This window comes from Equus asinus, chromosome 8, assembly GCF_041296235.1.
Source record: "Equus asinus isolate D_3611 breed Donkey chromosome 8, EquAss-T2T_v2, whole genome shotgun sequence".
In the NCBI taxonomy this organism is placed as follows: domain Eukaryota; kingdom Metazoa; phylum Chordata; class Mammalia; order Perissodactyla; family Equidae; genus Equus; species Equus asinus.
In genome coordinates, this window is record NC_091797.1 from 32,035,400 (window position 1) to 32,179,578 (window position 144,179).

General features: G+C 38.0%; 2 protein-coding genes, 2 long non-coding RNA genes and 1 pseudogene across 23 annotated transcripts in view; all 5 read left to right on the top strand.

Annotated features, from left to right (window-relative positions):
- Positions 1-21,729: 21,729 nt before the first annotated feature.
- LOC139039733 (HLA class I histocompatibility antigen, alpha chain G-like) lies at positions 21,730-23,430 on the top strand (annotated as a pseudogene).
- A 21-nt stretch (positions 23,431-23,451) lies between these two features.
- LOC106827310 (uncharacterized) lies at positions 23,452-40,234 on the top strand. The gene is made up of 6 exons (XR_011505031.1): positions 23,452-23,506; positions 25,680-25,700; positions 28,009-28,026; positions 30,605-30,625; positions 32,039-32,059; positions 32,843-40,234. It is a non-coding gene; the product is annotated as an uncharacterized lncRNA (long non-coding RNA).
- Positions 40,235-44,007: 3,773 nt separating this feature from the next.
- On the top strand, positions 44,008-87,505 carry LOC106827309 (butyrophilin subfamily 1 member A1-like). 19 transcript variants are annotated; one of them, XM_070515174.1, is made up of 16 exons: positions 45,260-45,555; positions 46,309-46,345; positions 47,849-47,869; positions 54,570-54,654; positions 57,380-57,490; positions 60,392-60,451; positions 66,221-66,238; positions 66,479-66,511; positions 71,514-71,534; positions 72,856-72,876; positions 73,852-73,872; positions 80,433-80,453; positions 81,383-81,409; positions 81,880-81,906; positions 82,469-82,495; positions 82,655-85,239. In XM_070515174.1, the coding sequence occupies exons 5-16, from the start codon at positions 57,442-57,444 to the stop codon at positions 83,182-83,184; spliced, it is 855 nt and encodes a 284-aa protein (XP_070371275.1). In that variant the 5' UTR covers positions 45,260-45,555; positions 46,309-46,345; positions 47,849-47,869; positions 54,570-54,654; positions 57,380-57,441; the 3' UTR covers positions 83,185-85,239. The 19 variants fall into 19 exon arrangements, with proteins under 19 accessions (XP_044632291.1, XP_070371276.1, XP_070371263.1 ...); XM_070515162.1 differs by lacking the exon at positions 54,570-54,654 and having other exon boundaries at positions 45,254-45,555; positions 82,655-85,240; XM_070515173.1 differs by lacking the exon at positions 46,309-46,345.
- A 28,511-nt stretch (positions 87,506-116,016) lies between these two features.
- On the top strand, positions 116,017-131,871 carry LOC139045857 (uncharacterized). Its single transcript, XR_011505032.1, has 3 exons — positions 116,017-116,145; positions 128,970-129,119; positions 131,522-131,871. It is a non-coding gene; the product is annotated as an uncharacterized lncRNA (long non-coding RNA).
- Positions 131,872-142,509: 10,638 nt separating this feature from the next.
- Positions 142,510-144,179, top strand: part of LOC106827951 (HLA class I histocompatibility antigen, alpha chain G-like) — a 15,035-nt gene continuing 13,365 nt past the window's right edge. Inside the window, exons 1-3 of one of the 2 annotated variants that reach the window (XM_044776337.2) lie at positions 142,510-142,730; positions 143,037-143,306; positions 143,558-143,833. In XM_044776337.2, coding sequence (XP_044632272.2) covers positions 142,664-142,730; positions 143,037-143,306; positions 143,558-143,833 — 613 coding nt within the window. In that variant the 5' untranslated portion in view covers positions 142,510-142,663. The remainder of the gene's footprint in view (positions 142,731-143,036; positions 143,307-143,557; positions 143,834-144,179) is intronic. The other variant, XM_044776342.2, reaches the window with a different exon arrangement.

Consider the following 144,179-nt stretch of genomic DNA (forward strand, 5'->3'; position numbering starts at 1 on the left):
CACTAGACATAAAATAGTAGTGAAGGAAAATAATTTTTTATCCAAGCTTCTATAGCCAGCCAAATAATAAATCAAGCATTAGAGTAGAATAAAAATATTTTCAGGCCTGCCAAATGCCTATGTTGATGTTTACATTGTTTTATGAACTATCTTGCTCACTGATTTCTCCAGAAAGTGTTTTTGTAAACTGTCAGAGAGCATTTTACTGGGCTATGGCCAAGAAATTCTGTTTGTTTTATTCTATTGTTAGAGCTTTCATTTAACAGTTACAATATTGTCCTTTCTTTCCAAAATTAGTCTTAAGCCTGCTAGTTGGTTTTTCAAACTAAATTTACACTGTTTAAAGATAGCTAAGGTGAACAACTCATTCTAGTTTGCCTGGGATTTTCTCAGTTTCATCACTGAAGGTCCCACATCTGGGAAACTCATCAGTCCTGGGAAAACTGGAATGATTGGTGACCCTAGGAACAAGTGATACAGCTATAAAAAAAATTAACACACAAGTGAAAATAGTGGGTACTTTGGGAAAAGGAGGGGATGCACTCAGAGAGCGACACAGTGGAAGCTTCTCAAGTGACTTTAGTCTTAATTTAGGTGATTTATTATTATTTAAAAATTATGTAAGGGCCGGCCCTGTGCCCAAGTGGTTAAGTTTGCAGGCTCTGCTTCAGTGGCCAAGGGGTTGCCAGTTTGGTTCCTGTGTGTGGACCTAAGCACCGCTCATCAAGCCATACTGTGGTGGCATCCAACATGGAAGAATTAGAACTACCTACAACTAGGATATACAACTATGCACTGGGACTTTGGGGAGGAAAAAATATAGATAGATAGAGAGACTTCCAGTTCCATCACAAACATATAAAGAGCTTGGAAATCAACATTACCACCCTTCCAACAATAAAAGATGAACAAACCAAAATCAGTGACATTTCTTGGACCCATTGGAGAAATGAGGTCTTAGAGACAACCACCACCTTGACATCTGGAGAGACATGTGCATCCAGAGAAACACAGCATCTGAGATCTGCTTACCTGGAGGAGAAGTCACTAGAGCCATAAACTGGTAGGAACATTTAAGTTGCAATATGGATGAATTTCTGGAGTGTGGGCTAACTTGTGAGTAATAAACTCCTGGCAGTGTCAGTCTTATGGGATCCCCCACACTTTTGTGGACCTTCCCTCTATTAACTTCACCTGGTTCTCATGATGAGTATTGGAGAAAGATCCCCTCATATTCCTGGAGAGAAGAGGGGAGGAGTAATCTTTGAAACACACCCAGATCCTACTTCATACCAAAGACCTACTCTCCAGTGGAAGGGACTTCATCAGAGCAAATTCTGAAACCTTATCCAAGCTAGTAGAAGGGATTCCTCCCACTACAGTCCCCTCCATCTTTCCTATCTCACCTAAGGGTGAGGGGAGTGAAACATAGTCAACAGGAGAGAGAGTTTCAGGAAAATACTTTGGGAACACTGCAGCCAGGGAAAGGAGAAGGGAGCAGGGGGAAAAACACATTTTAAGGCCACAACCTTGAGATACAGGCCCACGAAGAGACTTAATGAGAAAATTGCAGAATTGTCTACCATCCCCAGGTGCTACGACATATCAGCAAATTTCCAGTGTAGTAACAGTGGATTACATCTGAAAGAGCTTCATGACAGACTCACTGTGAAGACCCATATATAAGGAAGCCCCAAAGACAAGAGGGGAGACAAATACAAGGACAGTAGAGGAAGTTAAGGCCTCTAGTGCCTATGCTACAGCAAACATTAAATTCAGCCCAACTCCTATCAGATGAACATAAATCCTCTGACTAAAGGCCTAAGTGCTTTAGTTCCTATTACCTGATCCAACATGTCCGACTTTCAGGAAAATATTACAAGGCACACCAAAAGACAAGAAAAAGCGCAGTCTGAAGAGACAAAGTCAGAATCATAATGAGACCCAGACAAGATACAGATGTTATAATTATTAGATAGGAAATTTAAAATAACTATGGTTAATATGGTAAGGACTTCAGTGGAGAAAAGTAGACAACATGCAAGACCAGATGGGTAATGTAAGTAGAGATAAAGAAATTCTAAGAACAAACCCAATGCAAATTCTAGAAATCAAAAAGCACAGTAACAGAAATAAACAATGCCTTTTTACAGACTTGTTGGTCAACTCAAAATGGATGGAAAGAATCAGTGAACCTGAAGTTCAGTGAATAGAAACTTCCCAAACTGAAATGCAAGGGAAAAAATGACAAAAACAGATTAGAACATACAATAACTTGGGAAAATATCTAAAGATGTCACAAACTTACAATTGGAACACCAGAAGGAGAAGTAAGAGAGGAAGCATAAGAAATATTTGAAGTAATAATGGCTGAGAACTTCCCAAACTACTTGACAGACACTGAAGCACAGACTCAGGAAGCTCAGAGAACTCCAAAAAAGATAAACACTAAAAATACCACACCTAATTATATTATATTCAAACTGCAAGAAGATAGTGGATTGGAATCTTTCAGTGGTATGGGGGAAATTGTATAGTTCACAAAGTGTACTAAGTGAAAGAAACCAGGTGCAAGAGGTCACATACAGTATGATGCCATTTATGTGAAATATCTGGAATAGGTCAATCCATACAGACAGGAAGCAGATTGGTGGTTGCCAGGAGATGAGGAGAGGGGAGTCATAAAGAGTGACTGCTTCATGGGTGTGGAGTCTCCTTTGGGAGAGATGAAAATATTTTGGAACTAGAAAGAAGTGATGGTTGCACAACATGTGAATGTACTAAATGCCATTGAATTGTACACTTTAAAATAGTTAATTATATGTTATATGGATTTAACCTTAATAAAAAATAATGTGAAGGAGAAGAAAAGACTTTCACACAGACATAAACCAAAGAAATCCATTGCTAGTTTACCTGTCCTGCAATAAATGTGAAAAGAAGTTCTTCAGGCAGAAAAAAAGTGATACAGATCAAAAAGTAGATCTTTATAAGGAAAGAAAGGTTAGAGAAAAAAACAACTGAAATTAGAATTAAACTTTCTTTTATTCTCATTATTAACTGATATAAAAGACATCTCTTCAAAACAATAATAACAACAGTGTATTTGATGATTATAGTATATGGATGAATAAAATGAAAGACAGTGATATCACAAGGTACAGGAGAGAGAATTGAGGAATACTATATTATAAGGTATCTGCATTACACATGGAGTGGTATAGTATTATTTGAAGGTTAGCTTAGACTATTTAAAAATACATATTGTAAACTCCAGGTAAAACACCAAAAATTTTAAAAAGATGTGTAAATGATATGCTAAAGGAGGTAATAAAATGGAATCACATGAAAAGTTCTATTAAAACCAGAAAAGGAGGAGGAGAGGGAAAAAAAGAACAAATTCAATGAATAGAAAACAGTTACAAAGATAGTAGATATTAATATGACTATTAAAAAAATCACTCTAAACGTGAATGGTCTAAACACACCAATCAAAAGACATAGATTGTCAGCATGGGTAAAAAAACAAGACCCAACTATACGTTGTCAATAAGAAACTCACTTTATATTATAAAGATTCAAATAGTTAGAAGTAAAGGGATGGAAAAAAAATATACCATACTAACATTAATTGAAAAAAAGTTGAAGTATTTGCATTAATTTCAGATGAAGGGCAACACATAATGACAAAGGAGTTAATTCCCCAGGAAGATGTAACAATCCTAAACATGCATGTAACTAACAACAGAGTATCAGAATACATGAAACTAAACATCTATAAAAGGATAAATAGAAAAATCAACTATTACAATTGGAAATTTAAACAACCCTTGTAATAGTCTTATATTGCTGCTGTTAACAAATTACCAAAACTTAGTGGCTAACACCACACAAATGATCATTTTACAGTTCTGTAAGTCTGAAGTCTGACAGGTTTCACTGGGTTGAAATCAAGGTGTTTGCAGGGCTGCACTCCTTTCTGGAAGCTCTAGAGTAGAATCTGTTTTCTTGGCTTTTCCAGCTTCTAAAGGCTGCACATATTTGGCTCATGGGCTCCTTCCTTCATCTTCAAACTAGAAATGGCAGGTTGAGTCTATCTCACATCTCTGATACCTTAATCCCTATTTGCTATGTAATATAACATATTTTACAGGTTTTGAGGATTAGGATGTAGACATATTTGTAGAACCATTATTCTACCTATCATCTTCCTCTATTGGTAATTGATAGATCAGGATTAACATCAGGTGATCAAAATTAAAATCAACAGTGATAAGTCGTGTTGATTGTACAAGCATACCTCAGAGATATTGCCGGTTCAATTTTAGACCACTGCAATGAAGCAAACATCACAATAGAGTCATATGTTTTTTTATTTATGTTTACACTATACTGTAGTCTTTTAAGTGTCCAAATACAATTATGTCTAAAAATGTATATACTTTAATTTTAAAATATTGTATTGATAAAAATTGCTAACCTTCATCTGAGCCTTCAGCAAGTCATATAATCTTTTTGCTAGTGGAGGGTCTTGCCTCAATGTTGATAGCTGCTGACTGATCAGAGTGGTGGTTGCTGAAGGTGGGGGTGGCTGTGACAATTTCTTAAAATAAGACAACAATGAAGTTTGCACACGTATTGACTCTTCCTTTCACCAACAATTTCTCTGTAGCATGTGATGCTGTTTGATAGCATTTTCCCACAGAACTTCTTTCAAAATTGGAGTCAATTCTCTCAAACTCTGCCACTCCTTCACCAACTAAGTTTATGTAATATTCTGAGTACTTTGTTGTCATTCCAACACTCTTTACAGCATCTTCACCTGAATTAGATTTTACCTGAAGAAACTACTTTCTTTGCTCATCTATAAGAAGCAACTCCTCATCTGTTAAAGTACTATCAAGAGATTGAAGCAATTCAGTCACATCTTCAGGACCCACTTCTAATTCTAGTTCTCTTGCTATTTTTACCACATCTGAAATTACTTCTTCCACTTGAACCCCTCAACATCATCCATGAGGTTTGGAATCGACTTCTTCCAAAGTCCTGTTAATGTTGATATTTTGACCTCTTCCTGTGAATCAAGAATATTTTTAATAGCATCTAGAATGATGAATCCTTTCAAGAAGATTTTCAATTTACTTTGCTAAGATACAGCAGAGGAATCACTACCTATGACAGCTATAACATTATGAAATACATTTCTTAAATAATAAGACTTGAAAGTTGAAATTACTCCTTGATCCATGGGCTGAAGAATGGACGTTGTGTTAGCAGACAAGAAAACAACAATTATCTCACTGTACATCTCCATCAGAGCTCCTGGATGACCAGGTGCATTGTCAATGAGCAGTAATATTAAAAAAATTTTTTTTCTGAGCAATAGATATCAACAGTGGGCTTAAAATATTCAGTAAACCATATCATAAACAGATGTGCTGTCATTCAGACTTTGTTATTCCACTTATAGAGCACAGGCAGTATAGATAAACAGCCTAATTCTTAAAGGCCCTAGGATTTTTGGAATAGTAAATGAGCATTTGTCTCAGCTTAGTCACCAGCTGCATTTGCCCATAGCAAGAGAGTCAGCCTGTTCTTTGAGGCTTCGAAGACAGGTATTGACTTTTCCTCTCCAGCTCTGGAGAGGAAGTTATGGGAAAAAACTATAAATAAATAGGACTTCCAGCTGTGGAAGTCCTAGATGGCATCTTCTTCCAGTATAAGGCTATTTCATCTACATTGAAAACTGTTGTTGAGTGTAGCCATCCTAATTAATTATCCCAGCTAGATCTTCTGGATAATTTGCTGCAGCTTCTACATCAGCACTTGCTGCTTCACGTTTCACTTTTATGTTATGGAGGCTTCTTTCCTTAAACCTTATGAACCAACTTCTGATAGCTTCAAACTTTTCTTCTGCAACTTCCTTACCTCTCACAGTCTTCATAGAATTGAAGAGAGTTAAGGCCTTGCTCTGCATTAGGCTTTGACTTAAAGGAATGTTGTGGCTGGTTTGATCTTCTATCTAGACCACTAAAACTTTCTCCATAGCAGCAACGAGACTCTTTTGCTTTCTGATCATTCATGTATTCACTGGAGTAGCACTTTTCATTTCCTTCAAGAACTTTTTCTTTGCATTCACAACTTGGTTAACTGATGCAAGAGGCCTAGCTTTTGGCCTATCTTGGCTTTCAACATGCCTTCCTCACTAAGCTTAATAATTTCTTGCTTTTGACTTAAAGTGAGAAATGGGCAACTCTTCCTTTCACTTGAAAACTTAAAGGCCGTAGTAGGGTCATTAATTTGCCTAATTTCAATATTCTTGTGTCTCAGGGAATAGGGAGACATGAGGAGAGGGAGAGAGATTAGAACAGCTGATCAGTGGAGCAGTCAAAATACACACATTTACAGATTAAGTTTATCCTCTTATCCATGTGGGGTTTGTGCTGCCCCAAAACATTTACAATAGTAACATCAAAGATCACTGCCCATAGATGACCATAACAAATACAATAATAAGGAAAAAGTTGGAAATAGCGCAAGAATTACCAAAATGTGATGCACAGACACGAAGTGAGCAAACGCTATTGGAAAAATGGCACAGATAAACTTGCTTGACGCAGGGTTTCCACAAACTTTCAATTTGTAAAAAATGCAATGTCTGCAAGGCACAATAAAATGAAGCACAATGAAACAAGGTATGCCTGTACAGAAGTGGCACCAATAAAGCTGACAGTTGTAGCAACCTTCACAATGGGTCCCTGATCTGTGGAGTAAGGGCTCTCTTTGTGCTGAAGACACACAGAAACCTCTGAAACTGGCCTCATCCTGGTCAAGTCAGAAATGATACCATGTCCCAGGGGCAGGTATTGTGGAGGGGTTAGCACTACCATTAGAGACCTGATGGATGCAGGGGCCATGGTGGTGTTGTCTATTATCTCCATTTAATTCAGCAATCTGTTCCTGCAGAAACCTGACAGGGTCTAAAGAATGCATGAGCTACTTCAGACTTAACCAAGTAGTGGTCCTGATGCAGCTGCTGTGCTGGATGTGATGCCACTGCCAGAGCAGGTTAGTAAGGCCTCAGGCACATGGTTTGTGGCTTTAGATGTGGTGAGTGCATTCGGTTTTATTCTGTTAGAAAAGTGGAGGTGGAATGATTAGCATGTACATGGAAGGAACAACAATATTTATTTATAGTTTTCTTCAGGGCTCTTTTAACTCTCCTGCCTTCTACAAGATAGTCTTAAGAGATCTGAAACTCCTGGACATCCTATAGAATATCACATTAATTCATTTCATTGACAATATCATGTTGATCGGGATGGCTGAGTATGCTGGAGGCGTTGGCCAAACATATGCACTCCAGAGGGTGGAAGATAAACCTGACAAAGACTCAGGGACTGGCCACCTCAGTTCAGTTCTAGAGGTCCGGTGGTTAGGGACATTCAGGACATCCCATCCAAAGTGAAAGACAAACTGTGCATTTTGCATCCCTCACTGCACAGAAGGAAGCACACTGCCTGGAAGCCTTTTGGGGTTCTGACAACACATGCCACACCTCAGTATGTTGTTTGGCCTATACTCTGGGTGACATGGAATGATGCCAGCTTTGAGTGGAGCTTAGACATGAAAGGACACTGCAGCAGATCCAAGAAGTAGTGCAATCAGCCACCATCCATCAGACCTGATGGTGTTGGAGGTGTCAGCGGTGGGAAAAGATGAAGTGTGGAGCTAAAGGCAAATAGCACTGGGTGAATCTCATCCTGGCCCCTGGGATTCTGGAGTAAGGCCACGGCATCCATAGCAGAGAAATATACCCCCATTTAGGCACAACTTTAGGTGTGTTACTGGGCCCTGATAAGACAAAATGCTTGACCATGGGACACCAAGCACCCATGTGATTAAAAATTGACATATGCACTAGGTTCTGTATAACCCACTAAGTCATCAATTGGATGGGTCCACAGCAGTCCATCATAAGATGGAAACGGTTCATCAACAGTTAAACCTGAATCACCTGTTCACACTTAAGCCAAATCATCCACTCCTGAAGAGCTATTGAACAACCAAGCAGACAAACTGATGTTAGCAAAAGTCCATCACTGGTCAACCGAGGACTGACAGGATGGACACACGAACGGAGTGATCAAAATGGCAGAGGTGAAGCAATATGGGTCCAGCAGCATTGACTCCCAGTTACCAAGGCTGTCCCAGCTACTTTCACCTCTGAATGTCCAACTTATCAGCATTAGACAAACACTGGGCCCTGATATAGCACTATTTCTTGAGTGACGAACTAGCCACCAAGTGACAAGCTGACTGCTTTGAGATCCTTCCATCCTGGGAGGGCCAGAGGTTCCTCCTCACAGGGATAGACATCTATTCCATGTGTAACTTTCCCTTTCCTGTCCTCAGAACTTCAGCCAGCACCACTATGGGGGCTATTGAAATGTTGGATCCACAGGCTTGGAATTGCTCTTAGCACAGTATACAACAGAGGGACCTACTTCACAGTAAACAGGTGCAGGATGGGCCTTGACTAGGGAATCCACTGGTCATATCATAATGTGCACCATCCAGGGGCTGCTGGCCACACAGAATGCTGAGTAGGCCTTCTGAATACACAAGAGAAACTCCAGCTTTGAGGAAATTCCCTGAAGGGATGGGGTTACATCACGCAGAATGCAGTGTATTTATTGAATCAGAGAACTCTATATGGTATCCTCAGTAGGAAGAGTATGTGGGTCCAGAAATCAAGGGCTGGAAGCAGATGCCACCCCACAGACCATCACTTAGATTCATCCACTGGGAGATTTTCCACTTCCTGTCTCCACAACCCTGGGCTCTGCAGTTTAGGAGGTCTTGGTTCCCAAAAGGGGGGCACTCGTACAAGAAGACATGACAAGGGTCCATTGAACTACACATTACCATTGCCTACAGAGAAGTTTGGACTCCATGTACCCAGAGACCAGCAGGTGAAGAGAGGAGTCCCCTCTTCTTGAGGCAGAAGTACTCAACTCTGATCTGCAGGAGGGGGTAGGGTTGTGTCACATGTGGGGGCAGGAGGAATACCTGTGGACTTGGATGATAGACTTGGGCACCTCCTGGTTCTCCCTTGCTCCCTGAAACTGTGACTAGACATGTGCAGCTACCTAGCCTGAGAAGGCTTTAGTTCCCAAGGGCCTAGACCCTTCAGGTAGGAAGATTTGGGTCACATCCCCCAGATAAGCCACAAGGACCCCTACTCTTGTGCTCTGAAATCCATGGCAACATTTGTGCAGAGACCCTGCTTTCAAAGGGCTGTTTCCAGAATGACTAGTCACGGCAGGGACACTAAGGCAGGCAATTCCTGGAAGATGTGGGGATCTTCTGATGGCTGAATGTGGCTTGAAGACTCCCTATGTCCTTACTCAACTTCACTTAGATTGCCTGGTAGTCCAAGTTACATCCAACAAACCTTTTTTCCTACTGACCATCACTTGGGATCAGACACGCATCTCAGTCCGCTGTCCTCCCCAGCATTTTCTGGTTCCTTCTTCATCTTCTCTGATGGGTGTTTCCTCTAATCAAATACTGATTAATTTAATCCCATCTTGGTGTCTGCTTCTTTGAGGACTTGGACTAACAAAATCATTTTCATCCATATACCGAAAACCTATTGCTTATTCCACCTTGTAAAATTCTCTTCAGCCAACTTTTCCCACTAGCATCTGCTCCATTTTGCTTGTCTTCCTGTTACCTCTTTGAGGTAATGGATGTTTATTATTTTAAGCCACTAAATTTTGGGGTAGTTTGTAGCACAGCAATAGATAACTAATAAAGCTCTCTTAAGTTTCTATTAGTCTATCTCTCCTGTATTTCCTTGCACTTTGAAAATGTTCTCTCTCCTCGCTGTTTCCAGTTCTTCTCCTGTTCTCTCTTTTGTCCTTTCCTTCCTTCCTTTGCTCCCTCTCTCCCTCCCTCCCTCCCCTCTTTTTCCTTTTTATCATGGAAGAAGCCAAACATAAAATGACACTATGTGGTTAGGCTAACAGGAAGCATTATCTGGACCTGTATGCTAAAAGTATAATGCCAACGTATATGGAGTAAAAGTAAATAAAGTTGTTAATAGAATCTGAAAAAACTGCCTGGGCAATTCTTCAGCCAAGGCAGTGGCTTTCAACTCTTAATTCCTCCCCTTCAGCTGAGCTTTCTATTTTCAGAACAATCACATCAGCAACATGAGCTCTTACATATTCCTGGTAAAAATTTAAATTGATTCAAGCACTTTGGAAATCAAATGAGCATTATCTGGTATGGTAAACTACACACCACATATAATCCAGCAATCCTACTCCTGATCATACACTCTGGAGAATTTCCTTCCTATGTGCCCCAGGAGAGAAGTACACTAATATTTATGGCAAAAATTGGAATAACCACATATGCATCAATAGTAAAATAGCAAAATTGTGGTATAATCATAAAATATAAGACTTCAGCAGTAAAAATGAATAAACAACAGCCTCACACATGAGGGATAACTCTCCTGCATAAAGCTGAGTCACAGAAGAATCCATGCAGTACGAGTTCACTCTACAGGAAGTTCAAAAACAGGCAAAACTTAAATACTATTTGATTTAGGGATATAAACACATTGTAAAATCTTTAGAGAAACTCAAGGGAATAGTAAACACAAGACCAGGATAGAGGTTACATCTGGGGGATGGGATCGGGGAGGCAGCCACAGAGGCTTTGTGGGTTCTGCTTCATACAACAGTGGTGGGTGCCCAGATATTTACTTGGTCATAATTCCTTAAACTGGTACTTTTTTTAAAATGATGCTTCTTTTCTTAAAATTTTTAAAATGTTTTATAATGTTTTTATTGTGATCTAAATAGTTTATAGCATTGTGAAATTTCAGAGGTACATTAATATTTGTCAAACACCATATAAATGTGCCCCTGTACCCCTTGTTCCCACCCTCCTCTCCCTTCCCCCCAAAATTACTAAATTGCTCTCTTTGTCCATACATTTGTTTATATTCCACATATGAGTGAAATCACATGGTGTTTGTCTTTGTCTGGCTTATTTCACTTAACATGATGCTCTCAAGGTCTATCCATGTTGTTGTTAATGGTACGATTACGTCTTTTTCTATAGCTGAGTAGTATTCCATTGTATATATACACCACATCTTCTTTATCCAATCATCAGTCATTGGGCACTTGGGTTGCTTCCATGTCTTGGCTATTGCAAATAATGCTACAGTGAACATAGGGGTGCATAAGTCTCTTTGTATTATTGCTTTCAAGTTCTTTGGATAAATACCCAGTAGTGGGATAGCTGAGTCATATGGTAATTCTATTTTTAATTTTTTGAGAGATCTCCATACTGTTTGCCAAAGTGGCTGCACCAGTTTGAATTCCCACCAACAGTGGATGAGGGTTCCCTTTTCTCCAGAACCTCTCCAACATTTATTATTTTTTATCTTGGCGTTTATAGTCATTCTAACGGGCATAAGATGATATCTAACTGTAGTTTTGATTTGCATCTCCCTGATGATTAGCGATGTTGAGCATCTTTTCATGTACCTGTTGGCCATCTGTATGTCTTCTTTGGAAAAATGTCTGTTCATATACTTTGCCCACTTTTTGACTGGGTGATTTTTTTTTTATAGTTCGGTTGTGTTAGCTCTTTATAGATTATGGAGATTAACCCCTTATCGGATGCATGATTTGCAAATATTTTCTTAAAATTGGTTGGTTGTTTTTTCATTTTTTTCTTGGTTTCTTTTGCTTTCCAGAAGCTCTTTAGTCTGATGAAGTCCCAGTTGCTTATTTTTTCTTTTGTTTCCCTTGTCTGAGTGGACATCATATTTGTAAAGATCCTTTCAAGGCTGATGTCAAAGAGGGTACTGCCTATATTTCCTCCCAGAAGTTTTACGGTTTCAGACCTTACCTTCAAGTCTTTGATCCGTTTTGAGTCTATTTTTGTGTATGGAGAAAGATAACGATCTACTTTCATTCTTTTGCATGTGGCTGTCCAGTTTTCCCAGCGCCATTTATTGGGGAGGCTTTTCCTTTCTCCGTTGTACGTTCTTGGCTCCTTTGTCCAAGATTGGCTGTCTGTAGATGTGTGGTTTTATTTCTGGGCTTTCAATTCTCTTCCACTGAACTGTGTGCCTGTTTTTGTACCTGTACCATGCTGTTTTGATTACTATAGCTTTGTAATATGTTTTGAAGTCAGGGATTGAGATGACACCAGCTTCGTTCTTGTTTCTCAGGATTTCTTTGGCTATTTGGGGTCTTTTCTTGCCTTGTATGGATTTTAAGATTCTTTGTTCTATTTCTGTGAAGAATGTCATTGGGGTTCTGATTGGGATTGCACTGAATCTGTAGGTTGCTTTAGGTAGTATGGCCATTTTAACTATGTTTATTCTTTCAATCCATGTACATGGAATATCTTTCCATTTTTTTTTATGTCATTATCAATTTCTTTCAGTAACGTGTTATGGTTTTCCTTGCATAGGTCTTTCATCTCCTCAGTTTAATTTATTCCTAGATATTTTATTCTTTTTGTTGCAATTGTAAATGGGGTTGCATTCTTGAGTTCTTGTTCTGTTAGTTCATTATTAGAGTATAGAAATGCCACTGATTTTTGTACGTTGACTTTGTATCCTGCAACTTTGCTGTAGTTGTTGATTATTTCTAATAGTTTTCCAATGGATTATTTAGGGTTTTCTATATATAAAATCACGTCATTTGCAAAGAGTGAGAGTTTCACTTTTTCAGTGCCTATTTGGATTCCTTTTATTTCTTTTTCATGCCTAATTGCTCTGGCCAAAATCTTTAGTACTATGTTGAATAAGAGTGGTGAGAGGGGCCAGCCCAGTGGCAGTGGTTAAGTTAGCACTTTCTGCTTTGGTGGCCCCGGGTTCATCAGTTCACGTACCGGGTGCAGACCTATGTACTGCTTGTCAAGCCATGCTGTGGTAGGCGTCCCACATATAAAGTAGAGGAAGATGGGCACAGGTGTTAGCTCAGGGCCAGTCTTCCTCAGCAAAAAAGAGGACAATTGGCAGCAGATGTTAACTCAGGGCTAATCTTCCTCAAAAAAGAAAAAAAGAGTAGTGAGAGTGGGTACCCTTGTCTTGTTTCTATTCTCAGTGGGATGGCTTTCAGTTTCTCCCCATTGAATATGATGTTGGCAATGGGTTTGTCACATATGGCCTTTATTATGTTGAGGTATTTTTCACCTATATACATTTTATTGAGAGTTAATATCATGAACGGATTTGGGTCTTGTCAAATGCTTTCTCTCCATCTATGGAGATGATCATGTGGTTTTGCTCCTCCTTTTGTTAATATGGTGTAACACATTGACTGATTTGTGGATGTTGAACCATCCCTGTGTCCCTGGTATGAATCTCACTTGATCATGGTGTATGATCTTTTTAATGTGTTGCTGTATTCTGTTTGCTAAGGTTTTGTTGAGGATTTTTGCATCTATGTTCATCAGTGATATTGGCCTGTAATTTTCTTTCTTTGTGTTGTCCTTGTCTAGGTTTTGGATCAGGGTGATGTTGGCTTCATAGAATGTGTTAAGAATACTTCTGTCTTCCTCAATTTTGGGGAATAGTTTGAGAAGAATTGGTAATAAATTCTCTTTGAATGTTTGGTAGAATTCTCCCAAGAAGCTGTCTCATCCTGGACTTTTATTTTTGGGGAGGGTTTTGATTACAGTTTCAATCTCTTTACTTGTGATTGGTCTATTCAGATTCTCTATTTCTTCTTGATTCAGTTTTGGGAGGTTGTAAGGGTCTAAGAATTTGTTCACTTCTTCTAGATTGTCCAGTTTTTGGCATACAGTTTTTCATAATATTCTCTTATAATCTTTTGTATTTCTGTGGTATCAATTGTAATTTCTCCTCTTTCATTTCTAATTTTCTTTATTTGAGCCTTCTCCTTTTCTTAGTGAGTCTGGAAAATTTTTTTTTTTTAATTTTATTTTTTTTCCTTTTTCTCCCCAAAGCCCCCCGGTACATAGTTGTATATTCTTCGTTGTGGGTCCTTCTAGTTGTGGCACGCAGGACGCTGCCTCAGCGTGGCCTGATGAGCAGTGCCATGTCCGCGCCCAGGATTCGAACGAACGAAACGCTGGGCCGCCTGCAGCAGAGCGGGCAAACTTAACCACTCGGCCACGGGGCCAGCCCCTGGATAATTTTTTTTATCCTCTCAAAGAACCAGCTTCTTGTTTCATTGATCTTTTCTACAGTCTTTTTTTTGTTTGTTTGTTTCCATTTCATTTATTTCTGCTATAATTTTTATTATTTCCCTCCTTCTGCTGAGTTTAGGCTTTGTTTGTTCTTCTTTTTCTAATAATGTTTGGTGTAGTTTAACATTGTTTATTTGAACATTTTCTTGTTTATTTATGTAGGCCTGTATTGCTATAAATTTCCCTCTTAAGACCACTTGTATTGCATGCCATAAGAGTTGGTATGGTGTGTTTTTGTTCTAGTTTGTCCCCAAATAGTTTTTAATTATCCCTTTATTTCTTCAATGATTCATTGGTTGTTCACTAGCATGTGGTTTAGTCTCCAAATTTTTGTTCATTTTGTAGCTTTTTTCTTGTGGTTGATTTCTAGTCTCAAGGCATTATGGTTGGAAAAGATAGTAGATATGATTTCAATCTTCTTAAATTTATTGAGGTTTGCCTTGTTTCCCAATATATGGTCTAGCCTTGAGAAGATTCCAGGAGTGCCTGAGAAGAATGTATATTCTGCTGTTTTTGGGTGGAACGTGCTCTATATAGCTATTAAGTTCATCTTTTCTAGTTTTTTGTTTAAATCCACCATCTCCTTGTTGTATTTTTGTCTGGATGATCTATCCATTGATGCAAGTCAGGTGTTGAAGTCCCCTACTATTACTGTGTTGTTGTCGATATCTCCTTTTAGGTTTGTTAACTTTGTTTACTTTGGTGCTCCTCTGTTGGGTGCATGCATGTTTATAGATGTTATGTGTTCTTGGTGGAGAGTCCCTTTTATCATTATATACTGCTTCTCTATGTCTCTCTTCACTAGTTTTACCTTGAAGTCTACTTTGTCTGATATAAATATGGCAACCCCTGCTTTCTTTTGTTTGCCATTAGTTTGGAGTATTGTCTTCCATCCCTTCACTCTGAGCCTATGTTTTTCTCTAGGGCTGAGACGTGTTTCCTGGAGGCACTATATTGTTGGGTCTTGTTCTGTAATCCATCCTGCCACTCTGTCTTTTGATTGGAGAATTCAATACATTTACATTTAGAGTGGTTTTTGATATATGAGGGCTTAATATTGCCATCTTATTGCATGTTTCCCAGTTCTTCTGCATTTCCTTTGTTTCTCGCCCCATGTATTTCAGACTACCCATTTGGTTAGGTAGTTTTCTCTGTTGGTTTTCTTTGTTTTCTCCTTTATTGTAAATATCTCTGATCTAATTATTTGTTTAGTGGTTACCCTTAGGTTTATGTAAAAAATCTCATAGTTGAGACAGTTCATTTTCTGATAGCCTCTTATTTCCTTAGACTATACTGATTCCATCTCTTTCCTTTTCCCCTTATAAGTTATTTTTGTCCTATCTCTTTCCATCCTGTGTTGTCAGTTTGTGCTTAAAATGATGAACTCATTTTTGTTTTTGTGTTTTCCTTTTCTTTATCCTTGATGTTAAAGTTAAGTGTTTACTAACCTGATCTGAAAGAAAGCTGCCATTTTCTCAATATTGTCTACCTATTCACCTCCTTGCTCAGTGCTTTGTAGCCCCTTTCTTATTTTTTTTTTCAGGTATGAGGGCCTTCTTGAGGATTTCTTGTATGGGGGGAGTCTTGTGGCAATGAACTCCCTTAGTTTTTGTTTACCTGGGAAAGGTTTTATTTTCTCCTGCCATATTTGAAGGATACTTTTGCTGGATAGAGTATTCTTGGCTGAAATTTGTTGTCTTTCAGGATTTTGAATCTATCATTCCACCCTCTCCTAGTCTGTAAGGTTTCTGCCGAGAAATCTGCTGAAAGCCAGGTAGGGGTTCCTTTCTAAGTTATTTTCTTCTGTCTTGCTGCCCTTAGTATAATTTCTTTGTCTCTGACTTTTGCCAGCTTCACTACTGTAAGCCTTTGAGCAGGTCTTTTTACATTGACAAAGTTATGAGATCTGGAGGCCTCCTTAACATGGATTTCCAGCTCCCTCCCCAGGTTTGGGAAGTTCTCATCTATTATCTCTTTGAACAAGCTTTCTGTTCCATGATCCGCTCCCCCCTCTTGAATACCTATAACCCTTATGTTGCATTTCCTGATTGAGTCAGATATTCCTCTGAGAACTTCTTGATTTCTTTTTAATCTTTTCTCTCTTCTCCTCCCTCTGAAGCATTTCTATAGCACTATCCTCTAACTGACTGATTTTCTCCTCCATATTGTCAGCTTCGTTGCTTAGGGAATCCAGATTTTTCTTTATTTCGTTCATTGAAGTTTTCATCTCCAACAATCTTGATTGGTTGTTCTTCATGGTTTCAATCTCCTTAGTGAAGAAGCTCCTGAATTTGGTTAAACTGGCAGTTTTTAAATTGCAGCTTATGAACCATTCTTGGTTAACTTTTTTAAAAAACAAAAGAGAAAAGAAAATATGAAAGTTCATTGCAAGGATCCTCAGGAGAACTACCACACTAGAGCAAAGCCACAACCAATGTTATAAGCCATGTGAGGCAGAGAGCCAGGATGCCATAAAAAAATATACTGGTTAGAAATAGGTTATTTGATCTTTTGCTCACTGGCATCTCTAAGATTTTCTAGTATACAATGTCTAATCTGATGTGCAAGGTAATTCTATCTTGAGAAGGATTTGATGTATTACTTACATTTAACCTCACATACAACTGAATTAACCTGTTTTACAGAAGTGGAAAAGCACATTGTTGATCAATATAGGCTAAACTGCACAACCTTATAAAGGGATAACCAACCAGTGATAGAATAGAAAGTGTGAATGGAAAATACAGTAGAGCCGCTTTAAAAATCTTCAGAGACACATATAACAGTGCTTTTTGGAATCACGTTGGTGATTCTCATTCCAAAACATAGTGAAAGATGTTAAACTTATTACAGGATGCCAACTGAATAGCCAGTTTTTGGAAAACTTTGTTTCTAGATTGGAGTTAACTATTTCTGCCTCTTGCATCCCACCAAAATTGCTGTCATGATGCTAATCTAGCTACACAGACTGAGGTATGAGAATCACATTTTTCTAACTGAAAAGCAATTTCACTACACAAATGTATTTGAAGATGATGTTGAACAAGAAAATTGGCATCTTAGCCAATATCTTTTATGTTCTTAAACTAAATTTGAAACATCTATGGAAAAACAAAGATAGTTATTATTTTAAAGGCATTTTTATGGCACTCAGGTCTTGGAACTGTATGATCTGGCTGCTATATACTCTCAATTTTGTTGCAACTTATTGTAGGGAACATTATTATTAAAGACATTTGCAAGAAAAACTTACAAATATTATTTTACCTCCTGTCTCTGTCTCAAACTTTTAATCATTACTTTCCAAAAGAGAAGTGAAAAGCATTAAAGAAAAATAATCAGATAAAACAAGCATTCATTTACAAAATCCTGAACTAATATTTAATTTTGGTTTTAACATGTATATAAATACTTTGATACTCCTCCCTTCTAGAGGTAGAGGTTAATTCCCTCCTCTTGAGTGTACTTAATGACTCACTGCTAACTGACAGAGTAAGGCTGATGGAATGGTGTGTGACTCTGGGTCCAGGACATAAAACACACTGCAGCTTCCATCTTGGGTGTTCCCTCTCTTGGATCATTTGCTTTGGGAGAAGCTAACTACCTAGTCATTAGCCATATTATGGAAAAATCCACACGGCGAGGTACTCAGGCCTCCTGGGACCATCCAAGAAGGAACTGAGCCCTCTTCCAACAGCCATATGCGTGAGCCATATCTCCTCTGAATCCTTCTATCCCAGTCAAGCCATCAGATGATGCAGCCCTGGGTGACAGCTTGACTGCAATCTTGCGAGACACCATGAGCCAGAAGCACTCAGGTAAACCTCTCCTGGATTCTTGCCCCTGGGAAACTCTGGGAGACAATACACATTTGTTGTTTAGAGCTGCTAAGTTTTGGGCAATTTGTTATGCTGCGGCACATAACTAACGCAGTGCCGAAAGAGAGAGTGAATTATTGCACTTTAATTTTCATTTGCTCTAAATGAATTATAAAATGTCAAAATATCATTTGGTTTTAAGATTTAAGGAGAACTTCCATGGCTAATAGGATTTATTTTATTATGACTCACAACAATCTATTTACTTGAACTTTAATTTCCAATTGTGACTCAATTAAACACAAAAAGAAGACCCAGGCCATGCTAGGCTGATTCTATGATGGTCCACAACAACCACCTGCTAGCTATTCACCTTTCTCCCAGTGATTCAATCAAACACTAATATAGATGCTGCTGTGAAGGGATTTTGCAGATGGATCTAAGGTCTCAAATCAGTTGACTTTAAGACACGGGGATTATCGTGGGTTGGACTGTCTTAATCAAGTAAGCCCTGATGAGGGGTTCTTCCTGAGGAAAGATATTCAAAGAGTGAGAGGGATTCAATGTGAGCGATTTTCTCCATTGCAGGCTTTGAAAATGGAGGAACCACATGGCAAAGAATGCTGATGGCCCTCCCCCAGCTCCTTACTGACAGTTGTGAAGGAAACAGGGACCTCAGTCCCACAACTGGAAAAAATTGAATTCTGTTAACAGTCTGTATATAAGCTTGGAGGAGGATACTGAGCTCAAGATGAGAACATAGTTTTGTGAAACCCTGAACAGAGAACCCATCCGCACTATATCGGGATTTCTTTCTTTTTTCTTTATTTATTGAAGTAACACTGGCTTATAACATTATGTAAATTTCAGGTGTACATCATTATATTTCAGCTTCTGCATAGACCACACTGTGTTCATCACCAAAAGTCTGGGTGCCATCCATCACAGTACACGTGTCCCTTTACCTCTTTGGCGCTCCCCCTCCCTCTTCCCCTCTTTTAACCCTGAAACTATAACACTCCTAAAAGAAAACATAGGCAATATGCTCTTTGACATTGGTCTTAGCAGTATCTTTTTAAATATCTCTTCAGGCAAGGGAAACAAAAGAAAAAATAGACAAATGGGACTACATCAAACTAAAAAGCTTCTGCACAGCAAAGGAAACCATCAATAAAACAAAAAGACAACCCACCAACTGAGAGAAAATATTTGCAAATCATCTAACTGATAAGGAATTAATATCCAAAATATATAAAGAACTCATACAACTCAACAACAAAAAACAAATCACCTGATCAAAAAAATGGGCAGAGGATATGAACAGACATTTTTCCAAAGAAGATATACAAATGATCAACAGGCACATGAAAAGATGTTCAACATCACTAATTATTAGGGAAATGCAAAGCAAATCTACAATGAGATATCACCTTACACCTGTCATAATGGCTATTAGAATGACAAGAAATAAGAAGTGTTGGAGAGGATGTGGAGAAAAAGGAACCTTCATACACTGCTAGTCAGAATGAAAACTGATGCAGCCACTATGGAAAACAGTATGGAGATTTCTCAAAAAAATTAAAAATAGAAATACCATGTGCCTAGATTTCTGACTAAGGAACTGTAAACAAATAAACAGGTGTTGTTTCGAGCCACTAAGTCATGCTAATTTGTTATTCAGTAACAGAAACTAATACACAGGCTCACTGTGCAACAGATAGGCACATAGCATTTTTTCCATGGGAATGAATTTATGAATTAGTATGAATGTAATAAAATATTTCCTAACTTTTTTTTGTATTTTTCATTTTTATTTTACATAATGCAGTTAAATTTTTTAAAATCATATTTCATTCATTCATTCAACAACTAATTTAATGCCTACTACGTACCAGGAGTGGCTTTATATATTGAGGATACAACTTTAACCTAAACAGCTCAAAGCCCATGTGCTCATGTGCCTTACATTTTAGAGGCTTCCCAAGAGTGAGATGGAGACACTGGAGCACTTTAAGTGAAGAAATGACACATCCTGACTCACATTAACGAAATCACTGACCACAGTGAGTAGAATAATTTATGAACTGCAGCGCTGGTGCCACAATTCAGGAGTGAGAGGGTGGTGGAGACTAAGGGGAGAAGAGGGCCTGAGGGGTGAGAGGACAGAGAGAAGGGCTGGAGGAGCAGGGGTGGGGAATAGAAGCAGAGGGAAAGAATCCTAAAGCAGTGGAATTCTCAGATCTAAACATACATACTGTTTCATTGATCTTTAATAAATATATCTACAGACCTAGTAGAGTATTCTTGGTATTTAATACATTCTTTGGAGCTGCCTAAAAACTAATTGCCTCCTTTTGTTAATCAGTTTAAAAACATGTGTCCTGATAAAATATGCACATTACTTAGATGTGAGTAACTGATAAAAATAGGCAATGAAGGAGCACCGGTGAAGGGCACTTTGACTGAGTTGAGCACTTTCATGTTTGAGGTGATTAATACACACTAACAAACTGTGCTTCCATGTGCTCCTTTGTACTGAGGATAAGTCAGGGACTCAGACACACTCAGGGCTATGGAATGAAGATCATTTCAAAATGCAACAAACCTGAGTCACAGATATACTGTCTGGGAAAGTAAAACAGGGGCTTTGTGAGTCTGATTGCAGTGCTGTGCAGATATGTTTCTGTACGAAGGGGTCAAAATCACTTCTTTTACAGATTACATTCCTGATGTTCGGAGGGATTTCAAGATTGTGTTACCCATTGGGGTTAACTAACAAAAAGGAACCTGGTCTCCATGAGAACCTCTATCTGGTGTTTTCAGGCACAACTTCTCCAGGCTTACAGAGAAAACTCCTGTCCCTCCACCTCCATTCCCAGGGCGAGCTCACTCTCTGGCATCAAGTCCTCTGGGACTGAGTATTTTTCTGCAAGAGTCCAGGAGTAGAGTTAAGAAGTAGGAGCACAGCTCAAGTAGGGGGAAGCCAGGAAGAGAAGAGGAGGAACAGGGGCTGAGCCCAGCCTGAGGATTTCTCCCTGGTTCCTCAGACAGCCCCTGGGCCAGGACTCAGGGAGACGGTGTGACAAAGAGCTCTTGTTGAGAAAGGAGAGGGGTCAGAGAAAAGTCCCAGGTCCTGGAGTGTGGCTCTCAGGGTGTGGGGCCCGAGGGCAGTGTCTGGGGCGGGGAAGCTCAGTGTTGGGGAGTTCCCATCTCCCAGAGTTTCACTTCTCCCTCTCACAACCTGTGTCAGGTCTTAGTGCCTGAATTCTCCTGAAGATGCCCCAGTTCTCAATCCCATTGCGCGTCCGGTTTCTAGAGAAATCAATCAGCGCCACCGCGGTTGCCGGTAATAAAGTCTCCACTGACCCGCCAGGACTCAGATTCTCCTTAGACCATGAGGATGCAGGTCACGATGCCTCGACCCCTCCTCCTGCTGCTGCTCTCGGGGTCATGGTCCGGATCCAGACCTGGGCGGATGAGTGCAGCATCGGGAGGAAACCACGTCTGCGGCGGGCGGAGCGAGTGGACTGCGCGGTCTGGGCGCAGGACCCCCAAGGATGGCGAGTCTCCGCGAACACCCGCCCAGACCACCCACCTCTGCCCGGGCCCATCCAGATCCCTCCCTTCTCCTGACGCCCTCTCTCCCCACACCTAAATCCCGGTCCTTCTCGGTTGGCCGGCCCTTTTCCATCTTACGAACTCCTCGCCTCCTCCCCGTTTTCGGCACCGGGACCCGCGCCTGGAGGAGGATCGGCCGGGTCTCAGCCCCTCCCCGCCCCCAGGCTCCCACTCCATGAGTTATTTCTACACCGCCGTGTCCCGGCCCGGCCGCGGGGAGCCCCGCTTCATCGCCGTCGGCTACGTGGACTACACCCAGTTCGTGCGGTTCGACAGCGACGACGCGAGTCCGAGGGTGGAGCCGGGGGCACCGTGGGTGGAGCGGGAGGGGCCTGAGTATTGGGAGCGACAGACGCGGAAGGTCAAGGGCCAGGCACAGATTTTCTGAGTGAGTCTGAACACCCTGCGCGGCTACTACAACCAGAGCGAGGCTGGTGAGCGAAGCGGGCCCGGGTCCAGGTCGCGACCCCCATCCCCACGGACGGGCCGGGGTCTCCCCGAGTCCAAGAGTCACCCCGAATGTGCGGGACCTGCCGGGCCCCTCCACTAGAGTAGAGACAACGGGGACTTTCACTGGGTTTCATGTTAGGTTTAGGTTTAATCACTGCCTAGTGGTCAGGGAGGGCGCAGGGCTGACCTTGGGGGCAGGGTTAGGGTCTCACACCCTCCCCTGGATGTATAGCTGCGACTTGGGCTGGACGGACGCCTCCTCCGCGGGTACAGTCAGTCCGCCTACGACGGCGCCGATTACATCGCCCTGAACGAGGACCTGCGCTCCTGGACCGCGGCGGACGCGGCGGCTCAGATCACCCGGCGCAAGTGGGAAGCGGCCGGTGAGGCGGAGCAGCACAGGGACTACCTGGAGGGCACGTGCGTGTTGTGTCTCCGCAGATACCTGGAGAACCGGAAGGAGACGCTGCCTCGCACAGGTACGCGGGACCGCGGGGCTTGTTTGATCTCGCATCAGGCTGAGGGTCTGCTACAAGCAGAGGAGGCAAATGAGATGACACCAGAACACCCCTGTCCTGTGGGTAGGGAGACTGAGTCTGCCTGGGTTTTCAGATCTGGTACCAGAGAGCAACACACCCGAAGTGCCCACCCTTCTCTCTGGACAATTAAGAGATTCAGTCTCTCTTGGAGACGGAGAGGAAAGCCATCCCTGAAAAAACTGATGAGCAGTTCCATTTGACTCTGGCAATGGCTGTGGAAACCGTGGGGGACTTTCTCTCTCAGGCCTTGTTCTCTGCCCCACACACAATGTGTTTGAAGTCTGACTCCAGTTCAAACTTCTTACTTTACCACTCAGAACCCCCCAAGACGCATGTGACCCACCACCCCATCTCAGACCTGGAGGTCCCCCTAAGGTGCTGAGCCCTGGGCTTATACCCAGGGGAGATCACCCTGACCTGGCAGGCTGATAGGGAGGACCTGACCCAGGACACAGAGCTTGTGGAGAACAGACCTGCAGGGGACGGGACCTTCCAGAAGTGGGCAGCTGTGGTTGTGCCTTCTGGAGAGGAGCAGAGATGCACGTGCCACGTGCAACACGAGGGCCTGCCCAAACCCGTCACCCTGAGATGGGGTAAGGAGGGAGCCGTTGGCTCAGAGCCTCTTCTCAGGGAAATCAGGAGCCCTTCAGCAGGGTCAGGGCTGAAGCCTGGGGACCAGGGACTCACCTTCCCTTCTCTTCCCAGAACGGCTTCTTCAGGCCGCCAACCGCATCATGGGCATCATTGCTAATCAGATTTTCCCTCAAATTGTGACTGCTGTGCTAGCTGTGATGATTGGATCTATGATCTGGAAGAGGAGCTCAGGTAGGGTGGGCAGCATGTCATTGGATCTTGTTCTTTTATCCATACAGCCATTCTATGTCTTTTGATTGGAGAATTTAATCAATTTCTGTTTAACATAATTATTGATAGGTAAAAACTTAACTGTTGTCATTTTGTTAATTGTTTTTCAGTTGTTTTGTAGAACATTGTTCCTTGTTTCTTATCATGCTGTCTTTTTTTCGTGTTTTGATATCTTTTTTTATCAGTATGCTTTTACTTCTTTATCATTTTTGTGTAATTGCCACAGGTTTTCCCCTTGTGGTTACCATGAGATTTATATAAAATATCTTAAAACTATGACACCCTATTTTAAACTGACAACTTAACTTCAATAGAATTCCTAAGCTTTACACTTTTGCTTCTTCTTGACCTCAGATTTTACATTATTGTTATTGCAAGTTACATATATTTTACGTTGTGTAAGTAATAACAGATTCTTGTAATTATGATTATTTTTACTGTTTATATTTTAACTTTTAAACTAAAGTTGTCAATGAATTATGCATCACCATTACCATGTTACAGAGTCTAACTTTGACTGTACATTTGACATTACCAGTGAGTTTTACATTACCTTTTATATTATTGTACTAGGGTATTCCTAAAATATATTTTCATTAAACACTAATGTAATCATTAAAGTTTTAATATCCTTCTTTTCCTAGTGATATTTTTCAATTACGTTTTTGTTTTCAGAGGGAAGGAATTTAGGGATATATCTCTTTAATGCATGGAGTAGGCTTCATATGACTACGGTACAGACAGAGTTATGGACAGATGGGTGTTTTACTGTATACTTCCTCATCACTTTTTAAATACCTGTCTCATTTATGTCTGCTTATTTGCATTTTATTCTGAAAAGGGGAGAAGGCCCAATGAAGGACAAAATCTTGATAGTGTTTACCCCAGATGATTTACAACTCTACTTCCTGTCATTGTATCATTTCCTATCTTAATTTCTTTTGTGCTAAGAGATGGGAGAATATAAAACGATGTGGTCTCTGACTGATGAGATGTCCTTGGAACCTTGTGGTTCCAGTTCTCAGAAATATGGGTCAGTTTGAACCACAGAGTAGACTATGAAAGGGTTTCAAGTTTTTGTCCGCCTCCTTCCTGACATTGTGCTCTCATTTTTAATGAACTGGTTATTTCTCCCTTTTATTTTTCAGATAAGAGCGAACAGGAAAAAGACAAATCCAATTAATGTATTTCACTGTGTACCTAGTCACGGTTTCATCTGTTTCTTGTACTTTTGTTTTCAATTCTGAATGATCATATTCCTCAACTCCAACATATACATATTTTTTGTGATTTTGCGTTATCATTCCAACTGAAGTCTGCCATCCTCATTTATTATTCAATTTCGCCCATTATTACCTCTTTTATTTCTCTTTTCAAGACAATCAATGTAGAAGATCATTTCTGTGACACGAATTTTTATTAATAATATACCTGTGGAGTTTTGGTATTTTTAAAGTTTCTGATGTCTAAGTTTTCTGCAAGGATCAGGTCATTTGATTTAGAATCGCTTTTCCTGCCACTAAATACTTCATTTCCCTTCCTTTCATGCAATTTAGTTAATATAATTGTCATTTAGGCTTGTGTTAAAATAAAACTGAGATAAAACAAGGTTATGTACTAATAGATTGAGGGGAATGTTGTAAATAGAAGCACCTAGGAAACTAACTCTGCATCTTCTCTTCAAGCAGTGGTTCAGTAATCTGAAAATCAATGTTTGTGGCTACCTTATACAACATAGTTACCACAATAATGAGAATTGACTATTAATATTTAGTAGCAGTCAAGAGCCTACCAAAACTAAGAAAATGTGTAGTAAAAACTTGAATAATGTCAAAAGGGATCAAGAATATTTTTTATGAGGTAACCACCAGAATTAATGTTTCTAAAATGTTTTGTGTTGCACTAAATTCATTCCAGTTCCCGTTTTCATTTTTGATAAAATATTCTCTGGAGAAAAGTGAGCTTTCAGCCACCACTATTGATGCATGTTTGTGAGTGAGTAAGTGTGTGTGTGTGTGTCCTTTTCTACATCCTGATGGGTTTGATTTTACATTTAAAATTTTGAATACATTTGAATTTTCTTCACGTTTGTTTCCCATGACATTTACATTAATCTTTCCATTTTATTTTTCAGAACGGCTTCAGAAAATATTTGGTAAGATATCTGTGACAATTCTTTACTCTTAAAACTATTTAAGTGACTGCTTTGTTGGTTTTTAGTGCTCCCTGCTCTTTTACCTACATGACATTCATTAGCTCGCCCTTCTCCTAGATGGCTACACTTCCCTCCTCCAGATTTTTGTTTATGAACGTCTTCCATATTATGTTCTCTCCATGTCTGTTTTTCTACCTTTCATCCATTCTCATTCCTTCTTTTTTCATTCCATACTGGTCCATCCCTGTAAACATGGGCTTCTTCCATCTTCTGGAGACTTGCCACAGTTGTATGTTGAAGAGATGAAGGGAATTAGGCTGCTAGGCATATGGTTTCCATTCTACATATATTTTCTGGGAAATGACTATTAATTTAGGACCTCTGTTGTGTATTTGAAGTAGGAGGGCACATTAAGATGCAATCAATTTTAGCTCAAACCTTGAGAAATGAGAGAACAGTCCTACCTTGCTGAATGAGGTTTCTCCCTCCATTGTCCTTTTAAAGTCTGTAAATTCTGTTGTCTCTTATATGGTCAAGTGTCAACTTCTGGCTCACTTTTCACTGCCCTTGAATGTCTCAACTAAGTGCTCTCAGGTATATAAATATTTTACGTAATTTTTCCTATTTTTTCTTTCTAACTACAGTAAATATCATTTTACTTTTTCACTTTTATTGACACAATTATTTATTCTGAAAACTGCAGTTCCTTTTAAATGTCTATAGAGGAACTTTATGTATTAAGGAAAGTTCACTGACAATATATTTCTCAATTCAGAACATTTTAATCTATTGTTCTAGGATATTTCCAACAGTTTTTCATGAAACATTAATAGAATGATTAAATGTTCGACATCATCCTTTTCTAATGAGATTTTTCAATGATTTTTTTTCCGAGGGGATGGAGTTTAGGAATATACCTGCTAGAGATACAGTTTGGGGACAGTTGGATGCTTTTACTGTTGGCTTCCTCATCTCTCTTAAGCACCTGTCTTGTGTATTGGGGTGTATTTGCACTATATTTTGGAAAGGAAGAAGGCTCAATGCAAGGCCTATGATGGGTATTGTTTATCCCAAAGGTGGTCATGTCAGCCTCTGCTCATGGTTTCACCTCCTATTTGATTACTTTTGCAGCAAGGGCTGTATAGAAGTAGAACAACATTGCCTGTGATTGGTGAGATGGCTTTTGGAATCTTCTGGTTCCATTTCTCAGAAATATTGGTCAGTTTGAACTGTAGAGAAAAGTAGGGAAGTGATTCAAATTTTTATATTCTTTGCTCACTGACATGTGCCTTCATTTTGAATGAACTGGTTGTTTTTTCCTTTTGTTTCATCTATAAGTGTGAACAGGAGAAAACAAAAGTCCCATTCACGTATTTCACTGTGTGCCTAGTCATGGTTTCATCTTTTTCCTCTTTGTCTTCACCTATTGGTGATCATCATTCTCAACTCTAATATACGTACTTGTTTGCCTTATCTTTCTAAAAGAGCTTGCTGTTTTCTTTTTTAATTCATTTTCCCCTATTATTACTGGTGTGAATTTTCCTGTCATTTCAGTAATTGTCGACAGATCCTTTTTGTCAAGTATAATTTTATTAATCATATACCTCTGATGTTTTGGCATTTTCAAAGTGGCTAATGTGTAGGTTTTGTCTTAGATAACTCAAGTCATTTGATTTAGAACCCCCTTCACTGCCATTTAGTACTGTATTTCCCTTTACTTCGTGTGATTTAGTTAAGATAAGCCTCATTCAGGCAAGAGTTAGAATAGAAACTCTCATAAAACAAGGTTATGTATTAATAGATTGAGGGAAGTGTACTAAATCAAGGCACCCAAGACTAACCCTGTATTTTCTCTCCAAGCAGTGGTTCACTATTCTGTAAATCAGTGTTTGTGACTACTTTATACAACATAGTTACCACAATAATGAGAATTGACTATTTTATTTAGTAGCAGTCAAGAGCTTACCAAAACTAACAAAATGAATAATAAAAACTTTAATAATGTCAAAGGGATCAAGAATATTTTTTATGAGGTAACCACCACAGCTAATATTTCTGAAATGTTTTGTATTGCCGTAAATTCATTCTGTTTCCCCTATTTTCATTATTTGTAAAGTATTCTCTGGACAAAAGTGGCCTTTCAGCCACTGTTGATGCATATTTGTGAGTGAGTATGTGTTTCTGTGTGTATGTGTGTCCGTTTCTCCATCCTGATGGTTTTATTTTACATTTAAAATTTTTAAATTTGAATTTTCTTCACATTGGTTTCACATGATACTTACATTAATCTTCCCATTTTATTTTTCAGAACTTCATGAAAAAATTGGTAAGTTTCATCTGACAACCCTTTACTCCCATAACCATTTAAGTGGCTGCTGTCTTGGTCTTTAGTGTTCCCTGCCATTTTACCTACATGACATCCATTGCCTCACCTTCTCCTAGATATCTTCACTTCCCTCTCCTGAATTTTTGTTTATGAACTTCTTCCTTATTACATTCTCTCCATTTCTGTTTTTCTACCTTTCATCCATTCCCATTCCTTTTTGTTTTCATTCCATACTGGTCCGTTGCTGTAAACATGGGCTTCTTCCATCTTCCAGAGTCTTGCCATAGTTGTATGTTGAAGAGATGAGGGGAATTAGGCTGCTAGGCATATGGTTTCCATTCTACATATATTTTCTGGAAATGACTATTAATTTGGGACCTCTATTGTGTATTTGAAGTAGGAGGGCACATTAAGATGCTATCAATTTAGCCCAAACCTTAAGAAATGAGAGAACAGTCCTACCTTACTGAATGAGGTTTCTCCCTCCGTTGTCCTTTGAAAGACTGTAAATTCTGTTGTCTCTTATCCGTCAGTTGAGAGCTCGTGGCCTACTTTCCACTGTCCTTGAACTTATTACCCAAGTGCTGCCTGGTATCCAAATATTTTACATAATTTTTCCTGCTTTTTTCCTTTCTAACCTTAGTAAATATTGTTATATTTTTGTAATTTATTGACATACTTAATAATTCTGAAAACTGCAATTCCTTTTAAATGTTTATAGAAGAACTTTATGTATTATGGAAAGTTCATTGATAATATATTTCTCAATTCAGAATATTTTAAGCTATTGTTCTAGATATTTCCAAAAATTTTTTCATAAAATATTAATGTAATGATTTAAAGTTGAACATCATCCTTTTGTAATGATGTTTTTCTCTTTTTTTTTTTTGGTGAGGAAGATTGCCCCTGAGCTAACATGTATTGCCAATCATCCTCTTTTTGGTTCAGGAAGATTGTCACTGAGCAAACATCCATGCCAATCTTCTTCTGTTTTGTATGTTAGATGCTGTCACAGCATGGCCTGATGAGCAGTGTGTAGGTCTGTGCCTGGGATCTGAACCTGATAACCCCAGGCCGCAGAAGTGGAGCATATGAAGTTAACCACCATGCCACCAGGCCAGCCCCTCTAATGACCTTTTTCAATGATTTTTTTTTTCAGAGGGAATAGATTTCAGGAATATACTTGCTAGAGATACAGTTGGGGGACATATAGATGCTTTTACTGTTTGCATCCTCATCTCTCTTAAGCATCTGTATTGTGTATTGGTGTGTGTTTGCACTATATTTTGAAAAGGAAAAAGGCTCAATGCAAGACCAATGATGGATATTGTTTATCCCAAAAGAAGTCATATCAACATACTCTCATGGTTTCATTTCATATTGAGTACTTTTGCACCAGGGGCTGTATAGAGGTAGAACAACATTACCTGTGGTTGGTGAGGATGCTTTTGGAATCTTCTGGTTCCAGTCCTGAGAAATATTGCTCAGTTTGAACCATAGAGAAAACTAGGGAAGTGTTTCAAATTCTTATCTTCTTTGCTCACTGACATGTGCCTTCATTTTGAATGAATTGGTCATTTTATCATTTTGTTTCATCTGTAAGTGTGAACAGGAAAAAAGGCAAGTCCCATTCACATATTTCACTGTGTTCCTAGTCATAGTTTCATCTGTTTCTTCCCTGTCTTCAACTATTAATGATCATCATTCTCAACTCCAGTATATGTACATGTTCGCATGATTTGTCTCATTACCTTATCTTTCTAACAGACCGTGCTGTTTTCTTTTTCAATTCACTTTCTCCTATTATTCCTGCTGTGAATTTTCCTGTCATTTCAATAATTGTCAACAGATCCTTTTTGTCAAGTATAATTTTATTAATCATATACCTCTGATGTTGTGGCGTTCTCAAAGTGGCTAATCTGTCCATTTTATGTAAGATAACTCAAGTCGTTGGATTTAGAACCCCCTTCACTTCCAGTTAATACTTTATTTCCCTTCATTTCATGTGATTTAGTTAAGATAAGCTTCATTCAGGCTCGAGTTAAAATAGAAACTCACACAAAACTAGGTTTTATGTTAATGGGGGTCATGAAAATGTTGGGAATAGAGGCTCCAAGGAACCTAACCTAGATTTCCTCCTGGAATAGTGGTTCAGTATATTCTAAACCAGTGTTTTTGGTCACTATATACAACATAGCCACTGCAATAACCTGAATTGACTATATATATGTAACTGCAGTCAAGGAATTTATTAAAGTTAGCAAACTGCATAACAAATATGTAGATAATTTCAAAAAGAATCAAGAATAATTTTTTAAGCGAACCACCAGAATTAATATTTCTGAAGTTTCTTCTTAGACCTTTTACCCCTTTTAATTTATGAAGTATTTTCTCTGGACATAAAGAGACCCTTTAGTGACTGTTGGTGCATTTATATATGCTTCCCTGTGTGGGTGTGTGTGAGCTTATCTGTATTCTGATACATTTAACTTTACGTGTGTATTTTCCAATAAATTTGAATTTAATTTGAGTTTGTATTACCTAATATTTACATTGATCTTTCCATTTTATTTTTCAGAAGAACTTCAGAAAAATTTTGGTAAATTATCTCTGACAACTCTTTATTCCCATACCTCTTTAAAATGACTGCTCTCTTGACATGGTTCACATTCCCTGCCTTTTTACCTGTGTACCTTCCATTGGCCCATCCTTCTTTTGGGTGTCTACTATCCCCTGTCCAACTTTTTTGCTTACGGACCTCTCCTATGTTAAGGTTTTCCATCTCTGTCCCTTCCTTCCATTCTTTCCCCATTCCTTCTTTTCTTTTTTTCATCCCATATTTGTCCTTCCCTGTAAACACTGGCCTCTTCTGTCTTCCAGAGACTTGCCATAGTTTCATTAGGAATTTTGTGAGATGAAGAGGAGTAGGCTAATAGGCGTATGATTTCCACTCTCTATATATTGTGTTGAAAAAGTCCATTAATTTAGAACCTCCGTCACATATTACAAGTTCAAGGGGCCATTATATGCAATTGATATTTTCCAAACCTTAAGGGATGGGAAAATATTCCAAATTTGATGAGTGAAATTTCTCCCTCCATTGTCCTGTGAAAGACTGTAATTTTTGATAGCATTAGTGTGAGCTTGAGTCTCACTCTTTTGTTGCCCGTCATTATATTACCCAAGTGTTCCCAGGTACACAAATATTTTACATAATTTTTCTAGGCTGTTTCTCCCTAGCTATAGCAAATGTTCTTTGTTCTTTCACATTCTTATACATACAATTATTAATTCTGCAAACTTTAATACCTTTTAAATGCTCGCAGAAAGATGTTCTATCTTAAGGAAAGTTCATATATAATATAACTTCAATTCAGAAATTTTATGTGAATGACATGAGAAGCTATTGTCCTAGGATGATTCCCAAAGAATTTTTCTAAAGCACTAATTCAATCATTAAACGTTTAACAACCTCCTTTTCTAATGGCACGTTTCACTTATATTTTTGCTTACAGATGGAATGGAATTCGGAAATATGTGTCTTTAATGTATGTAGCAGGCCTCATACAGCTACTGCTATAGATAGAGTTTTTGACTATCTGATGGGTATTTTACATAACAGGGGTACTTTTCCTGTAGAGTTTTTCATCACATTTTAACTACCTATCTTGTGTATGTGTGTGTGCTGGTATTTTAGTCTGAAAAAGGTAGAAGGCTCAATGAACGAAGAATGTGTGATATTATTTATCCCAGAGTAAATCCTATTCTACCTCCTGTCATGCTTTCATTTCCTATCTTAATTCCTTTTGCACAAAGGAATGGAGGGAATTAAAATTGCATTGCTTTTCTTTGCTTAAATGGTCTTTGGGAGCTTTTGGTTCCAATTCTTAGAAATAAGAATCGGTTTTAACAAAGGAGTAAACAATGGAAAGGTTTCAAAATATTGTCCTCCTCTTGTCATTGTGCCTTCGTTTTTAATGAATTGGTCTTTCTTCTTCCTTTTTTTTTTCAGATGAGTGTCAACAGGAAAAAGGCAAGTCTACTTACTATATTTCATGTTGGACATGATCTTTGTCTATCTGTTTATTTTACCTTTGTCTTCAACTCTTAACGATTATCTTCCTCAACTCCAACATATATGTACTTTTACATAACTTTTTCTCATTATCTAATTTCTATTCCTACAGATTTGCCATAGTTTCATTATGAAGTGGGTGAGCATTAGGTTGATAGACACGTGGTTTCTATTCTATGTATACATTCCTTGAAAATTTCCAAACTTCGGAATTCTTTCATATATTCTAAGTTTGAGGGCCTACTGGTGTGAAATTGATTCTTCCCGAAACCTTTAAAGATAAGAGAAGATGTCAAACATGCTGAGTGAAATTTCTCCCTACACTGTCCTTTCAAAGACTGTGTGAACTCAGAGGTCATTCATTGGTCAAGAGTCACTCTTCTACTACCATGGGATATATTACCCAAGAGTTTCTGGGTATACAATTATTCTACATAACATTTTCTGGCTTTATAAAATTTTCGATCATAATGATTGTTCTTTATTCTTGTCCATATTTATTGACACACTATCAAATCAACAAACTACCATTCCTTTTAAATATTTCTAGAAGGATTTTTATCTTAAGGAAAGGTCAAATATAAATGTATCTCTTAGTTCTGAGTTTTTTATGTGAATGATTCATAAGACTGTTGTCCTGAGATGTTTCTGAAAGATTTCTTCATAAAACACTAATATAATCATTAGAACTTTCATGACCTCCTTTTCTAATGACACTTTCAATTCTATTTTTGTTTTCAGAGGGAACTGAATTTAGGAATACATCTCTTTAATGTATATAGCAGTTTTCATATGTTAAAAGATAACTGAGGCACATGAAGATTTCCAACAGTTTATCTGAGCACACATCAATTTGAATTGGCAATACCAAACTGAAAGTTAGCTGGAATGCTCCACCAGCAGGAACTAGAGGCAAGGTTTTTATAAAGAAGATGAGGAAGCAACGCAAAGAAATGAGAGTAATCATATTCTCATTTCAGTCTATGTAGACAGATCTTTTCTGTCAAGTGTTTTATTAATAATATCCTTTGGAAGTTATGGTATTTTTAAAGTGACTGTTGTATTAGTTTTCGCTAAGATAGGCTCAGGTCATTTGATCAGAATCCACTCACCTGCCTTTTAATACTTAACTTTCCTCTCTTTATTTTACTTAGTACAGAAATAATGAGATTATTCTCACAGGAATGGATATGAGATAACTATATCTTCATCTTTTGAATTTGGAAAATTGGGTTAGAAGGCATCTAAATTCATGAAAGTTATCATTTGAGAGACATGGATGAGTATTAATAGATGGTTAAGTCTAGAGAATAAGGAAAGATGGAAAAGGGACCGAGCAGTGGAATTGACACCATCAAAGAGGTTTCTTCAAAGAATGTAGGTCAAGTACATATGTAGTTTTATGTATATACTACATAAAATCTTGAGGCTATAAAGTGCAAGAATCCCCAAGAGACTGGCGTTTTACAAACTGTGAGATCTAGAAATGATCTTATCCCTTGAAATTTACAACTAAGTTTTGTCAGGGACTTCAAGAAAGCCTAGAGGGGAGACTTTGGAAGATGGCAGTGTTGGAGGATCCTGAACTCACCTCCTCCCATGGACACAACAAATCTACCACTGCCTGTAGAACAGTTTCCTCTGAGAGAGATCTGTAAACTGGATAATAAGCTCTGTAACTACAGACAACACAGACAGGTGGAAGAGGCAGTGATACAGCTGCATTGATGGAAAAACCACAACATTCCTATGGCGCATCACAGGCAGTAATGATCTCAAAAGTACAGATCTTCTCCAGAGGAGTGGGGGATCTTAGCTCCACGTTAGGCATCCCAGCCCTTAGATTCAGCACAACAGAGATGAGATCTCATAATACTTGGCTTTGCTGGCTTTGAAAACTATTGGGGAATATGCACAGGAAAACTAAAAATCTTCAGAGAAATAAAAATCTGATTGTAAATGGCCTATGCACAGATTCTCCCAACCTAAAAACCAGCACAGAAACACCAGATAAAAATGTGTGTGGTCCATTATAAGAGAGACTCATTCACCAAGTTTGAAGCATATATTAGAGAGGCAGGAAGATCTGCTCCCACCCTACCCCCAAGACTGAGACATTGGCAACAGCTATTACTGTGACCTAGTTGAGTCATGCTGACACAGAGGCTGCCAGTTACCACTGGATTTCTTCCTCTAGCCTGTTACTTCAGGCATCTGCTATGCCCAGTGTAGCACCTGAGGCAATCCCATACAGCCAGGGAACAGGATGCCTGCCCCAGGGAGAGGTTCTGCACACCAGAAAGCCCCAAACTGTTGGGCCTATGTCTGCAGGGCATGTGGGACCTGGGTAGCAGGACAAGTGGGTCCATGTCAGCAGGGTGCATGTGGGCCAGTGGAGGTGGGCAATGGAGCATGTTGAAGTAGACTGGCCATCACAAGCAGCCACACATTGGATCTTCCCTGCACTCCAGTGCTTGAAATATTTGTGCCCTGCCATGTGTGGGTTGGCTCCACCCATTTTCACTCTTTATGCACCTGTGTATTACAAGGCAGCATAGCCAAAGCTGGCTAGAGGCCTCCCCCACTCAAAAGAGAGCCACCAACAGCCACACACCACAGGGAACTGCACCAGAGATCTGTAGCAATTGTGAGCCCTTGAGCCTAGCAACCAGCTACTTTGGGGACCTGACTTATTTAATAGCCAAACAGCAGCAGTTGTGTGCTATTAGACCTTGCAGACAGATGTTCCAGAGGCTAGTCCCACCCAATAAAGTGAACGTAGCAGCCAAATGTGCCTGAGCCTCACAACCAACCAACTTGGGGACCAGCCTGGCCTGCTGGTGTGCCCACAGCAATAGCAACCCAGCCATAACAGAAAGGCATGCTCAGCCCACACAGCAGACACTCCTGGAGCATTTGGCTTGAGTGACAAGAGGGGAGCACATTGTTGGACCCCATAAGTCGTCTCCTACATAAGGCCATGTTTCCAAGATCAGGAGATGTAGCTGATCTACCTAATACATAGATATAAGTGCTGAGAATTAGGCAAAATGAGACAAAGAAATATGTTCTCAATAAGGGAGGAGGGCAAATCCTCAGAAAAAGAACTAAATGAAATGGAGATAAACAATCTGCCTGATGAGGAATATAAACTAATAGTCATAAGGATGTTTACTGATCCTGGGAGAAGAATAGGTGAATACAGTGAGAGCTTCAAAAAATAATTGGAAAATATAAAAAAGAACCAATCAGAACTGAAGTCTACAATAATGGAAATTAAAAATTCACTAGAGGGAATCAACAACAGGGTAGATGACACAGAAGAATGGATCAGCAATCTGGATGAAAGAGTAGAGGCAATCACTCCAGCTGAACAGAAAAAAGAACTCAAAAGAATGAGGACAGTCTAAGAACCCTCTGGGACAACATCAAGAGTACTAACATCTGCTATTACAGCATTATTGACAATAACCAAGATATGGAAACAAGCTAAGTCCTCATCAACAGATGAATGGATAAAGAAGATGTGACATAAATATATATATATGAGATATATATATATATATATATATATGACTACTATTAAAAATGAGGAATAAGGAAATCCTGCCGTTTGCTATAACTTGGTTGGACCTCGAGAGCATTATGTATGACAAGTGAAATAAGTCAGGTAGAGAAAAACAAATACTGTATGATATCATTTGTATGTGGAATCTAAAAAGGACAAATCAGAGAAACACAAAGTAGAATTGTGGTTCCCAGGGGTTGAAGGGTGGGAGAAATGGGGAAATATTGCTCAAAGGGTACAAACTCCCAGTAATAATATGAACAAATTTGGGTATTTAATGTATAGCTCATAACACTGTATCATATACTTGAATGTTGCTAAGAGAGTCCATCTTAAAAGTTCTCACCATGAAAAATAAAATTATAACTATATGATGGGGTGGAAGTGGTAGCTAATACTACTGTGGTAATCATTTTGCAATTTATAAATGTATCATATCAACATAATGTACACCTTAAACTTACACAATACTATGTGGCAATTATATCTCAATAAAGCTGGAAAGAAAAACAAAAGAAAAAACAAGAAATCTCCTCTTATTAAATGACTAGTCACAGAGGCTACATTTATGATTTTGGAAAACTCACAAAGGATAAAATCAAGTCCTTTATTTTTGAAGTTTAAAACATGGTGCCAAATACAGTAATTAAAAATACTGGACCTAAGACATTACTAGCCTTGCTGGACCTAAAATAATTTATTTCTCTCTCTCTCTCTTTTTGTTTTTTGTTTTTTTTTTTGATAGAAATGCCTCCATGAGCTCACAGATAGACACACAAGGAATGTGTAAAATGTTCAGCAGCCTATATTTCACAGTACAAAACACCCACTTGGCCAAGACCAGTCCAACAACGGGGAAGGAGGCAGGGAAAGCCCAACCTTTAAAACATGATAGAGATGAAAATGTAATGCTTATTAATAAACCTGAGATTATGAGAACATTTTCCTAAAGACTACAACTTGAGATAAAATAAAACTGCATACATGAATATACTGAGCTTTGCAGAATATTTAAAGTCAGAAACAATGAAAATAGCAGGAAAGATTTATGAAAATCAGGTAAGAGTGAAAACTTTGACCAGAAAATTCCTCCAGCATTGATTCATTAACTTACATACTAGAACGACATGTAAAGCTCACCATCCTCTAACTTTATCTAATAACAACACAAAAACTTAAAGTCTAGTTAATATAACATGTGTTAGGAACTCCAGACTGTCTTCTCCACGTGTATAAGATGGCTATACGTTTCATTTGGTATAATCATAGAGTAATGCCCTTCCATTTCTTCACAAATTAGTTCTTATTCTTGCGATCTCATTTCAAAGATTACACTTGCCTTATATATTCTTTAAAGTCAGAATATTTAAAAAATAAGGAAAATGAAATAACACAATCAAGATGGAATCAAAGGACTCTGTTATAGCTTTACCCAAAGATCAATTATACTTTAACTACCCTCATGATTTTTAGTGGCATCCAACCAGTTTTATGGGAGAGGCACCACAGTATCTTTATGTTACAGGCTCTTAACATCAGCCCTGATATCAGTTCCCCCACATTGAACCCAGCGTATATGGGGTTAAAACTAAAACCCACCACCCCCTTTCCTGCTTCTCTAGCTCCACTCATATGTAAATACCTGTTTCTTTAAACTTGGACTCCTTGAGATTTACAACTAAATGGGAGTTACAAATTGTTGAAAGCCCAGGTGGCCTGGAGTTGGAGGCACACTAAAGTTTAGCTAATCATGTGTCCTTGAGTTTGCCAGGAAAGCTGCTGTCTCAAGAATATCAAGGAGCGGAGGCTTCCCAGACCTCAACTTCTCACTCCTGGCGCTCAAACCCGCCTCAAACAGGAAGAGAGACAAGAGACAAAGGCGAAGGACGCCCACCTGCCATCCTCCTATCTCACCCTCCCCGCGGCCTCGCTGCAAGCAGCCTCTCAAGGCCAAACGCAGGCTGGTGGGAAAACGCCAGCCTGCACAGCTACATGTTCCCCCTCCCCTCCCCAAAACCCCAAATAAAAATCCCTGCCCATTCCTCATTGGGGAGCTAGCAATTTTTGAGGCATGAGCCCTTGCTTTGCTCCCTGTGCCTGGCATAGAAAAAACCTTTCCTCTTCCACTCAAGACTCTGTTCTCATTATTTGGATTGGCATCGGGTTCAGAGACCGAACTTTCAGTTACATTTATACCCATGTAGATAATATGGATAAAGAATGCTCAATTAATTGTAGTAATAATTTTAATGAGAAGAACAAAGTTCAAAATATTTCCTGTCTTTTCCCTCTGTGGCTAGTGAGATAACAGAGTCCTTAAACAGTGCAATCTCTCTCACCTAACCTTGTCCTAAAGGCTCTGCATGAGCTGATAGATAAGGAATAGGAGGCACAGAGATGTCAGCCTAGGCCTGTGCTTCTTAATCCTGGGTGCACAGTATTATCACTTGAGAATATTTTTTAAATTACTGATTCAAAATCCTAACTTCTCTCCCCTCCTCCAACCCCTGAGAAATTTCTATTTGACTAGTCTGAGGTGAAATCTTGGTGATGGCACTTTTTACAAAGCTCTTCAGGTGATGACTCTCACGGTTAATCGGAATTGAGAACTGTTAATCTAGAAGTAGGATTAATATTTCAACCCAGGTGAGTAAACAAATGGACTTTGATGCTATGCTTCATTATGCTTCATCACTTAGAATATGTATTTCTCAGGTATGAAATGAAGATTGGTACATAGCTGGTTGGCTGGCCGAAAATAAATTTGAAAATTTTTTATCCTTACTAAGCAGGGCTTGGGATTAATTTTATGCTTTTGACGGTTGTGAAATTAAGTAAATTTGTGGTTCTTTCCGCAGTCTCATTCCTCTCCCTGTCTTCTCATTCCAATCAAGGTAGATAAGGGATGTTCGAATTGGCCTAATTCGAGAACAACAGGGACTGCCTCTCTCGGATTATCCCTCATCTTTTTGTAAAGTTAGAGAAGTAGGAGAATACAGAGCCTCCTTCTGTAAAGCTGGAAAGATAAGACAGTTTGGTGAGGGTAAGGCTCCAATTGCCACTGCCTAAGACAGATTGAGGCAGGTAGTATAGATAAGTTATGTTTTAGGTTTTGGGTAAACATTCTTGGAAATTAGCATTGATGAGGACATTCTTTCTGGGCAAGTTTTTCCTCCCCATCAACAGGTGATGTAGAGAGCTTCATGGAAAAGGGGAAATTTGTCTTTTCTCTTTCAAATGCTATCAAGAGACTTAAAATACTTTCTATCCTTTTGACTATCAATTTATATCTCAAATTCATGGGATAGAGCACACGATTGTGCTGTCCAAAATTACCCTATGTCTAGGGCCAAAGCATCTGTAACTAAGAGAAGAATAGAAAAAGGTATAAAGCAGAAATAAGCATTAGTCCTATAAGACCTCACTGTCCTCAGCCTCTACCTCTCAGTTTCTTCCCATTATTGACTTATGATCTTGGGTAGGCAGGTAAGACAAGGGGAATTGGCATTTTTGGAGGCAAAATCTCACTTGGAAATTATTAGTTCCCTATACTGGATTAAGTGTCTAGGATTTATCAATTAAATTTCAACCTAAAATAATGCCTGGATGGGCAGTGTTCTGGAAAGAGCCAGATTTTGGTATAGAAGATAGAGATTAATTTTGAGGGTCAAGTCTGGCTATTCTGTGTCTTCAAATACGTAATATAATTAACCTGACAGAAAGTCCTATATCAGAAGTAAAGCTGCTGCATTCACAGAAAAACTACTAAATAGGTTCTGATATAGGCATGCATTTCTGGGACTATGGTGGTAAGTGAGGTCACTGCAATCCACAAAGAAGCTATCCTTCTTATGACAGGGTCTCGGTGAATTAGTTATCTATTACTGTGCAACAAATTACCCCAAAACCCAGGGCTTGAAACAACAAATGCATATTAACTCTCAGGTCAGGAATTGGGGATTGGTTTAGCTGGGTAGCTCCAGCTCCTAGCCTCTCATGAGGTTGCAGTCAAGATGTTGGCTACGGCAGCAATCATCTGGAGGCTTGACTGGAGCTGGAGGATTTGCTTACAAGAAGACCCCTTCAGATGGCTGTTAACTGAAGGCCTCAGTTCCTCATCATATGATTATCTCCACTGAACCACCTGGTGTTTGCAAGACATGGCACGTATCTTCCCCCAGAGCAAGAGATGAGAGAGAAAGAGAGATTGGAGCTGCAACGTCTTCTAAAACCTGATCTTGGAAGTGACATACTATCACTTCTGCTGTTTCAATTGGTCATACAGGCCAATCTTGGTAAAATGTGGAAGAGTACAATTACTATGAGTGAGGGTCATTTTATTACACTGCCTTGGTTTAGTTTTCTTTGTTTATAGTGTTTGAAATTTGTAGAGATCCTCAGATATGTGAACTTAGTTTGCATCAAATTTGAGAAAATTTGAGTCATTGTCTCTTCAATTATCTTTCTGGCCCTGTCTCTGTCCTTTTGGGAACTCCAATTGCACATATTTTTAGCCCATTTGAATTGTCCCACAGCTCATGAACACTTTATTTTTTTCAATCTTTCATTTTCTCTATATCTCATTTTGGGTATTTTCTATATTGTCTTCGAATTCACTAATTTTTTTCTCTGCAATGTTTAGCCTATGGCTAATCCCATCCAGTGTAGTTTTCATATCAAACATTATAGTTTTCCTCTCTAGAATTTTGATATGGCCTTTTTAATGTCTTCCATATTGCTACTTAATATGTTCAATCTTTCCTCTAGCTTCTTGAACATAGGGAATGTAGTTATAATAACTTTTAATGTTCCTATCATCTGTATCACACCAGTTACTTTTCAGTTGATTCATTTTCTCCTCTGTGTGGGTCATATTTTCTTATTTCTCTGCACAGTTGGTAACTTTAAATTGGATGCCAGACATTGTGACCTTTTCCTTATTAGATGATGGATATTTTTGTGTTCCTATAAATAGTTTTCAGCTTTGTTCTAAAGCACAGGTACACAGGGGCCAGCCCAGTGGCATAGTGGTTAAGTTCTCATGCTCCACTTTGGTGGCCTGGGATTCGCTGGTTCGTATCCCAGGCGCGGATCAAGCCATGCTGTGGTAGGCATCCCACATAGAAAATAGAGGTAGATGGGCACGGATGTTAGCTCAGGGCCAGTCTTCCTCAGCAAAAAGAGGAGGATTGGAGGTGGGTGTTAGCTCAGAGCTAACATTATTCCTCAAATAAGTAAATAAATAAATAAATAAATAAATAAATAAATAAAACACAGTTACTTGGTATCAGTTTGATCCTTTGGCATTGTTTTTAAGATTTGGCAGGAAGAATCAGAAATGTGCTTAGTAAAAGGCTAAATTCTGCCCACTACTAACATAAAATGATTCTGAGAACTCTATCTGATACTCCACGTGTTGTGTGGTTTTCCAATTTGACTGGCAGAGAGAACTATTCTAGACCCTGTGTGAACTCCATTGATTGATCCCTCTAATCCTCTCAGGTGGTTTCTTCTCCATCCTTGGGTAGTCTCCTCACATACATGCATTGTTCAATAATCAACTGAAGACTTAAGGGAAACCCTCAGCAGTTCTCTGGAGCGCTCTCTCTCTCTCTGTGCAGTTATCTCCTCTCTAACACTTTACAAACTCTAGCCAGTCTTGGCTTCCCTGGACTCCCAGATTGATCTCATCAAATCAGGGAAAGAGCTGGGTGCAGCTAGGCTTCCATCTCCATGCTCTATGGCCTAGAAACTTTCTCTAGGCAGTGAGCTGGGGCAATTTCAGGCCTCACTTAATTTGTTTTCCATCTCTCAGTATCATTGTCCTTCAATGTCTGACACTCAATGTCTTGAAAACTATTTTTTCATATATTTTTTCAGTTGTTTAAAAATTTGTTTCAAGTCCCTGTTACCCCATCTTTCCCCAAAGCAGACGTCATATGCTAGGATTTTGTCAAATCCACACACCAATTTTGTGAGAATTTACATCTCTTTTAGTAATAAATCTTTAAACATGAACTTAGAACATTGAAGTTTTTGAACTGTTTTTAAAGTATTTCTTCCTAAGTATTTTGTGATTTTGAGGATAATGTATCCCTTTTTCAAATTGTATGTTTTGGTTCTATAGAAATACAATGATTTCTTAATATTTTTCATATATCGGATAACCTTGGTAAACTCATTAATTTCAATAATTTAACCGTAGAATTTTTTGCGGTTTCTAAATATGCAATTACTTCACTTGCACGTGACAGTTTTAGTTCCTCTATTTCAATATTTGTGAAAGTTCCAACTCCTTTTATCTTAGTTTGTGATTGAAATACTAAGATACCCTACATTCCTGTTATTCTGAAAATTAGGGGATGAAATCAGAGCTAAGGCTTGTCAATTGGTTAGATCCAGATTTCTCACCCATGTGACTGACTGGTTTTGTTAGATCAAGTCTAAGCATGTGGGCTTGAGACAAAGATTGTGGAACCTGAAAGAAGGGAAAATGTGTGTGCAGGTGCAGTGTATGGATTAAAAAAATCAATAAGGAAAGCAAATCCCTAAGGCAAAGGGCCTGAGATTGTGATATGCTACACTTGGCTGAGTAGTTCTCTCATCTAATAAATTCTTATCTAAATAACTGCCACTTAGAAGCCCTCTGGTTAATCAATGAACAACTATACAATTAGATAGTACTTTTCATTTTATTTCCATTCACCTTTCTTCCTCTCTGGATTTCAGACATTCTTTCAGGTGCATCTTTAGTCCTTTTAACTCTGGTCTGCATGATATTCCATCCCATATTCATGCTCTCCTTAATGCCTAGGCATTGGTACTCTGGAGGAGTCACCTCTTACTCCTCAGGAGAAAAAAACTGCTGAAGATTCAACCACATTTAACCACTTTAACAGCTCATAAACTAGACAACTAGACAAAGGTACTATCGATTATTGCCTGGATCACTTTAGCAACAGTCTCCCTGCTTCTTCTTTTCCTCCCACTACTGTCTATTCTTAGTACAGCAGCAAGATTGGTTGTTTTATGTCTTAATACAGACATCAGTTGGAATGTGTCATTTTCCTACTCAATGACCCATAGTGTCTCCCTATTTGACTCAAGTTGAAATCAAAGTCCTGTTAGTGGCTTACTAGATGCTACACAATCTGCTACTTTTCTGACCTCTTCTCATTATTGTCTTCCTGGCTCACTTCACACCAGTCACATAGGCCTCTTTATATTCCTTGAAAACACCAGGCACATTCCTTCCTTATGGTCTTTGTTGTAGTTGTTTCCTCTGCCTGGAAAATTCTTCACCCAGAAATCCACTTAGATGAGACTTTGCTCAAGTATTATCTTCTCACAGAGGCCTACTGACCTATTCAAGTTGAAATTCCCCTTCAGCTGCCAGCAGTCCTAATACGCTGCTCATGTTTTCTTTTCCCATAGCACTTATCATCTTCTAATGTTCTGTAGCCCCCGAGTGGTATATTAATTTCACTAATGGCCCAAATTCGTCATCTTCTCCACATGCACAGTCTTTTCAGTACAACTTTGCACTTTGTCCCATTAAGAAGTGGAATATATTCCCTTCTCCTTAATTCTGAATTTTATCATGTAACTTTGCTTAGTCAAGAGATGTTAACATAACAAGAGTTGTGACATAAGCAGAAGTTTGTAAAAGCACTTGCATGTTTCTCTTGTCTCTTGCCCTGCTGTCATCACAAAACATATCCAGGCTAACCTCCTAGAGGATGCACACGGAGCGGAGCCAAGTAGACCTGGTTGTTCTCACTGAGGTTATTCTAGGTTAGTCAGTCATAGCTCACCAGTAGACAGAAGTGACCTTAAATCACTGATCTATAGAATCAGGGTCTGAATATATGCTTATTTTTGTACGCCACTGAGATTTTGTGTTTCGTTGCACAACATTATTGTAGCAAAGATCATACCCTGTTGTAATGTAAGTGATACAAGGGCATGACTTATTTCTTTTGTTTTGTTTTTACTGGTATATCCCAAGTAACTAATATAATGCTTACGGTGGGTATTTAATACATATTTGCTTAATCATAAATAAAGTGATATGAAAACACACTTCCAATGCATTGCTTACATATGTTAAAGGAGGATTACAGTTAAATTCTATACCAATCATAATGCCTAAACATAAAAGATATTGAGTAAATATCTTGATCTTGAGCCTACACATAAAAAATAATTTTCTCAATTATTTTTAAAAATGAATTATTTTTCAATGAAGTAGACAGCTTTTGGAGATCTGTGTATAAAGTGATAAACACACTTTTTTTTAGTTTAGTTTAGTTTAGATAGGCACCAAACAGTCAACCAGATACCTTAAGCTTCCTTGAGCAGTTTTGGGGATAATATCTACCATACTACTCCCATATAAAATTTTTAGTCAAACAGATCTCGAAGACATTTTGATTTTCCTTCTATCACTTCTGGCTTTACAGCTTCCCTTCATGGTGATATGGGATGGAAAGGTCATACCTGGAATCTGCCAAATTCTCTTTTATCCTTCTAGGCTAGTGCTTCTAGATGAGATACCATTACTCATGGATACTGATCACACAGAAGGTTAACATTTTCTTGGCTCTGTAATCTCAGCTACCCATCCAAACCAATCTTCTCAGAAAAGCTCACTCTTAATTTAATTAATTTTTAAATGTTATTGAGTCATGTTCTATACAGGTACCTTGAGTACAAAGCAAGAGAGAAAGCAGACACAAACTCCTTCCATTAAGAAGTTTACTTTCTTATGGATGAGACAATAAACTTTTAAGTGAGATAAATATGGGTATATTAAATGGTGATAAATACTAAGAAGAAAATAGAGTAGTAAAGGTGTATAAGGATTAAAGGAGAGTGGGAACATTAGACAATTTGTCCAGGAAAAGTCTCACTCCAAATGTGAATAAAGACCTGAGAGGGTGAAGGGGAGAGTCATGTGAAAATCCAGAGAAAGAGTATTCAAGGTAGACGAAAGAGTGAGTACAAAGCAAAAGCTGCTTGGAGAATTCATGGAACAACAAGGAGGCAGGTCTGGTTAGAGCAGGTGATTAAACAGTGTGAGATGAGGTCAGAGATGCAGTCTCAGGGACACCACTGAAGAGCCTGGTGGGCCAGTGTAAGGATCAGAAAGATAAAGAGAACCCATGGCAGAGTCGAGGTCCAACACAGCAAGTGGAAATTAGAAGGTTACTGAATCTAAGAAGGGTAGAGGCCAGTACTGAATTTGTACTGCAAAAGAACAGGCTGGAGCAAGGAGACTGGAATCTGTGTATAAAGTCTTGAGAAAAAAGAAGAGGAACCTGCTTTGTAACAACTCTGGCTTAGTTTTGTTGATCTATACAAATTATCAAGTGAACATAAAATTTCTCATTTTAGCACTAGACAACCTCACTGGGGTTGATTTCCATGGATGAAAAAAAAACAAACAAATCCAGTCATCCATTTATCAATTGATCGTTTGTGTATATGTATTTATTTACACATGTATTCAAATGAGCAAATGAACAACTACAACTAAAATATTGTTTTATGATCCTATAAGGTCCAGAGTTCAGAGTCTCCTTCCTTGTTTCTGGATTAATTCCATTCTCCACCTAGCTACAGAGCTCGGAAGCAAGAAACCTGATTCACGTGACTGAAGCTTCTCTCTGACCCAGGGACATTGCCGTGGGTGGCATATTCTCTTCCCTCTGTGCTTGTATAGGGAACACAAAGGCATTTCAGAATCCTGCCAACACAGCTCAGAACAGAGCTGAGAATTTCCTTTGGGCCACGAGTGACACGTGAAACAGACTCCTTCCTGGGATGGTGGCTCAGCCAATAGATCACTGTAGAAAATTATTTATGAAGCATGAGAGCCATGAAGGTGAGTTTTCTTTTTATTTGCTGCTATTGTTTGTGCTTGTATGTATGAGTGCGTGTGTGTGTGTGTGTGGCTATATGTCTAGTGCCTCTAAAAAAAGTATTTGGGCCGGAAAGATAAAGTATAAGTCAGGATACAAGGTATAAGAGTTGGATCTGTTACTCTTGCAGGTCTGCTGGAACTGACTTCTCATTTCTTCTCATTCCCTAATTAGCTGCTCCAAAGGAGTTCTCAGTTAACTAACCTCTCTCTCATTAGAGATTCATTTCTCTTCCACCTCATTCTTCTTCCTCACTTCTACCAGTGCACTCAAATTTTGGGATGTTATCTCTCTCCCTATATTTCTCCTATTCTTATGTGTAATGCTCCTGGATAATATGCTTTGTGCATGTTCTAACTTTTGTTCTTCTCTCTGCTCTAACTTCACAATTCAAAACTCCTAGAGTGATCTCACTTCCATCCATCCTTTTCTATATGTAATTTATTTAAAAAAAAAACCAGAAGTGAGAAATGAATAAATGTGATGTTTACATTCTAAAAGTCGTGAAAAATGACCTTATACACTTGAAAACCAACACTCTCATACAGGCCACTCTGTGTAATAATGAAAGAAAGGCTTCTGTCAAGGAACGCATTGCTGTGGAATTATAACATGCTGTTAATATTCATGGTGAACACATTTTAATGTGCACTAATTGGGGGTTTTGGGAGTTGAGTAGAGACCCAACCTACAGTGTCTGTCTTTCTGATTCATAGTAACTCCTGAAAAAATCGATGTATAATAAGACTATGGGTAAGTGATTAACCTTTTCTGTTTGGAAAAATAAACAATGAAGGATCACCCATAAAAATAGAGAATGGAAAAAACTTACCTTTGGCCATCAGTGAGGTATCATTCAAGCTATCCTCACTTAAGATTTATAAAATGCTCTAAAAATGTTTCATGCAAGAATATGGCATTGGACTACTTTCATCTTAACTTTAAAAATTTATTTGCTTTGCAATATTTAATGAACACCTTCTTTTTGCTGCTGTTGTTTTTTCAGTAGAACTGTTGGAATGTGTAGGTAAATTTCTCCTGTATTTTCTTATATCCAAGACCATATCTTACACAGAAACATTTTTGCTACTATTGACTAATCTATTTAGAATCTAAAATTACACAAATATAATAGAAAAGGAAATATAGTTTGCCATGTTCTCTTTCTCAATGACTATAATATATCACTTTTGAAATGTAAGATAATTTTTTTCATCACCTTACTTATTACGGTTTTATGTATATATCATATACATAGTATTTTTGCCTAACATCAGAGTAACGTTCAGTAGTGGAATAACATGAGGACAAAAATAAGTGACAGAGAATGAGAGACATATGGGCAGGAGGGAAGGTAGGAAATAATGTTATTATAGAAAGACAAATCAAGTTATATTCAAAAAAGAATGCAGTGGTAGATATTATACATGCTGTAGAAAATTTAAGAACATGGATCGAAAATTGAGCAGCAGATTTAACATAAATTGTTGTTGACCTTTAGCAGTGCATTTACAGTGTAATATTGGGAGAAAAAGTGTAACTGTACATGATAGATAAGACAAAGATAGGTTATCTGGTCACTTTTGGAGGAAGGAGATTGGATACAAGACCAAAGGGACCAATCCATGAGGTGACCATTTGCCTAGGCAGACAGCTGGACCAAAACTTCCTGCTCACACAGTACCAATAGTTATTATGTAAATAAGTCCAATTCTCTCCATCAGGCATTTCGCTGAGATATAAATAGGGAATTGTTGGTCTCTAGCAAGAAGAAAGATGAAAATATAAACAAAAAGAAGTGGGAATATAGCTGAGTCATATTACAGCCAGATTAAGTAAAATTGGCTACATCTCAGTAAGTTAAATTCTTGGAATTTATCTCAATTATTTAAACCAATTTTCCATCAAAAACAATAATTAAATAATCTGAATGACATGTAAGACATTATTATCTTCAGAAACATTTTCTGCAAAACCTCTTTTTTAAAACGTAACATTTACGCTATGCTTTAAAAGTTTAGAATGTATAATTTTTCATGTAGGCTTTCAAAGTAAAGATCAGATTCATAGACGAAAAAAGGATTTTTCTTGTTTATTTCTCATTTCTTAGATTCATACTTTTTGTCACAAAAGTTGATTCTCTTAGATGTGATTCTGTCTCTACATAATGATGCATTTATTTACTAAAGAAAACTTCAAATTTTATCTTCTACATATTATTTTAAAATAATGACGTGTACTCATATTAATTTCCAGGAAATCTATTGGAAAAGACAGGTGAGTTCTTTTATTACTCTCTATACAAAATTTTGTTGGGTTCTTAGTCCAATTTAAATCCTCAGTTAACTCATCTCCTAACCTCTATTAATTTTAAGTTAGATGTTTTAAATATGTAAGTTAAACACTTTTTCTTGCATTTCTAAATTTTAGATTTTTTTAAAGTATATCATTTATCTTGAAACCAATTTTGAGGTTATTCGTCTGTAAACCAATTAAACTTGGACCAATTATGTGATCCAGCAAAAATAGCCTAAATTAGGAGGTTGCAGGAGCTGAAAGATGGTTTTATCCAAAGAAAGAAGTGGTAAATATATGGTGACTGCTTCAGAGAGGTCACAAATTTTAACTTTGGAATAAAATGCACATTAGAAAATACATGTCACCTATTAGAAAATCTTTGGTGTTCTTCACTGTACAATCTTATGTAAAGACCTTAAGCTCTCTGTTCCTCAGATTCATAGTGTGTTAAGTGACTTCCAGCTTCAAAGATCTATCTGCATTAAATGAGGTTCAATATACAAAGCACCTTGCCCTGTGTTTTCACACAAGTTAATGGGAACTGCCTCGTGAAGACAATGATCATGAAAATGGTGAAACTGAGCCTAAACTAAGACGTGCTAGAGTTTATTTGTAATTATATATGAAAGTTGACCTTTCTGTTTGCAACTTTAAAATTCTCAACCTGTAATAAGAATTTTAGAGGGTATTCAACTTTTTATTTATCAGGAAAATGTTTACATCAACATAGGGAATTCATTCTTCATTTTTAGAAGAATTTTCAGTTCTTTGTTATCTACTGAGGAAGGTCACAGCAAAGATATTTTACCTCTATCCTAATGGTATTTCTATGAGTCCTTAAATTATACTTTTCATAACAATATCAAAAATATGTTAACATTTATCTGTTTACAAGAAATGTCATTCCATGGTGATATTCCCGACTTTCCTTTTTCTCTTTTGTCTTCCACAATTTTTTTTGAGATTCCCTCTTGCTCTATTTCCTTTGCATTTATTATGCATCCATCCAGGGCCATTTTCATGGGTGTGAGAGCTGTGTAGTTGCACAGACTCCTGCCCTCAGTAGGGCTTCACACTTGGTTTAATGTTTCACAGTCACCATCTTGAAATTCTTAATAAGTTTTCAGCAAGGAGCCCTACATTTTCATTTTGCACTGAAATTTTGCAAGTTCTATAGCTGGTCCTGTATCCATCCCACACTTTTTGGCACTGTTCTCTGCCTTCTTTCCATTTTGCTCCACAATTCCTGTCTCTTCTCTCTTTTCTTAGCTTAGCTCTTCAGTCTACTCTCTACCTTTGGAGTGCTCACCATAAATGCCTCCTGAAAATTTTACAAAAGTGGAATTGGAGCATGAAGCTAAACCAGAAAGCCATGCATGTGTCCCCTCCTCAAGGAAACTCCCCTTTCTTCCACTCTGCTGAGGGAAAGAGTTGTAGCCTATGCTTTCACAGGAATCACTGTTCCCCGTCCCAAGTGATCCAGTCACTGCTGAAGGTGAAGAGCAGAACACTTTTCCAAGGGCATCTCATATTGGAGGGCCAGTGACCCTAAAAAGGGCAGATCCAAAAACTGTGTCCTAGCAACAGGAATAGCAATCAGCTCAGCCCATCAAATTATCTCTCACCGAAATGTGGGCAAAGAACTAAGGAAGTAAGTGTCAGTCTGTAGTGGGAAGAAAGATAGGAGTAGAAACAAAGAGGAGTAGAGGCTAAGAAAGGAGCTGGCAGAGCTGGCAGAGCACTTAAGTAAACTTACACGTTTCAATGCTGAAGAGGCAAGAAGGCACCAAGTTCTGAGTGATCCACCAGATACAGTTTCTGTGAGTCCTGGCTGTCGTCTCGTCATGTCCTTTCTCAGAGACTGGCCAGTTCCTGTGAGCTTCTCAAACTTGTGTCTTCATTATTCCAACCTAAATCCGTAGAATTTATTTCAAATATTTGAATCACATCGTTTGCAACTACAATAAAAGGTCAGATTACTCTCAAAGGGACTTTTTCAAAATCTTTCCGAGGCTCAGAGTTTTGGTTGTCAGGAAGTTTGTGCCGATGGTTTTCTTGTAAGGCATCTGCTCTGCCTATGTGGTGATCAGTAACAGATAGGTGTGAGTGACACACTGTTCTTCTCTGAATAAAACTTCAAAATTCATCATCTGCTGTTTATTATTTTACACATAATCCTCTCTTGTTTTTCTTTGAAATGTATTCATTTTTTAATATTCATTTTGTATTTGTAGTACAAGTGAAATATAAACAAATAAACACTATTTCCATACTAAACATTGCCTTTAAACTACTTTCTGTCTCTTTTTGGTATATCCATAGTGAGCCTAAATATCATTTCTGATCTCATTATCATTCAGAAATAGGAAGAAGTAGGATAAATTCCCATATCACCTTGTAAAAATAAACATGGCAAACGGTAGGAAACTCATTAAGCTGAATTTCTTTCTTTATCTTCTTTGCATACCTAGACTCATAAGTTGATCAGGGTTGAAAAGAATCTCATGGTTAATCTATTCCAACCTTACTTTACTTAGAATTAAATAAGCACCAATGAGCAGTAATCTTTTCAATGGCATAAATCAGTGAGAGAAAGCTCAGGCCCAGAAAGTTAGAAAACAGATCCAGAAGTTAGAGCAAGACTGGAGTGAAGAAAATTTTCAGAATAAAAGAGTAGGTCTGGGCCGGCCTGTGGCCAAGTGGTTAAGTTTGCATTCTCTACTTTGGCGGCCAATTCTGATCCTGGATGCGGACCTAGCACCACTCATCAGGCCATGCTGAGGCGGTGCCCCACATAGCAGAACTAGAAGGACCTACAACTAGAATATACCACTAGGCACTGGTGGGCTTTAAGGAAAAGAAGAAAAAAAGAAGAAGAAGAAAGTTGGCAAAAGATGTTAGCTCGGGCCGATATTTAAAAAAAAAAATAGGTATAAGATGGAATTTCCTACGCAATTGCCCAGAGAACTCGTTAGCATTTTATTTTTCTCCTATAGTTGATTCAGTACTTAAGGTATGAATTTAATTTCAAAAAGGAAGGAGAATGATTCTTTATTGTTTTTCAATGACACTGTAATCACACTTGTTCCTTTGGAACACCAAGAGTGTAACCCACTTACTCCTATACTTTTTACCACATTTTTATGCAAGATGTTTGTGAAATGAGAATTTGGGAACAAACTCACTAACTTCTATTTATAAAATTCATCTGTGTCTCACCTAAAACTGCACAGTTCTAGAGGTGTGCACATGAATCATTGTGGTGCAGCAAAAAGATATCCAACTAGAAGCCTGATGAGTTAACTGCATCTTCAGGTTCCAACCTGAATGCCACCACAGAGGAGTTATGCTGTTTTCATTCAGGTAGAGTCTCTCCTGTTTCTTACCCCAGATTAGGAGTCAGCAAACATTATATGTAAAGGAGAAGATAGTAAATATTTTAGGCTTTTCAGACCAAGAGATAAAATCAAAGATATTAAGTAGGTACTTAGATAACAAGAAAGAAAATAAATCCCACAAAAATTTTACTGATGAAATTCAAACTGTAATAATAATTATTGAGTACAATTTTTGTAATGCAGATCTAATAATGAGAGGAATGTAATTTTTGGAGGAAATAAGATCTTGTTTAATTGCGGTTTAAAGTTAGCATTCCTTATCACTAGAAAAATTGCAAGTGTTTATCTGTTAATAATGGTTTGTAATAAGATTTATGCATTTCATCTTTGAAAATGTTTTTTCACACAGAGAGCTACTGACAAATAATGAATCAGTCCACAAGCATATGACTTTGATTGAGCTTAAATCACTTGAAAGGCAATATTTGAATTCTATTTGATTCTTTTCTTACTATTTTCCTTTAGAATGTCATAACCTTGCAGATTAGCAGCGTCCAATTGAAGGTTATTTGGAAGCTCCTTAATTGCACAATTAACTGGATTTTAAAAATATGGAAATGTCCTTTGCTGTTGCATTGAGTACTCCTGGAAATTTAGTTTAAACCTGAAAATATATCTGGTGCAAATCTGTGTGAGAGTGATCTTTTTGCTTGTTTTACCTTTTGACATCACAGAAATTATGTAAAGTAGCTTGACACTTCATGTGCTTCAAGTATTAATTGTAAGAAAAATGTCTTTGCCACAGTGTAAATTTCACATGTAAGCTCTATTTTATCTTGTACTTTTAGGTTGAATTTGTTAAGGAACATTATTATGTCTGCAGTACAAGCTATTTTCCAAAGTTATATGGTTTTCAATATGAGTGATTGACATTATTCTTCTAATTCAGAAAATTTCAATCTCAACCTTGAGTTTAAAAAGAACACACAATAAAACTTTATCACAGCCAAGCTATCAAAATCCTCTCTGGTAGAGTAAGTCAGATTCTATTTCTGACAAAAATTCTCAGAATTAACAATGCTTGAGTACACCATAGTGAATGAATTTCTCTGTTGACACTACTGGTTCAATGATACAAGGGAGATTAAAATGTTTTAAAATATTTTCTGCAAAGTATCTACAGATGAATAACAAAAAATAACCTTACATTCTCACAGATTTTTAAAATATGTCCAATTAAGTCTTATAATGGTCCATACATACTTTTTACCAACAGAAATTTGAGTATATTTTAGCAAATTCCACTTCAGGTTATATCAAGTTAGTGTTTAATCAACTTTTAAAAAAATTTTCTCATTTGTATTTATTCCATGAAAAGTATTTATAGAGGCTAATTTTTCAGTCACTTCAAATTTGGCATTGACTCCTTGAAGAAGGAGCAATAACTGAGGAGTATTGGTAAGCTCCATCAAGAGGCAAGAAAATCACTCAAAATTGTTTACCTTGTTTCCCACCTCCGTATTATTCCTTATTTAAAAAAAAAAAATTACCTGAGGGTATTATCCTGAGTGAAATAAGTCTGATGGAGAAAGAAAAATACTGTATGATTTCATTCATATGTGGGAGATCAAAAAAAAATAGTAATAACACACAAACACATAAATACAGAGAATGGATTGGTAGTTACCAGAATTGTTGGGAGGTGAGGGGAGAATGGAAGGGGTAAAAAAGGCACATTCGTACTATGGTGGATGGAATCTAGACTTTTGGTGGTGAATATGATGTTGTCTATACAGAAGTTGAAATATAAAGATGTACACCCGAAATTTATATAATGTTAAATTAAACTAATATTACCTCAATAAAAAATTATTTCAATATAATTATAAATTCACAGAAAGTTGACAAATAGTACAGTGAGACCCCATGTATCTTTTACTTACTTTCCTCCAATGATTACATCTTACATAACTATAGTACAATGTACATAACCAAAACCAGGAAATTAACACTGATACGCCAAATGTGTATAGTTTCATGCCATTTTATCACATGCGTAGATTTGTGTAACCATGTTCACAATCAAGATACAGAAAAATTCCTTCACCATAAAGGACTTTTTCAGGTTAATGCTTGATACTCACATCGATCTCTCTCCTTCCCACCCTCACCATCCTCAACCCCTGATAACCACTAAACTGTTCTTTAACTCTATAATTTTGCCAATTTGATAGTGTTATATTGAAGGAATCATACATTGTAATCATTTGCAGTCAGCTTTTTTTCACTCAGCATAATGCTCTTTTGATCTGTCCAAGTTGTTACAAGTTCAGTAGTTTGTTACTTTTTATTGTGGGTTAGTATTAAATAACATGGACATATTGCAGTTTGTTTAACCACTCCCTCGTTGAATGACATTTGAGCTTGAGTTTCTGGGTTGTCGTTATTACAAATAAACTTACTACGAACATTCAAGTAAGTCTACTTTATCTGATATTAATGTAGCCACTCCTGCTTTCTTTTATTTAACATATGCATCATATATATTTTTCTATCATTTTACTTTCAACCTACCTCTGTACTTATATTTGAAGTGACTTTCTTGACAGTATATACTCTGGTAATTTTTTAAATCCATCCTATTGATATATGTCTCTTAAGTGGTGTACTTAGGCCATTTATATCTATTCTTATATTAGGACTTAAGTCTGCCATTTTATTTTTGTTTTCTGTTAGCCCTCTACTTTTTACTTCTATGTTTTCTTTGTCTAGCCTTCTCACATGTTACAGAAACATTTTTTAGAATTCCATTTTTATCTACATTATTTTAGTTTATCTCTTGGAATAGACGTTTTAGTGGTTGTTCTAGCCATTGCACTATACGTAAATGTCTTATCACAGTTTACTGGTGTTGACATTTCGCTAGCTTAAATAAATTGTAGAAAACTTATCTCCCTTTAGATCCGTTTATCCTCGCTCATTTATAATTATATTTTATGTAGCCTCTATATGCATTGAGAAGCATATCAAATAATGTTACAACTTTTGCTTCAACCATCAAATATATTTTAGAAAACTCAAAAGGAAAAGGAAAATCTATTTATCTATCTATTTGACCAAACTTATCCTCCTTCCCTTGTTCTGTCTTCCCTACTAATGTTCCAAGATTCCTTATTTTATCACTCCCTTTCAATTTCAGGAACTTTATTTAGCCATTCTTTTAGAATAGGTCTGCTGGCAAGAAATTCACTTAGTTTACTTTAATCTGAAAATTTCCTTATTTCCCCTGAAGGATATTTTCACTGAGTATAGAATTCTGATTGATAGTTCTTTTCTTTCAGCACTTTAAAAATATTCTGCCACTTCCTTCTGACTTCCATGGTTTCTGATTAGAAATCTGTAATTCAAATTGATTTTCTCCTAAAGGTAAGGAGTTGTTCGTCTACTTTCAAGATGTTTTTGTCTTTAGTTTTCAGAAGTTGGTTTATGATGTTTCTGGGCATGGATTTATTTGGGTTTATCCTATTTGTGGTTTGCTCAACTGACTGAATCTGTAAGTTAATATCTTTTGCCAAATTTGTGAAATTTTCAGCCATCATTTATTCCAATACTTTTTTAGCCCCACACTCTTTGTCCTCTCCTGGGACCCCAATGACATGAACATTAGATTTTTTGTTATAGTTCCACAGGACCCTGAGTCTCTAATCATTTATTTCAGTCTATTTCCTCTCTCTTGTTCAGATTGGATAATTAGTATTGTTCTGTATTCGAGTTCACTGAGACTCATTCTTCATCATCTCTGTTCTCTGTTAAGCCCATTTAGTGAGTATTTTATTTTGGATATGGTATTTTCTTAAATTTCTTTTTGGTTCTCCTTTATATCTTCTATTTATTTCCTAAGACTTTCTATTTTTTTTATGTGTTACGAGTGTGTTCATAATTACTTATTTTTATGATAACAATCTTAAAATCCTTGTCAGATTATTCAAACATCTTTGCCATTTTGGTGTTGGTGTTTATTGATTGCTTTTTTCATTCATGTTGATATTTTCCTGGTTCTCCCAGATATGAAGAGTGATTTTCTATTGTATCCTGGACGTTTTGAGTGTTATGAGACTATGGATTTTACTTAAATCATCTGTTTTATCAAGTTTCAAATGTCACCACATGAATCAGAGAAAGAGGACATCATCTCATCAGTGTTAAGTGGAAGTGGAAGTACTCAGCATTCCCCACTAAGCATTTATTAACACTCTAGGAGGAGAGAGGCACTTTGTTACCACTGGGTAGGGCTGAAAGTTCAGGTTCCCTCTGGTCCCCTGTTGACACCATCACACCTGGTAAAGTGATGACCACCTCATTACTATTCTCCATGTGGTCTCCACTGACTCTGTGGCACGGTAGGGGAAGTGGCCTCACTGCTGCTGGCTGAGAATGAAAGCTCTAGCTCTTCACTTTGCCTTCACCAACACCAACCCAGGAGGGGAAGGGGTACATGTTAGTTGAGTGAAGGTGAATTTCTAGGCTCCTTGGTCTTTGCTGAATAGTGGGAGTGGGGCTCAGTTTTTTCTGTGGTGTTTCATTGGAGTAGGGGAGTTATTATTTAAAAGTGCCTTGCTGGGCTGCCAATTCCTGGTCCTTTGGCTACAGAGAGCATGCTTTCCTTGGGGGTTATTTTATCTTCCCCCATTAATATGTCTGGGTTTCTTCAGCAGCTAGTTAGGCATATAATAGGCAGAAAGAAAACCCAGGGAACTCACTATGCATCATTCCCTGGGTCCCAAGAACTCTAGCCTCTTTACTTTCTTGTAAGCACGTTTCAGAGTCTTTTTGTTTTATATATATATGTACAGGGTTTTAGGCCATAGTTATTAGGAGGAATAGGAAAAAGTATGTATATTCTGTCTTCTTTCATAACTAGATAGTGCCTTGGTTTCTATTTGGCTGATGATATTGTTCACAATGTCTTCAAACTTTTGAACAAATGTTGTCAACAAAAGATCAATAGACTTAAGTTTATTTTCTCTGGACACATTTCTTTGGCCACTTCAATCAAATACAGTTTAATTTAGCTCACCATTGTTCAATGACTTCTCTTGCTTGACTAAGAAATGAGCCCTTGAAGACTTACTTTTGTTGCAGTCTCATTTTCCTTTTTATTATTTTCATGAAGAAATTCTTCTGTGTTGAGATACTAAGCTTTAAACTTTATAAGTTTTCTAAGTTGTTTTACCATAATTTGAGAATATTGTGATGAATATTAGTCAGGCAATGCCAGTTTATATTGTTATCTTTTAGCACAGGTACAGTGTCATTGCATAATAGAAACATAATTCACTAATAAAATAATCCACACTAAAATACCTTAAAATGTTTCTTTTGAAGTCTATTTTTTCTTCTTTTCTTGTTTTGACATGATTGATGTTTTCTGGTAATAAAACAAAGAGATAAAATAAAGTGTTGCTGTGCAGCGAGAGTTGAACAACTCAACATGATGTTAAGCTATAACTGCATCGCTGTACTACAAACAGTCTTGATTGCAACTACTTATCTCTGTTATTGTAATTAAAAAGCAGCTTTAGACTACACATATATGAAGGAGAATAGCTGAGTTCTATGGACATTGAAATTTGAACTGCATATTATTTTGCATCATAAAATAGTATTCTGATTTTCATTTTTTTCAGTGTTTTAAAGATGTGAAATCCATTATGAAATCACAAACCTTCCACAAATATATGTCAACTTGATTTGGTCTGTGGGCCATAGTCTGACAATTACTGCCCTAGATAATGTTTGGCTTCGTAGGGAATAGCAAAGTGATGAGGGCAGCCCTGGGACTTGGCAGAGATTCCCTCATTTACTGTGAGGTGTCCACACTCAGGTGTTTTCCACAACCCACGAGAGAAGCATCTCCACAACCCATGACCTACTCTGAGATATTCAGTCCCATCCTGTCTTCTGTGTGGCTGCTACACTACCACACCTCTGGTACTTAGGAGTCATGGAATCCCTCAACTCTATCCATGAAGACTGAAACTTGGTCATAGACCTACATGTTACTTGAAGTATAGAATAAAATTTTCATTGTAGAAACAGCAATAGGGTTGGTCTGGATGTTAATAAGAAAATTCTGGTATTCATTTTTCAGAATCTCAGCCCAAAGTAGATGATGTGGACATCTTCACTGCAGCTCGCCTTCTCCAATACCTAATGTTATTCTTTATTATTTATATGTGCAGAAGAGAATATCACAAAAGTGGTAAGTTAGTAAGTATGTAAAGTGATATCTTAAGGGAACTATCCACTACACTGATAGATTTTCACATGGTTCCTGAATGATGATAAGAGAGATGAGAAGGATCTGACATTCCTATTATAAAAGCAGAATTGGAGGTAAGAGATATGATAGTTCCACTTTATTGTCTACCTTTCACTTTTGATGGGAACTCATTAATTTAGTTCTGGGGAATACAGTATAAGAGAGATTTTGACAAACTGCAATCCATCAAGTGTACTGTTCCCAAAATTGTAAAGATTCTGAAAACAGTTCTTAAAAATTAACAGGATAAGTAAATAATATGTTAACAAGGAAACGCACAATATATGAGGTACTTGTGAAACTTCTCAATTATTTTGATAACTCTTCATTGAGAAAAGATATTCTCTCTCTGTCTCTCCTCAGAGTTAGTTCAGCTGTTAGAATTAGAAATACTGATTAAAGTTTTAAAGGGTCATGTCTGAGCACTATATAAGGAAGTATTTTAATGGTGAGACCTTTCTGAATATTGACTATGCCTACAAAGAAGGTCATGAGTTCACTACCACTGAAAGCATTTAATCAAAATCTTAATGGTCATATAGAGGAATTGATTTTCTTGTATTAGAGAATAGATTCTTACATTAGAAAATAGATTCATAAATTACATGGAGGATTGATTATGATATATTTTATCATAAAGAATGTGCAAGTGTAAAACAGAAATCCTAAAATTTTCAAGCAAGATTTGTGGAGAGATATTAAGAAAGTTTTACCACACATTTTTTACAATTTTTAAAGTTACTGTAGAAAAAAATATTATCTCCTTAGAAAAATATAATATGCAGTACCTACAAATTCAAAAATTCTGATCATGCAGAAATATTCAAAGAAATATATTTGGATTTTTTCAGTATAGATTCATAGAAGGAAACAGGAATCAATGATAAAGAATGAAATCTCATGAAATATGTTTCATTCTAGTAAACAAGCACACTGGATTTAAATGAATGCTGCTAAATAAAATCAAGACAACATTTTTAAAAACTCAATTTAAATTAGTATACAGTCAACATAACAGTAAAAACGGATATTGGTACAAAATAGAAAGTAAAATTTGAACAAATGTTTTTAGAGTTCCTAATAATACATTAAAACAATCAATATAGTATTAGAATCTGCTACAAGGCATATAGCCACACAATCCAATTTAAGGAATTGAAATGCCATATCTATGTAAGGACTAATTGCAAATATTTAACTGAAGACTATTACAGAACAGGTGACAGGAAAGCTGTTGTTCTACTCTCTTAGGCTGACAAAAGGGATGGACTTAGTTTTCTTTGTGTAGCTCTTACATATGTAAACCATTATTGCTTTAATGGAGAATACTCAGAGCTACAGAATTCCAAAAGTTTTGCATGGTCATGCCCAGAAGAAACACTCAAGCCGTCATATCCATGTGTTCTTATTATCATCCTTGCCATACTGCACATCTACTGGGTATGGACCACGAAAACCCTCCAATGACATTCTCCATGGAATGGTTGTGTTCAGGGCTGGCTTCACAAGTATGCAATTTATGCAGTTGCTCAAGGCCCAGTGCTGAGACTGTCCCATACTTGGTAGAATTCTCTGCTGTCATTATCTTGAAGTTTTTAATAATTTTATCTTTGAATATCTGTTTCATAAGTGAAGTCAAATGAGACAATAGACCACACATATGAGGAAAGGAAATACACTGATGGGCAGTGTGTGCAAGTAGCTGTGATCCAGCAGCAGCCTACACTTAGTGGGCTCAGACCTGTGGGTACAATAGGCAGTGCACAAACATTGTGGTTGGCCCAATGCACATGCAAAGCCCTGTGGCAGGCAAGAGCACCATGGAGCCAAGGGTGTTACTGAGCTTTGACCTGAGCCCAGATTTGTGACAGCAGCAGTGGCAACAGCAGCAGAAGTGGCATCAGTGGCTGTAGCTGTGGGAAAGAGGAGGAGGTTTTCATGGGTACAGTGAAAGGACATGCAATGGAAGCCAGTCTGTCAATCTGTTCCCAGAGCCTATCCCTGTAGCATCTGCACAAATAGTAACTCTCTGATCTGTGTTGGGAGAAAAACTGCCAGAAAATGGTCAGTAAATTTTGTCAGTAAGTAATGTCAAAATAAAAGTGTGCAAATGGACATTACAATAATTCATATGTGAGAGTTATTACAATTCTTCAAATGGTTTAGAGTTTTCAATTGTGAAATCTACTGAAAAATTACACAGGAAATATCCACAGGCTTACAAATATAAACTAAAGTTAAGGATTGTCACATTCAATTTATAAAAGAATACTATGTTTATACAAAGCTTTGGATGAGCCAGTTATTAATGGAGACCATTTTAAATTAATTTACCTGTAATTGAAGATACAGCAATAGAATGCATAAAAAAGACATTTTGAGTTATATATGAACCATGAAGCCACTTTCAGTTTCTTGTAGAACTTACATGAGTTACAGGAAGTGTCAGAGAAACATTAAAACACCATTGTAAAACTTTACCGTTAAGGGCAGGGCTTACCTGAATAGCAGAGTGAAGATCTCTCTAAATGCATTTCTCCATAAAAGCAATGAAAATACTGATAAAATTGTGAAAATCAGAGCTCTGTAAATTAACCAAAATTTTGCCACAATCTGAAGAATATTTATTCAAGAAGAACTGCTGAACTTAAGTAAGAACAATAAGATTTTGTGCATTGTAAGCTGGCCTAGTCCTGTCCCTTTCTCTCCAGCTCTGTGGTAGCCTTTAAATGCAGCAGCTTTGCAACCACGGTGGCTGTGGAACTCAGAAGGCTTGCAGCAACCAGAGTATTTGCCATATTTGACTTGTCTCATCGATCCCTGGAAAAATATCATTCACAGGACGTTGCCATTATTTGATCTGGCTCAGAACTTGCTTCATGGAAAAAACCCTATCCCCAGGTAATTTGTCAAAAACAATCAACTGTACTTTTTCAGAGCTACCTAAGAATGTGATACCTTTCAGGCAAATAAGAGTCAGAACAAAACTTTTAAAGAAGATTTGCGCAATGAGATGTCCAAAGGGACTTTGAAAACCCTGACATATTCTTGGGAATCTAGAAGTCTGCAGGCATGTACAGGGCTAGGCCCATGCCCAGGAAAACCGAAAAGGGTCCCAATCTCTCACATCTGGCTGACTGAGACTGTGCACATCAGAAAGAGAAGGCTAAAGCAAAGCTATAAAGTTCCTGAGCATCAAAGGCATATCCTAACACACACACAGAGCCCCTTAGCAAAAGGTGGTAAACTTATTGGCTCGAGGCAGTTAAGGAAATCTCAGACTGATCATTACTTGACCAAGAAGCTAAGCAATCAGAGACTACAATGGCTACACACTACATGGAATGCAGACTTCACAGAATCAGTCCAGGAAAGTCACTCAACAAACAAAGATCAAGAAAACAACAACATGACTTGGTGGAGGGAGAGGAACCGGATTTCTAGAGTTGCCATGTTATATTTTCTATAAATTTCAATTTTCAACCAAAAGTTAGGAGACGCGAAAAAAAACAGGAAAGCGTGGTCCATACACAGAAAAAGACAGAAACTGTTCCAGATGGGGGTGTAGATATTGGACTTATTAGCCAAAGGTTTTTAAATAAGCTATTACAAATATATCAAAGCATGAAAGAGAACCGTATCTAAAAAACTAAAGACAAGTATAACAACGATGTCCATTGAACAGGGAATAAAGAGATAGAGAATAAAGAGATAGAAATTATTGAAAATAACCAAACAGAAACTTTTTAATTGAAAAGTACAAAAAGAATACTCATTTTTTCAAATGCACATGAACATTCTGCTGAATAGACCATATACTTCATAAAACAGGTACTAATACACTTTAAAGATTGAAATCACATGAAGTATGTTCTCTGACCTCAATGAAATTATTTTACAAATCAGCAACAGAAGAAAGTTTGGGAACATATATTAGGAAATTAAACAACATATTTTAAAATAACCAATGGGTCAAAGAAGAAATTACAAGGAAAATAAGAAAATATTTTCATCTGAATAAAAATAAAAACACAACTTCTTCCCATTTCATGGCTGAATAACACTCCATTGTATGCATAGGCCATATTTTATTTATCCTTTTCTCCATGTATGGATTTTGAGGTTCATGCTACATCTTTTGGCTGTTGTTAACAGTGTTACTGTGAACCTTCCTGTACAAGTATTTGTTTGAATGCTTATTTCTAATTTTGAGGGACATATACCGAGGAATAGATTGCTGGATCATATGGTGTACTATGTTTAACATTTTGGAGAAATACCATGTTTTTCACAGCAGCAGCACCATTTTACATCCCCACCAGCAATGTACTAGAGTTTCAATTTCCCAACAGCCTCATCAACACTAGCTATCTTCCTTTAAAAAAAAAAAAATAGTGATCCATGTGCATATGAAGTGGTATATTATTGTGTTTTGGGTTTGCATTATCCTAATGATTAAAGATACTGAGCATCATTTCATGTGATTATTGAGCATTTGTATATCTTCCTTAGATAAACGTCTATTCAAGTCCTCTGTCCATTTTTAGAAAGGGTTGTTTTTCTTTTTATTGTGAATTGTAAGAGTTCTTTATACTCTCTTGTTACTAGACTCTTATAAGATGTATAATTTGCAAATATTTTCCCTCATTCTGTAGATTGTCTTTTAATTTTCTTGATAGAGTCCTTTGATGCACAAAAGTTTTTAATTTTTATGAGTCCAATTCATCTATTTTTTCTCTTGTTTATGCTTTTGGTGTCATTTCTAAGAATCCATTGCCAAAACCAAAGTCACAGATAGGTCCCTCTGTGTTTTCTTATAAAAGTTTTATAGTCATAGCTCTTACATTTAGGTCTTTTATCCATTTTGAGTTATTATTTTGGATATAGAGAGGTGAGAATCCAACTTCATTCTTTTACATGTGGAAATCTAGCTATCCCAACATCATTTATTGAAAAGATTATTCTTTCCCCATCGAATTGTCCTGGAATCTTTATCAAAAGTCAGTTGACAATAGACTTACAGGTCCATTTCTGAATTCTCAGTTCTATTTCATTGGTCTACATGTCCATCCTTATCCCAGGACCAGACTGTTTTGATTATTGCTGCTTTGCAGTTAGTATTAAAATCAGGCAGTTTTAGTCCTCTGAGTTTATTTTTGTTTTTCAAAATTGGTTTAGGTGGCTATGGTCCCTTAAAATTTCATGTGAATTTCAAGATCAGCTTTTTTCAATATCAAAAAATATATATTATTGGAATTTTGACAACAATTGCATTGAATCTGTACATCACTTTGGGGAGTACTACGATCTTGAAATATGAAATCTTCCTATCCATGATCATGGAGATTTTTACATTTATTTAGGTCTATGTTAATTTCTTTTAGAAATATCTTATACTTTTCAATGTACAAGATTTTTGCCTCCTTGGTTAAATTTACTCCTAATCTTTTTATTCTTTTAGGTGCTATTGTTAATGAAATTGTTTTCTTAATTTTATTTTTGGATAATTCCTTGCTTCTCTACAAAAGTAAAACTGATATTTGTGGGTTGATCCCACATTCTGCAATTTTGCTGAATTTGTTTAGAAAAAATGGCAAGGAAAAGGATGGTCTGTCAGAAGAGAAGAGCTTTTTGGCAACATCTGCCCTACTCTAGGGCAAATGACAACTGTCCACCCTCAACCCCCTGAGAGTTTCAGCCGAGCTCAGAGAGGAACTAAGCTTCTACTCTTTCCTGGCAGCATAAGGCAGAAGGAGATAGTGCAAGACAGTGTTAGGTGGCATTCTGCTTTTCTTCTACACTGATGTCAGCTGAATTCAGCTGAGCTTTCATACCCACGCGGCAGGGAGAAGGTGACGGGAGGCCACGCTCTGCTTTCTCCAGGAGTCAGTGAGGCAAAGAAGCAAGCTGAATTAGACTTCCACTAGGAATCAATGCAGCAGGATGAATGGACATCCTGCTTCACCCAGGGTGATAACAGCAGGGACCAACAGGAAGCTGAATATTCACTCCCACCCTGGAAACACATGCTACACATAAGACAGGATGACTTCCTGCTAAGAGGAAGAACAAGTAGAATCCAGGGATCTCACAATATAATACCCAAAATTTTCAGAATAAAATTTTAAAATATCATTCTTCGTGCTGAGATCAAAAGACGATCACCACCTGAATGATGGAAGACAATCAACAGAAACCAACACTGAGATGACACAGTTGTTGGAAGTATCTGATATGAATGGCAAAGCTGCAATCATAAAATTGCTTCAATGAGCAATTACAGAAACGCTTGAAACAAACGAAAAATAGAAAATTTCATGAGAGAAATAGATTTTAGAGAAACTGAATAGAGAAACTAAGAAATGTAATAACTGAAATAGGAAAGTGTCTCAATGGGCTCAATGTTAAATTGGAGATGACAGAGAAAAGAAACTGAACTTGAAGACAGATGAATAGAAATCACTCAGTCAGGAAAAAAGAGAGAAAATAGACATGCACACAAAAGAAACAGAGACCAGGAACTCATGGACAATATAAAAATAATCTACTATTTGTGTTATAATCTCCCAGAGTCCCAGAGGAGATGACAAAGAGTATGGGGCTGAAAAAAATTGGAGTAAATAATGGTGAAATGAAAAAAATATACAGATTCAAGATACTGAAATGATCCCAAACAGGATAAACCTAAAGAAGCCCACAATGAGATATCACTACACACATTTTAGAAGAGCTAAAATTTAAAAACAAAATCGAAAAGCATCCAGTGCTGGTGAGAATGTGAGGAAACTGGATTTCTAAAATTCCTGGTGGGCACAACCACTCTATTAAATAATTTGGCATTTTGTTATAAAAATAAATATGCTCTTAAAATATGAATCAACCATCACACACTTAGGAATTTATTCTAAAGAAATAAAAACTTATGTTCACACACAAAATCTCCTATGCAAATATTCATAACAACTTTACTTGTATTAGCAAAAAACTGGAAACAAAACAAATATCCTTTAATGGATAAATGGCTAAATAAACTGTGGTACATCCATACAGTGGAATAGTATTCAGCAATAAGATTGAGCAGACTATTGATTCATACAAACTTGATAGACTTCAATGGCATTGTGCTTAGTGAAAAGAAGTCTATCTCAAAAGACTACATCCTATATGATTCCATTTGTGCAACATTTAAAAAATGACAAAACTATAGAGATGGGGTATAGATTAGTGGTTGCCAGGGGACAGGAGAAGAGCAGGGGTGGGGAATGGGAATATAAAGAGACTGTACAAGAGATTTCCTTTGTGATTATGAAACAGTTCTGTATCTTGATTATGGTGGTATTTACTTGAGTCTATATGTGGGAGAAAATTTCATAAACATACACACACATCAAAGCACAGAAAAATGGTGAAACCTGAATGAGACATGTTGTATAGTTAACAGTATTGTACCAATGTAAATTTCTTTGTTTTGATATTTTGCTACAGGATATTATCTATCATTAGGGGAATCTGGGTGAAAGATATATATGACTTTATGCACAAATTTTACAAAGAGGAAAAAATACTATGATTGCTGTACTACATCGGGCAAAGTAACAGAGACTAGAAATGAAAAGCATGGAAATTCACAGCAGAGAAATAGAAACTAGAAAAAATAGCCAAATCAAAATTTTAAAACTGAAAAATATAATATCTGAAATTCAAATATTGCTGTATTGGCACAATAGCTGAATGTAGATGAAAAAGTAAAAAGACAAGAAACTGAAAAACAAATCCATAGAATTTTTCATATCTGAAGAACAGAGAGGAAAAATATATTCAAACAATGAACAGAGCTTTGGGGGAACTGTGAGATAAAATGAAAGTTTCTAACACATAATTCACGAGATTCCCAGAAAGAGAGGAGAAAGATTGGGGCATAAAACATATTTGCAGAAGAATGCCAAATATTTTTCAAATTTGGTGAAAGATTTAAATTTAAGAATGCAAAATGCTCAGCAAAATATAGAGAATAAACTCAAAGAATACCTACATCACTAGATATATCACAGCCACAATTATTAAAAACCAAAGATAAAGAAATAAATTTTGAAAGCATCCAAAGGAAAACAACACAATTCCCACAGAAGAGAAATGACTTAAAACCAGGTGATTTCACATCAGAAATCACAGGATTGAGAATATAGTGAATCAACATCATTAAACTGCTGAAAGAAGACTGTGAACCCAGTAGTCTATACATCCAGTGAAAGTAGCAATAAAGAAAAAAATAAAGACATTCGTGCATGGAAGAAAGAAAAGTCAGGGAATTAGTTACCAGAAGATGTGTTTTCCCTGTTGCTTATTTGTCGTAGACATTTTAAAGAAGTGCAGGATTAGAACCACACCAAAATGGAGAATGTTTTTCACCCGTCTGTTGTGCAAGTCTTTCTCTTTGGACACAAATACTCTGGATTTCCTTTGTCACAGAAAGTGCTTACCATGGGGGCAGCTGATGTCCAGGTTTGCTCTTGAAGGGGCTGGTGCTTTGGCCACAAGTGATTGCTTTATCTTTCGATCAAGCCTCCTTGGCCACTGGAATGTGACCTTCTGACCACTGGCTGCAGTGGGTCAGTGCCATCGAGCATCAACTATTTTATGTAATCGATATTTCTCCTATTTGTTTTTCAGGGGAAAAGAAAGAAAATGGTGAGTTTCAAATCCTGATCCATTTACAAAGGATATCATTACAGCAAACCCAGTTTCAGACAATAACAAAGAAAGAGTTTCAGTATCATTACATTGTGTAGAATAAAACTTTCCCCCACTACACCAATCTATTTGAAAGTATTACTCCATTGCAATTTGCTTCAATTTAATCTCTCATAAATTTGATCCTGTTTGTTTTACAAGTGGTCCAAATTTTTTTTTATCTAATTTCTTTATCAGAGACAAGGAAGGAAGAAATTAAGCCAGAGCAAGGTAAGCCTTTTATCTTAACGTAAATACAAATTATGTAATTAAGGCAATGTCAGCCCTTGACTCTGGGAGAGCAACACTTTGGGTATATTGGCATTTTGTTGAACCAAGGGCTTTGCCAATGAGTAAACTAATTGATTTTACTCTCTGTTATTTCATTGGTTGACTGCTTCTATTGATTTATTTTTTACTTATATTGATGTGAAATTCATATAACATTGAATTAACCATTTTGAATTGCACAATTTAGTGATGTTTAGTGCATTCACAATATTGCCTATCACCTCCGTCTAGTTTCAAAAGGATTTCATCACCCCCAGAATAAACTTCACACTCATTAAAAAGTCACTTTCCCTACCCCACTTAGTCTCTGGCAACAACTAGTCTGCTTTCTGTCTCTGTGAATTCACCTATTTTTATATGATCTCGTATCCATGGGGTTATATAATATGTGATCTTTTGTGTCTGCCTTCTTTCACTTGCATAAAATTTTAGAGGTTCATTCATGTATCAGTACTTTATTCCTTTTCATGGCTGAATAATACTTCATTGTATGGGTATACAATATTTTGTTTATCCATTTACCAATTGATGGACTTTTGGTTTTTCCGAGTTTTTGACTATTGTGCTATGAACATTCCTGTACAAGTGTTTGTTTGAATACCCGTTTTCAATTTTGGGGATAAATATCTAGCAATAGAATCACTGGGTCATATGATATACCATGTTTAACTTTTTCAGGGTCTACCAAACTGTTCTCCACAGAAGTGTCGTCTTTTTACATTATCACCAGCAAAGTATTAGAGTTCCAGTTTCTCCACATCCTCACTAACACTCATTATTTTCCTTTTTTTATTATAGCAATACCAGTATGTATGAAGGGATATCTCATTGCAGTTGTGATACACATCTCCTTAATGACTAAATTTCAGATGTACATCATTGTATTTCTACTTCTAAATAGACCTCATCGTGTTTAATAGCAAAGTCTAGCTGTCATCTGTCACTGTACACATGTGCCCTTTTACCCCCTTGCCCTCCTCCCACCCACTTCCCCTCTGGTAACTACCAGTCTGTTCTTTGTATCTATGTTATGTGCTCTTTGTTTACCTTCCACATATGAGTGAAGTCATATAGTAATTATCTTCCTTCATCTGACTGGCTTCTCTCAGCACAATGCCCTCAAGGGCCATTAATGTTGTCACAATGGCAAGATTTCATCTATTTTTATGGTTGAGTAGTATTCCATTATATATATATGTATATATATGTGTGTGTGTGTGTGTATTCCATTGTATATATTATATATACATATATATGTACATATGTACCACATCTTTGCCCATTCATCCATTGATGGGCGCTTAGGTTTCTTTCAAGTCTTGGCTACTGTGAATAATGCTGCAATGAACATAGGGGTGCAAATAACTTTCGTATTAGTGTTCTCATGTTGTTTGGATAAATACCCAGAAGTGGAAAAGCTGGATCATATGGTGTTTCAATTTTTAATTTTTTTAGGAATATCCATACTATTTTCAATAGTAGCTACACCAGTTTATATTCCCACCAACAGTGTACGAGGATTCTCTTTTCTCCACATTCTCTCCAACACTTGCTATTTTTTGTCTTTTTATGGGCATTCTGATGGGCATGTGGTGATATCCCATTGTAGTTTTAATTTGCCTTTCCCTAATAATTAGTCATATTGAACATCTTTTCACATGATTGTTGGATATCTGTATATTCTCTCTGGAGAAATATCTGGTCATATCCTCTGCTCATTTTGTGATTGGGTTGTTTGGATTTTTGTTGTTGAGTTGTATGAGTTCTCTGTATATTTTGGATATTAGCCTGTTAGCAAATATCTGATTTTCAAACATCTTCTCTCAGTTGGTAGGTTGTCTTTTCATTTGTTGATGGTTTCCTTTGCCATGCAGAAGCTTTTATGTTTGATATAATTCCATTTGTTTATTCTTGCTTTTGTTTCCCTTGCCTGGAGAGCTATGATATTCAAAAAGATGCTGCTAATACTGAAGTCAAAGAGTGTACTACTTATGTTTTCTTCTAGTAGTTTTATAGTTTCAAGTCTTACATTCAAGTCTTTAATTCACTTTGAGTTAATTTTTGGGTAAGGTGTAAGATAATGGTCTAATTTCATTCTTTTTCGTGTGGCTGTCCAGTTTTCCTGACACCATTTATTGAAGAGATTTTTCTTTCTCATTGTATGTTCTTAACCCCTTTGCTGAAAATTAGCTGTCCATAGATGTGTGAGTTTGTTTCTGGGCCTTTGATTCTGTTCTATTGATCCGTGTGTCTGTATTTCTGCCAGTATCATGCAGTTTTGATTAGTAGAGCTTTGTAGTATATTTTGAATTCAAGGAGTGTGATACCTCTAGCTTTGTTCTTTTTTCTCAGGATTGCTTTGGCTATTCGGGGTCTTTTGTTGTTCCATTTAAATTTTAGAATTCTTTGTTCTATTTCCATAAAAAATGTCATTGGGATTCTGAGCAGGAATACATTGAATCTGTAGATTGTCTTAAGTAAAGTAATATGGACATTTTACCTATGTTAATTATTCTAATCCAGGAGCATGGAATATCTTTCCATTTGTTTATGTCTTCTTCATTCCTTTCAACAATGTTTTATAGTTTTCCATGTACATGTTTTTCACCTCCTAGGTTAAATTTATTCCTAGATATTTTATTCTTTTTGTTGTGATTGTAAATGGGATTATATTCTTTATTTCTCTTCCTGCTAGTTCATTGTTAGTGTATAGAAATGCAACTGATTTTTGTATGATGATTTTTGTACCCTGCAAATTTATTGTATTCATTAACTACTTCTAATACTTTTTTAGTGGATTCTTTAGGATTTTCTATATATAGAATCATGTCATCTGTAAATAGTGACAGTTTTACTTTTTTCCAATTTGGATAGGTTTTATTTCTTTTTCTGGCTTAATTACTCCATCTAGGTCTTCCTATTCTTTTTCTGTTGTTGTTGTTGTTGATTGTGCATTGGTGCCATTTCCAAGAATTCATTCTCAAGTCCAAGATCATAAAAATGTACCCATATGTTTTATTTAAGAGTTTCATAGTTTTAAGTTCTTGCATTTAAATCTTTGATCTATTTTGAGTAAGTAAAATAAATGCAGCAGAGCATTGAAAAATAAGTAAGAAAGGCCCGTCTGTATTATTGAATAGTTGGGAGTTTAAGTGCACTTTAAGTGTCCTAATAGGAGAATCCTAAGAGGAGAAAAGGACCATGATGTTAAATCACTAACTGGATTTTCAAATGAAGCAATTGAAATAAGAAAAAAAAAAAAGGTATGTATTATACTATGTCAAATTTTTTGAGGATCTGCCAAACTGTTTTCATAGTCCTACTATATATTACGTAGTATTGTACAGAACTACATAGTATTTAGAGAGTGTTGCTTCACCCTAGTGCTTTTTTCTTCTACTGAAAATATATTTTTCTAATAATAAAATACACAGAAAAATTTGTGTCTTAATTTCTCCCTTCTATCATATATTAAGTTAAATGGAAAGAAAATTATAATATTTATGAATCATTGGAGTAACTTAGTTAAAAATAACTAAGAACTATATACTTAAAACTTCTCTTTATCCCAGGGAGAGTGGGTAATATGAGAATTATGTTAAAATGAAGGTCAAAACAAACAATGATAAAGAGAACTGGAGATGACATAAGCAGATAAGACAGTTTTAAAATTTATAAAAAGAATAAACGGATGACATTTGTACATAACAGAGTGACTGCATAGGGCCATAAAACAGAAGAGGAAGTCTACACTCTCATATAAAGCCTTGACAAGCTCCAATCATATCAAGGCCAAAGGCAGTGAAGAATTAGAGTGCACTGTGGAGTTGAAAATAAGAGGGTAATGGAAACAAGTTGTATGAATTTTCCCAGTATGACTTTTACCGCTAAATAGTCTTTATAATCTAGGAACTTGCACATCACAGAAAAAAAAAAAAAAGACAACTAATACTTCACCATTATAAAAAACTAAATTCTATAAAGAAAAAAATCTTTATAATCTGCTACTTATGTTCCTCAAAATAACGACTATCTCTACATCTTATCATCCTAAAACAAAGCTCACCTTCTATAAAGCCAAATCCAGGGACAGAGGGTGTCCAATTTGCTTTTAAATGGTCTTACTTTTAAATATGAATTCATTACTAATATTCACCCATAATTTGATATGTTGTTTAACACAGAAAATGAAAAACTGTTTCCTTTAAATGATGCTGGAGTGCAGAGGGATAATACAGAAAACAGAATGGATTATTTTTTTGGATAAAAACATCAACTTTGATCAGACTCACTTTGGATAAAATTCCAACTCTGACATAAGCAACTGTGGGAAACTCAGCAAGTAATACATCCTTGCTCTATTCTCAGTTTACTCTTCCGCATAAGCATAATAATTTACTTCCAGAGCAATTTTGTTGACCAAATTTAATGTGGCTTGCAAAGCACATATCACAGAGCCTGGTACAGAGAAAGCACTCAATGAAAGTCAATGGTAATTGTGATGATGATGGTGGTAATAATGATGATGGTGATAATGATGATGAGAATGAGAATGATGGTATTACATCTGAAGAAGACTTTACCAAATCATTTTGGGTGATTATAAATTGAATCATAATAAATTTAAAATTTTTTCTCTACCATTTGACATAAAGTAATGATGACCCCCATAGATTTTTCAGTAAAATGCATAGAAAATAAATATATTATTTTCCGTCTGAAGTGGCTAGCCATTTATATATAGAATAGGTGAAAATATTTTTGAAAGATTTTTTGTTTGTTTTGTTTCTGTTTCACAGTGATTCTTATATTACTCTGTGTGTGTGTCCATTTCTGCATTCTCATGGGTTCAATTTTACATTTAAAAATTTTAATACATTTGAGTTTTCTTCATGTGTATTTCCAGTGATATTTACATTAATCTTTCCATTTTATTTTTCAGAAGAACTTCAGAAAAAACTTGGTAAGATGTCTCTGACAACTCTTTACTAACCATTGAAGTGGCTGCTGTCTTGGTCTTTAGTGATCCCTGTCATTTTACCTACATGACATCCCTTGGCTCACCCTTCTCCTAGATGTCTACTCTTCGCTCCCCCATATTTTTGTTTATGAACTTCTTCCATGTTACCTTCTCCCCATTTCTGTTTTTCTACCTTTCACTCATTCCCATTGCTTCTGTTTTCATTCCATACTGATCCTTCCTTGTAAACATTGGCTTCTTCCGTTTTCAAGAAACTTGCCAGAGTTGTATGATGATGTTGAAGAGATGAAGGGAATTAGGTGGATAGGCATCTGGTTTCCATTCTACATATATTTTCTAGAAAATGACCATTAAGTTAGGACCTCTGTTATGTATCTGAAGTAGGAGGGCACAATAAGATGCCTTCAGTTTTACCACAAACCTTAAGAAATGAGAGAACAGTCCTACATTGCTGAATGAGGTTTCTCCCTCCATTGTCCTTTGAAAGACTGTAAATTCTCTTGTCTCTTATTGATCAAGTGTGAAGTTGAGGTTCACTTTCAACTGTCCTTGAACATATTACCCAAGTGCTCCCAGGTATACAAATATTTTACATAATTTTTCCTGTTGTTTTTCCCTTTTCAAAGATAGTATGTATCATTTATACTTTTGTGTTTTTACCAAAACAATTATCAATTCTGGGAACTGCAATTCCTTTTAAATGTTTATAGAAGAACTTTATATATTAAGGAAAGTTCATTGATAATATATTTCTCAAATCACAATATTTTAAGCTGTTGTTCTAGGACATTTCCAAAAATTTTTTCATAAAACCTTAATATAATGATTCAGAGTTTAACATCATCCTTTTCTAATGACATTTTCCAGAGGAAATAGATTTTAGGAATATATCTGCTAGAGATACAGTTTGGGGACAGATGAATGCTTTTACGGTTTGCTTCCTCTTCTCTCTCAAGCACATGTCTTGTGTATTGTTGTGTGCTTGCCCTATATTTAGAAAGGTAAAGGGTTCCACCCAAAACCAATACCGGACATCGTTTATCCCAAAATAGGTCATCTCAACCTCCTCTCAGGCTTTCATTTTCTATTTAGTTACTTTTGCACCAAGGAGTGTGTAGAACTAAAACAACATTGCTTGTGATTGGTGAGATGGCTTTTGGAATCTTCTGGTTCCAGTTCTGAGAAATACTGGTCAGTTTGAACCATAGAGAAAACTAGGAAAGTGGTTCAAATTTTTATCTTTGCTCACTGACACGTGCCTTCATTTTGAATGAATTGGTCCTTTCTTCCTTTTATTTTACAGATAAGAGTGAACAGGAAAAAGGCAAGTCCCATTCACATATTTCACTGTGTACCTAGTGATGGTTTGATCTGTTTCTTGTACGCTTGTCTTCAACTATTAATGATCATCATTCTCAACTCCAATATACATATCTGTTTACAGGATTTGTCTCATTACCTTATCTTTCTAACCAAGCTTGCTGTTTTCTCTTTTAATTCACTTTCCCTTGTTATTACTGCTCTGAATTGTCCTGCTTCTTCAATATTGTAGACAGATGCTTTTTGTCAAGTTTAATTTTATTAATCATATACCTCTGATGTTCTGGCATTTTCAAAGTGGCTCACGTGTAAGTTTTGTCTAAGGTAACTCACGTCTTTTGATTTAGAACCCCCTTCATTGGCATTTCATACTTCCCTTCCTTTCATGTGATTTACTTAAGGTAAGCTTCATCCAGGCATGAGTTAAAATGGAAACTCATATAAAATAAGGTTATATGTTAAGTGATTGAGGGAAATGTTGTAAATAGAGGCACTCAGGAAACTAACCCTGCATTTCCTCTACAAGCCGTGGTTCAGTATTCTAAAAATCAGTGTTTGTGGCTACTTTATACAAAGAAGTTACCACAGTAATGGGAAATGACTTCTAATAGTTAGGAGCAGTCAAGAGCCTACCAAAACCAATAAAATGAATAGGAAAAGCTTAAATAATGTCAAAAGGGATCAAGAATATTTTTTATGAGGTAACCATCACAGCTGATATTTCTAAAATGTTTTCTCTTACAGTAAATTCATCCTGCTTCCCCATCTTCACTTTTCATAAAAAATTGTCTGGATAAAGTGAACTTTCAGTCTCTGTTTATGCATGCATGTGAGTGAATGAGTGCCTGCACGTGTGTCTGTCTGTCTGTTTCTGCATCCTGATAAGTTTGAATTTACATTTAAATTTTTAATACATTTGAATTTTCTTCACGTTTGTTTTCAATGATATTTACATTAATCTTTCCATTTTATTTTTCAGAAGAACTTCAGAATAAATTGGGTAAGATGTCTCTGACAACCCTTTACTCCCATAACCATTGAAGTTGCTGCTGTCTTGGTCTTTAGTGTTCCCTGCCATTTTACCTACATGACATCCATTGGCTCACCCTTCTCCTAGATGTCTACACTTCCCTCCCCCATATTTTTGTTTATGAACTTCTTTCATGTTACATTCTCTCCATTTCTGTTTTTCTGCCTTTCAGTCATTCCCACTGCTTCTGTTTTCATTCCATACCAGTCCTTGCCTATGAACATTGGTCTCTTCCACCTTCAAGGTACTTGCCATAGTTGTATTGTGAAATTGGAGAGATGAAGGCAATTAGGCTGATAGTCATCTGGTTCCAATTCTACATATATTTTCTGGAACATTACCATTAACTTAGGACCTCTGTTATGTGTTTGAAGTATGAGGGCTTGCTGAATGTGTTTTCTCTCACCATTGTCCTATTAGAGACTGTAAATTCTGACTAATAGTCATAAAGATGCTTACTTATCCTGGGAGAATAGCTGAACAGTGTGAGAGCTTCAACAAAGAAATGGAAAATATAAAAAAAACCTAATGAGAGGGGTCAGCCTGGGGGTGCAACAGTTAAGTTCGCACATTCTGCTTCAGCAGCCCAGGGTTCTCCAGTTCAGATCCCAGGTGCAGACATGGCACCACTTGGCAAGCCACACTGTGGTAGGCATCCCACAGATAAAGTGGAGGAAGATGGGCATGGATGTTAGCTCAGTGCCAGTCTTCCTCAGCAAAAAGAGGAGGATTGGCAGCATATGTTAGCTCAAGGATAATCTTCATCAAAAAAAATCTAATGAAAACTGAAGAATACAATAATGGAAATGAAAAATTCATTAGTGGGAATCTACAAGAGAGTAAATGGAACAGAAGAATGGATCAACAATCTGGATGGGAGAATAGAGGAAAGCACCTAAGGTGAACAGAAAATAAAAATATTTGAAAGAACGAAGACAGTCTAAGAAGCCTCTGGGACAACATCAATCACACTAACATTTGCATTATAGGTGTCTCAGAAGGAGAAGAGAGAGAAAACGTGGTAGACAACTTATTTTAAGAAATAACAGATCAAAACTTCCTTGACTTGGGGAAGAAAACAGACTTCCAGGTACAGGAAGCATGCAGAGCACTAAAGAAGATGAACTCAAAGAGGCCCACACCAAGACACATTATAATTAAAATGTCAAGAATTCAAGATAAAGAGAGAATCTTAAAAGCTGCAAGAGAAAGGCAACTAGTTATATACAAAGTAAACCCCATAGGGCTATCAGCTGACTTCTCAGCAGAAACCTGACAGACTAGAAGGAAGTGGCATGATATATTCAAAGTGTTGAAAGAAAAAAACCTACAACCAAGAATACTCTATCTGGCAAGGTTATAATTCAGAATGGAAGGAGTGATGAACAGTTTTCTAGACAAGGAAAAACTAAAAGAGTTCATCACCACTAAACCAGCCTTACAAGAAAGGTTAAAGGGATTTCTTTAAGTAGAAAAGAAAAGGCAAAAAATAAGAACAAGAAATTATTAAAGAAAAATATCACTGATAAAGACAAATTTACAAATAAGTTAGTAGATGAACCACCTATAAAGCTAGTATGAAAGTCAAAAGACAAAAAGTACTAAAATTATCTATATATATTAAAAGGAGTTAAGGGATACACAATAATAAAAGAGGTAAACTATGATTTCAAAAACATAAAACACAGGCAGGGGGGAGTAAAAGTGTAGGGCTTTTAGTAAGAGGTCAAACTTAAGAGACCATCAACTTAATATAGATTTATATTACATAGGTTATTATATCTGAACCTCATGGTAACCACAAACCAAAAGCCTATAATAGATACACAAAAAATGAAGAGAGAGGAACCCAAACATAATATTAAAGAAACCCATCAAATCACAAGGGAAGAGAGGAAGAGAAGAAGAAAGGAAGAGAGAAGAACTGCAAAGACATCCAGAAAAAGTAACAAAATGGCAATAAGTACATACTTATCAATAGTTACTTTAAATGTCAACAGACTAAATGCTCCAATCAAAATATGTAGGGTAGCTGAATGGATAAAAAATCAGGACCCATGTATATGCTGTATACAAGAGTCACACTGCAGACCTAAAGATACAAACTGAAAGTAAAGTGATGGAAAAAGATACTCCATGCAAATGGAAACAAAAATAAATCTGTTTTAGTAATACTTATGTCAGACAAAATAGACTTTAAAGAAAAACCTGTGTCAAGACAAAGAAGAGCATTACATAATGATAAAGAGAACGATCCAACAAGAGCACATAACACTTGTAAATATCTATGCACCCAATGTAGGAACACCTAAATAGATAAAGCAATTATTAACAGAGATAAAAGGAGAAATTGATGGTAACACAAAAATAGTAGGGGACTTTAACACTCCATATACATCAATGGATAGATCATTCACACAGAAGATCAATAAGGAACGTTGGCCTTAAATGATGCATTAGACCAGATGGGCTTAGATATATACAGAACATTCTACCAAAAACTACAGAATAGGGGCTGGCCCAGTGGCATATTGGTTAAGTTCACACACTATGCTTTGGCAGCCCATGGTTCACAGGTTCAGATCCTGCGCACAGACCTGTGCACCACTCATCGGACCATGCTCTGGTGGCATCCCACATACAAAATGGAAGAAGACTGCCACAGATGTTAGCTCAAAGATGATCTTCCTTAAGCGAAATGAGGAAGATTGACGACAGATGTTAGCTCAGGGCCTGTCTTCCTCACTAAGGAAAAAAAAAACTACAGACAGAATACACATTCTTTTTGAGTGATCCAGGGTAGATCACATGTTAGCTCACAAAACAAGACTCAATAAGTTTAAGAAGGCTGAAATAGTAACAGGCATCTTTTCTGACCACAATGACATGAAGCTAGAAATCAAATTCAAGAAGAAAGATGGAAAAACCACAAATATGTGGAAATTAAACAAAATGCTACTGAACATGATTGGGTCATGAAGAAATCAAAGAAGAAATTCAAAAAAATACCTGGAGACAAATGAAAATGAAAATAAAACATGCCAAAAGTTATGGGTACAACAACAATGGGTACCAAGTGGGAAGTTTATAGTGATACAGGCCTACCTCAAGAAACAAGAAAAATCTCAAATAAACAATGTTACAGTACATCTAAAGGAACTAGAAAAAGAAGAGCAAACAAATCCCAAATAGGTAGAAGGAAGGAAATAATAAAAGAGCAGAAATTATCAAATAGAGATTAAAAGACAAAAGGATCAGTGAAACCAAGAGCTGATCCTTTGAAAAGATAAACAAAATTGACAAACCTTTACCCAGGCTCACCAAGAAAAAATGAGAGAAGGCTCAAATAAATAAAATCAGAAATGAAAGAAGATAAATCACAACAGACACCAGAGAAATACAAAGAATCATAAGAGAATAGTGTGAAATGCTATATGGCAACAAATTGGATAATCTAGAAGAAATTCATAACTTCTTAGAATCATAGAACCTTTCCAAAACTGAATCAAGAAGAAACAGAGAATCTAAATAGTCCCTGGTAAGATTGAAACAGTAATCAAAAACCACCACAAATCCAAAAGTCCAAGACCAGATGGCTTCACTGGTGAATTCCACAAGTGAAAAAGATTTAATATTTTTTTCCTTCTCAAACTCTTCCAAAAAACTGAAGAGGAGGGGAAGTTTCCTGACTCATTCTATGTGGCCAACATTACCCTGATACCAAAGCCAGACAAGGATAACACATAAAAAAGAAAATTATAGCCCAATATCACTGATGAACATAGATGTAAAAATCCTCAGGACAATATTAACAACTAGAATACAATAATACATTTAAAGGACCATGCACCATGATCAAGTGGTATTTATTCCAGTAATGCAAGGATTCATAATATGCAAATCAAGGTGATATACCACATTCAAAAAATGAGAAATAAAAATCACATGATCATCTCAATAGATGCAGAGAAAACATTTGACAAGACTCACCATGCATTTATGATAAAAACTCTGAATAAAATGGGTATAGAAGGACAGTACCTCAACATAATATTATTAAAGGCTATATATGACAACCTGCAGCTAACACTATACTCGATATGAAGAACTGAAAGTTATCTCTCTAAGAACAAGAACAAGACAAGGAGACCGACTTGTGCCACTCTCATTTAACACAGTAATGGAAGTCCTAGCCAGAGCAATCAGCCAAGAAAGAGAAATAAAAGAGATCCAAATTGGAAAGGAAGGAGTGAAATTGTCATTCTTTAATGAATTCTTTGCAGATGACATGATTTTATATATAGAAAACCCTAAAGAATCTACCAAAAAACTATTAGAAATAATAACCAAATACAGTAAAGATGCAAGGTATAAAATCAACATACGAAAATCAGTTGCATTTCTATACACTAATAATGAAATAGCAGAAAGAGAAATCAAAAATGCAATCCTACTTACAATCGCAAAAAAAATAAATAGGAATAAATTTAACAAAGAGGTGAAAGACCTGTAAACTGAAAACTATAAAACACTGTTGAAATAAATGAAGAAGACACAAAGAAATAAAAAGGTATTCCATGCTCATGGATTGGAGGAGTTAACATTGCTAAAATGTATATGTTACCAAAAGCAATCTACAGATTCCATGCAATCCTATTTAGAATCTAAGTGATGGGCTGGCCTGGTGGTACAGAGGTTAAGTTTGTGTGCTCTGCTTGGCGGCCCAGGGTTCACCGGTTAGGATCCAGGGTGCAGACCTACACATTGCTAAACGAGCCATGCTGTGGTGGCATCCCACATAGAAGAACTAGAAGGACTTACAACTACGATATACAACTATGTACTGGGGCTTTGGGGAGGAAAAAAAAAAGAAACCCAATGACATTTTCCATGATAATAGAACAAAAAATTCTAAAATTTATATGGAACAACAAAAGATCCTGAATAACCAGAGCAATCCTGAGAAAAAAGAAGAAAGCTGGAGGTATCACACTCCCTGAATTCAAAATATACTACAAACCTAAACTAATCAAAACAGCGTGATACTGGCAAAAGAACAGACACACAGATCAATGGAACAGAATCGAGAGCCCAGGAATTTGCACCCCTATGTTCATTACAGCATTATTCACAACAGCCAAGACTTGGAAACAACCTAAGTGCTCATCAATGGATGAGTGGAAAAAGAAGATGTGGTATATATATACACAATGGAATACTATTCAATCATAAAAAAGATGAAATCTTGCCATTGCAATAAGATGGAAGGACAGTGAGGGTATTATGCTAAGTGAAATAAGTCAGACAGAGAAAGCCCAGTACTAATGATTTCACTCGTATGTGGAAGATAAAAAACAACAGCAACAACAACAAACAAATACACAGATATAGAGATTAGATTGGTGGTTACCAGAGCAGAAAGGGGGAAGTGGGGACGTTGAAAGGAGTAAAAGGGCACATGTGTATGGTGATGGATGGTAATTAGTCTTTGGATGGTGTACATGAGGTAGTCTACATAGAAATCAAAATATAATGGTGTACACCTCAAAAAAATTATGAACCCTAGAGTCACATTATAGGAAAGAGATAAAATGAGAGTTTAAAGCAGTCTTCTGACATTTTAGCAGTAATTCTAGCATTCCTTTACCTCCATTAACTCATTATATTTCCCTTCAAGTAAATGAGTTAGTATCAACATTAATTTTCTTCCATTTATTTTCTGTTTGTTTATAAAAGATTGATGTGCTGAGAAATTATGTACTTATATATGTTAATGGGAATGGAAGGAATGTGGTTAGAGCCACATCATTCAATCCTTTGAACTTCTTCTGAGGTAAATGATAAAATCAGAGAATACAAGTTAATAAAAACTAATTTTGAAATTTCTGTCAGGTGAAAACTCAATTAGATTCTATTGTAATTTTGTTAAAAGCAGAGCATTAGAAACCATCAGACTTCAAAAAAGGTGGTACCCCATCATGATGGTTATTTGCTTTCTTAATGTTTGTGATATCTTCTAAAAAGAGTTTCTCAGAACTTAAATATATGTTGACCATTAAGTACACAAATTATGTTTCACTTAAAGACACCTTGTGTAATCTGAAATAGAAAGATTTTCAAAACTAAAAATCAATTTCAATACACTGCTACCAAGATGACATTTGTTATCAAATTATTTTATTAAATATATATTTTGACACAAATCTTGAATTATTTATATCCTTAAAACTATTCATAAAAGAAATATGTATGGGATAAAATCCTATTTGTTATTTCTTTCCAAATCTTCTCCATTCTTCTTTTGTTCAATCAATTAGGAAAGTTTATTCCTTTTTCTTACTTTTCTAAGATAAAAATGTGCTTCCTTGATATAGTTTCAGGGTTTTTTTTGTTGTTCTTTTTGTTCATTTTATTTTTTCTGATTACATTCATCCTACCAATTTACTGTGCACTGGAAATTTTCTACTCATTTTCATTTTCTCTGTTGGGCCCCTCAACATTTACATGAGTTTTTCCATTTTATTTTTCAGAAAAACTTCAGAAAGAAATGGGTAACTTTTTCCTGACATTCTTTTTCACTGTTGTATTCCCTAGAAATATTATTCTTGTCCTTTCCTGACTCTTCACTTTACCCCTTCCTGTCTTACCTCTTCCTTCTTGTGAATTTCAAATCACCTTATCTCTTTTCTTTCTGGCATCCTGAACTCCTCCCATGTTACCTTTCCTTCCCATCATCTTCCTGAGATTTTCTTCATTCTCTTTCCTTTCTTTGCTATATCCTTAGGCTTTTTCTATCTTTCAGACGATTACTATAACTTCCTTATAAGATTGGTGAGATGAAGTGGATTAAGCTAAGAAGAATGTGGCTTTCTTCATTCAGCAGAACACTTCCTTTAACTTGTGTTCTCTAATACGTCCCCTGAGATGGATTGCCTATTCTTTTGTACGTGATATTGTCATGGTTTTTAAGAGAAGTGTTCAAACTCCAAAACTGCTGAGTGAGATAAGTCCTCCTTTTGCTGACCTTTTACAGACTTCATATATACTGAGGTGAAGTGTAATTTTGAGACTAGCTAATCCACTTCTCTTGACCATATTCTCAAGTGTTCTAAAGTACATAAATATTTTTGCATAATTTTGCCTGATTTTTTCTTTACAACCATAATTACTACTGTTCTTTCATTTTTATTTTAATCCATTCAACTATTAATTCAACAAATTGCTAAACCATTTTTTAGTACCCCATTACAAGAATTATTTAAATTCTCATGTCCTTTCATATCTGATTGTATTCTTCAAATTATAGTGAAGTTTTCAAGCTAAATGCACTTTAGAAATTTCTTTCATTGCATTTGAAATGGACATTACTTGGCCAATTTGCAGACACAAATATTGGCAGATGTATGGCTTTAATTGCACGTTCTTTTTAATGTTAAGAAAGTCTGTGTTATATATTCATTTTCATCTATTTTTCTCTCAGGTAGGAGGAAGGCCCAATTCAAGTCGGGTGAGTGATGATTGTCTCTCAGAAAGCTCCATTCTTCTTTTTCTCTTAGATTCTGCCCCTGAAGCAGTGGGATAGGATGCAGAAATACAACAGAAATGTCTATAGTGGGCTAAGAAGCATTTGAAGCATTATCTTTCTAAATTTCAGTAACTTCAATAAATTCTCTCTGACGTGCAAACCACAAATGATTCAGCATTTTCTACCTCCTCCCCTCCTTTCCCTCTTCCTTCCTTTCGCTCCTCCTCAGTCTTTCTGACCTCTTGTTGCTTCTATGTTTCTAGCTGTCCTCTTATTGATCATTTTTACCATCACCTTTGAAAAAATGGAATGTGAGGATATAGGATAAAAAGAGAAAGTCCAAAGGATTTAGAAGAAGAAATGTGACAAAGACAGGGAGATATGGAAAAAGACAGTGAAAGAAAACACTAATGGAGAAAAAATAAAGGATTTCCTATTCTGTTCCTTTGCAGCCTGGAGAAACGCACCATTATATGCTGGTGAGTGACATGGAGTCTGATGAAGAAAATCCTGTTATCAGAGATATTTTAAATGAATACATACTGTGTACAAAACAATATGCTGAAAATCAAGGAAACTCCAAAGAATAATGCCATGAACTCAATAGATTACTCAATATTTTAACAGATAATAATGTGTTTGAAGCATTAAATTTTAGCAGTTTTATTATTTTTTAATCTGCATCTCACATCATTCTTTGAGGATACATAAAGGGTTATTACCTGCTTTAAAATATAAGGAGACATAGCCAAGAGAAGTTATTTGGTCAGACTGACCATATTCCCTCTTTCCTCGCCAACATTCTAAATAGACACTTATCCTGTGAGAATGTTGGATGAGGAAAGAATAGAGATGGGTCAGGTCTTCAAGTCAGACATAAGTTAGCAAGCTGTGAAAAGAAGTGCAAGTTTATGAAAGAAAACTTTCTTTGGTTGCTATCACTCTTGAATTAATCCTAAGGAATTTATAGTCGCATTATTCTGGACAGACAAGCAGTTTTACCTTCAAATGGTAAGTTCTCATGTTCATTTTTCCTTGCAGATTGGAGGAAAGAAGAGTTTGAAGCTGGTGAGTCTATGAGGATCCAGGAGGGACCCTGCTCCTTGTCGGGTGGTCTCAGGGAATGATGAGTGGACGTAAGCTGGATCTACCTCATTCTGTGAGGACTCCTCTGGCCGAGGCCTAGAGACCTTTCCCAGAAATATGATGGTCCGCTTGTCTTTGCAGTAAAGTTGACTCTGGATGCAGCCTCTGCCCATCCTGCCCTCCGCTTGTCTGAAAAAGGGAGACAAGTAGCCTGGCAAGAAAGGCCTCAAGATCTACCCAGCTCCACACAGAGATTCGACTCCCTCCCCTGTGTGCTTGGTCAGCTAAATATCACCTCGGGGAGATGCTACTGGGAGGTGGAGGTCGGGGACACGTGTTCCTGGGACCTGGGAATTTGTAGGGATAACATAACAAGGAAGGGGGTGGTCACAATGTCCCCACAGAATGGTTTCTGGGCCATCAGGCTCTATGAGGGGGAGTACTGGGCCCTCACCTCCCCAGAAACTCTTCTTATTCTAAGAGAAATACCCCTTAGTGTGGGAATATTCCTGGATTATGAAGCTGGAGATGTATCTTTCTATAACATGACAGATGGCTCCCACATTTTCACTTTCCCCCAGAACACATTCTATGGTATCTTAAGACCTCTTTTCAGACTTTGGTCCTCTGACTCAGGCCTCTTGACTATTGTCAAGGTGGAGGAGAACTGACTGATATTGCAATTTATATGCCTACCCATCTCCTACTAGCCACAAATCGATTTTTTTCTTCCTCCTTACTGGTTCATTCTCAAGATGAAGTTCTGGGACACAAACAGATGGTTGCCCCTCATATCAATTCTCCCTTCTTCCTTAGTTATAGGCTCCTTCTTATTATTACTGTGCCCTATGACAGCCTAGTATAAAGATTAGATTTCCTAGCCCTACCTGCTGAATGTGACTATGTGATGAGCAGTGCATTATAAACTGAATTACTCTGTATGACTTATGGAATATGTCCTTAAAGGCTAATTCCATGTCTTTTTTGTTTTCTTTCCTTTTACCAATGGTTATAATGTGTCATGATGCATGGAAACTGTAGAACATTTCTGACATTGTAATGTGACATGGATGGCAGAGAACACAATGAGCATGGGTTTTTGACAACTTCATGGAACTACTCTATTGCACAATTCTTGAATTATTTTCTGTGAGAAATAAACTTTTATCTTTTGGCCATTTATACATTGGATTTTTGACAGTTATGATTGAATCTAATCATAACTGATGCAGCCTCCCTATAAGAACAGCAGCAGATGACATCCATAGTTGACTATGCAGGTGAAACAGGTGTAAAGTCCTGTACTTGCTTGCTTAGCCACTCCTGCACTCCAGTGTGTCAGCCTCATCTGAGCCTCTCAACTTCTCCTGATCCATCAGTCCCTCTCGACTTCACTTGCTGCCCTTTCCTATGTAGATGCCTGACTAATAATTTTAAGTATTCTCTTACTAATAAATGAAAATCCCTGGACTCATTGTCTTTGTTTCCCATCTGCTTGGCCAAACTCCAAACACAAATGGATCTACTTATCCATTTCCCATACTGGGAGCTTAACCCTCTGTAAAAATCCACACATATGAGCAAATTGGTTCCTCTATAGTCGCCTATCACAACGTGGATGCCAGCACCATCTGGTAATCGTCCCATGTGTCTCCTACCATCTGCTGTTCCTTACTTTTGCACAGTCAATTTCATTAAAAGTTACACTTTCTTTAAACTTCAAACTCTGCTCTCACCTTACTCTGAATATATGACCTTGTTCACACTTTGAAAATAATAATAATAGACTAATATGCAATTATTCTATATAGTTATATTTTACTTATGTATACTATTATATGTTATATATACTATATGTCATATAGTATATATACAAATTATATAATTAGTATAAGAATAATTAGAATCCATCAGAAGGGAATTGTTTCATCTTTGTAATAACAAATATAACAAATCTATATAAATCTCTAACTCTCATTCCTTCCTCATTGTTATATTAAGAGAAGTATTCGTCTTCCTTTATAGAGAACACCACACCTATCTATTCTCTCTATCCATCCTGTACTGCCCTCTGTGGTACTAGGATCCATCAGTTTTTCCTCTCAGCCTTTCTACTATCTTCTACCCATGAAACTTGAAATTTTCAAAATCTTGCCCATCTTAATACAATACAATTTTCCATCAACTCTCTATCCTGCTTTATATATATTTCTAACTCTCTTTCATAATCAGACTTCTCAAAATAGTTATCAAAGAACCTTATTTCTACTTCGCTGATTCCCATTTCCTTCTCAGAATACTCTGTTACAGATTAAATTGTCTCTTAGCAAACCCCCCCCCAAATTCATATGTTGAAATCCTAACCTCCAGTTCATCAGAATGAAACCTCATTTGGAAGTAGGGTCATTGCGGATGTAATTAGTTAAGATGGAGTAGGGTGGAGTCCTAATCCAAATGACTGGTATCCTTATAAAAAGGGGAAATTTTGGCTCAGACATGCACACAGGGAGAACACCATGTGAAGACTGGATTTTTTCTGCCACAAGCCAAGAAGTGCCCAAGATCACTGGAAAACCACTAGAAGCATCTTCCAAACAGATCCTTCCCAAGCACCTTTAGAGGGAGCATGGCCCTTCCACTCTGTTCTCAGACTTGTAGCCTCCACATTGTGAGACAATAAACTTCTGTTGTTTCAACCATTCAGTTTTCTATACTTTGTTAGAGCAGGCCGAACAAACTAATATACTCTTTTCTTTAAAAATACAATTTGATCATTTATTTTCTTTCATATTAAACCAATGAAAAATGACTTGTTAAAGTTATTCCAGGGAGTTCTTACCTTTATATAAACTTCATGTCACACTTGAAGACCAACATATAAAAAATGTGCTTTAACCATACTAGGAATTCTGAAATTCTGATGAATCTATAAAATACTTAAAACTATGATAATTATGCCTTGCATTTACCTTGTTCATAATTCCACATGCTTTTATGGCATTATCTCATGTCCAACTTAACATCCCCTATAAACATTTTATTCCTATTTTGTAGATGAGCAAAATAAGGGTTTGATTATTTAAATTACATGACTGACTTCTCCAAAGTAACATATTTACTAGATGCCAGAACTGGAACTGATCCCAAGTCTCCCAACTTCCCAAGTCCAAGGCAATTTTCGATAATCAATTAAACTTGCTCTTTTCTTATTTATGTAGGCCAGGGCATCCTGATACATGTACTTCATGCTGAGAAGGGGTGACAGGTTTACAACGTAAGAAGCCAGATTATAGCAGTGTGGCCAAAGAGAGTTAAAGTAAATGGTGGGCGTTGAGCTCTTCTAGTTTAAATGACCCTAAGCCAGTAATTCTCAAAGTGTGGTTCCATGGAACATTAGTTCTCTGATAACCTCCTTTGTCAAACAAAGCTTGCAAATTCTTTTACAGTGCAAAGATTATAAAAATCCTGTAGGCCCCGGTACACTCTGGAAAACACTAAACTATTCCAACCCAAAAGCAGTAAAAAAAAAATAGGAAAAGAACCTATCCTTATACACAAGGACTCAAAAATGTTAAAAATATTTCTGAAAATCATGTCTAAATTGCTTTTTCTGTTATTAAATTCCATTCACTTAAGAAAAAAATCTGTAGCATAAGAGCCATGGTTTCCTTTATGGCATTAAGAGTTTGTGCTATTCTTTCCCTTCACTTCCTCAGTCCAGTATACCCCCAGGATACCCCAGTCCAGTTCCACCTATGGGCCTGACCAGTGCATACATCCACATTAGTTGCTGTAACAGAAGGCATTTTTAGAACCTGAAGATGCTACTGAGATAACGTAATCCAAGGTCTTGAAGGATTCTTTCCGTCAACCACAATGGATTACCAGGTCTTTAAAAATCAGAAATGAATAAAAACATATTTGAATACCTTTGGCAAGTGGTTCTCCACACTGGATAAACTTAGAAGCACGAAAAATAGCTTTTTAACTTTAAGCTTTTAAATTCTGAAGCCCAGGCTTCACTTCAATTGAAATAGAATCTTCTGAAGTTTTGCCTGAAGCAGCAGTATTTTGTTTGAATTTCCTCCAAGAGATGTTACACACAGCTGAGTCCAGTCTTTGTTTTAAGTAGCATATGCACTTTTGAATTCTCATGTGCAAACATTCACTCTGGATTCTAATCAAACCTGCCAATTTTACAGATCAGCTTAGAGGACCTGAGGGGCTTGTCCACGTGCCCAAGGTCACCTTGGTTAGTGCTATCTCAGAAGTGAGATTCCATCAGGACTTCAAGGTGTTTTGTTGTCATTGTTGTTGTTATGTCATACTGATTGCATAAAAGAAAGATCAAGCCTACACCACAATTTGCCTCAAAATTAGGAGATTCCTAGGTCCTATGGTTTTATCTGGTCATCTGACACGTGCCTTCAATTTTTCTGAGTTTCTGATTTCTAATAGCATATTTGTACTTATGAAAATCTATTTAGTCAGGCTTGACTCTGGTTCATGGTGCTTCTATTTTTATCTTCCTCTCTGTGATGGTTAGTTTTGTGTGTCAACTTGGCTAAGCTAAGTACCGAATTATTTCATCAAACACTAATCTAGGGTGTTGCTGTGATGGTATTTTGCAGATGATGAAACATCTACAATCAGTTGACTTTAAGTGAGATGATCACCCTCAAGAATGTCAGTAGGCGTCATTCAATCAGTTGAACCTTAAGAACAAAAACCGGTTTACCAGGGAAGAAATTCTGCCACAAGACTACGGCATTAACCTGACTTTCCAGCCTGCCAGCCTATTTGCCCCATGGTTTTCAGACTTGCCAACATTCCAAAATCATGTGCTACTCAAAGAGTGTATCTACTATCAGTATAAATATGGGCAGTTTTGCCCTTGGCTAAAGTACAAGCCCATGCAAGAACATCCAATTCAGTCTGTCATACTGAAGTAGCCATATGGTAAAGTACTGCCTCAATAAAATCAAAAGAAGTTGCAATAGCATACCCAGTACAACATTTGCCATTGTCACCTTTTAAATAAGAACCCTCAGTAAACCATGAGAAGTCGGTGCTAGCCAAAGGAGTTTCCTGCAGATCGTCATGAGGAGTTAGGAGTTGATCCATCAGCATAAGCAGCCATGAGGGATTTTGTTGGTAATGGAGGGGAGAAAAGTAGCAGTGTAAAGGTTATCAGAAAAGAGTTATCTGAGGATCAATTAAAATAATTTCATAGGAAGTGAGGCATCTGGGTCAAATGTGTTGAGTGTGGTGAAAATTCAGGAGAGCTTCTATACATGAGATACAAAAATGGGTAATGGGGATCCTACAATGATTTTCTTGGTGGCCTTAACCAAAAGGGCAGTGGCAGTAATGGCTATAAGGCAAGGGGAGTGTCCCCATGCCACAGGGTCCAGTTGCTGGCTATAATACCCTATGGGTAAATGGCAATCCCCTTATTCTTGAGTAAGTTCCCCAAGGCCATTCCCTTCCTTTTCATATATAAAGAGAAAAAGGCAAATCTTATCATTGGGATGTCCAAGGGCAGGTGGGTTCATCCTTAATGGCCTTTAAGACTATGTAATCTGGTTTTTCCCATAAAATTGAGTGGGAGTTGTTGTTCTTTAATAAAATATACAGGGGTTTGGCCATAAGAGAAAAATTTGGAATGCAATGTCAGCAATAACCAACTAGCCCGAGATAACCTCACAGTTGGAGCCTACTTTTGGGCTTGGGGAAATTAGGACATCATGAAGCCTATCTGGACCTAGGTATAGCCCTTGTTCTGATATCAGATGCCCTAAATTTCAAATCTGGGTTGAGGAAAACTGCAATTTCTCCTTGGTGACCTTATGTCCCTTTAAAGCTAAAGCTTCAGCAATTGGATCCTGTCTTCCTGTGAGGAGACTTGGGAAGGAGAGTAAAGAAGCAAGTCATCCACATATTGTAACAAAGTAGAACTCCTGGGGAACTTTACATCATCTGGATCAGCCTTCAGGACTTGTGAAAAGAAAAACGGCTCTCAGGAAAACCCTGAGGCATTACTGTCCAAGTGAATTGTTTTCCTTCCCAAATGGAGGCGAAAGTTATTGAAGAGCTTCATCAACTGGAATGCTGAAGAATGCACTACGTAAATCAGTTACCATAAAGAATTTGCTCCCAGTGGGAATGGATATTAGTAACATATGAAAGTTACGAAGACAAGGTTGTGGAGGGATAACAATGTTTTTATTGCTCGAAGGTCCTGGACAAATCTCCACCCTCAGCCCTTGGGTTTCTTACAGGTAAAATGGGACCATTACAGGCACTAGTACAGAGGATAATGAGGCCTTGAGCCCTATAATTTTTCTTTATCAGCTTTATACCTTGAAGGGCATCTTTACTTATGTGGTATTGAACTATTCCGGGGAGGGGGTGTGAAGGATCTATTTGAATATTGATGGGATATCTGCTGTGAATTTTACTAACGTCAGTTGATGGCAGCTGATTCAATAGGAACAAATGACCAGTGTTTCCAGAAGCAGCTCTAGTCCTGTCAGAGATGAAACAAGTAAAAGATGTCAGTGTCATTTAATTATCCTGGTTGGCTGTTTTGATGACTAGTGACAAATCTTACAATTATTTCCCCCTTTTTGGAGAAAGAAATTTCAGCTTGGAAATTTTTTAAGAAGTCTTGGTCTGAAAAATGAATAGGGGTGGAGGAACTAAGTTGAAAAGAGTTTGTGTCTCTCAAAGAGCCTAAACAAAAGGGAATAGGTTCAGAGACAGGAACCTTTGGAGGTTATTAGACACCCCCACTATTTCAACTGTTTTAGTACTCTGAAGCAGGAGTACTGCCTACAATAGTGAGGTCGAGCACCGAGAGTGCGGCTCCATTGTGAATTACGATAGAAAGACATTCATCTTCAACCTGGAGAAGTGTTTCTCCAAGCCAATTAAGGAGGATCAGGAAGAGCCCTTGCAGCCCCATCATTGAGAATTTGGAGGACCGTGGAAAGGCTGGTTAGAAAACTGAAGGTGCTCAAAGTGCTTAAATTTGTAACAATCTCTTTTCCAATGGCCTGGCTCTTTGCAATAATAACAGAAACTAGGATTTTGACTTCGTTTAGGGTCCTTCATATACTGCAGTTGAAGATTAAGAATTTTAGTGGTCTTTCTTTTAGGTGATTCATTGAAAGGTGGAGAGAGTTGGTTTGGAGTGGACGTAGTTTTCCATTCCATCCTGATCCTTTTTACTAGAAGGGAAAGATTCCAGCTCAGCCCCTTAAGAGAGTTAAAAGCTGCCTGGGTAGAATCAACATCTGAGGGAAGACCAGAATTTTCTTTAAAAACAATATGAGGTGAATTGTAATTGTCATGAACAGGTTCATCAGGTTTCTGTGCACAAGCCTGAATCAGGTTACAATCAACAGGCTTTGGGAAAGCCCTAGGAATGGCCTGATGAAGTCATCTAGTGGTTTCCTGAGCCTGATCATACAACAGGTTAATGGGCTGATGTCCTGGTTGTAACTCTAGACTTTTCAGGATTCTCCCAATTAGCAGTTTTTATTCAATGCTGGCCTGGCCTTTACTGACAAGCATATGAACTAGCTGATATAAGTCTGGGAAACCCGGTTGATAAGTTTGAATGACTGTATTGAGTTCCTCAGCAAATCTGTGAGGATCTTTGGGTACTCTGGGAAAGTCTTTGAATAAGGCTTGCAGTTGAGTCTGAGTCCAAGGAACATATGAAATTAAGGGTTTAGCCTTTGGATCCCCAGAAAACTTAGTTTTAAAGGAACAAGTTCTGATAGATTCAGCAGAAGAGAGAGTGAGGAGAGTTTCAGAGGAAAGGGAAGTTTGGAAAAGGTGTTAGTTTGGGGGAATTGAGGGTATAGAGGAGGTGCAGGCGGTATAGAAGGGAAGGAGGAAGATGGCGTTGGAGAGAGAGTCTGAGACTAAGAAACCAGGAAGAGGAACAAGATGACACCAGAAGAGAGGAACACAGACCTTCAGAAGCCACTTTATCTTTCTTTGATCACTTGTTTCCCTCAGTTAATCTTAAAATTTTATTTTGCAAAGAGGCAATTTTAGACTCCTGATAATGTTTGGAAGCCTCAAAATACCAGTTGACATGGGCATTCCATTCAGTTTTGGAAATTACAGAACTATGATCATTTAGTTTAGTTTTACAAAAGTTAAGTTTGGGGAGTTCAAAAGTTCCCCATAATGGCTATTGATATTCTAAATTAATTTTGGTTAAATTGGTCCATTTAGTTAGAAATGTGCATGAGAAATTGTGATTTTTAAACATAAAATAGGTCATGGTCCCTGTCTGCAGGGTGCCCTCAAAATATTCAGATAACTGGGATCTAATTTCTTAGAGATTTTTCTCTAGAGCAAAGGAACAATTCTCAAACAGGCTAAACAGCTCAAACGGCTTCAACAGCTTACAACTCAAACAGCTTGAAAAGCTCAAACAACCTATAGGCTTAATACAGCCAGCTCTAATAGGACAGTCCAATTTCATTAAGGTGGACCAAATCAATGCAGTTCCAAAGAACAGTTTGGTAACCAAAGGAATAGGGCAGAAGGTTGATCAATACAGCTTAAAGGGACAGTCTGATCCCAGTGCAGTGAGGCCCAAGGCTGGATGGCACAGTTCCAATGAACAGTCTGAAAGTCAGGCTGAAGGCTAACCAGTTCCAAGTATAACAACAGTCCAGTTCCAAAAGGAATCAGACCAAAGCCCAGCACAGTTCAAAGAAACAGGCTGATTCAGAGTCAGGCTGAAGCGCCACCTGAGTACCCACAGACAAACAAGGCCTTAACCAGAAAAGGACAAAGCCTTAAAACAGATCTCAAATAAAGCCTGGAGAGCCTCACATCCAAAAAGGGTGGAAGCAAAGATCCAGGAGAAAGACTCACCCTCAAACTCCAGGGTCGGCAAGAAAAACAACAAGCTCAATGGGCTCTGTTGTGGGTACCACACCTGTTTACGCACCAGCCTTGGAGTTTTCAGAGCTGTCTCTGGATCCCTATTCAGGCCAGCAAAATGTTGACCTTAAACAAATAGGCAGCCATTTATTTCTCCAGAAAAACATCGGTTTATTCAGGCTCAGCAAAGAATTGCAATTCAAGGTCTGCAACCATGGTGTTCCACGTGCAAGTTCCACACCAGCAAGAGAGGAGAAACTCTTTTATGGAGAGGACGAGAAAGTTGAGAGGGCTATTCTCAACAAAGAGTTGGAGTTGTAGTGGCTTTTCATTGGCTGAATTGTGACAGTCTCTCATTGGCTGAGCTTCATGATGGTCAAGAAGAGGAAGTCTTTCTTCCTGTTAGGCTCTGCTGTCAATGAAGAGTGTGAGAGCTCCTCTTTTCACCTCCTGATTTCAATTTAATGATGTTTTTGTTTATTATCTTGAAACTAGGGACCTTAGAGCCTAGGCCCTATCTTTCTGCTTTCCCTCTGCCACTCCAGGACACAGGTATCTCCTGAGGTGATGTTTTTACAACTGTCTAGTGTCCTGGTCTTTGTGTCCAGTGTCCCAGGTTTTGTGGCTGCTTCCCAGGATACGCTCCTTGATTGTCTGGCTCTGGTAGCCAGCAGGGCTTCTGTGCAAGAGTTCAAAGGGAGAGTATCAAAGAAAGAATACATAGGAATAAATTTAACCCAGGAAGTGAAAGATCTGTACACTGAAATCTATAAGATACTGATGAAAGAAATTGAAAAAGACACAAATAAATAGAAAGTATCCATATTTATAGTTTGGAAGAATTAATATTGTCAAAATGTCCATACTTGCCAAAGAAATCTACAGATTCAATGTAATCCCTATAAAAATCACCTTGGCATTTTTCACAGAAGTAGAAAAAACAATCCTAATATTTTTGTAGACCCCAAAAGAGCCCAAACATCCAAAGAAATCTTTAGAAACGAAAATGAACCTGGAGGCATGACGCTTCCTGATTTTGCTATATTACAAAGCTATGGTAATCAAAATAGTATGATATTGGCATACAATTGCACACATAGATCAATGGAACAGAACAGAGAGCTCAAAATAAACCTACACATGTATGGTCAATTAATTTATAACAAAGGAGCCAAGATTATACAATGGCAAAAAGGAAGTTTCTTCAATAAATGGTGTTGGGAAAACTGTACAGCCACATGCAAAAGAATGAGCCTGACCACTACCTTACATCATACAGAAAAATAAAGTATGGATTAAAATGAATTAAATGGACTAAAGATTTGAACATAAGATTGGAAACCATAAAACTCCTAGAAGAAAACATAGGCAGTAAGCTCCTTGACATAAATCTTGGCAATGACTTTTTGGATTTGACAGCAAAAGCACAGGCAATAAAAGCAAAACAAGTGAGACTACATCAAACTACAATGCTTTTTCACAGCAAGGGAAACCATCAACCAAATGAAAAGGCAACCTACCAAATCGCATATCATATATCAGATAAGAAGTTAAGATCCAAAATACATAAAGAACTTATACAAATCAATAGCAGACACCACACACACACACACACAAACAATTCAATTAAATGGGCAGAGGATCTGAACAGACATTTTTCCAAAGAAGACATACAAATGGCCAACAGGTACATAAAAAGATGCTCAACATCACTAATAATCAGGGAAATGCAATGCAAAAACCACATGAAATATCACCTCACACCTTTTAGAATGCCTGTGATCAAAAAGACAAGAAACAAGGGCCAGCTTGCTGGTGCAGAGGTTAACTCCTCACCTTCTGCTTTGGGGTCCCAGGGTTTGTTGGTTTGGATCCCGGATCCTGGGTGTGGACCTATGCCCTCCTTGTCAAGCCATGCTGTGGCAGGCATCCCACATATAAAGTAGAGGAAGATGGGCATGGATGTTACCTCAGGGTCAGTCTTCCTCAGCAAAAAGAGGATTGGTGGCAGATGTTAGCTCAGGGTTAATCTTCCTCTAAAAAAAAAAGGAAATAACAAGTGGTGGCAAGGATGTGGAGAAAAGGCAACCCCTGTGCACTTTTGGTGGAAATGTAAATTGGTGCAACCACTATGGAAAACAGTATGAAGCTCCTCAAAAGATTAAAAATAGAACTACCATATCATCCAGCAATTCCACCTCTGCGTATTTATTTGAAGAAAACAAAAACACTAACTCTAAAAGATAAATGCACCCCATGTTCATTGCAGCATTATTTACAATAGCCAAGATATGGAAACAACTTAAGTGTTCATTGATGGATGAACAGATAAAGAAAATGTGATATATACACACACACAACAGAACATTATTGAGCCACATAAAAGAATGGTCTTGCCATGCAACAACATGGAAACATGGAGAGACCTTGAGGGCATTATGCTAAGTGAAATAAGTCAGCCAAAGAAAAATACCATAGGATCTCACTTATAGGTGGAGTCTGAAAAAAAAACAGCTCATAGATACAGAGATCAGATTGGTGGCTGCCAGAGGCTAGTAGTAAGGGTTGGGTCAAATGAGTGAAGGGAGTCAAAGGGACATATTTCCAGTTATAAACTAAATGTCATGGGGATGTAATGTACAGCATGGTGACCATAGTTAATAATACTGTATTGCATATTTGAAAGTTGCTAAGAGAGTAAATCTTAAAAGTGCTCATCACAAAAAAAAAAAATTTGTACTATGTATGGTGACATGTGTTAACTAGAGTTAGTGTGGTGATCATTTTACAATAAATACAAATATCAAATTACTGTGTTTAATATAATGTTATATGTCACTTATACCTCAATAAAAATAAAGCTGAAGTGAGTCTTTTGTACATACCACAAAGTTGGGTCTTGCGTTTTTGATCCATTCAGCCACTTCATGTCTTTTAATTGGGAAATTTAGTGCATTTACATTTAAAGTAATTATTGATAGGTATGTATTTATTATCACCATTTTGTTCATCATTTTCTGGTTCTTTTGTAATTCCTTTGTTCTTCTTCTTCCCTTGCTATCTTCCTGTGTGGTTTGATCATTTCCTTTAGTGGTGTGCTTAGAATCTTTCCTCTTCGTCTTTTGTGTATCTAATATAGGTTTTGTTTTATGTTTGCCATGAGGTTTACATAAAACGTCTTAGACTTATAACAGTCTATTTTAAGCCAATAACATCTTAGGTTTGAATGCATTCTAAAGTTTTACATTATCTCCCCTTCCCCAGATTTTATGTTTTTGATGTCACAATTTACATATTTTTGTCTTGCGTACCCATTAACAGACTATTGTAGTTATAGTTATTTTTACCGCTTTTGCTTTTTGAACTTCATACTACATTTATAAGTGATTAACTCACCACTATTACAACATTATATTATTCTGAACATAACTATTTATTTCCCTTTACCTGTGACAATTATAGTTTCATATATTTTCTTGTTACCAGTTAAGGCCATTTCTTTTCAGCTTAAAGACGTCCCTTGAACATTTCTTCTAAGGACAATCTACTGGTGATAAACTCTTCCTGCTTTTGCTTGTCTGGAAAACTCTCTCTCCTTCAATTCTGAAGTACAACTTTGACAAGTAGAGTATTCTTGTTTGGCTTTTTTTTTTCTTTCAGCACTTTGACTATATTAAGCCATTCTCTTCTGGCCTGTACAGTTTTTGCTGAAAAATATGCTGATAGTCTTATGGGGGTTCCTTTGTACAATACAAGTTGTTTTTCTCTTACTGCTTTAAGATTCTTTAATTTTTGACAATTTAATTATGATGTATCTTGGTGTGGGTCTCTTTAGATTAATCTTCTTTAGAACTCTCTTGCTCCCTGAATCTGGATGGCTGTTTCCTTCTCCAGTTTCAAGAAGTTTTCAGTCATTATTTCTTCAAATAAGTTATCTCACTCTTTCCCCTCTTTTCCTTCTGGGATGCCTTTAATGCAAATATTCTCCCACTTGACTATGTCCTATAAGTAACTTCAGCTATCTTCACTCTTTGTCGTCCTTCTTTCTTTTTGCTCCACTGACTAGATGAATTCCATTCCCCCATTTTCAAGTTCACTGATCCTTTCTTCCATTTTATCTACTGCTGTTGAATCCCTCTATTGAATTTTTCAGCTCAGCTTTTGTATTCTTCAGCTCTGTGATTTCTGTTTGGTACTTTCTTATATTTTCTATCTCTGTTTAAATTTTCACTTTTTTCATGCATTGTTCTCCTGACCTCAGTGAGCTACTGTATGACCATTATTTTGAAGTCTTTATTAGGTAAGTCACTTATCTCCAATTTATTAAGGTATTTTTCTGAGGGTTTATCTTGTTCTTTCACTTAAAACATATTCCTTTCTTTCTTCATTTTCCTTGACTCTCTGTGTCAGTTTCAGTGCCACATCTGCCAGTCTTGAAGGAGTGGTCTCATGTAAAAGATAAAGCTTATCACTCAACCCTTTTGCAATAGCTCTTGGTTGTCTCTCAAACCTTTGTGATTGCCTAAGCAGCCCTCTTTCTTCTCAGGGGCTCCCATTAGTTGAAGGTGTGCCCCAACCTGTCAGTGTCCCAGACGGGATTTCTCAGTCAGCACCTAGGTGCAGGTATGAAATGAAAGCTGGATCCTCAGGCACCAGCTTTTAAAGTATGCAAGTGTACCTCTTTAAGGGGAGAACTGACAAAACGGTGTCTCTGTCTACTCCTTCTGCACCAAGCCCTGAGAAAATAGCCAGTGAAGAAGTGCTTCTTTGTTTTCTACTGTCCCATTGAACCTGTGAACACAAGCCCTGCTGGTCACCAGAGCCAGGCTATCAAGGGATGGGTCCTCTTGGTGACAATCACAAAAGCTGGAGCATCAAACCAGTGCACAAGTTCGTTGCATGGAGACACTAGTGACCTGGGATGGGGCTGAGGAAAAAGCACAAAGATGGCGCTTTCTGGCCTTTTCAGTCTCTGTAGATAGTTGTAGACAGCCCCTACATGTGCGTTAAATTAGAAGCCTGCCCCTCGGGCCACAGCTTTTAAGATAAGCAAGCAGGCCTCTTCACAGAAAGACTGCATATTTCAATCTGCTGCCTCTGTGCTGGGTCCTGGGGGAGAGCCACTGTGAGCCCACAGGAAACTTCTACGAATTGTTTCTCAGTTTGCTATAGTGTTGTGGGTCTTGTGGCCATAAGCCACTTTGGCTTTCAGAGCTAGACATTTTGGAGGCCTGTCTCTCAAGTGGAAGTCTCAAAAACTGCGGTGCAAGATGTGGGGTTCAAACCCTTGACTCCTCAGGGAGAGGCTGGGATTTGTGAATGCCCTCTTGATTGTGGCTCACTGCACCAACGGTGGGGTTTATGGTGAGATTGTGTCTCAGCATCTCCTAACCCTTCTGATGGGGGTTGTTTCTTTTTTGACCAATGTGTAGGATTCACTCAACCAGCTTCTAGATTTCTTTCAGAGGGAACTGTTCTGTGAGTAGCTTTAGATTTGGTGTGTCCATGGAAGGAGATGGGTTCAGGATCCTCCTATCTCCATGTTTCTACTTAATGCATTCTATTTTCATCCCAGGAATTCCACCACTGACTTTTTCTCATTAAAGCCACTATTCTCACAGTCACTCTCAGTGGGTGCAATAGCAGTGATGTGAACCATGTGTGTCTTCTCTATGCTCAAATTTTCATACAGAGATAGCCTCAGAGCTCTGGTATTTTAGGGGGCCAAGTGAATGCAGTCCTGTCACATATTGAAAGTGCTAAGTATTAAGAAGCCAAGTTACACACCCACGAATTCCCATCAATTCTTCTAAAATTGTTTGCTGAAATTCAATCTTTCTTTCCCAAATGCAATATTTGAACCCAACACACAATTCAAGCTTCATCTGCCTGCTTTATGATTAATCCTCCAGAGGTTTCATACAATATAAGAGATATCCAGATTCTAAGGAGAGGAAGTCTCCTTATAAAGTGGCAGATATAAGGTGAGGGCCTAAATGTCTAAAAAATGTTCCTTGCAATTACTATCAAAACAATGCATAATTAAAGGGTTGTTTACGTGGGTGAACAGGTTTTTCACAGGGAGAAATAAAGCTCTACCTCAAAAGCAGTATTGTTTCTTCTTTATGTTGTCATACAAAAATTGCAATTCGTGTTATATCACAAATATTCTGCATAGCAATACATTATTTTGAGGATATAGAGACCTGAAGGATTTACTAATCACCGAGTAACTTTTCATCTATTTATACTAACACCAAAACATATGCAATGCTTCCTGGGACTGGCATCATGGATGCCATGGCACGGGTCCCATTGTTTGCACGTCAATGAGCCACAGGTTTACTTTAATGCATAGTGTCAGTATGTCAGCCTGACCAGTACTTCCCAGATGACTTGAGAGTCTTGGGTTATAAATACCACTTCAGTGATTATTTCAGTACAAGTGCTCATGGTTTAGGTTATGGGGCACTTCAAAAGGCCAAAATATTATCCTCCAGGACATTAAGGAACTTTAAGTCTGGAAGAGGCCTGTTTGACTATGAAGCAATTCCTCATTCGATCTCCCTATAAAGCCCCCTGCACTTTAATTATTACTATTGCTGAGGATGCAGGCAGCTCAATATATCCAGAAGATATTGGTCTCTGAAACTTCCCTCATATTTCTATGCTCTTTTAAAAGAATCCAGAGTATTCTCTTTAACCTATTAAAAAACTGAAGAGAAAAATATTTCTGCACATAGTCATCCTCTCAATAATAATTATATTTCATTTATTTACTATTGACTAAATTCGAATGGCTACTGATTTTATGACCCAGATATCTTTGCTTAGTAACCATTTATGGTTGATTTATTACAGCAATCTTTCTCATATTCAGTAAGTATGCCTTTGTGTGACACTTTTATGACATATTGAATGGTGCGTGTAAATTGAACAACATGGTGAGAGGATGATAAATAGAAAAATCTTACTTGCCCTTTACAGAAAAAAAAAATTGTAAGACAGGTGGAAGTAAGATATTTAGAAAGCAGCAAAGGCATTTGATGATGTTAATTTGTAACAGGAAGATTGAAAGTTTTTTTTGTTATGTTTAGTTAATTTGAAGAATCTCAAACTTGAGGGGAGCACTAAAAGATATAAGCATCTTGTGAATCCAGAGTAGGGGTGAGTCAGTGAATTTGGTTCAAGCTTGTGAATAAACCAGGAGAGTTTAGAATCATATTTTAAAGAGATGATAGTTAGAGATAGATAGATAGATAAGTAGGTAGGTAGATAGATAGATAGATAGATAGATAGATAGATAGAGGATGGATAGATAGACAGATGATAGATATAGTAGGCAGGATTATGACTCCTCAAAGATGTCCAAGTTTTAACCCCTGGAACCTGTAAATGTGTTTTCTTACATGGAAAAAGGGAAATTAAGGGAGCTGATGGAATTAAGGTTGCTAATCAGCTGGCCTTAAAATAGGGAGATTGTCCTGGATTATCCCAGAGAACTCAATATAATCACAACAGTGTTTAAAGGTGGAAAAGAGAGGTAGAATAGAAAGTCAGAATGGCATGATGTGAGGAGGACTCAATCTACCATTGCTGCCTTTGAAGAAAGAGGAAGGGAGCCACAAGTTACAGAGTATCAGTGGTCTCTAGAAGCTGGAAAGGACAAAGAAACAAATTCTCCCCTATAGCCTCCAGAAATGAATGCATCCTTGCCAATCCTTTGCTTTTTATCCAGTGAGATCTGGGTCATATTTACTCTACAGAATTATAAGATAATAAATTTGTGTTTTTTGAGCTGCTAAGTGTAGGGTAGTTTATTATGGCAGCAAGACAAAATTAGTACATAAACAGAGTATGCATGGAGATGATAGTTGACAAAGATACATGACGAGAGATGAACAGAGAAAAAGAGAGATAAAGATAGATAGAGAAAAGTGAAAGAGACATGGTAGAATCAGTATCTAGTGAAAATTCCTAAGAACAGATTATTTCATTCCTTCCCTAAATTGCTTCCATTCCATAATTAAAAATCCTATAGCAATTTCTCTGAGTGAGCACTCAGTCTTTTCTTATTAGATACTCTTCCTACACTTTCAGTTTCTTAACTCTTCCCTTTCATCTTCTACTCTGTGATTCTCAGGATTTATTTCATTCTATCCCACTTTTGTGCTTGACTCCACCCATGGTTCTTATACTATACCACTGTCCATCTCTGTCTCCACCTCCACTCACTCCTCTTTCAGAGACTGAGAACCATCTGAATCCCTTTTCCCCCATGTACCCACTTTCTTGAGCTCAATCACTTGGAGTGAAATGAATCCTATATATTCTCTTTTTAATCATTAAAATTAATGTCAAATACAAGTTTTGTTGTGCATAATGTCCAATCACTGTTCCTGTGAACATACTGTTGAATACTCACATGGGAATATATACCCTGTGCTCTTTACTTTGGAGATCTGTAATTTCTTTTGTAATGAATGAACTAAAAATGGGGAAAGAAATGTCTGAAGTGGCACAGGGAAATAAGAAAACACAATGTGTAAAATTTAAAACCCACATCATCACTTCTTCCTTCCTCTACATGACAATGAAAGATAGTTTATTCTCCAAAATGTAAACTTAGGTATACCTATTGGAGTATTGTTGCTTTCTACATTTACACCATTCCACCACTTATGCATTCTCAAAAGGGAACAGACATCCCTCTATGCCTACCATTGCCCCCTGTATAGAATAAGTATTAAATGAATATGTAAAATGATTCTTGTTCTCTTCGAGAGAATTTATTCTTCACCATCTCTAAGCATCAAGCATAAGCAACAGGAAGAGAGGGAAGAATGTGTTTCTACCAATATCAAAGAAAAACCATCCTTAGTAATCAAATGGAATAACCAAATCCCACTCCAAGTTCTATGGAAAAATTCCCTCTTCGCTAAAAGCTATTTTTCTTGGGTAGTAAGAATGGACTTGGACTGATTTGATTTTTCAATATAGAACAATAATGGAGTCTCATTCTGCTATTCACCAACTACATTAGAAGGTACCGAATTCTCAGGAACATAGTTTGATAAGGAATTTGACATATTTAATCTTAACAAGAATATGATAATTCTAAGTGAGAAGGGTTTGAAATCCCTCAAGAAGAATAAATGTTTAAAATTATTGCAGGTGGAGTGACATCAGCATCATGGCAGAGTGAGCTTGCCCAGGATTCTCTCCCCTCCAACATACAACAAAATGGAGAGAGCATATTCCAACAAAAAATGTCCTATTAGTACAGGAATCCTTGGAGAACCACAGCAGCCAAACGGCAGAGGACAGAGAGGCTGGAACCCCTCGGAGGAGCTGGAATGGGGTAAGAGAGAACTTCCACTCCCTCCCCTAAAGACTGGGATTGCTGCCCAGGGAGGGTCTTTGAGGGAAGGAGCAGGGGAGGGGTCACACGTCCACAGGATCACCCAGGACTCCCCAGCGCCCTTGCAGCCTAGAGGGAAGCCCTCTAACGGGGCAAAAGCTTTTGCATGGGGTGACCTCATCAAGCCAAGACCCCAGGAGACCACATAGTGACAGCTGATCGGGAAACCAGGGTCTGTGGGGAAGAGAAAGCGCGCCCCGACCCCTGCAACCTGCGGTGTGCTGCACCATCCTGGCCGAAGGTGGAGGGCTCAGAATATGCGGCTCTTGACCCCCATCTTGTGGCGATAGACTGTAACTGCAATCGAATAATATCACAATGCAGAAAAACTGTACTTCCAGCATCCAGCAATTTATCAAAACTCCAGACCAGAGGGAAAATGATAAAAGCCCAGAATAATTTTCTGAACACTCAGAAATAAGTAAACTAAATGACAATGAATTCAGAATAGCTATTGTCAAAAAACTCAATGAGGTAAAAGTAAATATAGAGAAACAATTCAACAAGTTCTGGAGCTACTTCATAAAAGAGATTGAAACTATAAAGAAGAATCAATCAGTAATACTAGAGATGAAAAATATAATGGAAAAGATAAAACTAAATACAGATTCCATGAATGCTCGTGTGGACATCATAGAGGTGCAAATCAGCATATTCAAATATAGACAAGTTGAACAGCTCCAGACAGAGGAGGAGAGAAACTAAGACTAAAAAGAAATGAGGAAAATCTCCAAGAAATAGCCAACTCAATGAGGAAATGCAATATAAGAATTATAGGTATCCAAGAAGGAGAAGAGAGGGAGAATGGAGCAGAATGCGTTCTCAAAGAAATAATAGCAGAGAACTCCCCAAATCTAGGGTATGAGAGAGAAATGTGTGTGGAAGGAGCTTTCAGATCTCCTAGATTGGTCAATGTAAAAAGACCTACTGTAAGGCATATAGTAGTAAAACTGGCAAAAATCAATGATAATGAAAGAATGCTCAGGGCAGCAAGGCAGAAGAAAATAACCTAAAAGGAACCCCTATCAGACTTTCAGTGGATTTCTCTGCAGAAACTTTACAAGCTAGGAGAGAATGGAATGACATATTCAAAACTTTAAAAGATAAAAATCTTCAGCCAAGAATACTCTATCCAGCCAAAATATCCTTCAGACATGAGGGAGAAATTAAATCTTTACCAGAAGAACAAAAGCTAAGGGACTTCATAGCCACGAGAGCCCTCCCCCCCTACAAGAAATCCTCAAGAAGGCCCTTATACCTGAAAAAACAAGAAAAGGGAGAAAGGGGCCACAAAAGGCAGAGTAAGGAGACAGATAGATAGAATCAGAATAGGATAGCAAATATTCAACTATAGCATTAGGATAAAGGGAAGGAAAACACCAAAAACAAGGACAATTTTGTCATTTTAATGACAAACTCACAATCAAGTTGGACAAGATATGAAAATAATAACCTAGGAGGGGAGGAGGAAAGGGACTAAATCAGTTTAGACTAAGGAAATGAGGCCATCAGAAAATGGACTATGTTATGCACAAGATTCTGAATACTAACTTCAGGGTAGCCACTAAACTAAAAAGCAGAACAGAGACACAAAAAATAAATAAGGAAAAAGCTAAGAAATGCAGCATAAAAAACTTCAGAAGTCAATGGGCAGACCAAAACACACAGGATGAGAAACAAAGGAAATGCAGGAAAATTGGAAAATGAGTTACAATGAAAGCATTAAGCCCTCATACATCAATAATCACCCTTAATATAAACGGATTGAACTCTCCCAATAAAAAGACACAGAGTGGCAAGATGGAACAAAGAACAAGATCCAACAATTTGTTGACTCCAGGAAACACACCTCAGCGTCAATGACAAATACAGTCTCAGAGTGAAGGGGTGGAAGGTGATACTCCAAGCTAATGGCAAACAAAACAAAGCAGGTGTCACAATACTTATATCAGACAAAGTAGATTTCAAGATAAGACAGATAAAGAGAGACAAAGAGGGGCAGTATATAATGATAAAAAGGACACTACATCAAGAAGAAATAATGCTTATAAATATCTACGCAACCAACCTAGGAGCACCAAAGTTCATAAAGCAACTATTAACAAACCTAAAATAAGATATCAAAAATAACACAAAAATAGTAGGGGACCTCAACACTCCACTCACATCATCGGACAGATCATCCAGACAGAAAATCAATAAGGAAACAGTAGAATTAAATGAAAAGCTAAAACAATTGGACTTAAACATATATAGAACACTCCATCCTTAAACAGCAGAATACGCATTCTTCTCAAGTGTGCATGGAACATTCTTAAGGATAGACCTTATGTTGGGAAACATGGCAAGACTCCATAAATTTAAAAAAATTGAAATAATAACAAGCATCTTCTCCAATCATAATGCTACAAAGCTAGAAATTAATTTACAAGAAAAAAGCTGAGAAAGGGACAAAGAGGTGGAGACTAAACAATATGCTATTGAACAGGCAATGGATCATTGAAGAAAATAAGAAGAAATAAAAAAATATCTGGAGGCAAATGAATATGATAACATGCCATACCAAATCATATGGGATACAGCAAAAGCTGTATTAAGAGGGAAATTCACTGTGATACAGGCACACCTTAACAAACAAGAAAAATCCCAAATAAGCAATCTCAAACCACACTTAACTGAATTAGAGAAAGAAGAACAAACAAAGCCCAAAGTCAGCAGAAGGAGAGAAATAATAAAACTCAGAGCAGAAATAAATGCTATCAAAACAAAAAAGGCAGTAGAAAGGATTAATGAAACAAAGAGCTGGTTCTTTGAGAAGATAAATAAAATTGACAAACCACTAGCCAGACTTACAAAGAAAAAAGGAGAGAAAGCTCAAATAAACAAAATCAGAAATGAAAGGGGAGAAATAACAACAGACTCCTCAGAAATACAATGGATTATAAGAGAATACTATGAAAAACTATATGCCATCAAAATGGATAACCTAGAGGAAATGGATAAATTCTTAGACTCTTACAATCTCCCAAAGCTAAGTCAAGAAGAAGCAGACAATCTGAACACATCAATCACAAGGAAAGAGATTGAAACAGCAATCAAAAGCATCCCAAAGAATAAAATCCCAGGACCAGATGGCTTTCCTGGGGAATTCTAACAAACTTTCAGAAAGAATTTAATACCTATACTTTTCAAGCTATTCCAAAAAGTTAGGAAGGATGGAACACTTCCCAACACATTCTACGAGGCCAACATCACTCTGATACCAAAACCTGACAAGGACAGCATGAAAAAGGAGAACTACAAGCCAATATCGCTGATGAACATAGATGCAAAAATTCTCAACAAAATTTTGGCAACCCAAATTCAGCAATACATCAAAAGGATCATACTTCATGATCAGGTGGGATTCATACCAGGGACACAGGGATGGTTCAACATCCACAAATCAATCAACGTGATATACCACATCAACAAACTGAGGAATAAAAACCACATGATCATCTCAATAGATGCAGAGAAAGCATTTGACAAGATCCAACAGCCATTCATGACAAAAACTTTGAACAAAATGAGGATAGAAGGAAATTACCTCAACATAATAAAGGCCATATATGACAAACACACAGCCAACATCATACTCTTTGGGAAAAAACTGAGCGCCATCCCCCTGAGAACAGGAATGAGACCAGGATGCCCTCTATCACCACTCTTATTCAACATAGTACTGGAGGTTTTGGCCAGAGCAATTAGGCAAGAGAAAGGAATAAAAGGACTCCAAATAGGGAGGGAAGAAGTGAAACTCTTGCTGTTTGCAGATGACATGATCTTATATATAGAAAACCTCAAAGAATCCATTGGAAAACTTTTAGAAATAATCAATAACTGCAGCAAAGTTGCAGAGTATAAAATCAACTTACATAAATCAGTAGCATTTCTATACTTTAATAATGAACTAACAGAAAAAGAACTCAAGAACACAATACCATTCACAATTGCAACAAAAAGAGTAAAATACCGCAGGGTGAATTTAAAGAAATAAGTGAAAGACATATACAAGGGAAACTACAACATTTTCCTGAAAGAAATTGATGATGACATAAAGAGATGGAAAGACATTGCATGCACACTGACTGGAAAAATAAGCATAGTTAAAATATCCATACTACCTAAAGCAATCTACAGATTCAACGCCATCCCAATCAGAATCCCAATGACATTCTTTATAGAAATAGAACAAAGAATCCTAAAATTCATATGGGGCAACAAAAGACCCCGAATAGCCAAAACAATCCTGAGAAAAAAGAACAAAGCTGGAGGCACCACAATCCCTGACTTCAAAACATACTACAAAGCTACAGTAATGAAAACAGCATGGTACTGGTACAAAAACAGGTGCACAGATCAATGGAACAGAATTGAAAGACCAGAAATAAAACCACACATCTGTGGACAGCTAATCTTCGACAAAGGAGCTGAGGGCATACAATGGAGAAAAGAAAGTCTGTCCAAGAAATGGTGCTGGGAAAACTGGACAGCCACATGTAAAAGAATTAAAATTGAACATTCTTTTTCACCATTCACAAAAATAAGCTCAAAATGGATCAAAAACCTAAAGATAAGACCTGAAACCATAAGGCTTCTAGAAGAAAATATAGGCAATACACTATTTGACATCAGTATTAAAAGGATCTTTTCAGACACAATCTCTGCTCAGACAATGGAAACAATAGAAAGAATAAATAAATGGGACTTCATCAGACTAAAGAGCTTCTTCAAGGCAAGGGAAAATAGGATTGAAACAAAAAACAACCTACTAATTGGGAAAAAATATTGGCAAGTCATATATCCAACAGAGGGTTAATTTCCATAATACGTAATGAACTCACACAATTCAACAACAAAAAATGAAACAACCCAATCAAAAAATGGGCAGGTGACATGAACAGACATTTCTCCAAAGAAGATAGACAGATGGGCAATAGGCACATGAAAAGATGTTCATCATCACTGATCATCAGGGCAGAGCAAATCAAAGGTACACTAAGGTGTCACCTTACACCCATTAGAATGGCAAAAATAACCAAAACAAAAAGTAACAAATGCTAGAGACGTTGTGGAGAAAAGGAACCCTCATACACTGCTGGTGGGAATGCAAATTGGTGCAGCCACTATGGAAAACAGTATGGAGATATCTCAAAAAATTAAAAATAGAGATACCATATGACCCAGCCATCCCACTGCTGGGTATCTATCCAAAGAACTTGAAGTCAGCAATTCCAAAAGTCCCACACACCACAATGTTCATTGCAGCATTATTTACAATAGCCAAGACATGGAAGCAACCTAAGTGCCCAACAAGTGATGTTTGGATAAAGAACATGTGGTGTATATGCATATACAATGGAATACTACTCAGCCATAAAAAAGAATAAAGTCTTCCCATTCACAACAACATGGATGGACCTTGAGGGAATTATGTTAAGTGAAATAAGCCAGATAAAGAAAGACAATCTCCGTATGACTCCATTCACATGTGGAAGTTAGACATGTAGACAAAGAGAACAGATTACTGGCTACCAGGGGAAAGAGGGGTGGAGGGTAGACAGAAAGGGTGAAGGGGTGCACCTACGACATGACTGACAAACAATAATGTACAACTGAAATTTCACAAGGGTGTAAACTTTCATGAAGTCAACAAAAACTTAAAAAATAGAAATTAAAAATTAAAATTAGTCTTACTGTATTCTTTTTTAATTTTATGTTTGACAGGTCCTCAATTTGCAATATTGTTATTCTTTTTTAAGATTCTTAAGTTTTCTTTGTACCCTTAATCATAAAAAAAAAACTTCTCAAAACTAAAAAACCCAGGACCAGATGATTTCACTGGTGAATTCTACCAAAGGTTCAAAGAAGAATTAACACCAATCTTTCTCAAAGTTTTCCAAAAAACTGCTATAACTAATCAACAAATCCAGTAAAGTTGTAGAGTACAAAATCAACATACAGAAGACAGTTATGTTTCTATACACTAACGACAAAGCATCTGAAAAATATAAAGAAGCAATTCCATTCATAATAGCAAAAAATAAAGAAATAAAATACTTAGGAATAAATCTAACCAAGGAGTTGAAAGCTCTGTATGCTAAAAACTATAAGATTTTGATGATAGTAATTGAAGAAGATACAAATAAATGGAAAGATATCCCATGTTCATGGGTCACAAGAATTCATATTGTTAAAATGTCCATATTACACAAAGTCATCTATGAATTTAATGCAATCCGTATCAAAATTCCAAGGACATTTTTCACAGAGAAAGAAAAAGCAATCCTAAAATCTGTAAAGTGCTACAAAAGACCCCAAATAGCCAAAACAATCCTGAGAAAAAAGAACATAGCCAGAGGCATACACTTTTTGATTTCAAACTATTCTACAAAGCTATAGTGATCAAAACAGTGTGCTGCTGGCATAAAAATAGACACATGGACCAGTGAAACAGAATAGAGAGCCAAGACATAAATCCCTGCATATAAGGTCAACTAATATTTGACAAGTGAGCTAAGAATATTCAGTGGGGAAAGGGTAGTCTCATCAATAAATGGTGTTGGAAAAATTGGATAATCGCATGCAAAAAAATGAAATCACACCCCTATCTTACACCACTCACAAAAAAAGGACTTGAAATAGATTGAAGACTTTAATTTAAGAACTGAAACCATAAAATTCCTAGAAGAAAACATCAGGAAGAAGCTCTTTGACATTGGTCTCAGCATCAATTTTCTGCATTTGACAGCAAAAACTCAAGCAACAAAAGCAAAAATAAACAAGTAGGAATACACCAAATTAAAAAGCTTTCTCACAGCAAAAGAAAGAATCAAGAAAATGAAAAGGCAACCTACAAAATGGGAGAAAATATTTGCAAGTCATATATCTGATAAGGGGCTAATATCCAAAATACATAAAGAACTCATGCTGCTCAACAGCAAAAAGACCAAACAATTCAATGAAAATATGAGCACTGGAACTGAACATACATTTTTACAAAGAAGACATCCAAATGGCCAATACGTACATGAAAAAGAGCTCAACATCACCAAACATCAAAAAAATGCAAATCAAAACCACAATCATGTATCACCTCACACCTGTTAGAATGGCTATCATCAAAAAGACAAGAGATAACTGTTGGTGAGGATGTGGAGAAAAGAGAATCCTAGTGCACTGTTTTTTTCAGAATGCAAATTGGTACAGCCACTATGGAAAACAGAATGGAGGTTGCTCAAAATATTAAAAATAGAACTACCATATAATCTAGCAGTCACCCTTTTGGGTATATCTCCAAAGAAAATGAAAACAGGATACCAAAAAGTATATCTGCACTCCCATGTTCATTGAAGCATTATTGACAATAACCAAGACACAGAAACAATCTTAAGTGTCCCTCAATAGATGAATGGATAAAGAAGGTGAGATGTATATATGGAAATATTCAAATATATGAATATTGTTAGCCATAAAGAAGAAGGAAATTCTGCCATTTGTGACAACTTGGATGGACCTTGAAAGCATTATGTGTGACAAACGAAATAGGTCAGAGAGAGAAAGACAAATACTGTATGATATCATTTGTATGTGGAATCTAAAAGGGACAAAGTCAGAGAAACAGAAAACAGAATGACGGTTACCAGATGTTGAAGGTGTGAGGAAAATGGGGAAATATTGTTCAAAGGGTATACACTCTCAGTTATAAGATCGACAATTTGGAAAATCTAATGTATAGCACAGTGATTATAGCTCATAATACTGTATCATATACTTGCATGTTGCTAAGAGAGTTGATCTTAAATGTCCTCACCACAAAAAAGAAATAGTAACTATATGTCAGGAGGGAGATAGGAGCTAAGACTATTGTGGCAATCATTTGTACACCCTAAACTTACAGAATGTTGTGTGTCAATTATATCTCAATAAAGCTGGGGGGGAAAGAAAAAAGAAAAAAAATAAGAAATCCACTCATTAAGTAACTAGTGATTGAGGCTACATTTACAATTTTGGAAAACCTATAAAGGATAAAATTAAGTCTTTTCCTTTGGAAATTTAAAATATTGTAGCAAATCCAGTTCCTTAAAAGTACTAGATCTAAGACATTACCAGCATTGTAGGACTTAAGAGAATTTCTCTCTCTCTCTCTTTTTTTCTTTTCTTTTTTTTTTTTTTGATAGAAATACCTCCATAAGCTCACAGACAGACACAAACGGAATGTCTAAAATGTTCGGCAACCTATACTTCATAGCACAAAACACCCACTTGGCCAAGACCAGTCCAACAGTGGGGAGCAGGGGGAAGGGAAAGCTCAACCTTTAAAATCTGACAATTCTGAAGTAGAGACGAAATTTTAATGGTTATCAATAAATCTAAGATTATGAGAAGGTTTTCCTAAAGATTACAAATTTTGATTAAAAACTAGATACCCCAATACACTGAGCTTTACAGAATATTTAAAGTTAGAGACAATGAAAATAGTAAAAAAGATTTATGAAAATCAGGTAAGAGTGAGAAATTCAACCAGAAGATTACTCCAGAATTGATCCATTAACTTAAATACTAGAATGACATGTAGAGCTCACCATTCTCTAACTTTAAAACAATAAAAAATTAAATAAAGTAGTTAATATAACACATATTAGGAACTCCAGACTTTCTCCACATGTATAAGATGGCTATAGCTTTTAATTGCTGTAATCATAGAGTAATGACTTTCCATTTCTTCACGTTAGCTCTTATGTTAGCGAACCTGAAGTGAGTTCACTCACCCGTTGCGCAGCAAGCCAATCTCTGACACCGGGTGTGGTGGAAGAAAGTAGGAACTTTATTTTTGCATAGCTCTGAGCAAGGAGAGAGGGCAGCTAATGCTCAAATCCCAAACTCCCCGAAAAGCTAAAAGGAAGGGTTTTTATTTGGGGCTTTAGGTAGGGGAGGGGGAGCATATGGCCTTGCTGGTCGGAGCTTTCCCACCAGCCTGTCTTTGGCCTTGAGACACTTGCAGAGAGGAGGGAGCTCGTGACCTTGCTGGTCAGCAGCTTTCCCACCAGCCTGTATCTCTTTGCGGGAGGAGATGTTCCAGGTGCTTGTCCTTGACGGTGTCTGTCTCCATGGAGGATAGTGGATTCTGGAGCCAGGAAGCCAGAGAGTAAGCAGGGAATGAGTGTTTTGGTTTTAACCCCATATATGCTGAGTATAATGTGGTGAAACTGATATCAGGGTCGATATCAACTCCCCCCTGTTTTATGTCCGTCCCTCAATCTTGAGGGATTTGGAGCGGCGACCAATCTAGCTACTTCCTGCTGAAATGGGGCATAGGTCATTTTATCTCATTGAATCAGTCTTTTAATAAGGTGGTGATGCTGGTGGGCTCCTGAAGTTAGGCCTGTATCATGTAAGTAAGTAACCAGGTATTTAATAAGAAGTTTTTCTAGAGAAACAAAAAGAGAAAAACACAGTTAATGATTGGAGCAAATTATAAACCAGTTTCTGAGCCCAGGGGAGAGCCAATCAAGATTCCTAGAAGTCAGGGTCGAAGCATCTTTTGCAGTTTGAAATGTCTCTCATGGTGTCAACGGGCACTCAACGTAGCTTTTTGAGTGGCTTACACAGCAGCAGACATGAATCTCTCTTAAGTTTATAGTAGGTCTCCCAGCTTCAGTTTGTAAGCCTTTAGGAAAAAGGGCAGATTTAGTTTTCAATGACTCCAAATGAAAATAATGGGAAAAAAAACCCCTGAAAATGTTAGTTTGGAGGGTTTTAGCCAGATATTTCAGGAGACAAAGAATTCAAGATCCAGTCCAGTTAACAGAAGTAAAACAAAAATTTCAAAGACAATTGAAAAAACTAAAATTCAATATTTATAAACATGTATTATAGTTTCTATTGAAACATAATCTTCCTCCCTAAAATCACCCTCAATTTCACTAGACATAGCCAAATTAAGACTAACTGGTTTGCAAAATAAGTCTAGTTCTAATAAATTTGGCATAATTATTTACATAAGTATAGCAAGAATAGTAATTGATCATATAGGCTCTTTTAAATCTGCTTTGCTGGAACCTTATAAGGAATCTCAGGTTGAACTTTAAAGGTCTCTCAAGGAAAGCCAAGCAAAGGACCTGTTATCAGATTCTGCCTGCGGTATCTGCAGATTTGGGTGAATCCCTCTCTTCGTGAGGTTCCCCAAAATATTGAGGTTCCTTGTACCTGCCAGAGGGAGCAACATTCTTTGCTCAACCTTACCAGATTACAGAACCCATAAGCACAGTACCAGGCCAATATTTCCAAGTGGCTTTATTCCAGAATGTCAACCTTCATTCCTCAAAAGTTGTCTTGTTATATCCAAGCCTGTATGTTCTTTTCAAATATGATGTTCCAGTCAAAGCCTTGGTAATATAACCAGTGTTTCCAATTGTGTCCTGTTAAAAGAAGAACAGATTCTTATTGTACTTATGCAAACAACCATATTGCCATAAGAATAAGAATATTATCAGGGGTTTTTACGTTTTGGAGGGCTCAGAAAGGGAGGAAAAAACAAATGCTTCAATTTTGTTTATAAATTGTTGTAAGTCATAGTTCTTTAAGAGAATAGAGAAAAAGGTTTTCTTAACTCTGAAAAAAGCAAAATATCAAAAAATCAGCAATATCTCAATCAAAAAGTCATAAAAATTATAATCATCCCTATCAGTTTATTCTGTCCTCTGTAATTGGTTCTTGATCTTAATCTTCTGTCAGCAGTTTGTGAGGTCATCAGTTTCTCTGTTGGAGTTCTATAATTTTTACCCAGTTTGGTTTTATAATCTGAATGTTTATTAGAAACCTGTATTCTAGAGTGTCAGAGTCCTTTCCATGAATTTCTCTGCAGATGAAACATATTTGCAAAAACATCACAGTAAAAACAGTCACTGTTTATAAATAACAAAACATTCAAAATGGTAACTGACAAAGCCATTGACCATCTCTGTGATATATAACATTTTGAGATAATAACCAGGATTACAGCTGACAATCAGAATAGATCAGATAATTTTTTTAAATATTTATATCAGTAACATTTATATAATATCACTTAAGAAAGTTTATCATTACTTATTTGACAATGCTTCTCATGTAATTTAACATACAAAATAGCCTTATTAGTTTAGCTTTCTTTTCTTATAGGAAGAGAGCAAATTTCTCCGAGAAGTCCCAGGGGCCTTCTGAAAATCCCCAGAGAAACTTTCTCTCCTATTCCAGGTCAAAAGAAAGCTTTTATTCAATACTTGAATATTTGTGTCAGGGGGAAGCTTGTCGAAAATATTAAAAGCTTTAAAACATTTGTTCAGATAGGAAACAAAATTCACTTGTAAAACCATGTTCAGGTATCTATTCAAAGTGACAACAGAAACAGTCAAGGGGAAACAGAGTTAAAATAGTAAAAAAAAGAGCCTCTTTATAATCTTTTAATAAAGAGCAGATTAAAAATTTAGGAAAATTATCCTTTTAAGAAAGAGGAAACCAAGTTTTAATTTTGTACCACTTTACTTTTGACATATAAGTTTATCTACTTAATTGGATTTACTTTAATCCTGGACAACTTGACCATATATAAACCTCTTTAGGGCTTTACTTTTACAAATCTTTGGTTACATTTTTACATTCAGAATTTGTCCCAGCACTTTAGGACAAATTTATCTTTCTCAACTCAAGAAACAAAAATATTTCCATTCTTTATATCTTTTTATTGAAAACATATATTTTACTTTCTTTGTATGCAGACCTTTTAGAAATATATGTTTTCTCATAGAAAATTTCTCAACATATATATAATATGTTGATCAATAACCTAAGCACTTTTCAGTCTCTTTGATATAAGAAACCAAAGGCAGACAAATACATGCTTAGTAAGAAACCTTTAATATTTTATCTTATGTGGAAATTACCTAGATACCCAATAAACTGTTATTATTTAACTTAACTTAGTAAAGTTATAAAATTTAATTTTCCAAAAAGATTTTGGAAGCTGTTTTTAAGTATTCAGACTATAAAACATAATTATTGTGTTTAAAACTCTTACCCAGTTTTAACAATTACTCTTAAAAACTTCATGTGACATTACAGCAGCTAACTATTGTCCTCAGTTGTTTTAAGTACATATATCATAATATAATTATTATACATATAATTACATATATACTTATTATTAAAAAGTTTTTCTAAAACCTTTTATTTTTTATATTTATTTAGTTTACCTGTTCTTAATAATTATATTTAGATTGTCTATAAAAACTCCATGAGACATTAAACAAAATTAGCTATTATACTGAGTTATGAGTTTTGCTGATAAATTTTGTAGCAGAGATGACATGAGCTCATTTGACCAGTAAACCCAGGCTGTATGTCTGTATCATAGCCAATGCTGATAACTTTGAGGACATGTTCCTTTTAAATGAAACCAGCAAACTTAAACAGGCTTTCATTCATCAAAGATCATTTTATATCATGTTAAATAACTTTGTCTCTCAGAAGTTTTTGCATGTTCATTAAAGACTGCCTTCAATTATGAGAGATTTTGAATCCTCTTCTGAAACAGGTTTTCATAATGGTCGCTACAATTCGAAATTATCTCAAAAGTTTGCTTATTTTTACTTGTTCAATTTTAGGTGAGGACTTTTGGGGGAGTAGAAGTGAAGCTCAGCTTGCTGGGAAGCTCAGCAAGAGAGTAGACAAAAGGAGCAGATTTGGGTTCAGCTGCTGGCATCTTTAATTATTTAATTATTTTCTCTTAAAGAGGCAATAAGGTATTTCTAATTTTATTTAGAAACCTCAAAAGATTAAAACAGGCTCCCCATTGTTGTAGCTGGCTTTTCCAATTGCATACATCAGATTGCGTGAACTGAAATTGGCCTAAGTATATCAGTTTTTACAAAACTTTATCTTAGTTTTATTAACACTTATGCTTTTAATTACAACTTACATTAGAATTTTATTAACAAGTTTTGGTATTACAGTATTGTGTAGGGGAAGCATTCCCAGTTAGACATAACATTTATTCCCAAAGAAAACATCCAGGCAAAGTTGACATAACCTCTTCATATAACATTAGCTTAAACACTTTAATCTTTATAGTCTTATTAATCTTAGCAGCCTAACTGTTGCCCCAAACAATTGTTGGTCAGGTTTCTCACTCTGATTTTTGCCTCCTGACCTTTTACATTTTTCAAACTGGGGTAAATAGAACAGATTTGTCTGACGCCCTTTAATGTTGGGGAGCCAATAGGGGGGTCCCTTTAGCCCATCCAACCTTAGGCAGTGTTTCATTACAACCTTTGTTTTAACTTCATTCATATCTGTTCGATTTATCCCATTGGGATGAGTCCTGTGACTCTTCCCTTTCTGATTTCTCTTTGTTGACTTAACATTTTCATTAGCATCTGTAAGACTACAAGAAGCTGAGACCCCAAGTTTGATTAAGTTCTTAAGACTAGTCATTATAGTTTCCTCTTAAATTGGTCTTTTCATAGGTACCAATAAAACAGTTGTTGATCATAAGAGCTCTCTAAAAAGTTTCCCAACTTGAGGATCCATCTTTTGGCCATTTTTTTTTTCTCCAGAGTCTAAAGAATATTGTGGCCACGTGGTGTTACAAAAGAAAATCATCCCTCTTTAGACATTGCCTTATAGCTATAGGTCAACCATCAGCCAAAGTTTTTCCCAAGGGGTTCTTAGGTGGAATAAATGCAGCATCTCCCATGTTAACACTTTTAAAAGGACAGACAGACAGATAACAACAAATACCAAACAAGCACGCATTCCCAAAAACCCTCGGCCACAAACGGAAGCCAAAACAAAGACCAAAACCAAAATCCAAAGTGCTTCCAGTCCCAGCTTAGTCCATGTCCTACACTCGGGGGCGCCCAACAAATGAAGATCCGCTATGCAGATCTTCCCAAATGAGCAAGGACAAGGGACCTCGGTTGTGCACACCCGGGGGACTTAGCAAAATTTGGCTGGGGCGTCGCGGCGACTTCAAAACAAATAGAGACCAGAGGGCTGCCAAGGTACCCATTATTTCCAGCCGGTCCTGTTGGAAAAGGTTAACACAAAGACAAAGACAAAAACTACCAGCTACTTACAAGAGACGTCTTCCTAAGTCCTAAACCTAGTTTCTTCCACCACCAAAGCAAAAGCACCATGGGCCAACGACGTCTGGCTAGCAGCCAGCCACTTGGGTCTGTCCCTGAGACAAGGGGCTCAGGCAGCTGCAGGACAGCTTCCAACCGAGGCTTTTAGCCAGAGGCCGGTGTGCCACAGGCAAGACGTCCACCGGGGACATTGTCCCATCTGGGTCGCCAAATTGTTACCGAACCTGAAGTGAGTTCGCTCACCCGTTGCGCAGCAAGCCAATCTCTGACACCGGGTGTGGTGGAAGAAAGTAGGAACTTTATTTTTGCACAGCGCTGAGCAAGGAGAGAGGGCAGCTAACACTCAAATCCCAAACTCCCCGAAAAGCTAAAAGGAAGGGTTTTTATTTGGGGCTTTAGGTAGGGGAGGGGGAGCATATGGCCTTGCTGGTCGGAGCTTTCCCACCAGCCTGTCTTTGGCCTTGAGACACTTGCAGAGAGGAGGGAGCTCGTGACCTTGCTGGTCAGCAGCTTTCCCACCAGCCTGTATCTCTTTGCGGGAGGAGATGTTCCAGGTGCTTGTCCTTGACGGTGTCTGTCTCCATGGAGGATAGTGGATTCTGGAGCCAGGAAGCCAGACAGTAAGCAGGGAATGAGTGTTTTGGTTTTAACCCCATATATGCTGAGTTTAATGTGGGGAAACTGATATCAGGGTCGATATCACTTATTCTTGCAATCTCATTTCAAAGATCACTCTTGCCTTATATATTCTTTAAAGTCAGAGTATGTAGAAAATAAGGAAAATAAAATAATCAAGATGGAGTCAGGGGACTCTGCCAGAGCTTTACTCAAAGACTGATTATACTTTAACTACCCTCATAATTTTTAGTGGCGTACAACAAGATTTATGGGAGAGGCACCACAACATCTTAATACCCATGAAGATAATGATATAGATAAAGAATACTCAATTAACTGTGGTTAAAAACCTTAGTGAGAAGAACAGAGTTCAAAACATTTCCTGTCGTTTCTCTCTGCGGCTGGTAAGGTAACAGGGCCCTTCAACAGTGCAATCCTTTCCATCTCACCTGCCTTGAAGTTTCAGCATGAGCTGATAGATAAAGAAGAGGAGGCATGGAGAAGTCAGCAAGGTCTGTGCTTCTTAATCCTGGGTGCTCAGTATCACTTGAGAATATTTTTTAAATTACTAATTCATAACAGCCCTAACTTCTCTCCCTTCCCTCCACCCCTGAGAAATTTCTATTTGACTAGTCTGATGTGAGACCTTGACAATGGTAATTTTTACAAAGCTCTTCAGGTGACTGCAATGGGTAATCAGAGTTGAGAACTGCTGATCTAGAAGAAGGGTTAATATTTCAACCCCACTGAGTAGCCAGATGGACTTTGATGCCAGGCTTCATTGTGCTGTATCACCCAGAATATGCATTTCTCAGCAATGACAATGAAGATTGGTACATGGCTGGTTGGCTGGCCAAAATTTTGAAGAATTTTTATCCTCACCAAGCAGGGCTTGGGATTAATTTTATACTTTTTGGTGGTTGTGACATGGAAGAAGTGTGTGGTTCTTTCCCTAATCCCATTCCCCTTACCTGTCTTCTCATTCCACTCAGGTGGATAAGAGATGCTTGAATTGGCCTGATTCAAGAACAACCGGGACTGCCTCTCGAGATTACCCCTCATCTTGCTATAAAGTTAGGAAAGTAAGGAGAATACGGAGCTCCCTTCTGTAAAGCTGGAAAGATAAGAAAGTTTGAAGAGGGCAAGGCTCCAATTGCCACTGCCTAAGAAAGATTGAGGCAGGTAGCATACATAAGTTATGCTTTAGGCTTTGGGTGAACATTCTTGGAAATTAGCACTGGTGAGGGAATTCTTTCTGGACAAGTTCCTCCACATCAATAGGTTATACAGAAAAGCTGGGAAAAGAAGAAAATTTTCCTCTCTCTTTCAAGTGTTGTCAAGAGATTTAAAATGCTTTCTGTAGTTTTGATTGTGAATTTACACTTCAAATTCATGGGATGGAGCACATGATTCTGCTGTCCAAAATTACTCTAAATCTAGGGCCAAAGCATTCGTAACTAAGAGAAGAATAGAAAATGTATAAGGCAGAAACAAGCAATAGTCCTATAAAAACTCATTGTCCTCAGCTTCTGCCTCTCAGTTTCTTCTCATTATTGACTTATGGTCTCAGGCAGGCAGGTAGAACAAGGGGAATTGACATTTGTGGAGGCAAAATTTTACATGGAAATTACTAGTTCTCTATCCTGGAGTAAGTGTCTACGATTCATCAATTAAACTTCAAGGTTAGGTAATGCCATGATGAGCAGTGTTTTGGAAGCAGCAGCCAATTCTGGTATCAGAGGAAATTGAGATTAATTTTGAGGGTCAAGGCAGACTAGTCTGTGTCTTCAATTATTTAATGCAATTAACCTCAGGAAAAGTCATATATCCAATGTAAACCTGCTGCATTCAAAGAAAAACTGCTAGATAGATTCTGGACATACACATGCATTTCTGGGACCATGGTGGTCTCTGCCATCCACAGAGAAGCTACGCTTCTTATGACAGGGTCCCAGTGAATTAGTTATCTATTACTGTGCAACAGATTACCTCAAAACTTAGTGGCTTAAAACAACAAATGCATACTTTCTCTCAGGTCAGGAATTGGGGAGCAGTTTAGCTGAGTAGTTCTGGCTCGTAGTCTCTCATGAGGTTGCAATCAAGATGTAGGCTAGGGCATCAGTCATCTGAAGGCTTGTCTGGGGCTCAAGGATCTACTTCCAAGAAGGCTTAATCACAGGGCAGTTGACTGGAGGCCTCAGTTCCTCACCATGTGAGTCTCTCCACTGAGCCACCTAGTGTCTTCAAGACATGGCACACTGCTTCCCCCAGAGCAAGTGACGAGAGAGAAAGAAAGAAAGAGAGAGGGAGAGATTGGAGCTGCAATGTCTTCTAAAATCTGATCTTGGAAGTGACATATTATCACTTCGGCTGTTTCAATTGGTCATATAGAGCAATCCTGGTAAAATGTGGAAGAGTATGATTACCAGGAGGTGAGGGTAAGTTGACTATAATATGCCTCGGTTTAGTTTTCTTTGTTCATAGTATTTGAAGTTTGCAGAGATCCTCAGATGTGTGAATTTAGTTTGCATCAAATTTGAGTATTGGGGTCATTATTTCTTCTTTTTCTGGCCCCCTCTCTGTCCTTTTGGGAAATCCAATTGCACAGATAATAGCCCATTTGAATTGCCCCGCAGCTCGCTGATACAGTTTATTTTTTCAATCTTTTATTTTCTTTTATTTATTTTCTTTATTTTATTATTTGGATAGTTTCTTTATTCTCTTCAACTTCACTAATTTCTTCTTCTGCAATGTTTAATCTGCAGTGAATCCCATCCAGTATAGTTCTCATGTCAAACATTATAGTTTTCCTCTCTAGAATTTTTATATGGGCTTTTTGAATGTCTTCAATGTCTCCTAATTAAACTTAATATGTTCAATCTTTCCTCTAGCTTCTTGAATATATGGAACGTAATTATAAGAACTTTTAATGTCCTCATCCACTGATTATAATAACTTTTAATGTCCTTATCAACCTTTGTACATCGGGTTACTTTTCAATAGATTGATTTTTTCCTCTTTGTGGGTCGTATTTTCTTGTTTCTCTGCACAGCTGGTAACTTGTAATTGGATGTCAGACATTGTGAATTTTTCCTTATTAGATGATAGATATTTTTGATTTCCTATAGATAGTTTTGAGCTTTGTTCTAAAACACAGTTACCTGGTGTCACTTTTATCCTTTTGGCATTGTTTTTAGGATTTGGTAGGAAGAATCAGAACCTGTGTTTAGCATAGCCCTAAATTCAACTATTCTTTTTTATCCTTTTCCTACTGAGATAGCATTGATTTATAAACTATACAAATTTCAGATGTACATCATTATATTTAGATTTCTGTGTGGACTTCATGTACAAAGGCTCTTTGGGTGCTGAACAAGATGTAGCCTACATAAAACTATTCTGAGCAGTCAACCTGATGCTCTGTGAGTTGTGTGGTTTCCCACTATTCTGGACCCTGTGTGAGCTCTATTGGTTGTTCCCTCTAACGTTCTCAGGTGGTTTCTTCTCCACTCTTGGGTAGTCTCCTCATGTACGTGCAATGTTCAATAATCAACTGAAGACTTAAGGGAAACCCTCAGCAGATCTCTGGACCTCTCTCTCTCTCTCTTTCTCTCTCTCTTTGTGCAGTTATCTCCTCTCTGGCTGTTTGCAAATTCTAGCCAGTCTTGGCTTCCCTGGACTCTCAGATTGATCTCATTAAATCAGGGAGAGAGCTGGGCTCGGCAGGGGATCCATCTGCCTGCTCTATGGCCTAGAAACTTTCTCTAGGCAGTAAGCTGGGCAATTGCAGGGCTCAGGTTATTTGTTTTCCATCTCTCAGTATCATTGTCTTTCAATGTCAGATGCCGAACGTCTTGAAAATTATTTTTTCAGCTTTTTAAACATTTTTTTCAAGTCCCCGTTACTCCATCTTGCTCCAGATCTGAAGTCATATGATAGGATTTTGACTGGGATTTCAATCCATATACCAATTTTGTGAGAATTTACATCTCTTTTAATAATAAATGTTTTAAACATGAACTTAGAACATTGAAGTTTTGAACCATATTTTAAGTATTTATTCCTAAGTTCATTGTGATTTTGATGATAATGTATTGTATCCCTTTTTCAAATTGTATGTTCTGTATGTTTTGGCTCTATAGAAATATATTGATTGCTTAATGTTTTTCATATAGTGAACAACCTTGGTAAACTGATTAATTCCAATAATGTAACTGTGGAATTTTTTGCAGTTTCTAAATATACAATTATTTCCCTTGAACATGACAGTTTTACTTCCTCTCTTCCAATATTTCTGAAAAGTCTCCAGTTTTAATATGTATTCTTTTACCTTAGTTTGAGATTGAAATACTAAGATATCCTACATTCCTGTTATTCCAAAAATTAGGAGATGAAATCAGAGCTAAGTCTTGACAATTGGTTAGACCCAGATTTCTCATTCATGTGCCTGACTGGTTTTGTTAGATCATGTTTAAGCCATGTGGGCTTGAGACAAAGATTATGGAATTTGATGGAAAGGAAAATGTGTGTGCAGGTGCAAAGTAGGGATTAAAAAAATCAATTGGCAAAGCAAATACCTAAGGCAAAGGGCCTAAGATTATGATCTACTACACTTGGCTGAATAACACTCTCATATAATAAATTCTTATTATCTAAATAACTGCCACGTAGAAGCCCTCTGGTTAATCAATAAACAACTATACAATTAGATAGTGCCTTTTCTTTTTTTCTGACGACCCCTGCCACTCTATTTCTGTTCACCTTTTTCACCTTTCTTCCTCTCTCTGATTTTCAGACATTCTCTCAGGTGCATCTTTGGCCCTTTTAACTCTGGTCTGCATGATATTCCATCCCATATTCATGCTCTCCTTAATGCCTAGGCATTGGTACTCCTCTGGAGTCATCCTTTACCCCCCAGGAGAAAAAACTGCTGCAGATTCAACCACATTTCACCACTTTAGCAGCTCACAAACCTGACGACTAGACAAAGGTGCAATCAATTATTGCCTGGATCACTTTAACAACAGTCTCCCTGCTTCTTTTCCTCCCACTCCTGTCTATTCTTAGTACAGAAGCAAGATTGGTTGCTTTATGTCTTAACATAGACATAAGTTGGAATGTGTCATTTTCCTACTCAATGACCCACAGTATCTCCCTATTGGACTCAAGTTAGAATCAAAGTCCTGTTAGTGACTTCCTAAATGTTACATTACCTGCTACTTTTTTGACCTCTTCTCGTTATTGTTCTCCTGGCTCACTTCACACCAGTCATATCAGCCTCTTTATATTCCTCAAAAATGCCAGGCACATTCCTTCCTTATGGTCTTCTTGTAGCTGTGTCCTCTGCCTGGAAAAATTCTTCACCCAGAAATCCACTTAAATGAGTCTTTCATCCAAGTCTTTGCTCAAATATCACCTTCTCACAGAGTGGCTCAGTCCTTAGGTTCTAACATGTGAATAATAGGTATGGCAGAAAGAAAGAACTGAAAAAGTGAAAAAGAAAAACATCATAAATGAAATAATTAGACAAAATTTTCCAGTTCAGAAAAACATAAATATTCAATATAAAATAGCACATCAAATTATTGGCCCAATGACTGAAAACATATTCATATGAAGACACATCAGTGGAGATTTACACCTCACAACAGAATCAATAGAAAGAAAATAACACTTGAAGGAAAAGAATCTTTTACCCAAGCTTCTATAGCCAGCCAAATAAGAAATCAAGTATTAGAGTAGAACAAAAGCATTTCCAGCCCTGCCAGATGCCTATTCTGATGTTTCCATTGTTCTATGAATTATCTTGCTTGCTGATGTCTCCAGAAAGTGCTCTTATAAACTGTCAGAGAGCATTTCACTGGACTATGCCCAAGAAATTCTGTTCATTTTATTCTATTCTTAGAGCTTTCATGTAACAGTTACAATATTGTCCTTTCTTTCCAAAAGTAGGCTTAAGCCTGCTACTTGGTTTTTCAAACTAAATTTAGGCTGTTTAAAGACAGCTAGAATGAACAACTCATTCTAGTTTGCCTGGGATTTTCTCAGTTTTATCACTGAGAGTCCTACATCTGGGCAACTCCTCAGTCCTGGGAAAACTGGAATGATTGGTCACCCTAGGAACAGATGATACAGCTATAAAAAAAAGTAAGATAAAAATTAACATACAAGAGAAGAGAGTGAGAGATCTGGTAAAAAGGGAGGGGATGCATTCAGAGAGGGACACAGTCTAAGCTTCTCAAATGATTTTAGTTCTTAATTTAGGTGATTTATAATAATTATTTTTAAAACATATAGATAGACTTCCACTTTCATCACAAACATCTAAAGAGCTTGGAAATCATCATTACCACCCTTCCAACAATAAAAGATGAGCAAAATGAAATCAATGACATTTCTTGGACCCATTGGAGAACTGAGGTCTTAGGGACAACCACGACCTTGACATATACAGAGACATGTGCATCCAGAGAGACACAGCATCTGAGATCTGCTTACCTGGAGGAGAAGCCACTGGAGCCATAAACTTGTAGGAATACTTCAGTTGAAATTTTGATGAATTTCTGGAGTGTGGACTAAACTGTGAGTAAGAAATTCATGGGGTTGCCAGTTTTGTTGAAGCCCCCACACTTTTGTGGGCCTTCCCTGTAGTAACTTCACCTGGTTCTCATGATGAATATTGGAGAAAGATCCTCTGATATTCCTGGAGAGGAGAGGGCAGACATAGCATTTTAAAACACATCCAGATCATACTTCCTACCAAAGACCCACTCTCCAGGGAAATGGACTTCATCAGAGCATAATTCTGAAAATTTATCCCAGCTTGTAGAAGGGATTCCTCCCGCTACAGCCCCCTCCATCATTCTTATCTCACCTAAGGGTAAGGAGGGGTGAAGACATAGTCAGCAAGAGAAAGACTTTCAAGAAAATAAATTTGGAACACCGTAGCCAGGGAAGGAGAAGGGAGCAAGGAGAAAAAACATTATGCCACTTGAGGAAAAAACACTTTTTCAGGCCACAACCTTGAGAGACAGGACCACAAACAGCCTTAGCAAGAAGATTCCAGAATTCTCGACCATCCCCGGATGCTACTACATATAAGCAAGTTTCAGTGTAGTTTCAGTGGATTACATCTGAAAGAGCTTCAAGACACAGACTCAATGTGAAGAATCATATATAGGGAAGCACCAAAGCCAAGAGTGGAGACAAATACAAGGATAATAGAAGTTAAAGCCTAAATAGAGGCCTATGCTACAGCAAACATTAAATTCAGCCCAACCCCTATAGGAGTAACATAAATCCTCCAATTAAAGGCCTAATTGCTTTAGTTCCTATTACCTGATCCAACACATCTGGCTTTCAGAAAAAACTTACAAAGCAGGCCAAAAGGCAAGAGAATACACAGTCTGAAGAGACAAAGTCAGCATCAGAATGAGACACAGGGGTGACACAGATGTTGCAATTGTAAGAGAGGAAACTTAAAATAATTTCAATTAATATGGTAAGAGCTTCAATGGAAAAACATAGACAACATGCAAGATCAGATGGGTAATGTAAGCAGAGATAAAGAAATTCTAAGAATAAACCCAATGGAAATTCTAGAAATGAAAGGAAAAAACAACACAGTAACAGAAATAAAGAATGCCTTTGATAGACTTGTCAGTAAACTCAAATTGGTCACAGAAAGGATCAGTGAACCTGAAGTTCAGTGAATAGAAATTTACCAAACTGAAATGCAAGAGAAAAAAGATGACAAAAATAGATCATAACATCCAATAACTGAGGGAAAATACCTAAAGTTGTAACATATGTACAACTGGAACACCGGAAGAAGTAAGAGAGGATGCAGAAGAAATATTTGAAGTAATATGGCTGAGAACTTCCCAAACTATTTGACAGACACTGAAGCGCAGATCCAGGAAGCTCAGAGAACGTCAAAAAAAGGATAAACACTAAAAATACCACACTTAAGTATATCATATTCAAACTGCAAGAAGGGAGTGGATTCAAATCTTTCAGTGGAGTGGAGTAAATTTTATAGTTAGCAAAGTGTGCTAAGTGAAAGAAGCCAGATGCAAGAGTTCAAATATAGTATGATGCCATTTATATGAAACATCCAGAATAGGTCAATCCATACAGACAGGAAGCAGATTGGTGGTTGCCAGGAGATGTGGAGAGGGAGTAATAAAGAGTGACTGCTTCATGGGTGTGGAGTCTCCTTTGGGAGTGACGGACATGTTTTGGAACTAGATAGAAGTGATGGTTGCACAACATTGTGAATGCAGTAAATGCCACTGAATTGCACACTTTAAAATAGTTAATTTTATGTTACGTATGCACCTAACAACAGAGTATCAGAATACATGAAGCAAAACCTGATATAACTAAAAGGAGAAATAGACAAGTCAACTATTACAGTTGGAGACTTAAACACCTCTCGTAATAGTCTTATATTGCTACTGTTAACAATTTACCAAAACTTAGTGGCTTAGCACCACACAAATGATCATTTTACACTTCTGTACGTCTGAAGTCTGACAGGTTTCACTGGGTTGAAACCAAGGTGTTTGCAGGGTTGAATTCCTTTCTGGAAGCTCTAGAGTAGGACCTGTTTCCTTGGCTTTTCCAGCTGCTAAAGGCTGCACATATTTGGCTCATGGGCTCCTTCCTTCATCTTCAAACCAGAAATGGCATGTTGAGTTCAGCTCACATCACATCACTCTGATCTCTTGGTCTACCTCCCTCATCTACTTTTAAGGATCCCTGTCATAACATTAGGTGCACTCAGATAATCCTGGATAATCTCTCTATCCTGCAGCCAGCTCATTCACAACTTTAATTTTTCCTGCTACCTCAATCCCTATTTGCTATGTAATATAACATATTTTACACGTTTGGGGGATTAGGATGTGAGCATCTTTGGAAAGCCATTATTCTGCCTATCATCTTCCCCTATTGGTAACTGATAGATCAAGATTAACATCAGGTGATCAAAGTTAAAATCAATGGGGTCTGGCCTAGAGGTGTAGTGGTTAATTTCACATGCTCAGCTTTGGCAGCCCAAGATTCATGGGTTCGGATCCTGGGTGTGGACCTATGCAGTACTCATCAAGACATGCTGTGGTGGCATCCCATATACAAAGTAGAGGAAGATTGGCACCAATGTTAGATAAGAGCTAATCTTCCTCAGCAAAAAGAGGAAGATTGGCAACAGATATTAGCTCAGGGCCAATCTTCTTCACCAAAAATAAATTAAAATCAACAGTGATAAGTCATGTTGATTGTACAAGCATAGCTCAGAGATATTGCAGGTTCAATTTCACACCACTACAATAAAGCAAATATCACAATAAAGTGAGTCACATAAGTTTTTTGACTTCCCAGTGCATATAAAAGTTATGTTTACACTATACTGTATTCTATTGTGTCCAAATAGCATTATGTCTAAAAAAACAATGTACATGCTTTAATTTAAAAATATTGTACTGCTAAAAATTGCTAACCATCATCTGAGCCTTCAACGAGTCATAATCTTTTTGCTGGTGGAGGTTTTGCCTCGATGTTGATGGCTGCTAACTGATCAGAGTGGTCACTGCTGAAGGTTGGGGTGGCTGTGGCAATTTCTTAAAATAAGACAACAATGAAGTTGGCACATTTATTGACTCTTACTTTCACAAAAAAGTTCTCTGTAGCATGTGATGCTGTTTGATAGCTTTTCCCACAGAATTTCTTTCAAAATTCGAGTCAATCCTCTCAAACTCTGCCACTGCTTTACCAACTAAGTTTACATAATATTCTGAGTACTTTGTTGTCATCCCAACACACTTTAAGATTTTTTTTTCCTTTTTCTCCCCAAAGCCCCCCAGTACATAGTTGTGTATTCTTCGTTGTGGGTTCTTCTAGTTGTGGCATGTGGGACGCTGCCTCAGCGTGGTCTGATGAGCAGTGCCATGTCCGCACCCAGGATTCGAACTAACGAAACACTGGGCCGCCTGCTACGGAGTACGGGAACTTAACCACTCGGCCACGGGGCCAGCCCCCATCCCAACACACTTTAGAGCATCTTCAGTTGAAGTTGATTCTATCTCAAGAATCCACTTTCTTTGCTCATCCATATGAAGCAACTCCTTATCTGTTAAAGTTCTATCATGAGATTGCAGCAATTTAGTCACATCTTCAGTCTCCACTTTTAATTTTAGTTCTCTTGCTATTTTCACCACATCTGAAATTACTTCTTCCACTTGAATCCCTTAAAGTCATCCATGAGGATTGGAATCAACTTCTTCTAAACTCCTGTTAGTGCTGATATTTTCACCTCTTCTGGTGGATCAAGAATGTTCTTAATGGCATCTAGAATGATGAATTCTTTTGAGAAGATTTTCAATTTACTTCGCCAAGATACAGCAGAGGAATCACTATCTATGGCAGCTATACCCTTATGAATTATATTTCTTAAATAGTAAGACTTGAAAGTTGAAATTACTTCTCAATCTATGAGCTGCAGAATGGATGTTGTATTGGCAGGCAAGAAAACAACAATTTATCTCATCGTACATTTCCATGAGAGCTCTTGGGTAACCAGGTGCATTGCCAATGAGTAGTAATATTTTGAAACAAATTTTTTTTTCTGAGCAATAGGTCTCAATCGTAGGTTTAAAATATTCAGCAAACCATATCATAAACAGATGTGCTGTCATCCAGGCTTTGTTATTCCATTTATAGAGCACAGGCAGAGTAGATTTAGCATCATTCTTAAGGGAACCTAGGATTCTGGGAATAGTAAATAAGCATTGGCTTCAATTTAAAGTCACCAGCTGCAATAGCCCCTAACAAGAGAAGCAGCCTGTCCTTTGAGGCTTTGAAGACAGGTATTGACTTCTCCTCCCTAGCTATGAAAGTCTTAGATGACATCTTCTTCCAATATAAGGCTGTTTCACCTACACTGAAAATCTGTTGCTTAGTGTAGCTACCCTCAATAATGATCTTAGCTAGATATGGATAACTTGCTGCAGCTTCTACATCAGCACTTGCTGCTTCATCTTGCATTTTTATGTTATGGAGAGGGCTTCTTTCCTTAAACCTTATGAACCAACTTCTGCCAGCTTCAAACTCTTCTTCTGCAGCTTCCCCACCTCTCTCAGTCTTCATAGAATTGAAGAGAGTTAGGGCTTTGCTCTGGATTGGGCTTTGGCTTAAGGAATGTTGCGGCTGGTTTGATCTTCTATCTAGACCACTAAAACTTTCTCCATATCAGTAATACAGCTGTCTTGCTTTTTTATCATTCATGTGTTTGTTGGAGTAGAACTTTTAATTTCCTTCAAGACCTTTTACTTTGCATTCACAACCTGGCTAACTGGTGCAAGAGGCCTAGCCATTGGCCTGTCTTGGCTTTTGACATGCCTTCCTCACTAAGCTTAATCATTTCTAGCCTTTGATTTAAAGTGAGAGATGTGCAACTCTTCCCTTCACTTCAACACTTACAGGCCATTGTAGGGTTATTAAGTGGCCTAATTTCAATATTGTTTTGTCTCAAGGAACAGTGAGACCTGAGGAGAGGGAGAGAGACAGGGTAACGGCTGGTCAATGGAGCAGTCACAATACACATAACATTTGTAGACTAAGTTCACCCTCTTAGACATGCATGGCTCATGACACCCCAAAACAATTACAATAGTAACATCAAAGATCACTGCTCACACATCACCATGACAAATATAAAAATAATGAAAAAGTTGGAAATATTGCAAGAATTACCAAAATATGACACATAGACATGAAGTGACCAGATGCTGTTGGAAAAATGGCACAGATAAACTTGTTCAACACAGGTTTGACACAAAACTTCAATTTGTAAAAAACGTAATATTTGCAAGGCACGACAAAACAAAGCAAAATGAAACAAGGTATGCCTATACAGAATTTGCATCAATATATTTGACAGTTGAAGTAATCTTCACATTGGGTCCTGGTGGTGTTGCTTATTAGCTCCATTTAATTCAGCAATCTGTCCCTGCAGAAACCTGACAAGGTCTAAAGAAGTAAGGTCTAAGGAGTGTGCTGAAGGCCAAAGGAAACCTCTGAAACTGGCCTCATCCTGGTCAAATCAGAAATGATACTGTGTCCCAGGGCAGGTATTGTGGAGGTTTTGCAGGTATTGTAGGAGTTAGCACTACCATTAGAGACCTGATGGATGCAGAGGCCATGGTGGTCTTGTTTATTAGCTCCATTTAATTCAGCAATCTGTCCCTGAAGAAACCTGACAAGGTCTAAAGAATGCATGAGCTGCTTCAGACTCAACCAAGTAGTGGTCCTGATGCAGCTGCTGTGGTGGATGTGATACCACTGCCAGAGCAAGTTAGTAAGGCCTCAGGCACATGGTATCAGGCTGTAGATATGGTGAGTGCATTCTGTTTTATTGCAGTTAGAAAAGTGGAGGTGGAATGATTAGTGTGCACATGTAAGGAACAACATTTATGTCTAGTTTGCCTCAGGGCTCTTTTAACTCTCTTGCCTTCTAAAAGATCTTAAGATCTTAAGAGATCTGAAACTCCTGGACATCCTATAAAATATCACATTAGTTCATTTCATTGACAACATTATGTTGATTGGGATGGATGAGGAAGATGTGGAAAGTACACTGGAGGCCTTAAAACATGTGCACTCCAGAGGGTAGAAGATAAACCTGACAAAGACTCAGGGAGTGGCTGCCTCAGTTCGGTTCTAGAGGTCCAGTGGTTAGGGACATGCAGGACGTCCCATCCAAAGTCAAAGACAAACTGTGCATTTTGCATCCCTCACTGCACAGAAGGAAGCACACTGCCTGGAAGCCTTTTTTGGGTTCTGACAACACATGCCACACCTCGGTATATTGTTTGGCCCATATTCTGGGTGACTTGGAATGAAGCCAGCGTTGAGTGGAGCTTGGGCATGAAAGGACAGTGCAGCACATCCAAGAAGTAGTCCAATCAGCCACCATCCATCAGACTTGATGGTGTTGGAGGAGTCAGTGGTGGGAAAAGATACAGTGTGGAACTAAAGGCAAATACCAGTGGGAGAATCACACACTGGCCCCTGCGATTCTGGAGTAAGGCCATGCCATCCACAGTAGAGAAATATACCTCCCTTTTAGGAACAACTTTAGGAGTGTTACTGGGCCTTATTAAGACAGAATGCTTGACCATGGGACACCAAGCACCCATGTGATTAAAAATGACCATATGCACTGGGTTCTATATAACCCACTAAGTCATCAGTTGGGTGGATCCACAGCAGTCCATCATAATATGGAAATGGCATAACTGTGGTTAAGCCTGAATCATCTGTTCACACTCAACAGAAAACATCCACTCCTGAAGAGCCACTGAACAACTACGCAGACAAACTGACTTCAGCAACCTCCATCATCGGTCAACCCAGGACCAACAGGATGGGCACATGAGTGGAGTGACCAAGATGGCAGAGATAAGGCAATATGGATCCAGCAGCAGTAAGTCTCACTTACCAAGGCTACTGCCACCTCTGAACGTCCAACTTGTCAGCATCAGACAAACACTGGGCCCTCATATAGCACTATTTCTTTTGCCACCAAGTGACACCCTGACTGCTTTCAGCTCCTTCCATCCTGGGAGGGCCAGAGGTTCATCCTCACAAGGACAGTCACTTATTCCATGTGTGAGTTTTCCTTTCCTGTCCTCAGAACTTCAGCCAGCACCACTATGGGGGCTATTGAAAATGCAAGTGTATTTATTGAATGAGAGACCTCTATATGGTATCTTCAGCAGGAAGAGTACATGCATCCAGGAACCAAGGGCTGGAAGCAGGTGCAGCCCCACTTACCATCACTCAGATTCATCCACTGGGGGATTTTGTACTTCCTGTCTCAACAACCCTGGGTGCTGCAATTTAGGAGTTCTTGGTTCCCAAAAAGGGGGTGCTCATACAAGAAGACACAACAAGGGTCCATTGAACTATGCATTACAGTTGCCACCAGGAACTTTGGACTCCATGCGCCCAGAGACTAACAGGTGACAAGAGGAGTCCCCACTTCTTGAGGCAGAAGTACTCGACCCTGATCCAAAGGAGGGGTTAGGGCTGTGTCACTTGTGGTGGCAAGAGGAATACCTGTAGACCTGGATGATAGACTTGGGCACCTCCTGGTTCTCCCTTGCTCCCTTTAACTGTGACTAGACACGTGCAGCTACCTAGCCTGAGAAGGGTTTGAGTTCCAAGTGCCTAGACCCCTCAGGTAGGAAGATTTGGGTCACATCCCCCAGGTAAGCCACAAGGACCCCTTCTCCTGTGCTCTGAAATCCATGGCAGCACTTGTGCAGAGATTCTGCATCCCATGGGCTGTTCCCACATAACTGATCACAACAGGGGCACTAAGGCAGGCCATTCCTGGGAGACATGAGGTTCCTCTGATGGCTGAATGTGGCTTGAAGACTCTCTACATCCTTACTCGACTTCACTTAGATTGCCTGGTGGTCCAAGATACATGCAACAAACCCTCTTTTCTTCTGACCATCACTTGGGATCAGACTTGCCTCTCAGTCTGCTGCCTTTCCCAGCATTTCTGGCTCCTTCTCCATACTCTCTAATGGAGGTTTCCTCTAATAAAATACTGCTGAGTTTAATTCCATCTTGGCATCCGCTTCTTGAAGGACTTGGACTAACAAAATCATTTTCATTTGTATACCAACAACCTATTTGCTTATTCCATCTTCTAAAATCCTCTATCCAACTTCTCCCACTAGCATTGGCCCCATTTTGCTCATCCTCCTGTTATCTCTTTGAGGTAATAGATGTTTATTGTTTTAAGCTACTAAATTTGGGGCTAGTTTTCGGCACAGCAATAGATAACTAATAAAGCTCTCTTAAATTTCTTTTAGTCTACATCTCTTTGATTTCCTTGCACTTCAAAAATGTTCTCTCTCCTCGCTATATCCAGTCCCACTCCTGCTTTCTCTTTTGTCCTTTCCTTCCTTACTTTGCTCCCTCTCTCCCTCTCTCTATCCCCTCTTTTTCCTTTTTATTATGGAAGAAGCCAAACATATAAAATGACTCTATGTGGTTATGCTAAAAGGAAGCAATATCTGGACTTCTATGCTAAAAGTACAATGCCAATGTATGTGTAGTAAAAGTAAATAAAGTTACTAATAGAACCTGAAGAAAATACGTGGGCAATTCTGCAGCCAAGGCAGTGGCTTTCAACACTTAATTTCTCCCCTTCAGCTGAGCTTTTTATTTTCAGAACAATCACATTAGCAACATGAAGTCTAACACATTCCCGGCAAAAGTTTAAATTGGTTCAAGTACTATGGAAATCAAATGAGCATTATCTAGTATGGTTAAAATACACACCCCATAAAATCCAGCAATCCTACTCTTGATCATACACTCTGGGGAATTTCTTGCCTATGTGTCCCAGGAGACATGTACACTAATATTTACAGCAAAAATTGGAATAACCCAACACACATCAATAGGAAAATAGCAAAATTGTGATATAATCATAAAATATAAGATTTCAGCAGTGAAAATGAATAAATGGCAGCCTCACACATGAGGGATAACTCTCCTGCATAAAGCTGGGTCACACAAGAATCCACGCAGTACAAGTTCACCGTACAAGAAGTTCAAAAACGGGCAAAACTAAATAATATTTGGTTTGGGGATATAAACACTTATTATAAAATCTTTAGAGAAACTCAAGGGAATAGTAAACCCAAGATAAGGATAGAGGTTCCATCTGGGGGATGGGATTGGGGAGGCGCCCACGGTGGCTTCATAGCTTCTGTTTCTTACACCAGCGGTGGGTGCCCAGGTATGTACTTGGTCATAACTCCTTAAATTGGCATTTTTCAAATTGAAGCTTATGAACCATTCCAGGTAAACGTTTTTTTAAAAGAAAAAAGTAGGAGCTCGTCAAGATGGCGCTGTGAGCAGACGTTGAACTCGCCTCCTCCCACGAACACAACCAGGTTACAACAATTTTGGGAAGAATCACCCTGGATTGAAAACTGAAAACTGAATAAAAAGAACCCCCACGACAAGGGACAGTCCTGACGAAAGCAGAAGAGGCAGTAAGTCCGGCAGGAGAGGGAAAAAAGCCACCTTTGGGAGCAGCGGAGCTTCTCAGCTGGCCAGGCGGGAGCCAACCTAAGGTACGCAGCCCTCCCTGGAGTAGTGAGGTCCGTAGGGGGGGCAATACTCCTATAACCATCCTTCGGACTCAGCCCAACTGAGATGGGGGTCTTACTGTCTGGCTTTGCTGGCTATTAACTGCAGCGAGGACACCCCAGAAAAGCTATCGGCTGAAAGCCAAAAAGATCCGGGTCTTAAAGGGCCCACGCACAAACTCTCTCATTGCAGCAACCTAAAATCACCAGAGAGAAGGCTGACTGTCCTTTGGTGAAACAAGACTCACCTTGCAGGCTCTGGGGGCATCTTGGTGAGAGGAGAATCCTCTCCTGAGACTGAGACATTGGTGGGGGCCGTTGTTCTGAGCTGGTCCAGGCGTGCTGATATGGACACCTGTGGGGGCCATTGAGGTGCATCCCTTGGGTTGTTAGCCCAGGGGTATGCCACACCCACTAGAGCACACATTTAATCCAGTTCTGCCAGGGCAGGCAACCCCCTCTAGGGACTGGCCCCACCTAACAGCAAGCCCTCAGGCTACTTTTCAGCCTGCATTGACTGAGTGCCTTGATCCTCTACAGGCAGGCAAGGGTGTCTGCCTCTGTGGGGCAGGGCTTGTGTGAGGACCAGGTGAACTGTAGGGAGAATTGGTGTAGAGGTGGAGGCCTCTGCAGTGTGGTGATGGGGTACGTTCCAGGGGGTTGAGAAGTGTGCACAGACCAGGACTGTGTTGACAGTATATGTGGTCCAGTTGGGGCTGAGGCTTATCAGCGGCAGAAGACTTGTGCTTCACAAATAGACATAAAAAGGATCAGCCCCACCTTGCAAAGCCTGAAACAACTGAGTGCCTCCATGCCAAGGGCTAGCCCCACTCAGCTGCACTCCTAAGAGAACTGACAACAGCCTCGTTGGCCTCAGGCCTATCACAACTGTACTCCCCTGAGCCTAGCAACTAGCTACACTGGGTACCAACCCAATTAAGAGGACAATTGCATTAAGAGTGTGCTAATAGACTTTGTAGCCAATAGTGCTGAGGCCCCTCCAAACTGGATTTACAAATAGGTGGCCAGGGAAGGCAAGATCAGACTCCCTGGGTACGTGCAGTGGAAGCAACCGTGCCACAGCAGAAGAACACAAGTAGCCTACAAAGGGGTCACTCCTGGTTCTTATGGTCTGGTGATGAGAGGGAAGCACACTGCTGGGCCTCATAAGGCATCTCATACATAAGGTCACTTCTCCAAGACCAGGAGACTTAGTCGACTTACCTACTACAAAGAAAATACCACAGAGAAAGAGGCATAATGAGGAGGCAAAGGAATACTTTCCAAGCAAGGGAACACTACAAAACACCAGAAAAAGAACTAAGTGAAACAGAAACTAGCGACCTCCTTGACAAAGAATTCAAACAAAACATAATGAGGATAGTCACAGATATGCAGAGAAGAATGGATGAACACAGTGAGCACGTCAGCAAAGAAGTGGAAGATATAAAAAAGAACCCATCAGAAATGAAGAATACAATACTCGAAATGAGAAATTCACTAGAGGGACTCAATAGCAGAGTAGAGGAAGCAGAAAAACGGATCAGCGAGCTAGACAAAAGATTAGAGGAAATCACCCAAGCAGAACAGAAAAGAGAAAAAAGAATTAGACAGAATGAGAACAGTGTTAGGGAACTCTGGGACACTATCAAGCATGCTAACATTCGGATTATAGGGGTCCCAGAAGGAGAAGAGAGAGACAAAGGGGCAGAAAATTTATTTGGTGAAATAATAGAGGAAAATTTTCCTCACCTGAGGAAGGAAACAGACATCCAAGTTCAGGAAGCACAGAGAGCTCCAAACAAGATAAGCCCAAAGAGGCCCACACCAAGACATATTATAATCAAAATGTCTAAAATTAAAGACAAAGAGAGAATCCTAAAAGCAGCAAGAGAAAGGCCACAAGTGACATATAAAGGGAAGCCCATCAGGCTGTCAGCAGACTTCTCAGTCGATACCCTACAGGCGAGAAGAGAATGGCACGACATATTTGAAGTGCTAAAAGGAAAAAACCTACAACCAAGAATACTCTATCCATCAAGGCTGTCATTCAGAATGGAAGGAGAGATAACGAGCTTCCCAGACAAGCAAAAATTAAAGGAGTTTATCACCAAGAAACCAGTTCTATAAGAAATGCTGAAGGGAATTATTTAAGTGGGAAAGCAATGACCACAAATAGAGATAAAAGAAAAAAATTATCAAAAAAACCCAAAACAACAACAAGAAAAAACAGGCAATAAAATCACTTGTAAGGTAAAAGTATAGTAAAGGCAGCAGATCAACTACCTGTGAAGATAACATGAACGTTAAAAGACAAATGTACTAAAATCACCTCTTTCAATGATAAGAGGGTAATGGATAGATACACACTAAATGAAAGACTATATATGATGTGAAAAACATCTAATGTGGGAGGAGGGGAGTGAAAAAGTAGAGCTTTTAGAAAGAGGTCCAGCTAAAGAGTCTATCTACTCAATATAGACTGTTATATGCATAGTATATTAAAAGGGATCCTCATGGTAACCACAAATCAGAAACCTATAACAAGCAGTAAAAAAAGTAAGACCAAAGAAATCAAACATAGTACTAAAGATAGCCATCAAACCACAAGTGAAGAGAGCAAGAGAAAAAGAAAGGAACTGAGAAGAACTACTAAAACACCCCAAAAAAAGAAAAAGTGACAAAATGGCAATAAATAGCTATTTATCAATAGCTACTTTAAATGTCAATGGATTAAATGCTCCAATCAAATGCCACAGGGTGGCCAACTGGATAAAAAAACAAGATCCATGTATATGCTGCATACAAGAGACACACTTCAGACCTACAGACACTCACAAACTGAAAGTGAAAGGATGGAAAAAGATATTCCATGCAAATGGCAAAGAAAAGAAAGCAGGGGTAGCAAGACTTATATCAGACAAAATAGACTTTAAATCAAAAACTGTAATAAGAGACAGAGACGAGCACTACATAATGATAAAGGGAACAATCCAACAAGAAAATATAACACTTGTAAATATCTACGCACCCAACATAGGAGCACCTAAATATATAAAGCCATTATTAACAGACATAAGAGGAGAAATAGACAGTAACACAATAATAGTAGGGGACTTTAACACTCCACTTACACCAATGGATAAATCATCCAAACAGAAGATCAATAAGGAAACACTCCCCTTAAAGGACACATTAGACCAGATGGACTTAGTAGATATATACAGAACATTCCATCCCAAAACCACAGAATACACATTCTTTTCAAATGCACATGGAACATTCTCCAGGATTGATCACATATTAGGCCACAAAACAAGTCTCAATAAATTTAAGAAGATCAAAATAATACCATGCATCTTTTCTGACCACAAAGGTATGAAACTGGAAAGCAACTACAGAAAGAAAACCAGAGAAGCCACAAAAATGTGGAGATTGAAAAAAATGCTACTGAACAATGATTGGGTCACTGAAGAAATCAAAGAAGAAACCAAAAAATTCCTGGTGACAAATGAAAATGAAAACACGACATGCCAAAATCTGTGGGATACAGCAAAAGCAGTTCTGTGAGAGAAGTTTATAGCAATTCAGGCCTACCTCAACAAAGAAGAAAAATACCAAATAGACAATCTAAAAGTGCACCTAAAGCTACCAGAAAAAGAACAACAAACAAAGCCCAAAATCATCAGAAGGAAGTAAATCATAAAAATCAGAGCAGAAATAAACAAAATAGAGACTGAAAAAACAATAGGAAAAATTAATGAAACCAAGAGCTGGTTCTTCGAAAAGATCAACAAAATTGACAAACCCTTAGCTAGATGCACCAAGAAAAAAAGAGAGAAGGCTCAAATAAATAAAATCATAAATGAAAGAGGAGAGATTACAACAGACACCTCAGAAATACAAAAGATAATAAGAGAATACTATGAAAAGCCATACGCCAACAAATTTGATTCTCTAGAAGAAATGGATAAATTCTTAGAAACATACAACCTTCCAAAACTGGACCAAGAAGATGTAGAAAATTTGAATAGACCGATCACCAGTAAGGAGATTGAAACAGCAATTAAAAACCTCCCAAAAAATAAAAGTCCAGGACCAGATGGCTTCCCTGGTGAATTCTACCAAACATTCAAAGAAGACTTAATACCTATCCTTCTCAAACTCTCCCAAAAAATTCAAGAGGAGGGGAGGCTTCCTAACTCCTTCTACGAAGCAAACATTATCCTGATACCAAAACCAGACAAGGACAACACAAAGAAAGAAATTTACAGGCCAATATCACTGATGAACATCAATGCAAAAATCCTCAACAAAATACTAGCAAATCGAATACAACAATACATTAAAAAGATCATACATCATGATCAAGTGGGTTTCATTCCGGGGATGCAGGGATGGTTCAACATCCACAAATCTATCAACGTGATACACCACATTAACAAAATGAAGAATAAAAATCACACGATCATCTCAATAGATGCAGAGAAAGCATTTGACAAGATACAGCATCCATTTATGATAAAAACTCTAAATAAAATGGGTATAGAAGGAAAATACCTCAACATAATAAAGGCCATATATGACAAACCCACAGCAAATATCATTCTCAATGGAGAAAAACTCAAAGCTATCCCTCTAAGAACAGGAACCAGACAAGGATGCCCACTGTCACCACTCTTATTTAACATAGTATTGGAAGTCCTAGCCGGAGCAATCAGGCAAGAAAAAGAAATAAAAGGGATCCACATTGGAAAAGAAGAAGTGAAACTGTCACTCTTTGCAGATGACATGATTTTATATCTAGAAAACCCTAAAGAGTCCACTAAAGAACTTTTAGATATAATAAAGGAATACAGTCAAGTTGTGGGATACAAAATCAATGTACAAAAATCGGTTGCTTTTCTATACACTAACAACGAAGTAGCAGAAGGAGAAATTAAGAATACAATCCCATTTATAATTGCAACAAAAAGAATAAAATACCTAGGAATAAACGTAACCAGAGAGGTGAAAGATCTGTACACCAAAAACTATAAAACATTGTTGAAGGAAATTGAAGAAGACACAAAGAAATGGAAAGATATTCCATGCTCTTGGATTGGAAGAATTAACATTGTTAAAATGTCCATACTTCCTAAAGCAATCCATAGATTCAATGCAATCCCTATCAAAGTTCCAACAACAGTTTTTACAGAAATAGAACAAAGAATCTTAAAATTTATATGGAACAACAAAAGACCCCGAATAGCCAAAGGATTCCTGAGAAAAAAGAACAAAGCTGGAGGTATCACACTCCCTGATTTCAAATTATACTACAAAGCCATAGTAACCAAAACCGCATGGTCCTGGCACAAAAACAGACACACAGATCAATGGAAAAAAATTGAGAGCCCAGAAGTAAACCCACACGTTTATGGACAGCTAATATTTGACAAGGGAGCCAAGAGCATACGATGGAGAAAGGAGAGTCTCTTCAATAAATGGTGTTGGGAAAACTGGACAGCCACATGCAAAAGAATGAAAGTAGACCGTTCCCTTACACCATGCACAAAAATCAACTCAAAATGGATTAAAGACTTGAATGTAAGACCCGAAACCATGAGACTTCAGAAGAAAACATAGGCAGTATGCTCTATGACATTGGTCTGAGCAGCATATTTTCAAGTCCCATGTCTGACCGGGCAAGGGAAACAAAAGAAAAAATGAACAAATGGGACTACATCAAACTAAAAAGCTTCCTTACAGCAAAGGAAACCATCAACAAAATGAAAAGACAACCTAACAATTGGGAGAAGATATTTGCAAACCACATATCAGATAAGGGGTTAATATCCAAAATATACAAAGAACTCATACAGCTCAAGAACAAAAAAACCAACAATCCAATTAGAAAATGGGCAAAAGATCTGAACAGAGATTTATCCAAAGAAGATATACAGATGGCCAACAGGCATATGAAAAGATGCTCCACATCATTAGCTATCAGGGAAATGCAAGTCAAAACTACAATGAGGTATAACCTCACTTCGTCAGAACGGCTATAATTAACAAGACAGGAAACAACAAATGTTGGAGAGGGTGTGGAGAGAAGGTGTGTCTTCACTGCTGGTGGCAGTGCAAACTGGTGCACCCACTATGGAAAGCAGTTTGGAGTATCCTCAGAAAATTAAGGATAGATCTACCATATGAACCAGCTATTCCACTGCTGGGTATTTATCCAAAGAAGTTGAAAACACAAAGGCATAAAGATACTTGCACCCCTATGTTCACTGCAGCATTATACACAATAGCTGAGATGTGGAAGCAACCTAGGTGCCCATCAAGGGACGAATGGATAAAGAAGATGTCGTATTTATACACGATGGACTACTACTCAGCCATAAGAAATGACGAAATCCGGCCATTTGTGACAACGTGGATGGACCTTGAGGGTATTATGCTGAGTGAAATAAGTCAGAGGGAGAAAGTCAAATACCATATGATCTCACTCAAAAGTAGAAGATAAAAATGATTAAAAAAACCCCACAAACCACATAGCATTGGAGATTGAACTGGTGGTTACCATTGGGGAAGGGGGGAGGGCAAAAGGGGTGATTAGGGTCACATGTGAGGGGGTGCACTATAATTAGTGTTCGGGTGGTGAACATGATGTGATGTATACAGAATTCGAAATATGATGTACATCCAAAAAAATAAAAATTAAAAATTATAAAAAAAGAAAAGAAAAAAGTAAAGAAGCTATCAAAGTTCCTTGCAAAGATCATTAGAGAACTACCACATCGGAGCAAAATCACAACCAATGTTATGAGCCATGTGAGAGACAGGGCTGGGATGCCATAAATAATGCAATGGCTAGAAATAGGTCGTTTGATCTTTTGCTCACTGGCATCTCTAAGATTTTCTAGTATACAATGTTTAATCTGATGTGCAAGGTAATTCTATCTTTAGAAGGATTTGATGTGTTACTTACATTTAACCTTACATAGAACTTAATTAACTACTTTTACAGAAGTGGAAAGCACATTGTTGATCAATATAAAGTAAACTGGAAAACCTTATAAAGGGATAACCAGTTACAGAATAGAAAGTGTGAATGGAAAACACAATAGAGCTGCTTTTTAAAAACTTTAGAGGCACATATTAACGGTGCTTTTTAGAATCACGGTGTCCAAATCACTTCTATCAAACCTCATCCCAAAACACAGTGAAAGATGTTAAATTTATTATAAAGTGCCAAATGAATAGCGAGTTTTGGGAAAACTTTGTTTCTAGATTGGAGTTAACCTTTTCTGCCTACTGCATCTCACCAAAATTGTCATGATGCTAAGCTAGGTGTATAGACTGAGGTATGAGATTCACATCTTTCTAACTGAAAAGCAATTTCACTACACAAATATTTTTGAAGATGATGCTGAATAAGAAAATTTGCATTTTAGCCAATAGTTTTGACATTCCTAAGAAACTAAATTTGAAACGTCTATGGACAAAAAAAGATAGTTATTATTTTAAAGGCATTATCATGGCACCCGGGTCTTGGGACTATTTGATCTAGCTTCTATATGTTCTCAACTTTGTTGCAACTTATTGAAGGGAACATTATTATTAAAGGCAATTGCAAGAAAAACTTGCAAATATTATTGTGTCTCCTTTCTCTGTCTCATAATTTTAACCATTACTTTCCAAAAGAGAAATGAAAAGCATTAAAGAACAATAATCAGATAAGAGAAGCATTGATTCACAAAATCCTGAAATAATTAACTTTTGTTTTAACATCTATGAAAATACTCTTCCTTCTAGAGGTGGAGGTTAATTTCCTCCTCTTGAGTGTGGTACTTAATGGTACTGTACTTAATGACTCACTGCTAACTGACAGAGTAAGGCTGATGGAATGGTGTGTGACTCTGGGTCTAGGACCTAAAACACATTGCAACTTCCATCATGGTTGCTCTTTCTCTCTTTAATCACTTGCTTTGGGAGAAGTTGGCTACCTAGTCATTATCCATGTTATGGAAAAGTCCACATGGCTAGGAACTCAGGCCTCCTGGGACCACCCAGGAAGGAAATGAGGCCCCTTCCAACAGCCATATGAGTGAGCCATGTTTCTTCTGAAACCTCCAGCCTCAGTCAAGCCCTCAGATGATACAGCCCTGGATGACAACTTGACTGCAATCTTGAGAGAGGCCATGAGCCAGAAGTGCACAGGTAAACCTCTCCCGGATTCCTGAACCTGGGAAACTCTGGGAGATAATACACGTTTGTTCTTTGAGCTGCTAAGTTTGGGGTAATGTGTTATGCTGTGGTACATAATTAATACAGTGTCCAGAGAGAATGAATTATTCTACTTTAACTTTCATTTGCTCTAAATTAATTGTAAAATATTAAACATGTGATTTGGTTCTTAGATTTAAGAAAAATTTCCATGGCTAATAGGATATATTTTATTATCATTCACAGCAATCTATTTACTTGAACTTTAATTTCCAATTGTGACTCAATTAAACTCAAAAAGAAGAACCAGACCATGCCAGGCTGATTCTATGACGGTCCCCAACCACCACCTGCTAGTTATTTACCTTCCTCCCAGTGATTCAATCAAACACCAATACAGATGTTGCTGTGAAGGGATTTTGCAGATGGATCTAAGGTCTCAAATCAGTTGACTTTAAGACACGGGGATTATCTTGAGTTGGACTGTCTAAAGCAAGTAAACCCAGAATAGGGGTTCTTCCTAAAGAAAGAGATTCAAAGAGTGAGAGGGATTCAATGTGAGGGATTTTCTCCATTGTGGGCTTTGAAAGTGGAGACGCTACATGGCAAAGAATGCTGGTGGCCACTAAGTGTTGAGAGCAGCCCTCCCTGAGGCTCCTTGTCAACAGTTGTCAAGAAAACAGGGACCTCAGTCTCACAAGTGGAAGAAACTGAATTCTGCTAACAATCTCTGTACAAGCTTAGAGGAGGATCCTGAGCTCAAGATGAGAACCCAGCTTTGTGAAACCCTGAACAGAGTACTCAACCACACCATGCCTGGATTTCTGACTAAGGAACTACAAGCAAATAAATTGGTGTTGTTTTGAGCCACTAAGTTGTGATAATTTGTTATGCAGTAATAAAAAACTAATATACAGACTCACTGGGCAACAGATAAGCACATAGTATTTTTTTCTACGGGGATGAATTTATGAACGGATATGTATGCTAGTTGCACAAAATAAAATCTTTCCTAACTTTTTTGTATTTTTCACTTTATGATTTTTATATAATGCAATTAAATTTTAATACAATCATATTTCACTCATTCATTCAACAATTAATTTAATGCCTACTATGTACCAGGAACAACTTCATATGACGGGCATACAGCTTTGACCTAAATAGCCCAAAGCCCCTGTGCTCATTTGTCTTACATTCTAGAGGCTTCCCAAGAGTGAGACAGAGCCATTGGAGTGTTTTAGTGAAGAAATGACACATCCTGACTCAATTAGCAGCATTACTGACCCCTGTGGGGAGAACAGTCCTTGCGTGGCAGGCAAGGGGTTGGTGCTGGTGCCACAATTCAGGTGTGAGAGGATGGTGGAGATTAAGTGAAGAAGAGGGGTGAGAGGGACAGAGAGAAGGGCTGGAGGAGCAGGGGTGAGGAGAAGAAGCAGAGGGAAAGAACTCTAAAGCAGTGGAATCCTCAGATTTAAACATATTGTTTTATAGATCTTTAATAAACATATCTACAGAGCCCAGCAGGGTATTCTTTGCATTTGGTATTTCATTCAATCTGTGGGGCTTCCCAAAAACTAATTACCTCCTTATGTTAATCGGTTTAAAAACTAAGTGCCCAATAAAATATGTACACCACTTGATGTGAATAAAATTCATAAAAACAGGCATGCATGAGCATTGGTGAAGGGCATTTTGACTGCATTGAACACTTGCAACTTTGAGGAGATTAACACACAGTAACAAACTGTGCTTCCATGTGCTTCATTGTACTGAGGACATGTCAGGACTCACATGGAGACACTCAGGGCTATGGAATGAAGGGCATTTCAAAATATTAACAACCTGGAGTCACAGTTATACTGTCTGGGAAAGTAAAACTTAGGGGCTTTGTGAGTCTGACTGCAGCGCTGTGTAGACACATTTCTGTAGGAAGGGGCCAAAATCACTTCTTTTACAGATTAGATTCCTGATGTTCAGGGTTTTCAAGATTGTGTTACCCACTGTAGTTAAACAAAAAGGAAGCTGGTCTCCATGAGAACCTCTGTCTGGTGTTTTCAGGCACAACTCCTCCAGGTTTAAGAAGAAAATCGTTGTCCCTCCCCCTCCAATCCCAGGGCGAGCTCACTCTCTGGCGTCAAGTCCTCTGGGGCTGAGTTTTCTTCTAGAAGAGTCCAGGGGAGAGGTCAGGGGTGGGAGGCAGCGAGTCCATTTCAGGGAGATGGATTCCAGTAAGAGGAGGAAAAGGGGCTGAGCCCAGCCTGGGGTCTCTCCCTGGTTTCCTCAGACAGGCCCTGGGCCAGGACTCAGGGAGACGGTGTGACAAAGAGCTCTCGGTGCAGGAGGAGAGGGTTCAGGGCAGAGTCCCAGGTCCCCGGGTGTGGCAATCAGGGTGTCAGGCCCCAAGGGCAGCGTCTGGCGAGGGTAAGCTCAGTGTTGGGGAGTTCCCATCTCCCTAAGTTTCACTTCTCTCTATCACAACCTGCGTCAGGTTCTCCTGCCTGGATTCTCTTGAAGACGACCCAGTTCTCACTCCCATTGCGTGTCCAGTTTCCAGAGAAGCCAATCAGTGTCACTGCGGTTCCTGGTTATAAACTCCACACTGACCAGCGGGGACTCAGATTTTCCCCAAACACGGAGGATGCGGGCTACGGAGCTGCCGACCTTCCTCCTGCTGCTCGCGGGGACTCTGACCGAGACCTGGGCGGGTGAGTGCGGAGTCGGGAGGAAACGGCCTCTGCGGGGAACGGAGCGAGGGGACTCGGCAGGGGCGGAGGACACCGGGGAAGGCGCGTCTTTGAGGACACCTGCCCAGACTCTCCCCCAACTTCGGCTCCACCTCATCCTGACCCCTCCCTTATCCGGCCCCCTCCTCGTCCCATGCCTAAATCCAGGCCCTTTTCTGTCCCACTGCCTCTTTTCCGTCTTCGACCCCCCTTGCCCTCCCCTCCCGGGCCCCGGGTACCCTCTCCGAGAGGAGGGTCAGCCAGGTCTCAGCCCCTCCCCGCCCCCAGGCTCCCACTCCCTGAGGTATTTCTACACCGCCGTGTCCCGGCCCGGCCGCGGGGAGCCCCGCTTCATCGCCGTCGGCTACGTGGACGACACGCAGTTCGTGCGGTTCGACAGCGACGCCGAGAGTCCGAGGATGCAGCCGCGGGCGCCATGGATGGAGCAGGAGGGGCCGGAGTATTGGGAAGAGCAGACACAGATCGCCCAGGAAGCCGCAGAGAATTTCCGAGTGAACCTGAACACCCTGCGCGGCTACTACAACCAAAGCGAGGCCGGTGAGCGACGCGGGCCCAGGTCCAGGCCGCGACCCCCCATCCCCACGGACGGGCCGGGGTCTCCCCGAGTCTCTGGGTCCGAGATTCACCCCGAGGCTGCGGGACCCGCCCCGTCCCTCCACCAGGGTGGAGCCCGCGGTGACTTTTACCCGGTTTCATATTCAGTTTAGGCTTAATCACTGCCTAGTGGTCGGGTCGGTGGCGAGTCTGGTCACGGGGCGTGGCCAAGGCTGACCTCGGGACGGGGTCAGGGTCTCACACCATCCAGCACATGTATGGCTGCGACGTGGGGCCGGACGGGCGCCTCCTCCGCGGGTACAGTCAGTACGCCTACGACGGCGCCGATTACATCGCCCTGAACGAGGACCTGCGCTCCTGGACCGCGGCGGACACGGCGACTCAGATCACCCGGCGCAAGTGGGAGGCGGACGGTGTGGCGGAGGACTTCAGGAACTACCTGGAGGGCACGTGCGTGGAGTGGCTCCTCAGATACCTGGAGAACGGGAAGGAGACGCTGCAGCGCGCGGGTACGCCAGACCGCGGGGCCTCCCTGATCTCGCGTGGGGCTGAGGACCTTCTACAAGGAGAGGTGGAACCTGTGGGCAGGGAGACTGAGTCGGCCTGGGTTTTCAGATCTGGTACCAGAGAGTTACTCGCCTAGAGTGCCCACCCTTCTCTCTGGGCAGTTAAGGGATGCAGTCTCTCCGCGGACGGAGAGGAAAGCTATCTCTGAAATAACTGATGATGGGTTCCCTTTGCCTCTGGCAGTGGCTTTGGAAAGCACTGGGGGCGGGGCGGGGGGGGAGGGGAAGGCTTTCTCTCTCAAGCCTTGTTCTCTGCCCCACAACCAATGTGTTTGATGTCTGACTCCAG

What these genes read in the sequence shown, in the direction of transcription:
- LOC106827309 (XM_070515159.1), top strand. Translation starts at nt 45,495, where the DNA reads ATGGTGGCTCAGCCAATAGATCACTGTAGAAAATTATTTATGAAGCAT. An exon ending in TAAGAGTGAACAGGAAAAAG is followed by an intron (nt 72,877 to 73,851) that starts GCAAGTCCCATT and finishes TTTATTTTTCAG; the next exon opens with AAGAACTTCAGAATAAATTG. An exon ending in AAAACTTCAGAAAGAAATGG is followed by an intron (nt 80,454 to 81,382) that starts GTAACTTTTTCC and finishes TTTTTCTCTCAG; the next exon opens with GTAGGAGGAAGGCCCAATTC.